This window comes from Solea senegalensis, linkage group LG18, assembly GCF_019176455.1.
Source record: "Solea senegalensis isolate Sse05_10M linkage group LG18, IFAPA_SoseM_1, whole genome shotgun sequence".
Taxonomy (NCBI): Eukaryota; Metazoa; Chordata; class Actinopteri; order Pleuronectiformes; family Soleidae; genus Solea; species Solea senegalensis.
The window spans coordinates 1,947,027-2,088,790 of NC_058041.1; the positions used below are offsets into that span (position 1 = coordinate 1,947,027).

The 141,764-nt window shown below is 41.1% G+C and overlaps 11 protein-coding genes and 1 long non-coding RNA gene across 25 annotated transcripts in view; 6 read left to right on the plus strand and 6 right to left on the minus strand.

Moving 5' to 3' along the window:
• LOC122759121 (SH3 and multiple ankyrin repeat domains protein 1-like) overlaps nt 1-10,009 on the minus strand; it is a 38,437-nt gene extending 28,428 nt beyond the window's left edge. Inside the window, exon 1 of the mRNA XM_044013692.1 lies at nt 9,926-10,009. The gene's annotated coding sequence lies outside the window, so the exon portion shown is untranslated. The remainder of the gene's footprint in view (nt 1-9,925) is intronic.
• Nucleotides 10,010-14,246: 4,237 nt separating this feature from the next.
• LOC122759122 lies at nt 14,247-18,118 on the plus strand. The gene is made up of 7 exons (XM_044013693.1): nt 14,247-14,458; nt 14,658-14,696; nt 15,072-15,290; nt 15,375-15,656; nt 16,053-16,639; nt 17,260-17,379; nt 17,842-18,118. The coding sequence occupies exons 1-5, from the start codon at nt 14,425-14,427 to the stop codon at nt 16,442-16,444; spliced, it is 966 nt and encodes a 321-aa protein (XP_043869628.1). The 5' UTR covers nt 14,247-14,424; the 3' UTR covers nt 16,445-16,639; nt 17,260-17,379; nt 17,842-18,118.
• Nucleotides 18,119-20,650: 2,532 nt separating this feature from the next.
• Nucleotides 20,651-33,560, minus strand: LOC122759553 (vesicular glutamate transporter 1-like). The gene is made up of 13 exons (XM_044014479.1): nt 32,935-33,560; nt 28,644-28,896; nt 27,938-28,056; nt 27,650-27,764; nt 27,464-27,551; nt 27,289-27,375; nt 26,049-26,185; nt 25,573-25,722; nt 25,337-25,469; nt 23,106-23,216; nt 22,713-22,840; nt 22,410-22,479; nt 20,651-22,317 (listed from the first exon to the last, which is right to left on the minus strand). The coding sequence occupies exons 1-13, from the start codon at nt 32,994-32,996 to the stop codon at nt 22,034-22,036; spliced, it is 1,737 nt and encodes a 578-aa protein (XP_043870414.1). The 5' UTR covers nt 32,997-33,560; the 3' UTR covers nt 20,651-22,033.
• Nucleotides 33,561-39,433: 5,873 nt separating this feature from the next.
• LOC122759660 (sodium-dependent neutral amino acid transporter B(0)AT2-like) lies at nt 39,434-53,074 on the minus strand. Of its 3 annotated transcripts, none has more exons than XM_044014629.1 (12): nt 53,046-53,074; nt 47,472-47,691; nt 46,771-46,928; nt 46,165-46,285; nt 45,832-46,001; nt 45,286-45,396; nt 44,946-45,187; nt 43,887-44,070; nt 43,609-43,810; nt 42,592-42,751; nt 42,349-42,511; nt 39,434-41,952 (listed from the first exon to the last, which is right to left on the minus strand). In XM_044014629.1, the coding sequence occupies exons 2-12, from the start codon at nt 47,689-47,691 to the stop codon at nt 41,704-41,706; spliced, it is 1,980 nt and encodes a 659-aa protein (XP_043870564.1). In that variant the 5' UTR covers nt 53,046-53,074; the 3' UTR covers nt 39,434-41,703. The 3 variants fall into 3 exon arrangements, with proteins under 3 accessions (XP_043870564.1, XP_043870563.1, XP_043870562.1); XM_044014628.1 differs by lacking the exon at nt 53,046-53,074 and adding an exon at nt 50,164-50,246; XM_044014627.1 differs by lacking the exon at nt 53,046-53,074 and adding an exon at nt 48,792-49,086.
• LOC122759659 (epidermal growth factor receptor kinase substrate 8-like protein 1) lies at nt 52,094-61,856 on the plus strand. 2 transcript variants are annotated; one of them, XM_044014624.1, is made up of 19 exons: nt 52,094-52,211; nt 52,925-52,984; nt 53,065-53,223; nt 53,418-53,567; nt 53,677-53,759; nt 54,756-54,868; nt 55,166-55,221; nt 55,327-55,456; nt 55,557-55,645; nt 55,741-55,815; nt 56,606-56,754; nt 58,597-58,741; nt 58,986-59,038; nt 59,140-59,248; nt 59,875-60,000; nt 60,129-60,279; nt 60,668-60,833; nt 60,952-61,084; nt 61,574-61,856. In XM_044014624.1, the coding sequence occupies exons 2-19, from the start codon at nt 52,955-52,957 to the stop codon at nt 61,658-61,660; spliced, it is 2,004 nt and encodes a 667-aa protein (XP_043870559.1). In that variant the 5' UTR covers nt 52,094-52,211; nt 52,925-52,954; the 3' UTR covers nt 61,661-61,856. The 2 variants fall into 2 exon arrangements, with proteins under 2 accessions (XP_043870559.1, XP_043870561.1); XM_044014626.1 differs by lacking the exon at nt 52,094-52,211 and having other exon boundaries at nt 52,908-52,984.
• luc7l (LUC7-like (S. cerevisiae)) lies at nt 53,946-67,952 on the minus strand. 6 transcript variants are annotated; one of them, XM_044014631.1, is made up of 12 exons: nt 67,738-67,952; nt 65,116-65,210; nt 64,891-64,989; nt 64,365-64,475; nt 64,100-64,243; nt 63,833-64,009; nt 63,611-63,699; nt 63,489-63,518; nt 63,235-63,396; nt 62,933-63,086; nt 55,050-55,058; nt 53,946-53,955 (listed from the first exon to the last, which is right to left on the minus strand). In XM_044014631.1, the coding sequence occupies exons 1-10, from the start codon at nt 67,796-67,798 to the stop codon at nt 62,966-62,968; spliced, it is 1,089 nt and encodes a 362-aa protein (XP_043870566.1). In that variant the 5' UTR covers nt 67,799-67,952; the 3' UTR covers nt 53,946-53,955; nt 55,050-55,058; nt 62,933-62,965. The 6 variants fall into 6 exon arrangements, with proteins under 6 accessions (XP_043870566.1, XP_043870568.1, XP_043870567.1 ...); XM_044014633.1 differs by lacking the exons at nt 53,946-53,955; nt 55,050-55,058 and adding exons at nt 65,457-65,905; nt 66,218-66,288 and having other exon boundaries at nt 61,909-63,086; XM_044014632.1 differs by lacking the exons at nt 53,946-53,955; nt 55,050-55,058 and adding an exon at nt 65,457-66,288 and having other exon boundaries at nt 61,909-63,086.
• A 2,300-nt stretch (nt 67,953-70,252) lies between these two features.
• Nucleotides 70,253-73,521, plus strand: LOC122758984 (cytochrome c oxidase subunit 6B1). Its single transcript, XM_044013422.1, has 4 exons — nt 70,253-70,355; nt 71,296-71,411; nt 72,238-72,338; nt 73,282-73,521. Exons 2-4 carry the CDS (start codon nt 71,306-71,308, stop codon nt 73,333-73,335), a joined length of 261 nt encoding a protein of 86 aa, XP_043869357.1. The 5' UTR covers nt 70,253-70,355; nt 71,296-71,305; the 3' UTR covers nt 73,336-73,521.
• Nucleotides 73,522-73,654: 133 nt separating this feature from the next.
• Nucleotides 73,655-88,995, minus strand: LOC122758983 (katanin-interacting protein). Of its 3 annotated transcripts, none has more exons than XM_044013420.1 (29): nt 88,876-88,995; nt 88,266-88,339; nt 86,782-86,870; nt 86,314-86,489; nt 85,499-85,611; nt 85,305-85,406; nt 85,000-85,149; nt 84,633-84,873; nt 84,164-84,295; nt 83,895-84,046; nt 83,592-83,698; nt 83,068-83,164; nt 82,762-82,971; nt 82,363-82,500; nt 80,705-81,569; nt 79,046-79,810; nt 78,715-78,923; nt 78,553-78,631; nt 78,291-78,468; nt 78,040-78,205; nt 77,646-77,812; nt 77,483-77,544; nt 76,838-76,948; nt 76,469-76,608; nt 76,264-76,365; nt 76,001-76,161; nt 75,440-75,466; nt 75,031-75,116; nt 73,655-74,941 (listed from the first exon to the last, which is right to left on the minus strand). In XM_044013420.1, the coding sequence occupies exons 2-29, from the start codon at nt 88,275-88,277 to the stop codon at nt 74,883-74,885; spliced, it is 4,896 nt and encodes a 1,631-aa protein (XP_043869355.1). In that variant the 5' UTR covers nt 88,278-88,339; nt 88,876-88,995; the 3' UTR covers nt 73,655-74,882. The 3 variants fall into 3 exon arrangements, with proteins under 3 accessions (XP_043869355.1, XP_043869354.1, XP_043869356.1); XM_044013419.1 differs by having other exon boundaries at nt 77,483-77,547; XM_044013421.1 differs by lacking the exon at nt 75,440-75,466 and having other exon boundaries at nt 77,483-77,547.
• On the plus strand, nt 82,457-84,538 carry LOC122758985. The gene is made up of 2 exons (XR_006358222.1): nt 82,457-82,524; nt 82,716-84,538. It is a non-coding gene; the product is annotated as an uncharacterized LOC122758985 (long non-coding RNA).
• A 1,067-nt stretch (nt 88,996-90,062) lies between the features above and the next one.
• dcun1d3 (defective in cullin neddylation 1 domain containing 3) lies at nt 90,063-99,441 on the minus strand. Of its 2 annotated transcripts, none has more exons than XM_044014129.1 (5): nt 99,420-99,441; nt 95,818-95,900; nt 95,120-95,171; nt 94,458-95,007; nt 90,063-92,083 (listed from the first exon to the last, which is right to left on the minus strand). In XM_044014129.1, exons 4-5 carry the CDS (start codon nt 94,901-94,903, stop codon nt 91,543-91,545), a joined length of 987 nt encoding a protein of 328 aa, XP_043870064.1. In that variant the 5' UTR covers nt 94,904-95,007; nt 95,120-95,171; nt 95,818-95,900; nt 99,420-99,441; the 3' UTR covers nt 90,063-91,542. The 2 variants fall into 2 exon arrangements, with proteins under 2 accessions (XP_043870064.1, XP_043870063.1); XM_044014128.1 differs by lacking the exon at nt 99,420-99,441 and adding an exon at nt 97,323-97,541.
• lyrm1 (LYR motif containing 1) lies at nt 97,806-100,814 on the plus strand. Of its 3 annotated transcripts, none has more exons than XM_044014132.1 (5): nt 97,806-97,912; nt 99,473-99,644; nt 99,763-99,823; nt 100,329-100,360; nt 100,446-100,814. In XM_044014132.1, the coding sequence occupies exons 2-5, from the start codon at nt 99,486-99,488 to the stop codon at nt 100,557-100,559; spliced, it is 366 nt and encodes a 121-aa protein (XP_043870067.1). In that variant the 5' UTR covers nt 97,806-97,912; nt 99,473-99,485; the 3' UTR covers nt 100,560-100,814. The 3 variants fall into 3 exon arrangements, with proteins under 3 accessions (XP_043870067.1, XP_043870065.1, XP_043870066.1); XM_044014130.1 differs by having other exon boundaries at nt 97,806-97,901; XM_044014131.1 differs by having other exon boundaries at nt 97,806-97,897.
• A 33,245-nt stretch (nt 100,815-134,059) lies between these two features.
• kcnj12a (potassium inwardly rectifying channel subfamily J member 12a) lies at nt 134,060-136,500 on the plus strand. Its single transcript, XM_044013281.1, has one exon. The coding sequence runs from the start codon at nt 134,153-134,155 to the stop codon at nt 135,452-135,454; it is 1,302 nt and encodes a 433-aa protein (XP_043869216.1). The 5' UTR covers nt 134,060-134,152; the 3' UTR covers nt 135,455-136,500.
• Nucleotides 136,501-141,764: the final 5,264 nt, after the last annotated feature.

Sequence of the window (141,764 nt, forward strand, 5' to 3'; positions counted from 1 at the left end):
CGGAAATAGTCTTGAAAGACAGAAGCAACTCATAATAGGTCACAGATCCAAACCCATTCAATCCCAGATTACCAACATGCAGAGTCAATAAGTTACTCATAATAAAATATGGTGTTGATGGGAGGATTAAAGGGGCATTCAGTGATCTATGATTTATATCCTTAACCTCTATCATTGCCCAAGGAACATCGACAGGCGCCTGGCCCAGATTATAGTGCCCTGCAAGTGACATAAATAATAATGTTGACATGAAGAAGGTAGCACATAGCACAGAGTTCCAACAGGAACATTAAATGATGATGTCATCGCTTGAAAACAAAAAGGAATTGTTGTTGTTGTAAAGGGAGTTTGATCTTGACTGGGAGGCTCACGTTAGAGCTAATTCTTGTTTTAATTAAAGTGAGGCATCAGATGTTTGGTTAAAATGAAGAAATACTGTATGTTATTGTGTTCTTCTGTCTTTGATTGTATCTCAATGACTGAAAAACAACATAATCATCTGCTATGTCTGAAATATATTAAAATCAGATTTCCCCAACCATATTATTAAAAAACCTTTTAATAGCATCTTTCAAATGTCATAACTCTGAAGTCTGCAGGGTCTGAATGATTGATTTGGGTGAATGCAAAACAGTCTGGAAAAAGTCTGATCTGATGACGTCTCAGTGGCCAAAGCTAAAGTCTGCTCGCTGAGCATTTCTGGGTAAATCAGGGGCAACGCAGCGGGAAGTGGATGGACTGTGGTTGATTTCCCACGATGCTCTCAGAGTGACAGGCTGGGCTGCTTTAACACCGTCAGAGCAACTAAACCATGGAAGACAACAAGGAGAGAAAATCTAAAGGCAATTCCTTGTGAAAAAGAAAAAAGATCTATCCAGTTAAAAAAGGAATAAGCAATGAAATCTACCCACATGCATTGGGGAGAGTTTTGGGGCCAGAAAACACATAATTGAACTGTTCTTCATTAAGTTTTTCTCACCTCAGTGCATGGTTCTGTCTTGGGCTGTTTCATGTTCTCATATGCTACACCTTGACCAAATCATATAGTCCCATAATGTACACTACCATATTTATACTGACAACACCCAGTTGCACGTACCACTGAAACCCTCTTTTCCTGCCATACAGATATAAAATCATGGAAGTGTCAGAATCTTCTTAATGTTAATGATGAAAAGTCTGATGTAATTTTATTTGGTGCCTCAAATACAAGTGGTTTCAATTCTTGTACGATGAGTAGGTTAAAAGTGTTGTAAAGTCCTGCTTCATTCAACTTCTAGTAAGACTCCAAACTTGATTATTGTAATGCATTATACTGCGGAATCAATCAAGGCTTTCCCTCCACCACTTGTGGCTGGTCCAAAAACTGCTGCTACGAGAGCTAATCACGAGAACAACCAAATCAGCACTGGCACCCGATTAGTTTCTGTATTGATTTTTAAAATTATTTCACTCACTCTCAAAGCATTAAATGGCCGCATTCTATCTATAGCACGGAACTCCTAAATAGGGCAGCCCATGGCCAAGAGGAAAGGAATGGGGCTTGTAACTGGAAGATCTGGGGATGGGCCAAGGGCTTGGGTTCTTGGGTTCCCCTGAGCAAGGCACCCAATCCCACATTGATCCCCAGGGACAGATAAGTGCCGCCCAGCTTGTGTGTATTCCTCACTGATGTATAAGGATGGGTTAAATGAAATAACTAATTCTAGATTATGTTCCTGTCTGACCACTGGGATCAGCTAATGAAGCCCTCCTTGCTATCCAAATTCTCTCAATCTTTACTATTAGAGCCTCAACAATTTGGAACTCTCTCTCTCACCTAGTGACCTCTGACAAATTACATCCCTACCATTATTTAAATTCCGTCTAAAAGCCATATTTTTAATCAAGGCTTTGGGGAATGACTGATTGTAAGTATTAAGATTAAAATACCCATTTAGTCACTGTCATTTGTCATTAGCCTTGGTCGTTGTCCCACTGCTGTGTCCCCATTTTTTCTTTCACCACAACCGGCCTAGGCAGATGCTGCACATCTGAGTCTGGTTCTTCTTGTTAAAAGAGAGCTTTTTCTCTCCACTGATCCAAAGTCTTGCTCGTTTTGTAACATTTTTAATACCAGTGCTATATAAATAAAGTATAGTATTATTATTACTATTGTTGTATCAATTGCTAGAAAAGTATTTAGTTGTGTTGAATCCTTATTCAGCTAACATTTAACTAAACACTGACTATTGTTACATGTTACTGTTATGATTCACATGTTTTCCGATACACAACCTACCGCATATCATCTTAGACTAGAAAGGCACTCGCTAAACACTCACTCGAGGTTTTGAAGATTAACACCGTCATTCAAGTACACCACGAGGAATAGAGGAGGCTGATTTATGAACAAAGTCTCATCAAATATTGAACAACACTGAGTCTGCACTGGGCAAGATAAGGAACAAAAAGAACAGGCTGTGAGTAGACAGGAGTCCACTAATTGGACTGTAAAAGCCACACAGAGACGAGACAGGGAGAGTTATAGTTTGCATAAAGCGGAGTAATAAGATTGGGGGAGAGAGAGGGGTTAGAGGACAAACCTAAATTAACAGTGCAGCAAGAAAGACACTTCCTGACATTCTCTCTGCAGCCGTCAGGTTTGTTTCGTCTTTGCCTTTCTAGTCATATCACTCAGCTCTGCTCTGCTCTGCTTAGCTTAGCATTGGTTCCTTTCTGTCAGCGTTGGGCTATTATTCATCCATCAACAGAGAAACATGATCAGGGCACCTGTGCCTCGTGAGATGCTTCTAATTTAGGAAATTTTACTTTAAGTAGAATCTCACAACGTGATTGTAGTAGTCAGTGACATGTTCATATGATGTATAAGGAAACCATATGTATAACTCGACATAACTAAAAATCATAACATTTTTAGAACCATTGTCAAATAAAATATTCAGATGATAAAAATATTCAATCGTGTCATAAAATCCCTTTTTCCTGATCTTTTGAGCTGCCAACTAAAAGCTTGGGTTGAAATTTTCCAGCAGTCATGCAACAGATGGACACAGTTTTCAGATGTTAGCGGGCGACTCGTGTCGCCCATGGGAAGCTAATCCAGATGTCCGACTCCTGATTATTCAAAGAGATGTGAAGAGGGTTTCGCCGTGAGTGGACTAGGGGCAACAGAGACTAAGGAAATGGAATAAAACCAAGATGAGGAGTCGGGGACTGATTAATCACGATAATGTGGACAGAGATGAATGCCCTGCTCGAGTACCTGCAAAGTGAAGGATGTGTGTGGACATTTGCCTTTATTTTGTCTGTAGTGTTTCAGACTATCACCACAACAAAGATGCAGGAAGGCTCATTTGGCCACTTCAATCCCTGGGGTTCCATAAACAAAACATTACATCTGTTTTGGGGCTATAAAGCTATGTTCAAGTTCACTGCACAACAAATACACACAATGAAAAGTGTGGAAAGACTAGTGGTGCTTGCCGGTTTTAGTCCGTCACCTCATTTTTATGGTTTATATCTCCTGTGACCAACCTATATTTGTATTCTATAGCATTTGCTGTGATGGGTATTCTGTTTTGCCTCCTGCTGCAGGGGTTTCTCATCTCTGTCCAGTCTCGAAGGACAGTTGGTGCACTTGTGTAATGTTACCAATGTACCGAATGGACATTATGGACTCTCATTTCTCACTCTCTTTTTTTTGTCAATTTCTCTCTCTCCACTCTCTCACCCTATGTAGGACGGAGCGTGTGCATATATATTTTCAGTGTATCAGTCCCCGGAAAGTAGAATTGGAGTTCATCCAAGGAACAGATTGTCCCACTTTTACGTCCTGCAAAAGTGGAACGGCCAAGTTGTGTCCTCTATATCTCTCTCTCTTTCACTGGGTCTCCATCCTTCAGCCTCTTTCACACTGACAAGGGCTCATCAAGAACAATCTAGACTGACTCCAGCACAGAATGGACGGGATGAGTCAGAGGAAAAGTGCAGTTATCTTTGTGTGAATGGGGTCTCTCCATCCATCAGGCCTGGGGATGGGCGCAGGAGTTTAATGGGGAAAGTGGGGGATGAGGCTGGAAACGTGGGTACGCTGTTGTATAAGATGTAAAATTAAAGCTGCAGTGGATATAACTTTTGGTGTTTTTTTTGCTGCTGTTAGTATTCACTATATGATGCCATTATTGTGTCTTTCATGAACAGACATTAAAGGTGCATTCACACCAGCTCCTTCTTAAATCGAATCCTAGTCGGAAAGTCCGGGTCATTTGGGGAGTTGTGAATGATCCGCACCAAAGAAACAAACTCTGGTCCGCCTAAAATTGTAGGTCTCGGTTCGCTTCAAGTACAACACAACCAAAACATGCGTGTGTAGAACGATAGGCGCGAGAAATGGCTGAGCCCATTGTTGCAGCATATGTGTCGTATGTTCACATAAAACAATAGGATTTGATGCAACTCTGTGTTTTGCTCAAGTAGCCCGGCATTAACCAACAGATGAGCCAGTTTTCTTGTTTGTCTCATCTTCTCCTTCAGTAATTCTTCACGTCAGGCGAGGAGGGGAATACGTTTTTCCAAAGGTTTGGTTCCTTTCACTAAAGTGCGACAGCAAACTCGGACCGGCTGAATGTTGCAACCCCCAATTGAACCGAGTCCGTCCTTCACATCAAGCTCCATCAAGCAATACTATCTCTGGGAGCGTTTGTGTGTGTATACAGCTGCAGCGCAGGCAAGAAGAGTTTATCTCGTCAAATGCTGAATGACCGGGTTTTGTTAGCAGTACAGAATTCTCCTCTGAAACTTTCTGCAGGGCGCCGTTATGCGTTTTCAGTCACACGCCAACCTGTTTGTGTCTTACTTGACTTCGTCTGGCTCGACATACAGTAAAATGAATCACTTCCTCTGTGCAGCACGGGATCTAAACACTACTACACTGAAAAATACAAAGAGTCATGTGGAGCTAATCAGCATTGTGTGAACTCATTTAGCAATTAAGAAATTAACACACCGCTTTTAACTCAGTGACAACATTCTCTTGTGAAAAAAAATACTGTACATAACATGTACATCCTGATCTTATAGACTTGGCCTTTGTTGGCATTAATTAAATGTGCGTTTGATAGAAATCTGAAAAACTCCAAGAGCTTTAATTTACAGTCACAGCAGCCTTGATTAATTTCACATGCAGATAACACCAGCAACACATTCATCTCCTAGATTCTGTCACTTCCCTCAGTGGGGGAGAGATTTTCCTGTAGCATATGGATGATGGTTAATCAATTGCATATTCTATGCTAATTAAAGAAAAAATGATAACACTGCTAATCAGGATTAGCAATTCTTCCCCTCATTTTACAAAAAAAACATCTTGCTTTGACCTGCATTTGAGCTCAATTCCTTCTCGCCACCACCTCAGGACCAAGGACAGTCTATAATATAGCTCACCCCAGAAATTGCTCTTCTGGTCAGCCGAGCATTTGTGCATATGTACACTCTCTCTACTAAAAACACATCTATCATGGGAAAAAAAAAAAACGTCCACGACAGAAAGCAGCATTAAATGCCAGACCGGTTTGCCCGAGCTTAGCTGGCGTTCTCGCGTTGATCAAAACGGGCTATGTTTCCCCTCAGACTGAGTATAATTGGGTCAGGTGGAGCGTGCGCTCGGGATAAACGTGGTTGAACGAGCTGGGAGACTTTAATGCAATACAGATTTAGGGAGTGAACGCGGCTATTTTTTGCCATTTGCCGCTGCTACTTCATAAAAGATCAACTTTGCTTTCACTCAGTCGTCAGACATGACAGAACGGAAAGTCAAAAACATCATGAGAACAGATATTTTAAAAGAGTTGTGGTGCAGCAGGCTGCCTTCGTATGGAACAGACATTCAAATGAATCCTTTTATCATCAGGTAACTTTTTTTCCAAGGGCATCTTTTACATTTGAGTGTGTCCCTGAGCTCCTGATTAAAAACCTCAGGCCTAAAATACAGTGAAAGCAGGCCACAGACAGACCAGTCACACACACACACAGTGATGAGCGCAGGTTTAAAGGCTTCAGCCACAAGTAGACTGTCCAGCAGTGACACTTTCACTTACCTCGTGTGTCCAGTGACATAAAAGGTAACACTGAGAGACAGAAGTCAACAAGATACTAATAAATGCTGTTAGACATGGCTGACAAAGTAAAGACCAGGTCCACGTCAGTGCCTGTCAGGCTCCATTACACTTCATCTTCATAACCATGTAATCGAGTCTGATGGTTCTACACTGAAAAAAACCCTTCATTCTTCACTCCTGACTCCTAAGATGCTACGACACACCAAGTACGTAAAGTGTGCGGTAACTCGGATACATGTTGTGATCTCCCAAAAGTATGGAATTAGATTTGTGCCAATATTTTCACTTTTCACGAAGCAAAAAAAAAAAAAACAGATTCAAAAATAATGTATTTTATTGTTGGAAAATACACGCCGTCCGTCTGGAACTCGTTCCCCACGTTTTCCCCGTCGACATCCCACAAATCAATTGTCAGTATCTAATGTTTATAATACGACAAACGTTAGATATTGACAATTATTTTGTCAGATGACGACGGAGAAAACTTGGGGAACAAGTTCCAGACGGACAGCGACTTCAGGCCCGTGACGACTTACGGTCCATTGAGCTGTCGCTCAAAAACTCAGTAGCCAATCAGCAGGCAGCTTCCTAAGGCCCGCCCACAAACAAAAAACCACGACGCTAAGAACAAATCAGGGAGCGCAACTAACAAGTGCATTTTCAAACAATGAAATAAAATATTTTTGAATGATTAAATTGATTTTTTTGATAATTCCATACCAAAGAAACTGAAGCTGGATGTCATAAAAAATCCACTTTATGAGGAAATTGTGTTCTTGACACAAATGTTTCCATGTGAAAGGCCATCGGGGCTGAAACAGAAGCTGCGTTACATCAGCAAAGTGAGGCTAATGACACAGAAGCAATTACACTAAGTCCTGAAGGTGTACGATTACCCACACATATTTTACTCTTTTTTTCCATGTTGCACGGCAGACTTTTGACCCCAACTCAGTAAAAAAAACAGTGCGATCAGTGAATCTAAAATCCCGCCATTGCTGAGCCATCTGTGAACATTTTTTCCCACTCACTGGTTCAAGGTTTTATTCAGAAGTCGTGATACCCGGAGCTTTTTGCAGTTTGCTGGCTTTTGTTTTTTCGCGGCTTACAGCACATTCCTCCAGATCCTTCCCCTGGGTGAAACCTCCCTGTATGTAATAATGAAAAGCCTGCAGAGTCACAGCTCTTCTCTGGTGTTCCATCTTAATGAGCAGAACAACGGGACTCCGTCACTTACACAAATAACAATTACAGGTTCATTATACAATCGCATTGAGACAATAATTGTTATTTCAATGTAATCTATTTCAACTTCTTCTTGTTTAACGACGCCACTTTACCAAAAAAGGTCAGGTGGAAGGAGTGTGCATGTGCATGTTTGGCAGTTTGTCCTTGAATTGCCAGGGGATGAGTGTCTGTCTGTGTATGCATTCTAGTGTGCATTCTTAATTCTACTGTATATTGGCTTGTCTTTGCTGTACACTACAGCTCCAGCCCCAGTTTAAAACTCCCACAGGACTGATTTAAGGAACACCTTCATAGATGCAGTCGCAACTTCCGGCTCATGGAGTCCAACTCCGCAGCAGCGAGCCGTTAGTGGAAAATATTCTCCCCGCATATCTGTCTCTCCTGCTCCACACTCTCACGATACCAAACCCCTGGGAATTACTGGACCATATAGCATTGTCACATCTACTACACTGGCCAGCTTGTTTAGGGACTCCTGCAATTTCCCGCAGAGTTACAGAGAGGACAGAACGGGGCAGGAAAGAACAACGCGTGACAACACGGGATGCAGTGGAAATTAGGCATAGAGTGGTGCTGGGTGTATTCTAGATTGGACGGACGGACGCACACATGCACACACGCACGCACACACACACACACACACAATAGGGCTTTCAACACAACTCGGAGCATTTAACGTCCTCCATTCAAATGTGGCATAACTGACACATATGTATTAGCACTTCCAGGTGGGGCCAACATTTAAAACTAGGTCCAAATTGAGGGCCAGAAGACATCAAATAATAATAAATAAAATTCAAAACAAAGCAGGATTATAAATTAAACACTGTCATTGTTAAAATGTATCACTGAACTTGAACTACTTTTTTCATTAAATAAAATTAATTGATTTACCCATGGAAGAGCCTCAAAAGAATCTAAATATCAATTATTGGATGACTGTTTCATAACACATCGGTTGGAGTACTCGTAAACTAACTTGAATGTGGAAGAGTGGAAAATATTATCATTTTCAAAGCCCCTGGATTCGGCTCTGTGTTTTCAAAATACACATCTAAAGTAACTTGACGTGTGTTCCTAATGTGTGTGTCATTTAAGGAGGAAAGACACACCATATTATCTCTGGGGCCAATTACATTAGTACAGCAGGCCGGATGTGGCCCCCGAGCCTTGAGTTTGACACATGTGCCTTAGTCGCTCTGTGGCATTGATAATGTTCCCTGGCCCTCTTTGTTCCATTATGATCAATTGTTCTGTGTTCTGTGAGGAAGCCATTAATCTTGGTCTGCCCACTGTGCTGTAAATTGTTTATTTTCCTTCCTTTTCCAAATTAATTCCCCCGAGGTGCACTCCTCCAATAATAATAATAAAAAAAGAAAATGCTTTCATAGCCAGATTTGCTCGTTATGCATTTGAAACCATGTGGGCCAGGTCTTAGGAGGCTGTATAAAGTCAATTACATTGTATGCAGGTTGAAAGCACACAGCACATCCTAATGCTGTAACACTCTGTTTCAAGCAGGTCTGAAATCAATAAAGCGTTTATGTGTGTGTGTGTGTGTGTGCATAAGTGCGTCACTTTTCTGGGAGTCTTTGAGGGTCTCCACCTTTCCACCACCTGACACCATTATTGCATTACTGACTTGCTGCAGGTAGTGACTTTTTGACACGTCACAGCTAAGGGAGCGTGTGAAACGTGGGTGTTGATGAGCTCCCGTCTTGTTCCTACAACTCTGATACTCGTTGAACTGATCCACTAAAACCTAATCCAATTCTGTGATTTCCATACACACACAAAAGTAATCATACTTTTATTTGCCCATTGTTTCTCGGCAGTAATCGCTGTTAATACAACAGGTCGTAAACCGTGGGGGAGCAGTTGTAACGCACCGCAACGTGCAGTGCAATTATGAATCCGAATGATCACAGAGCGATCTACATGAAAACGGGGTCTTAACTAGTCTCGGGGGATTCAATTATGGCCACAGAGAGGGGGATTCAGCATGAAAAATCTCATTTGGAGGAATTAACTTTTCCACCATCACTGTCCACTGCGACCGGTAGAAGACGTAACTCCACTTTTCACGCTTCACATTAATGACAAGAAAACAAATGTACATACGTATCGTAATTAAGATTATGTGTGCTACCGCAGGAGTCCACACTTAAAAAGCTATCCCAGAGAGACACAGGCAACACTGTGGAGTTTTCCTTGAAGTCTCTATGATCTTTGTCATTTCCCTTTCTGTCCCACTTTGCTTTTAACCCTCACCGGCATAAAACATGTGAATGAGACCTCAGAGGACAGAGTACCTCTCTACAATTTCCGCAACACCCATTTCTTTTTTTGACCTTCTCCCTCACACACCTTGCTCCTAATCATTTGTTAACATCTCTGCGTGTCCTACATGTGTCCTGCATTTCAAATAAACACTTTAAACGACTTATACACACAGCCATCTACTCCTATTAGGTGTTAATCCCAAACAAAACAAAACAAAGAGTATTAATGAGACAAATTTTAGTTGGGTTTTTTTTTTTTTTTAAAGTAAAGAGTACCTTTCAGTCGGCAGTCCACTCGGTGTTGCTCCTCATTGTATCCGCAGTGACCTCCTTTATAAAACCACAAAAAATGAAGGGATTAGAAAAATAAGTGAAAGATCCAATTGAGAAAACAGAAAAAAAATAAGAAAAAGTGATTTTCTTTTCCTCCATAAAAAATAAATACATCACATTTTCATGCCTTCTAGTTTTTAAATGTGCATCCAAATGTGAGCCAGTCTGGTTTGTGCAGAGTCTCTTTCTCCTTTTCATTCACACACTTTCACCTACTCTGTGCCCCAGTATTGCCATCTCTCTCCCTCTCTCTCACTCACACACACACAGTTGCACTCCCTCTCTCTCTCCAGCAGCCAGATTGATCTCTCTCCTTCGTTCTCCTTCCTCTTTGTACTTCCTCTTCACCATCTCTCTGTCAGCCACACTACACGCATTTTTTTTCTTTTTTCTTTTGCACCCAAGTGCTCTTCTATTCAATTATCCACAATTTTCTTCATTACTCTCTGTATCGCACTCTCTTTTTGTTTTTCATTGCTCCATCTTGTGATCACCTCCCTCTCTCCCTCATTATTTCTTTCACTCTATCAATCACACGTGTCCCATGATGTGGACAGGTCTCCCCCTCATCTTTCCCTATAGATGGATTCAGGTCACCTCACTGCTCCTCTGTGTTTGATGCTCAGAGGTCGTCACATACATTCACACATAAAAGGTTTTTTTTTTTTTATTGATAAAATATGACTTTAATGGCCATGACGCGGGAGTAAAAGGATGACGGATGCTGCAGCTACTGCTCGGTTATCACTCACGGTCAACACTCGGTGGTCAAGAGAATCGCACAGACCTAGTTTATTCACCCAAATAAAGGAAACCTGTTTTCTCAGTTACCTCACCCTATATACTTAGGTGAGGTTTGAGATTTTGGCTGCTGGGACTTCAGCCCACAAGTGCAGTGAAACTGGAAAATGCATTTGAAAAAGTCATCAATAAACAGAAGGTAAAACATTGGCGTGCAGGTGGAGCGCAAGTGAGCAGCACTACTCTAAAACCACTCTGTGTTATGATCTGGCATCAGATATTAAAGGGGCCACGTCACCCAAAAAAAACACATTTGTTTTTAACTAATTTCCAGCGATAAATGTGTTATTCGATCATCAGACAGGGGAGTTGTGATACATGTCTTATTCCCACAACAACAGAGGACGTTGGGATTGAAATAAATGAATAAAAATTGACAACAAGTTGACTTAAAAGTCCTACACTGCCCTACCACCTACTTACTGTGTTTTTATGACCAAGTTTTATGAGTAAATGATCTGAAAACCAATAAAATTGAATCCGACTCTGTAATAGAAAGTGAATTAAACAAACACAGCAGCATCCTAATGATTTTTATTCATGTTTATTCTACGTTTGACTAACTGGAGGAAAAAATGTAACCCTTTAACAGTTGTTCTTAGTTGTACCTGTGACAACAGAGAAACATTTGTATTAATAAAAAGAGCGGATTCATCAGTGATGAAGTATAACAACCAAGTGTATCTCAATGTTTTGAGATTTGACAGCTGTGAGGTATAAAAATAAAAATGCCAGGATGAAAGGCAGTGTTTTTTCTGCTTTCTCTCACCAAAAGGTTTAAAGATTGTTTAATTTTTTGGGCCACAGCTTGTTCTTCTTCAATGTAACCAATTGTATTTAATAACTGAGATGTTGCTGATGATAACTGCATGAATAATTTATCTCTCATACCAACCTAAAAATAAAAGCACCGAGTACCAAGTATGTAAGAACGGATGACATCCAAGAGTGAGATTGTAGCAAGATGGAGGATAGCTCCACTCACACATCCTATAGACCCTATGTCAAAAGTAAACGTAGTCTTCCAGAGGACGCCAATGTGGATTTTTAAAAAATATATACTAAATAGCAACCCAAGAGGAGACTGGCCACTGGTCGCAAAAAAAAGTCCAGTTGAATGGAAGTCTATGGAAAACATTGATTTAGAATGTCTGTAAATTGTCCTGAGGAGTTAATGGTCTTGATCGCTAGTTTCACGTCTTCATCAATGTACCATGTCGTCAGTTTTGTAAATGATGTGTTCCCATTTAAAGGGAAATCCATTAGGAGCCTGGTTGCAGGGGATGCATGTGAATTTCCGGGTGCAAAATTGCAATTCTGGAAGCTTCAAGACAGGAAGCCATTGCCATTGGAATCCTGTTAAAGTCACTGAACCAAAATATTGAGCTTGAAAGAATAACTTCATACAGAACACTCTTCACAATGCTCTAACGGTTCCCTCTGTGATCAAATATGAGTTTCTTTTATATATAAAATTCAGTTTCAGAAGTTGCCATTAATGCAGTTGTAGTGTTTGCGTGAAAAAGTGTCCTCATGCAGCCGTTTGACAGCTTTCAGAGGCCATCAAGAGAAAGATGAAAAAAGTTTGTTGAAAATCATCAATGCTCACAATAGTGCACTCAGTGCAGAGGAAGATGGACACTAATCCTGCCAGATTCAAGCCCTTTAGGATGTTACAACACCTGTGCAGTAACCCTTGATAAAAGCTCTACTGGGTGCTCTCATGTTATACCACTCAACAGTGTGCGTGTGTAGTCAACACACACTGTATTTCTACTCTTGTGCTTTCACTGCCTTTGTTACCCAAAGTCCTTATTCTGAGAGTCTAGCTTTCCTCCTCCTGTGTTGTGTGTTAACCCCTCTGGTGCCAAAGGCAACGAGAGAAAAGTGGGTCAGGGGCAGATGGAGGATTCAGTAGTAAGAATGTGCTGGCTGGGTTTTTGTGTCTTGTTTTTCAGCGAGCAGTTTCTTTGCTTTGGGTGAATAGAGTCAGAATGAAAAGAAGGAGATGGCATCAGAGAGCAGACTGAGAGAGAAAATATTGATTTATGGAATTGAAGCTGTGAAGCATGGACAGAGTGTTGCTTTATATCACTGGTGTGAAACATGAATCCTATCTGTATATTTTAGTGCAAAAATGTGTTAAACAATGAAATCACATTTTGTGATTCTCTGATTAACAGCAGAACATTTGTCTTTTAGCACACACACACACACACACACACACTCACACACTGAAATACAGACAAATCTGCAGCAAGGAAAAGTCATGGATACATTTTGTATGGAAAAGTGGTGCAGTGCTGGACTCTGGTGGCCATTTCACGTTACTGAAACACAGCATTTGTGAAAGCTGCTCTTGTAGAAACCCTGGATTTTTGGAATATTAGTTGTCAAACTTCATTATGGAAACTATAGAGGGAGGAAAAAGTGAATAACAAACAAGTTCATTCAGTAAAAAAAGAGGATAACCTCTTTCGCTTTTCACCAAAAATGTGTCGTCATGTGATGCAAGTCTAAAATTCCCCCACTGCGTAGAGTGAAACTATGAACTGGGTTAATTCTGAGAAACAAGAAACATGTTACATCGCATTTACAGGTTTACTGTAAATTCTAAAATTTACAGTATTCTTATCAATGTTGCATTTGTCCCACTACTTCCTGTTGATAAATATCTGCAGTGAAAAACGGCCTACTGTATTACACCAGGTTTATTCAAGACAATGCTTGACTATCAAATACACAGACTGCTAATAAATAAATAAATAAATAAATAAATAAATAAATAAATAAATAGGACCGATTTCCGGATGCATCATTCCAATCCAAATGCCATTGACCAGGGTCTTTTGTCAACATGTTATTATTTAAATTACAATGTCACACGGCATTCTAAGGAAGCTTCAGTTCCTTCCTTTTTCTTTCTTCTTTTTCGTTTCTTCTTATAACTTTCAAGGAACTAAAACCATATAATCTCATCACTGGGCGTTGCTAAATAGATAAATGAAAAACTTTAGATTTTTAAGCACTGGGTCTTTCCTTGGTGAGTTTACTGTAGACCCTAAACTTTGACCCCTGAAGGATTTTAAAGTTATTGTTCAAATGATGCACTCACACATTATGTGGTTTCTTTTTCTTACTTAACTCCTGCTCCAGACTCTTTTCACACATTAACTTCCCTTCCTGAGTCAAAAGATGCTTCCTGTATAAAACTAATTTGGTTTAAGCCTCTTCCTTGTTATCCTAAGTTAAAGCTTATTTGTGTCTGTAATGTTACATTTTTCCCTGTTAATCTGTATGCTGTGGTCATTTATTAACTGTGCTGTTGCTTTTTACTTTCAATTCACTCTGTACTTATTTTATCAACCATCATCGTCCACGTGTCTCAAGTGTGAAGTCTGATCAACATTTCCCCCACCATATAAAGAAGTTTTCTGGGTCGAGCTTCCCCATTTACCTTCTTCTTGCAGTCAGTTGAAATATTAAGTTCCAAGTACTGTTTATCCAATAATTATAAGAGCTTTCTGCGAGGCACCCCACCCACCCCATGACAGCAACTTCCTCAACAAAACGAAATAATTGAAAGTCAGTCAGTGTCTCATCGATTCTCAAAAGCTTAGTCACAAGGACGCTTGAGTGCAATGAGTGGACGGACACTTCTCCTGCTCCTCACAGGTGAGAAGAGCAATAACTGTTTTTATTTAATATTATAGTACTGTCTTAATGGAAATATTAGTTCTAGTGGTCCACTGTGCAGTGGCACTTGTAGGAAAATGGCTTTTGTGCATTATATACCAAAGGTTGTCATGAGATAACTTGTGACAGTGAAGCGATGAAGTCACTAAAGATTAACATTTGTTAATTTTCTTTTCAGTGTGTGCGCACCACGCAAGATGTCAACGAAAGCCAACAGGTAATGAGCGATTCAAATCTATTAATCTGCAGATTATTATTTCTGTTTGGTTCATAAAAAGGTCAGAAAATCTTAAAATAATCATAATCAGGTACAATAATCAATAATTCTCAAATGTATTGTTTTGTCTTTAAAGCAACAATGATAAAAATAATAATAATAATAATAATAATAATAATAATAATAATAAAAAGACACCAAAACCAAATCAATTATCAAAATAGTTGGTGATCAAAACTTTCCATATATTAATTCTTAGAGGTGTGAGATTGTTATTATCATTATTATTACTTGCTCTGGGTGCTTTTTAAAAGAGTGTCATCATACCAAAATACACTAGAGCGTGTTATGTTTTTCCTATGTGTTCCTCCTTAGTCTCCATGTTACCCACACTGAAGGAGATCTTCATCGGAGATTTGTTTTACTTGCGCTGTGACACTACAAGCCCCGTGAAATGGTACTTTAACGATGAAGAACAGTTGCAGCAAACGGGCAACACGTGGAAGTTCACAGTCGCCTCACCAAAGCACTCGGGCTCATACCAATGTGAGCACAACGGGCGAAAGAGCGACACATTTCCCATCGACGTCGTGGGTAAATTGACCACATCGACGTAAAGTGCAATAACTCCCAGAGGAAATTCAACATTCATACATTTTTATTCTTTGTAACTTGTAGACTTCAGCCCCATGGCTTCACTCACCATCAACACTGGACACCCGGTGATGCAGAGTGGACGCGCAGTGATCCTGCAGCTCGACAACGAGGAGGGTCTGCAGGGATGGAGGTGCAGGGTCTACAGGAGAGCAAATGAAACGAAGACAATTAAGTTTAAACTGAAGAGCAATAAGACTGCGGACATTTACACCGAAATGCGGAGCGGGGTCCCCGAGACCATTTTCTGGTGTACTAACCGCACTCAAGGCGACAGAAGTAACCAAATCATAATCAGGACCTCAGGTATGAACATTGTGTTATAATATAGCATTTCATATTTTATGATCGTATACACTATACTAAGGACCTTTTCTGCCCCCAGCCCCCATCATTTTGATGTAACTATCATACTCTTATTATTGCTATTGTTATTGCCAAACAAATAACAATAACATTTTTAGTTTTAAACAAGTTTGCGAAATACTTTATTTTATGTGCAGTAATTTATAAGGCAGGTTTTTGATAAATAAACTAGTCATGTAACCATTAAATTTAGAAAAAAATTTTTAAAAGAGTTATTTGTTTTTTTATTACAAAATTACAATCCGCATAGATTTTTTCACAACCCCGTGGGGGAAACTCCACTGATAAATTAGGTAAAAACATATGAATTGATATTTAATCTTGAACTTGTTTCAGATAAAGCCTTGTCTCTGGAAATGTACCCCCTGCCTGCTGTGATTGGGGAGAGTCTGACTCTGAAGTGCCTCGTCTGGGGAACGGATCAAATCAGCAACGCTGTCTTCTACAAAGACGACAACGTCCTCAGCGAAGCCACCTCGACCTTCGTCATCAGCAAAGTGACGGAAGTCACACAGGGACGCTACAAATGCGAGGCCACCTACACGCACAAGGCTTACATTAGCGGTCCTCCTTATCATGAAACCTCTGATGTTCAAGATGTTTTAGTCCAAGGTGTGTGCGTAACCATTCTCTCTCTACTAAAGTTTTTTTGTCCTCCAGTGGACACATCTCAAACTCCTTGTTTCGTCTTCTTTCAGCACCTCCCGCCAAGGCCGTCCTCTCTGTAGACAGCGGCTTGTTATCGTGCTCTTGTCCGCAGTGTCGCAGTGACTTCTCTCATCGGTGGTACTACAAGAGTGACAGTCAGTCATGGGAGTCCGTGGTCGGCGATTCACACCTAATGGCACCAAGGAGAAGTGGCACTTACGCGTGTCGAGCTGTGAGGAACAACAGGAAGTCTTTTCTCAGCAACACTTATGTTTGTGAGTTCCTGCTTTTATGTCTTCACGCAAGTTACATCCTAGTCATTCTGTGAATTTAAAGTGTTGTGACAATGTCGTTTATTGGGCCTTCCTTCTTTAACTCCCCTAACACAAGACTTGTGAACTTTATTTGTTACAAGCCAAGCATCAGGATCAAGCACTGCAGTTTGCTTGAGAGAGTTTGTTTCAGCCGAAATCTCAGAACAACTCTGGCACCCCGAGAGCAGGACCACGTTTTTTAAAGGTTATCTGACAACATCATCATCATCATCATCATCATCCTATACATCACATTTGCCCATTTTAGGTATTCTATCTTCAGTATAGAAGCCACTTGAGGACCATTTTCGGTTCTCCAGGGGCCATGTTACTGAAAACTCAAGTTAGTTAACCGATCCTATACATTCTCATGATCGTAAATATATGATGGACAATAACAGGTTTGACTATGGTGCCCACAATCCACTCTCTCGTGAGGAATTTCCTGCTTGCTTCTCAATGCAATGAAATGCACACTGTGTTAATGTGTTCATCCAAGTCCAAGATACTTCAACTACAAGGCCAAATCAGACAGATTTCCCTTAATTGTGGTTATCTTTTGTGTCCCATGTCTTTTCCAGATGACAGCCACGGTGGACCAAGTCTGCCCCTTATCATTTTGTTCATCTTGCTGCCCTTGGCTGGCACGCTGATAAGTGCAGCAGTTTGTTATACATTATGGAAAAAGAGACATAGCCCAGGTGAGTGACGAGACTTCCTGTTGTCCATTTGTGTGCACATTGATATAGATATCACAAAATATCAGTCCAATACAGTCATTTTTAGACTGACATTTATGAATGTATGAAGTTGTAAACAACACACAAATCATTTCAAAGGCATCATTCTGACAAAATTGTGTGACAAATATTGTTCTCCCAACAAGAAAATAAACAGCGCAAACATGACTCGGCTAAAAGGCTGGTGATGATTTTTTTTTTTTTTGGATTATATGGGATTTCACATTGATACTAATACAGATTCACATCCCTAGTTTGGCAACACAATGCTGCTTCCACTCAAAGTGAATAAGAAATGTTTTTGCCTTCGCTGTGTACACATCCAATGTTTTTTTTAAAAAAAGCCTTTATTCAGCACATAAACCTGCCCTGAATATTGCAATCTTAACAGTGTCACCTACTTTTTTTTCCGCCCAATTTTAGGCCCAATCTACGAGGACGTGGCACTGAGGTTGCAAGACGGTGGCGACAGATATGAGACAGTGCGGAAGGGAGGCAGAGAGGCCGAGTATGACACCCTTAACAAAGGGGCGGCAGGCGGAGAGAGGAAGGAGGCCGACTATCAAGCCCTGGAGAAAGGAGAGATGAAAGAGGGGGTTTATCATACCCTGGGAACAGAGGGGGAAACAGGGGCCCAGGGAGGGTATGAAGCACTGAAAAAAGCAGGGATGAAGGAGGGCGTGTATCATACCCTGGGAACAGAGGGAAACAGGGGCCCAGGGAGGGTGCAGAAGCACTGAGAAAAGCAGGGATGAAGGAGGGGTGTATCATACCCTGGGAACAGAGGGAAACAGGGGCCCAGGGAGGGTATGAAGCACTGAAAAAAGCAGGGATGAACGAGGGCGTGTATCATACCCTGGGAACAGAGGGGGAAACAGGGGCCCAGGGAGGGTACGAAGCACTGAAAAAAGCAGGGATGAAGGAGGGCGTGTATCATACCCTGAGTCAGGAGAGCAAAGTAGCAAAAGACTAAACAATGAACAAGAGAGAGAGAGAGAGATCTCAGTTTTTTGCTTAAGAAAAACATTCTGAAAACATGTAAATAAATATAGGCAAAAAGAGATTAAACCATACGTCATCATGAATTTTGTGTAAAGATTCACTAAAAAGGTATCGAATAGAACGGCCAATTACACTCAATATGTGGCTCCAGCGGTGGGAAAGGGTTGAGCTAAATCAAATTTGCACACGTTTCTTTGATATTTGTGCCTCTAAAAGTTTAGGATAATGCATCATTTGTACATATTACACCAAAATGTATTTAACACATTCTTCTTTGCATTACAGCACAAATAGAGCTTGCAGTTTTTCTATTAGTACAAATGCTGCACACATAACATCGAGGCAACTGTTGTGATACTCATGAAATAAAGCTTTTGTCTAATAAAAATTTAAAGTGTGTGGGGAGTACATATATATATTTCTATCATTTCACCTGCTGTGTTCAAAGCTTTAAAGTTTTTTATTGCAATAAAACGACTAAATTCACTAAATGAAAACTAATTTTACTCATTTGGAGGGCCCTGTTTTTCCAGGGCAGTGGAAAACGCATTTGTTTGTAATGACTGGGTCACATGACATGAAAGATATTGAAGCTAATAAGTGAAAATATGCAATTTTATCTCACGTGACTTCTTACCTTTGAAGGAGTCGCTTTGTTTGTCTGTGTTGAATTAACGTCGAGGTAAAACATGGCGGCGACGGACAGACACCGAGGATTGATTGACAAATGAGGCACAGGTGGTTTCACACATAAGTGACAGGAAGCTAGGCCAAAAAAGGAAGGAGAGAGAAAAACAGGAAGTTAAATACACAGAAAAAAGGTCATTTCAAAATTAAACAGGAAGTCAAAGAAAATAAGACGTTGCCTTGTACCAGACGATGTCGACTAGTCAAGGAATCGTTGATATTTAATGACAAGACTGCAACAAACATAGGACTCCTCCTTTGCTAACCCCCTCTTTCCCAAGTGTGTTAGGGAACTACGGTGGCCTCACAGACCAAAAAAGGTGTCTTTCTTTGTGTCTGTATTTCATTTTTTCCACTTCAAAAACCCTGCAACATATACTTTTATGATTATTTTAAAGGCGATTATTCACAAACATACTTATGTCTGTATATATATTATATATATACTATATATTACATGTATATTATATGTCTGCCAATAAACCTTCCTAAATAGTATGCATTGGAAGTAACACATTTTAACCCCTCTTGCGTTATCTGATGCAGTGTAATATCAGAGGGGAAATTTAATTAAAATTCAAAAATCAACTATAATACTCATCTGTGTACTGACAATACAATATAAACCATTTAATTACAGATATTCTTTTACAATATACGGGCCAATATTACTTTGCTGTTGATATTAAATCAATGAAATCTTTTAGGTTTATTGTGGTATTTTCAATACACGCACCCTAAATATTTAGGTATTGACAAAGAAATGTGTCATGCAGCATTCACAGTGTGTTTAAATACACCTATACAACAAAAAAGCCCATTTCCAACAATAGCTGAATGTGACTGTTACATATTGGATTTGTTACCTTGGCCCCTAAATCAGATCATATCCTCTAATCCCACTGCTGCTCCTCTTTCCTCCTCTGTGCCTTTATTTTCCCCTGTGTGTGCAACATGATGCTGGTACAGAGCAGGGAAAGGTTTGTACTGCAGTATTATTATTAGATGTCAGTGATGAATATCTTTCTCCCTCCCTCCATTTTGCCCACTTGCTTTCTTACCGACAGATGGATACAGGATAATCCCATTGATTTCAGATACCTGAGCAGGGCAGTGAGGGTGAGTCTCTTTGCCTCGGTGCTCCTTACGGGTTGCGGAAAGCGTTGAGCCCCGTTGTCCTGGTCCTATCAAAATCTATTCTTCCTTCTTCATTTTCATGCTCCTGTACTTTCACCTCAGGGTGTCGACACACTGTCTGGAGAGGAAAACATGAAACCCCCGACCCCGGTTGCCTGAGTCATGATACAGAACAACACAAAACAGTTCCTGTCATTCAAAAAAAGTAGATTTAAGAATAAATTGTCGATCAGTTACCATACATATGAACCCGCCAGGTTTTATTATACAATGTTCCACATGTATATGATTTTCTTTTTTTACATTTATGGTTTGTTTACAACAGAGAACAAAACATTAAACAATAGCATAACAAAACAAAACAAAACAAAAAAGACAAAAAAAATGGTTAAAAACCCCTTATGTGTCATATTAAATACAGTGTATTTATTAGTGAGTGAAATTTAATCAATGAAACACTGGTACCATCCCACAAGAGGGCAAGTATCAATACATTACATGTGCTACAAATAATAAATAAAACTTGTTTTGATGTCCATGCATTATCACCCTGTTATGTTTAATTAATCTTAGTTTGTTGGGTTTTTTTTTACTGATAATCTAACATTTTCAGCTTGGTGCACTATGTACATTAATAAAGCAAAAGGGGATTTCCACCTTCTTTTATTTTATGTAAGAACATTTATTTTATTTAGTGACTTTCTTTTTAGGTGCACTTTAGTTTTGAGTGTATTATTGTGTATTATTGACAGTGTATTGTGTTAGCGAATGAAAGAATATCCACTGGTGCTGACCTCTGTGTATGTGTGTGACATTTCCTACCAATATCTCTTACATTTCCTATCAAAGAACTTTCTATACAAGTCGGCACTGCACACTTAAGTACTTAAGTAAGTCACCTGCCAAGGTTGAAGCCTGTGAAGCACCCGGTTGGACAGTTTATGCTATTAAACGACAGTCAAAACAGACAGAGAATAAATGAGTCATGTGTTGGGTTCCTGTTTTTCTGAGAAAGAATTAGAGCACAAATTAGTTGAACCCAACAATGACTTAAAGGAAAACATTGCATGTAAAGCTTCAGATTCTGGGCTTTGAAGAAAAGAAAATGACTTGTGGGGACCTGGTATAATACAAAATCTTGATTTGTATCCAGACAATGCCATTCTTTACAGTCAAATATGAGGCTTTCAATTCAAGTGTTCAATTCTCAGTGGATAAGTAAACCAATACTATGAGCGCAAGATGTTTTTTTGTTGTATTGGCACAAGTGAAATGCTTTTTTTTCCCCCTAAAAGTGTGCACATTGAAAATAAAACTTCAATGGGACAGAGACAAAAAACAGGAACAAAAACAGAAATGTGCTTATGTGCCTGAAGATGTGTCAAATGAGAGGTATACTACTGACATGTGCCAATTGATTAGTACTTTTCTATAATTACTACAATGAATAAACATCAACGAACGCCACACCGGACCTAAAACACCACCCACGGTCTCCAATCGTTAATACACCGAGGATAACAGGTCCTACAACTTTTTTTTTTTTGTTTTGTTTTACATAGATTGTCTGTCACACAACTGCAAACACGCAAACACACACATTTTTTATATCTACTAATGTTTTCACCTGCAGCCACGTGCAGTCTCTTTGAATTCAGTTCTGTTGTAATGTAATAAAGTAGTAGGCCTACAGACTTGCAGAAAATTGTCCCTTGTACAAGTCTGCACTTTTTTAAAATTGTCAGGTCACTCTGTTGATTGTGCTGTTTGTGGAGACGATCCACGTGTCTTACGTCAGCTCTCTGTCACCCTCTCCTCTGTAAAGGTAGTTATTGGTTCCGGCTGCTGGTTGCACATACTCCTCGGTTTTGTCCCAGTCGGAGACCCAGCCTCCTCCTCCTCCTCCATTGGGATCCACTCCCTGGTTCATGGCGCCGTAACCTGCCCCGCCGCTTGTGCGATAGAGCTCCTCCGTCTCGTTGGCGAGCTCGTCCTCGTCCAGGATGCCACATTTCTCATCGCTCAGTTGCTCGGGCTCGGCCCAAGCTTGCTTCTCCCCAGACGCAAAAAGTCCTGCAGAAATAATATGAGATTTTTCACCAAATCTATGACGTCTACATCGACATCCTGATGATTTGAGGATGAGGTAGAGAGAATATACCAACCATAGAATATGACACCTCCATAATGAACAATTGAGGCAATGAGAAACACACCCTGCCACTCTTCTCGTGTCTGTTAATGAAAGGTGAGAAGAAGAAAAAGGGGACAAATGGTTAAAACACGGCTGTGTATTTGCTCTACTCTGCAATAGACCTAGTGCATGTGCAGCAACTTTTCCACTTAAGTGACAAATTTCTCCTTAAGATAAACGAAAGAAAGTCTTCATGAGGAAGCGATATTCATCATTTCCTGTAACAAAAAAAGGGGGAAATGAAATGTTGTCATGACACGATATAATACTCCACCTTGTGCTTTGTCATGGTGCCGACTATAAGTGGGCAAACCATGCCAGACAAAGTGCCCACACCGTTGGAGATGCCCATGAGGATACTAGCGTATCGCGGCGCAATGTCCAGGTGGTTTACATTGAAACCTTAGGGGGAAAGAACACATTTTATTTATATATATATATATATATATATTTCAAGGTAAATCTCGTAGAATGACACCACCAAAAACTATGACTGTGACTGAATCCTCAATAAACAACTGAATGATATTGATATGATATTTTATTTATTAGATGAGCACCGTGGTGTGATGCCATGTGCCTGTTTTGGGGTATGTTGTTGAAGTCTGTCCTTATATGAATATTAAATGAATACGGATTTGTGCTGTATGAGCACTAAGGTTTTCACCTGAAATGGCAAAGCCAGAGAAACCCACAGCCAGGACCAGGAATGTAATAGCCACACCCTTAGTGTGAGAGAAGCCCACCACCAGCAGCAGAGTCGCCTCCATCCCAAAACCTGACAGAGTCGAGTGAAGAAGAAACCACAGAGACAAAAGGCGGAAGTGTCAAAGTGAGACGTGTGTGTGGGTGTTTCATCAAGTCAGTAAAGAAGCCACACTCACAAAACTGCCGATCACAGAGCGGCGTCCTAAAATAGCCTCGGCACTGACAGTTCTCCGTACACTTGAAAGTTTCACTTCGCTATGAGTTCAAAAATAGTTGACAAGCGCTTTTGCTTTGTGAGTCGTCGTTTTGTCTTAGGCAAGAAATGTCTTCTCACCACAGCTGAATTGACTCGACTTTAAATGGAAACTATTTTTCCAGGTTAAAACCTTATAAAATCTCAACAGTCGAATGGCAGTAAAAGTGCAAATTTATGTCAGATACTATCTTGAGAACGTAGGTTTGACCTTTGTGAGTATCAGCTGTGCAGTATACTGTATTGTACCCATAATCACTGGGGGGTATTTGTGTGTTGTGGCACCGTTAGAACACTCGGCTAAAACAACACAACACAATGAAACAAGTAGGGGTTGGAGATCAAAAATAGTCAATGCTTCACATTTGGGTAGAGCTGTTAGAGGTGATACAATCTTAAGGTAATAGAAAGGAAGGACGTCCTGTACTTCAGCAGAGTGAGACGAGATCAATGTTGTGGTGTATATGTGTGTGTGTCCTTACCGCAAGTCTCTATAAAAAGTCTTAACCTTAAGACCTGTGAATTGCATAAGTGTGACTTTCTCCCATCTTACAAGTCTTAAAGGCCACATAGACCGGAAGCTCCACGCTGGGTTTGTGTGTGTGTATCTGTGTCATGACCTCGTTTATGAAACCCTAAAGTTTCAGAACAAACAGTTCAGCCACTGCTGAGAAAATAGTGTTGTATTGTTTTCCTGGGCTCTGCGAAGCGGATCGGCACTTCCTTAATTTGATGTCGTCATCAGAAATCCTCACCACTCCTCTCACCACCGTAGCGCCTCCTGGTGCGGGCACTAGTCCGGGCACATCCGGTTGCGTACATTCAACCGCAGAAGAAGAAGAACTACTCTCGTTGTAGCTGCTGAGATGCAGAGCATCCACCGTGCCAGAGGGGGAGCTGTGTATCTGAGAGCTGGCCTGTCTATTACGTCACTACCTGGCCAATCACAGGACAGTGGGAAAGCTCTCGTTGGCTGGCCAATCACAACACAGTCCACGTTCTGTACGAGAGTGTCAGTGAGGAGATATTTTGATCGGCTCGTTTGCAGCGATTAGGAGGTTTTTAACCATGAAAACAAGTTAATATATGCAAGTAGACCTCCATAACTAACATATATGTGTGATACAAGCATTCGATGTCACCTTTAAAGGTCCCTTTAAGGTCTTCCCTTTATGTCATCATACAGGGAAAGGTTACCTCCCCTTTCTCTGCTGTGCCTGCCCAGGTAATTTGGCCCACCCATGTGAAAATGATCTACGACTGAGAGTGCACATTTGTTTGTCCTCGAGAGGCATATTTTCCCTGGAAATGCGCCGACTCAACTTCCCAAGGTTTTGTATGTCTACGGCAAACATTTTAACCTTTAACCTTAAGTCACAAGTCTTAACCTTCAAGTCACAAGTCTTAACCTTCAAGTCTCAAGTCTTAACCTTCAAGTCTTGAGTCTTAACCTTCAAGTCACAAGTCTCAAGTCACAGGCCTTAACCTTCAAGTCTCAAGTCTTAACCTTCAAAGTCTCAAGTCTTAGGCCTTAACAAGTCTCAAGTCTTAACCTTCAAAGTCTCAAGTCTTAACCTTCAAGTCACAGGCCTTAACCTTCAAGTCTCAAGTCTTAACCTTCAAGTCACAAGTCTTAACCTTCAAGTCTCAAGCGAGTCCGAAGTCATTCTTGCTCGTTTGCCAGGTTTGTACGCAAGCCACAAAAGCAGACACCTAATTTTTTTTCCCATGTTTGAAACGTTAATCCCTCGATATTGAGAAAATGTAAATATTCCATAAATTGCAGAATTTCGAGTCATTTTACTCAAGACTCAAGTCGAGTCTTTTACCTACGTTAGTCAAGTAAGGTTCAAGTCCTCAAATTTGCGACTTAAGTTGGACTGCAGTGAAGTCACGTGACTCGAGTCCTCCCACTTCTAATGTTCACCCGTTCTTACCTCCACAATTCATGAGTTTCCTGACATTAGTGGTGGTCATGATTTGGTTGGAGCGAAGATAGTCGGCAAGCTGACCACCAATGGGCACGATGATGGTCATAACCAGATGGGGAAGTGCAGAAACTATGCCCACCTAGATACAAGAAAAAACAAGCTTCTTTCCCAACACTGAAAGCTGTGACTGTGCAGTATCATTTTGTTCATGGTCACATGTCACCACATGTTTTTTTTGTTACCTTGCTGATCTCAAACCCAAACACCTCTTCAAAGTAAGCTGGCTGGCTGATGAGAAGCAAGTAGAAAGTCCAGCTCCTGCAGAAATTCGCCACAATGATGGCGTACACGGGCATGGAAGTGAAGAATGCCCTCCATGGTGTGTTAAATTTCTGTCACACATGAAAGAAATCGTCACAAACTATGTCAATATTTAACTGATTTAATGACATTTTTTGATATGAACACGCATCATAGACCAGAACATTAACATGGGTGAAATAAATGATTAGTTGCATCAATAAAATAGACAAAATGTCCCTGTGTGTCGTTGGTCTTTCAGAATCTTGAAGTCCACACAAAGAAACTTAGTTTTTTTTTCTTGCTAAGCTTGTTTCTACGTTTAAGAAAAGCAGCAGCATGACGCTGCAAATCCCTCTCATTAACTCAATTTAAAGTGAAGTGCTGATACAGTGTGTACAGTCTGTGTTCGACAAACCAGTATGGAATTCTGGGCTGACTCGCCGATGCTTTCCTCGATATATTTCTTCTCCTCCTCAGTGATGGTGGGATGTGCTGCCGGACTCTCATAAGACACCAGGGTCCAGAAGCAGTACCACATGATCCCAAAACTTCCTGGAGCGGAGGAAAGAAAGATGGGAGGAGGACATATAACAACAATCATTCATTAATTATTAAAGGTATTGGATTGGAATGCAGTGGATGAGGCAAATCGCTCGTTAGGTTAAGAGCTTTTATTTTGATACTAAACCTGAACCTGTCACTGAACTTGAACCAAGTGGTTTTCCTATGATTTCGCTTGATGAACTAACACTTGACATCCACGTATCTGTACCAAGCCACCATGTTAAAAGACACAGTGCCTTTCTACACATCACAATAACACCTTAAAATAAATCTAATCTTAGTTTGAAGGGTCTGAAAAGAACGATTGCTTAAAGCTAGGACCCCAGGGTTTATCTGCAGGTGTGTTGAGTGCGTGATGGGTTGCAGGTGTGCAGGCTTAATTGAATAACAAGTGTCTGTCCATCCATCCATCCATCCATCCACCCATCTTCTACCACTTTATCCTCCACATGACATAGGGCGAAAGGCGGGGTAAAACCTGGACAGGTCGCCAGTCCATCACAGGGCCACATGGAGACAAACAACCATCTACTCTCACACTCACTGTCACTTTGGACTGTTGGAAGGAAACTGGAGACGAACACACAGAATGGCTCTTGTTCTGACTGGGTCCGGTGTGGTGTGGTGAATTCTGGGAGCTCAATGGTTCTGCACAGAAGGTTCTCCATTATAAGCAGCTTCATCTCAGCTGCAGTCGACTTCCTTTCTTACAACCTCTCACAGCCAGACTGCAAGCACCTCATCTCATGCTTGTTTTAATAGTTAAACACTTTTAATAATGTGTGTGTTGCGTGTGAGGGCCACATGGTCGGTGTAGCGGTTAGCACTCTTGTCTTTGGAGTTTGCATGTTCTCCCTATGTGTGTGTGGGTGCGTCCAAAAACATGCAGATTTGGGGAATAGGCAAATTGGACACTCAATATTGACCGTGAGTGTGAGAGTGGATGGTTGTTTGTCTCTGTATGTGGTCCTGTGATGGACTGGTGTTGTGTCCAGGGTGTGACCCCGCCTTATGTCACGACCCTCAAGTGGTAGAAGATGAGTGAGTGAGTTGTGTGTGATGTGTCAGCTCATAGGTAAACAGTCACTCACCGTAGACGTAGAAGACTGATGACCATCCAGAGTACTGGACAAGGATTCCAGCTAACGGCATAGCGATCACAGCACCAGCATAAGAACCTAGAAGAAACACAGAGATGCGGTGGTGTGTCGTTCACCTGCAGCGAGGAACAGTGTCAGACATACAGTTATAGGGTAAGAGGCTCACCACAGAAGGCTGTCGTGGCCAGACGACTTCTTTCAAGAGGCGGTGCCCATTTCGCCCAAATGCCATGACAGGCAGGATATGACACACCCTGTGGAACGAGGGAAGAAATCACACACACACGTCATGCCTTTGTCATGTCCATGTGGTAGCGTTTGAGAGGACAGGCACAGAAAAAGACCGAAGCACCTCCACAAGTCCTTGGAACACCCTGACGATGATGACGCAGCCAAAGTGCATCCGCGCTGCCATGGGGATGAGCATGTTCAGGAAAGACGTGGCCACGATGGCAAAGCCAAACACTCTGGAGCAGAGAGGAGCGCAGACATGCAGGGAGGGTCAGTGCATGGATATCAAGAAGGTGCATTCATGCCTTGCAAACAATGTGGAGTAAATTAAGTGAACAGTCTCAATCTCTTGGTTTCAACTTTTTTATCAACAGTCTCTCTACCGCACATGAGAAGTGAAATAACGCACCTGTTTGCTGCAAACCTTTGACAAATGAAGCCTCCTGGGATTTGAGTGACGATGTATCCCCAGAAGAACGAGCCGTGGATCATTCCCACCGTCTCTGGATCCCAGTCAAACTGAGCTTTCTGTTCAGGGACAAAAGGAGGAACGTGTACATGAAGGTGATTTCACAAGATTTAACCTTCACTTATCTGTACACCTGCAACATGGGGTTAAGTGTCTTGCACAAGAACACATATAGACTAGCAGAGCCGGGAATTGAACCCACAACCTTCCAGCTGAAAGACAACTCGTCCAACAACGTTTTACTACTTTTTACTTCTAGTACATTTCATATCATGAAGTCATGACTTTGACTTCTACCAAAGTCATTTTCTGACTGACTGCTTGTCTGTAACCTTTGAAAAAGAGATTTTTCATTTCAATGTAAGGTTTTTTTTCCTGGTTAAATACATTTAAATATGTAAGAATTAGTGACATCCAGTGGCGAAACTGTAGATTGCAACAAACCAAGGACCACGCCCACTCACCCCTTCATTTTGATTCAATAATAAGCAAGACTTTTTCCTAAGACTTTTTTCTAAACAGTTTGCCTATAAGTATGTTTTCATATGTGTAAAGTAATTCAATGTATGCAAATACAGTGGACAGTTTACCCCAAACCTGGCTAAAATATCAGCTCCAGATCGTCATCACCGCCACCACAACTCACCACTATGACCTCCTTGTTGTCTTTGTAGACCTTGTGGCTGTTGACCATGCTGACGATGGCCACGCCCAGGTTACACCGGATTCCAAAGGAGATGCAGAAGCCAAGGCCGGAGAGGATGGCGATGATGTAGCGCCTCGGCAGCCCGAAGCACGTGCAGTCCACCACGGGCATCTCTTTCTCCTCCACCAGCTCTGGACGGCCTTCTGCCGACAGCTCGATGGTCTCGCCATTCTCCTGCTTCTTCTCAAGAACTCTGCGGAGAACAAGGAAATGCAGATATAAGACGTGGTCGTTCTCTCTTAATTATTACTCCTTTAGTATTTCTTTAAGAGCAGTCTGTGATTTTCCAAACATGGGTTGCCAATAGTTCTGGATGTGAGAGAGAGTGTCAGCCCACTGCTGTGGATCTTCATGACAGAACTTTGACTCATCCTTTCTTCTCAAGGTGTTGTTGCTGCATTGTTGTTTCTTTTTCAAATACTGGTTCAATATTTTAGATTCTCGGCCCAAAAAAAACCCGTCTCACTCATCCCGGTGCATCAATCATCTCCTTTACCCTTCAAACGAGGCTCCCTCGTCTCCTCCCTCCTCATGCGGCTCCTCCACTCAGAAGCTCTGACCCCTTCGAGCCTTCAGTCTAACACGGGCATGAAATATGCATCAGAATGCAAGCAGATGATCTATTAAACATGACGTTTGCGATGCGCTGAGGTCTCAGCATCAGACTGCAGGTCCGGATGATAAAAGCACAAAGTCTGTCTCTCTACTGCTACCCCTTCCTGTTGATGAATAGAATCTATAATAGCCATTGAAAAGTGACATTTTATCCAAACTACAGCAGTGCAGGGAGTGAACGAAGATACATGATATCATAGAGCAAGGACTCAAATCTTTCCTCTTTAAATGGCTATAGAGAGAGTGTTTATACATTTTGCATACACATGTGAACGGCATTACCATGGAGTAAACCACCGACAACGTAAAACAGTATTAATACATATTAATAAGCCTCAACTTCAGCCTTAACTTCCACTCTTTTTCTTGTCGTTGCAGTTTGTCTACACTTGAATCTCACAGCTCTGCGGCCTCAGCCGTTCGCCCACGAATCACCAAAAAACACTGAGTGAAAGCTCCTGTAACGCACTCTTCCCCACGGATGACGCGGAGAGTAACGTGTCGGGTGACAAAAAACATGAGACAAAAGGCTGTGAATCTGTTGATGATGATGATGAGCAGCAGATGGAGAAACAGCAGCGACTCAGATAATAAAACATATAGAGCACGTGCTCTATTAGTTACAGTAAGCAGTGGATGAAACAATCTTCAACAGTGATCAAGTATTAATGCTGACTGCTGAATTATTAATATCTCTGGCTCTCTCTCTGACTATTTTTATCTGGGTGGGACTCACTCTCTCTCTCTCTCTCTCTCTCTCTCTCTCCCTCTTCCTCTTTTCATTCCTCCTGTCTCCTCGTCCTCATCTCCCCTGGATTCACACTTGCCTTCGACAACACCGACTTATTTCTCCACGTTTATTTTTCCATTCTCTCCATTAACTTTATCCTTTGTACCGCGTGCCCAGCTTTGACGTTTCACGACTGACTCAAAGTTGAGGAAAATCCGTCGTAATCCCCCACACAAGCTATACCTGACCTCCTCCCTCATGGCTCTCATCACACTTTGAGGAAAGGTCATTGCTCCTTGAACCTGTTCAACTAAAACAACGTCTATTTTCTGCTCATTTACACCTAAAAAAGCCAGATTCACTTAATCACTATTTATTTAGGTTTGGGTGAGAGCGAGAGGGTCAAATAGGTTATTAAAAGACTAAAATCAAAAAAGAAATCAACCACATTAACTGGATTTCTGATGACAAGGACTGAATTTACTTTGCTTTTTATGAGTGCATGCTGTCACAGCATGTCCTTCCACAAAAGGTCTCACATTGAACAGAGGGTTAATAAGTAGATTTACTTTGTAACACTGATCCAATAAAATCACATGATGCCACCAACTCAATATGACTTCCTGGCAAAATAAAAGCATCTTAAAAATAATTTAAAGAAATGCTCTAATTCAGTTTACATCTGATTTCTATTGCTTACGAGTAACATTGTATATGTGATGTAGAGAACTGTCTTATTTGGCGTTTTTGACTAAAAGTGTGGTCATATAGTGGCGTATATCTTTATATATATCATGAAATAGTAGGACAAACACAGGCTTCACCACTAACTTAAATCAGGGCTATGCTTTGGTTCAAATGTAAGGAGAGGTCACACCACATACCTAAAACTTTACCCTGTTTTCTTCTGAAAAATATACTATTTCAAAACACGTTTCCCATATTTCCCTCAGAAAAACATCACAGGAGACCCCTCACATCTCAATCCAATCCCCTCATGACCACCAGACTGACCATAAAGACTGCAAATGATCAGTAAATTATATATTTGACTGTTTAGTGCGTTGCTGCTGTGTGGAGCAACCACACATTCACTGTACCCTAATGTCCAATGACAATAAAGTCCGTTTTATTCCATTTTTCCCATATTTTCTGGACGTGTTCACTTTAAGGGAATAGAATAAAATAGAGACTACTCCATGTCATCAGCGAAAGGTCTGTCTGCGTGCGTGTCGTGCAGCACCAGGGATTTCACACACGTCAGCCGTGTATCCAGGCATCCGGGTGTCCAGGGAACACCTGAGCACAGGTGCACTCCACTGAAATGGAATGAAAGGCCTGTAGAGGACGGCTCCTCCTGGCTCTCTGCCACGGCCTAATCCTGGCTGTGAGATGCACGGAGAGGCAAGGAAAGGAGGGGTGGCACGATGACGGGGCTACTTAGAGGGACAGAGAGAGAGAGAGAGCACTGTCCTAGGTGTGCGGTCTGCAGGGATTTACGTGGGGGCCGACAGCTTGGACCGGGCAGAGGCTATTTGTGGAGAGGATTTAAGTGTTTAGACGCTACATCAAATCCTGAGAGAGAGGAAGAGGAGTCCATCAATACCTCTCCTGCTTTCAGACACCCATCAGTGACTGACCGGTGAGAGGGGGGGAGGAAGGAAGAGAGGAGGGTGTGTCTGCCACACACACACACATAGTTTTTTTCACAACAGGAGCAGATCTGTCGATGTCGAGGACTTTCTTGTCCGGGCACATGTGGCAGCAGTGGTCAGTGGTTAATAAACTTTAAAAGAAGTGTTACAACTGAAGTTTGTCAACCATGTTTGTGTGGAAAAAAAACCCTCAAATGAGCCAGTTATAGGTTTACTTTTCTTACTTTAGTTTGAATTAAATTGATTCCTTTGAGTATTAGCAGCTGCTATAATTAGATTCTCAATCATAGTAAGTTTATCAACCGTTTTCTTTTATTCACGTAAAGACATAAAGAGTTAAATAACACTCAGTACAGAGTTTAACTCTTCTTAATTTGTCATATTTTCTATTTGGTACATATTATTGCATATATTCCACTTTCATTATAAGGGGTATTTTTATTTGATTTTACTTACTTTTCTTTTCTTATATATCTATATATATATATATATATATAGATATATATATATACAGTACATATATAAAATTAGTTAAATTTTTTGTAATATCTGGTACTTTCTTTCCTCTAACTGTATATCTCTTAATCTGGCAATGGCGCAACAGCACATCATTTCCTCCAGGATTAATAAAAACTCTACCGTCCTCCAGTGGCAGGTGTGACAGTGTCAAACCTCACTCAGCATCTTATCAAACACACTTAGTGCACGACAGGAAGTGAAGTGAAGCACCCACAAAAAAACACCTTAACATTAAAGTAAGACGAGGCTTCTGTAATATGACAACGGCACAGCAGCAGTGCAACAACAACAAAAAAAAGAAAAAAAAAGAAAAAGCAAAGCCTGCATGCAGGAGCTGAATGTAATTATTGATTCCGCGGCTTCATCTTACACTGATAAAGCAGTTTGGATGTGAAATGAAACCTAATTCTCTTTGTTTGTGCCTTTCAAGAAAGAATGAAAGACATTTTTTGATGTGGAATCATTTGACGGCTGCACAGCAGTTGCATAAAAACCATAAATTATATGTGTATTCCACTTCCTCTTGTGATGGAGTCAGCAGCCTCTGTGAGGAGCACATGTAGTGCAAGGTCATACTCGAGCAGGTCCTGGAGCTTTAAAGGAGCAGTTTGCTACAGCTTTTAAGTCGCTGTCTAACTTTTTTCAACACTAATGTAAGGTTGTTGTTGTTTTGCTGCTTGTCATTTGTCTTAAATAATGAGATGTTACATACCCGTATATCTTGCCCAGAGTCTTGGCTGCCACGGCCTTAAACCTGTCCGGCCGGATTTCCATCCTCACGACTCCAGGATCCAATGGACCAATGTGAGCGAAAAAAAAAAAAAAATTAAGTCTGTGCGCGCTCCCGCCTGAGCGCACGAGTTTCTCACTCACACATTAATTAAAAAAAACTTGATTTTGACTTGAGGAGTGGCACTTTCCTCTGTCGTCCTCGACACTCACTGATTTCCCTGTGAAATCACCTGAGCACAAACATGGTCAGTGCGTGACTTCAGCGCGCTCTCACACAAACTTCTCTCCACACGCGCACACACACACTCGTGTCCGGTGTGAGGTTGAGGTTTTTTGGAGCTGGAGGCAACTTCAGGGCCGGGATTCATGGCCCGGTGCGGTGTCTCTGTCCGTGGTCCTGAAACCAGATTACCACCGCCTGCGCGATAATCTCTCCCTCTCTCTCTCTCGCTCTCTCTCTCCCCCCCCCTCTCTCTCTCCTGGTGTGAGTGTAGTAGGAGTAGATGTCACTTCCTTTCCCCCGCAGCAGCAGCAGCAGCTCGGCGTTATAAGCAGAGACTATTGAGGCAGAAGCTATTCTTGGACCACGCAAGCCTTGAATGGAGGGAGTTACTGTCCAATTGAAGATTTCCCGGCGATTTGTAACAAAGGGGGAGGGGAGGGGAGGAGAGGGTGGGAGGGGAGGGGAGGGTCAGGCTTCTCCCGGGACAAGGCTGCTGTCTCTGGGTTGGACACATAGTATTTGCTCTCTCGTGCTCAGTAATTATTTAATTTCATTAACGTTTTGTGAATAAACACTATATATTTGCAGCCTTAAAGATAATTCATGTATGATAAAATAACATAAAAGTGTGTGTGTGTGTGTGCGCGCGCGCTGTGCGTCATACCAACAGTGCCATGACGCATAATTTGGCGACTGCATTTCCAACTATTCAGGTTATAATTACTAAAAAATTGACTCTATTAAACATATTATTTTATAACACGTGACTTTTGACACTTTGACGCTTAAACTAATAAATCGTCAGATTATCTTTATTTTTATGTGAAACTGAACATGTATGAACATGTCCCATTTTAGTGTTCTATTACTACTTGAAAATGAGGTGTGATTTTTTGTTATTAAATTTTATTTCATGGCACCGTGAACAGCAACACTCACACACAATCTGATCTTTTTCAGGTCTGGTACAGACCACAAATGATTTAAAGCTGAAACAATTGCTCGATGAATCGATTATTAAATGAATCGTCAACTGCTTTGATAATCAATTAATCAGTTTGAAGCTTTTTTCATGATTAAAACAAGATTTCTGATTGTTTCAGCTTCTTACATGTGAATATGTTCTGCATTTCTTTGCTTCATGGAACAAAGAAATCATTAAAACTGAATCATTTTGGTTTGAGGACAAAAACGAGGCATTTGAGAACATAATTTCCAGGTGTGACAAACACTGATCAACGTTTTTTTGTTTTTTTTTAAGTTCTCTGACATTTTATGAACCAAACGATTACTCGGTTTATTGAGAAAATAATCCATTTTGAAAAGAATCATTAGTTGCAGCTCTAAAGTGATTCAAAACACAAAACTGATTTGGTGGCCCATATCATATTGTTTCAGAGATACAGTGAAGGTCAATGTAAATGATATTTTTTCTTGCTGAGTGACACCTCACTCTCACTGACAGTGCATCATTTATCCAAACCCTCTCATTCCAGGGAGGTGAAGCCTTACACACACCTTTAAGCTCAAAAACAACAGCACCGTCTCCTCATGGAACGTCCTTCCTTGAACTGACTGGAAAGAGAAAGACACTTCTTAAACCATGTATCCAACACAATCCATTATTATTATTAACTATAGCAGATCACAAATAAGTCTTTATGAAATGCAGAGTGAGAGTGATAAGAGAGAAAAGAGAGAGAGATGAGACAAGAAAGAAAAGACAGACAGACAGATAGAATTGTGTGTTATAAAATACTCTTGCCTTTGCATGTCCTCCTCGTGTGTGCGTGGGTTTTCTCTGGTTTCCTCCCACAGTCCGAAAACATGCAGATTTGGTGATTCGGCAATAAACTGGACACTCTAAATTGACTTTGGTTGTGAGAGTTGATGATGTTTGTCTCCATGTGTCCCTGTGATGGACTGGCGACCTGTTAACCCCATCTTTAACCCTATGTCTGCTGGTATTGGCAGCAGCCCCCCAGTGACCCTCATATGGAGGACAAAGCGGTAGAAGATGGATGGATGGATGGATGGTGTGTTATAATACATTACAGACACAGGCTCCATAGAAATTGTTACCAAAATATGTTTTAAAAAGAATCAGCATTCCATTCATCATGAGACTTTATTTTCTGGTACTGGTGCTGAAAGACAACTGAGAGGATGGATGGTGTTAGAAAACGTGCAGAGAAGATCTAATTTATTGCATCAGTATACAACTGCAGCAGCAACGACGACTTGGTTGATTTATCAAAAATGCAACAACAAACAACAAGTGAGACGTGTGGTCGGTGTTTTGAAATCACTCAAAAGTGTCAAACCCGCTAACTAAGCGCTTTGGCGTCAGGTGCAGCTCTTCTCCAGATCCTGAGCCGATATAGTTCTCAGAGACTGAGAGGAGAGGAAGCGAGGAGGGAAGGGCATGGCGGAGGGAGGAGGGGACAGGCTGGGCGGGACGCAGATGATGGACGGCGTGTCCGAGAGTGAGCCGTAGCCGGCTTTGCGCACGTCTATCGCGCTGGAGTTTACGGAGGTTTGGAAAAACACAGAGGGAGAGTCCATGGGGTCTGAGGTTAAATCTGCAGACAAACACATGAGAAACGTCATAGAAACAACACGTTTAAACACCGTAGAGCAGAGGTCTCACAGTCACAATATGTTTTTTTTTGTCGTTCACTAATAAAATGAACAATTTTACTTGGAAATTCTGTGACTTGAGTCTGACTTAAGTTGCAAATTTGACTTGACTTATGTCTCTGGACTATAGATTTGAGTAAAATGACTTATAGAACATTTACATTATCTCAAATATTGAAGTTACAATTTGGTTTTTTGAAACACAGAAAAAAAAACATTTGGGTGCCTGCTTTTTGATGCCTTGCCTACAAACCTGGCAACCGAGCAACACCAACACCACTAAGTGCAATTCCTTTTGACACTTCAAATCCCACAGAGGAAGGTAAGACAGGAAGTCAGCTGGTCGCTATATTAATCTAACACCAGTAAACGTTCTTTGTGGGTCAAAAAGCTGGTCAGCTGGTCATATATGAAATTCATTTCCATGGTTTAATGTCAGTATTCTTTATATTTTAGGCTCTGTAGTTTTATTTATTTTCATTTTATTGAGGTTAATTATATCTTGTTTTATAATAAACACTTCTGTTGTATGGGACCATGAAGCAGTCCTTACATTGCAAGAGTAATACAGTGTTTCTGTTACAGAGAAAACTTTTAAAAGCACATTGAAATGTGGAATATCTGGGAAATCATCTTCATCTTCTATATTCATTAGTGGTCTGTATAACCGGCCCCCTCCTGATCAGACAAGATGCTCATTGCCTCCTGGTTCATGTGAGACTGACAGTGCTGGGTTAAAGCAGAAGACCCTTACATATATATAGCAAATATTCAAATTAGCTGCTCTATAAGTAAAGCTACACTGTACAAAATACACTAACATGCTTTATCATACAACAAATGATTCACTTCAGGCAGTTTAAAAGACCTGATCTGAACTGAAACAAACTTTTAGCACAGGATCTGTTGGTATTAATAATCTCCTATAAGAGCTAAGAATAAAATTTAAATTTAAAATTGAATTGCTGTTGCTATAGAGACCAGGAAACTAGACCAAATGGACCATTAGGTTATATTTTTCACATGAGTAAATTTAACATTTAATTATAGTGTTTAAAATACAATTTTTTTACATATTATTTGGATTTAATTTGATGATGATTGTGATGATGGTGATTTAGACTAATTTTTGCGTCATAATTGTCATTTTGTTGTGAATTATACATTCAAACATTCACTTTTACTTTGAAATGGATTACAATACCAAGACAAGACATCATTTTAGTTTCTTAAATTACTAAACAGCTCATTTTCCCAAACTGTTGGACTCTTTTCACTTGACCCGCCCCCGTCTGACAGACTAGAAGTTCACTGGCCACCAGGTCAATGATTAATTGGTATAGCACAAACTAATATTAGATATTCTGTGGATTTGTAGTTTACAGGAACTTTTTTTGTTTCGCTCGAGTGCATATTTTATTGACATTTAACAAACAGTCAAATATTAAACTTATAGTTTCATAAAAACGTTATAAACGTACCCGTGTCATCGTCGAGCTGGGTGTGCAGGTACTGCTGTTTGGTGTAGAACTTGTTGTAGATGCAGTACACCGCAGCCATCAGGGTGAAGGTTCCCAAGGCAGCAGCGATGAACAGACCTACTTTGGCGTTGTCGTTGTCTACTCGTCCATCTGTGGAAGCACAGACGCTTAACGACCAGCAGAGGGACATTTCACACTAATCCACACAGAACAAACATTTTTATTTTATCATTTATCGACTGATTCTGCTTTTCGGGCACTCAGACTTACATGCTCGCTTTGCGTGATTGGTGTCCTCCTTCCTTAGAAAGTCTTGTATGTGAGTTGGAGGAGGAGGTGCTGCCGCTGGGGCCTGATGCCCGTTGATCTGCTGCTCAGACTGCTGCACGGTGCTCTGGGAGCTGCTCAGTGGAAACGCCAGCAGCAGCAGGCACAGAGCTGCCAGGCACGCCATGTAAGTCTTCCACGGGTTCACCTGTAAGAATTAAACCAACACTGTTCTTTTTCTTTGATATACAAGTGAAAACACACACAAAAAAGACAGCAGTTAAGGTGCTAAAGTTTGTGTTATATCCTCAAGTAAGGAAAGTGTAATTCTGACTTATGCATTTCATCATGTAAAAAATCATCATGTAAAATATCAGGCAGACATGTATTTTTTCATTTATTTCTCACTAGTTGTCTGCAGAGGCCACACTTGAGATCACTGACGATGATTATACAGCACTTGAAGTCATTGTGTTTTTTGGTTGCAATGGAAGGAAATCGGATTATATAAACAACAATTATTCACATGATATCAATATTTCAATTTTAAAATGAAACTTTAAACTTTTAAACTGTAAATGCTGGTTCATTTCAAACACCACTTTAAAAAGGGACCACATGCACAAGATAGGACAGATTAGAAACTTAACTACTTGTTGTTTTATGCTGTATAGTTTTAACCAAAGGTTCAGTGAGGCTGAACATTTTAAATCCTCCTCATCATACGCACACAACTGACCAAAGTTTAACATTTGAAATGGATCTTAAGAGTTGCATTTACCTGAGGAGGTCGAAGCGACGACGTCGTGTTTCTGTGTGCGTTGGGTATTGGTCCTGTCCTCTCTTGTCTCCCATCTGTCGCTGACTGAGGTGAGACTGCATCCAAGACAACTGAACTCCCCGGACAAATAATATTATTTCCAGGGGGAGCACAGTGTGCATCCCGCAGCGTAATCACACACGTTTCATACACATGTATGAAAGAGAGAGAGGGAAAGAGAGTGCCATGTTAAGCCAAATAAATCTAAAAAGAAAACGAGTCATATGACAAGAGACTTTCCGTATACATTGGCACATGTTAAAATGAAAATAAAAACATTTTACTCATTGATTCAGTGTTATTTTAATGAATAGAGAAAAAAACCTAATGAGCCAATGAATCATGTGACGATCACACAACCTACTGTCATGACTCTGTATTACAATATAACAGGAACATGAGTGCGTGTTGAGCAGAGCTCCCCACTGACACTCACTGCTCAATTCTCAGTCATCTGGATCACGTGTCAAAAATGGTTTTAAATAAAATATCCCAATATAATCAAAAGGTATGAAGACTTGTCTGATGAAACAAAAACATCAATATTCCTAAACAATGCATAATTCAGAGTTATAATTAGGTCGTACAGTGGCCTTTGTACGATCAGGACAAAGACATTTACAGCATATTACACTAAAAATCCACACAAACACTTTGGATTAAAAGGGTGTGTGTGTCTGCAACTTTCCATGGAGATGCAATACAGAATAAAGTCCTCAGTGTTATTATCAAATGTTTTTATAGCCTTGAACATCACGGTCTCGAGAGCAGGGACCCAAGAAGAACTTCCCAAACAGTCGGCCAGGAAAAAACAAACACTTCATATTGTTGCAACAAGTTGTCGCGCAGCTGCTCACCACTTTCCTGATTTTGCTTCCCTCAGCAGATATTCGTGCAGAGAGCAGGTGTTGTTCCTGTTCCAAGTCCGTCGAATGCTGATTTAGAAATGCTTCGAAAGCAAACACCCTGTAAGAAGAGACTATAAAACAATAGATAAAGATAGAAGTTCTCTTGCCGGAGGGAAAAAAACATTGCTTAAATACAGAAGTCATGCTCAAATATTTTAATTAAAAAGACAATATATATACACAGTAAAATTTAATCTTTTTGTACAGACGTTTAACACTTTGTTCTGTTTGAAGGCACTCCATAATACCAACATTTTAAAAAAACACTAAAGAGAAAATACGAGAAAACAATGATTGAAACAATGATGAAAAATAAATCTCTGGTGTGAGGCCTTTAGGGAATAAACATGCACTTGAGTTTCCTTTCAAGCCCAAAGTAAAACATACATCTCCCCCAAGATATCATGTGTATGATATACACATATGTATCAAAGACAATTTGATTCACATCTTAAGGGAAAAGATTCACTTTCTAAAACATTTATTCTTGAAGAAATTGAAAGTGCTATATACATACTTAGTAAAAATGTTATTATTGTCCCCTCAGTGTTTGTACCATGGCGTCACAGGTCACAAAACACATTTGGCAAAAAAAACAACCCAGAGAAACAATATAACAATATAATGATAACAGTTAAGTTAACACTTAAGTGCTGGTGTGTTGTGACATCACAGAAATGGCACACGAGCGAGAATTCCCTTTAAATTGTAACCTCTCCTGATAAAAAGCACCAACTTTGATTTTGTCCACACTCAGTTTACTGTCATAGAAGAAGCTGAGTTTATATTTAATAATCACGTAAGTAGCACAGTAACGCGGCACTCATAAACATGTAGAACACTATATCTGACAGCTGCCACTGTGGGCTATGTTCAGAGGAGTATAATTTAACTTCAGACAAATCAGCTCTTCTGTATTTAAGTATTTTACATCAGCCAACCATTGTGAGATGTTGTGAGGGGGAAAAGGGTAACATCCTCACTGTGTCAATAATCTACATGTTGCATTCAATGGGCGCCCGTAAATAGTTAACCCCGGATCTTAGAAGAAACAGGAGACCAATCACTTCTCAGTTTGTACATATGATCACTTATATTTACACATTAACCAACAATTTTTTTTAAAGATGTTTACACTGTATTTTTAAAGCAACAGTAACGATAATAATAATAATAATAATAATAATAATTTTGTTTAAATTTTACCCCGTTAACTGACAATCATTTCTGGATTTTTGTCCGAACCTGGTGGAGTACCAGTGTTCTTCTGTCCTCTCAAACAACACGCCTATAATCTAATACATGCGTGATCAACAACCAAAATTCAATGAATCGACATCAGGAAATCTCAGATGCCTAAGCCAAGATTTAGCCCCGAGAATAAAACACTTGCACGTCTTTGGTGCGGGTCAATGACACCATGCGCTGAGCGTCAAACGACGACACTTGGTGCACGTGTACAGGCAAAAGGCCTGATGGACACTGCTATGACTTTCATGTCGCATGGCCACATATCAGATCTAATCTAGAAACCACATAGTTCTGAACTTTTGGATTTAGAGCCACTTCAGCCTGGTAATCTGAACATAGACTTGTCATCCTGAATGCATTTATGTGTTTTTGGTGTAACAGTCTCTTGGTGTTGTATTAGCATTAAGACCTGTTGTTCTTAATGCTTAAATAAAATAAGTGAGAGGATCGTACAACACGTGTGTTTAGCATAAAGAGATTTTTCTGTTGTGTGTGTAGGTGTAGTGTTGAACAAGGACGTCTGTGTAGCGCCAGGGTTCACCGTCTTACTCACACGTAAGTGACCTTGTGTTGTCCCGCTTTAAGGTCCAGGCTCACATTTGTGTTGTTGTGACTTGCGTTTGGTTTGGTTACATTCAACAGTAACGTCTACCAATTCAAGTGAATCACATTTAAGGTTATTTTAGATAAAAAGAACAAACACTTACACAAAAAAATGATGTGTCAGAGAATATAAAAACCGACCTTTTTTTTGCAATTGGCATCACAATATCAATTTTACACCTCAGGGACTGGAATCTTTCAGTTCCATTTTCCATCTCCAAGCAGAAGTAAACAGCAGTGTGAGGTGATGTTGAGTAGAATGCTGTAAAAAAGTAAACAAACTACAGTTGTAGTCGTTTGTGTTCCACATTAGGGAAACCGTGACAAACCAGTTTGAAGAGAGTCAATAAAATAATGAAAAAAAATGCTCTGAATATGGGTGGGCTTCATAGAAGTATTAAAAGAGGTTTTAAATATTAAAATAAAGAATATTTGGTTCCACTCCCTGTACCATGGCTGCACTAAAGAGCGGTCACATTAAACGGTCCTTACAAGTGGCCCACTGAAAACTGACTACTGCAGGTCCTTTGTATCATCAAGTTAGGAAGTTCAGCGTTTAGGAACAGGGAGCGGACGTCCCGTTCCTTTGGTCCAGTGGCGTCATGTCGGTCATTGGAGTTTCGCAATTGTCGTTGGTGCTGACGATGCTGTACTGACCCGTCTGTGCCTCTCTAGACGATCGTGTTGACCTTTCCTGCAAGAGGGCGTGGATCAGAGCCACGGGGATGGGCATCATGGCAAATATGATGAGCGCAGCCAGGACAGCCAGGGCCCAGCCTGGGTAATCCAGGTGCTTCTCAGAGGCCTGAGGAACATGATAACAAAAGCATTTATTTAACAGGTTTGCATTTAAGTAAATATATTACAATCACTCACATGAGGCGTCCGCTCATGAACACAGAATACTAACTTCAGGAACTGTGGCTTTTTTTAAATTTGTTTTGGGACTCTTTGGGACACTTTTCCCAGGCTGTGAAAAGTTTCACAGTTTGCTAATTTATCTCACGCTCGGGAGACTTTTTTATCCTGAATGTTAATTTGTTTTAAACTGTGTAAAAACATGTTTCACACTTTGAAATATTGTTTTATTAAGTCGCCAACCATCGCACAAAACAGGTTATCCAGAATAAACAGTTCCATGTTTTTAAATGGCTGAAAAACTTAGCCACTGTTTACCAAGTGTTAACATGATAATACGTACTTCCTCCTGGTTCCATGCCATATAAGTTGGTGGTGTGATGATCATCCGAATTCCAGTAGCTCCCAGCAGCCCCAGCATGGCAAGCAGGCAAATGTATTTCCACAGGTATTTGTAAATCACACTGGGACGCCATCCCAGCATTTCTTCAATGTCATCGAGGAACCTTTAAGGAACAGAACGGCGAAGGTTCAGAGTCTGGAGTGGGAGTTTGGTCGTCCACGGGCTGAAAAATATACACCTCACCTGTCTGCTCCGTACAGCCAAGACACACTGAAGGTCTCAAACACCACCACGATGATGAGTGGCAGCGTGGCAGAGTAATCATCGAACATTGTCACAAAGTAGTTCCCACAGTGCTGGGTGAAGAGCAGGCCAATCACAAAGCCAATGACGCAGGTGAAAACTGTGGGAAAAGAGAGACGACAAACAATCAAAAATGAAGTTTGTTCCCCTCTGCTTGAAAGCATCAGTATCTAATGTTGGAATGTACCATCCCTGAACTCGGAAATATCCAATCCTTAAGGTAAATCTGCCTCCCATGCCTGAATAAATTCGACATGTTTTTGTTACGTTGTCTTGTTCTTCTGTGTTTCAGCTTCTTCTATCATTTCTGGGTTTAAGCTTTCAGTACAAAACGACTGACCCCTAAAACTGGATATAAAGAGATATATCCATATCTCTTTATAGACATATAATATATACATATATATATATATATATACATATATATATATATATATACACATATACACACATATATATGTGTATATATATATATATACACACACACATATATATGTGTATATATATATGTGTGTATACACACATATATATATATATACACACATACATATATACATATACACATACATACATATATACACATACATACATACATATATATACACACACATACATACATATATACACATACATACATATATATACACATACATATATAAATACACACATTCATATATATATACACACATACATACATATACATACATAGGAATATATATATACATATATAGGAATATATATATATACATACATACATATATATATACATACACATATATATATATATATACATACATACATACATACATACATACATATATATATATATATACACACATACATACATATACACATATATATATATATATATATATATATATATATACATATATATATGTATATACATATATATATGTATATACATATAATCCAAAAGTAGAGGTAGAAAATGTGTACTTGTGAGTTTGGTCTTGTTGTTGGCCAGAGTCCTGAAGCGGTCGGTGAGGGGGGCGAGGATGCCCTCCATCGTGCCAAACATGGTGCTGAGTCCCAGGTTGAGCAACATGAGGAAGAAGAGCGCTGACCAGAATGGGCTGCCGGGCAGCTGTGACATGGCTTCTGTGAAGGCAATAAAAGCCAGACCGGTGCCCTCCACACCCTGAAAACCAGCAAGAGTGATGGCTTTAGTTTTTAGTACAATAACAGTACAAAAATAATAAGGGGTTAAAAGTTACCTTCTGCATCTCTTTTTCCAGATCACAGTCCGTTAAATTGCCAGGGATTTTATTCCCATGCTCTTTAAACCAGGCTCTGTACTGTTCGAGGTCCACAGAACTGGAAGCAGAGTAGTTGAAGGTTGGCATCCATCTTCCGTTCACATGACCGCTGCCAATCTGCTCCGACAGCTTCTTCACATTACTGAGAGCAAAGAATTATAAATGAGGCTGAAAATAAATCTAACTGCGATTTTACAGCTGAGTATTCAGTGTGTTACACTGTGGATGGGGTTGAGCGACATGGCAAAAAAACATTTTCACGACGTATTTTCTCATACTGTATTCTCCGATTTTGATGTTTATCACAATTATTTTTAATACTGCTAGTTTTAGAGCATCTGTATTGAAACCTGAAAAATCTAGAGATTAGCTCAACATTTTACTGAGATACAAAGCAAAATAGATGCAAAAAAGATCCTGTGCCGCAGGCGTACCTCTGATAACTTGCAGTGGAAAATATACTCCTTTTAATAACATCCTGGAGGTATGTGTTTATAGGTCACATAATCAGTCAAAGTTATGATTAATTTTATATCGCATTTTTAGTAGTGATATAACATAGCAATAATTGTGCAGAAGTCAGAAAATAGATGTTTTTTCTTTTTGTTTTTGTGCAGAAAAACAAGCAAAGAATGGGAAAAAAAGGATACAAGACACTCTATAATGCAATTTTTCTTAATGCAAATTCTTATAGGCTCTGTATATACTGTGTGTTTAAACATAGAAATGGAAAAAAGCAGCTGAAATGCTCTGTGTTCCAAGATCCTTGTATGATCGCGTAAATATCCCTGGCGTGATCATCGTAATCGACCTGGATTTTTATCACACAATATTTAAAATAAATATGACTATACGATTTGTATTATTCCACTATTTCAAAACAATTGTTTACCCCTAGGTAAACCCATAGGATACCCATAGGATATAATACACTTCAAATAACACGGTGTTCCAAAAGTCTGAAAGCACAGCTTCTTTGTTGGAAGGATTCGTGACACATGAAACACACAACCCTACCTGACAACGCAATCCATGACCTTGACTTTTGCACGAAAGCCAAGAACAGCAAACACCACCAGAGTTGCCAACACAGACGTGAGGAAGTTTATAGTGGAGACGGTGAAAGCGTCACGGTGACAGTTGTTATTCCTTGGATTGTACGAGGAGTAGGCAATAATAGACCCAAAGCCAAGACCCAGGGCAAAGAAAACCTGTGTGGCCGCCTGGCGCCAGACCTGAATGTTACCCCAAATTTCCAGCTAAAAAAAGATGTATAGAGAGAAAGAAAAAATGAGGAAAATAGGGACATTAGTCTGAACCTCTCCACATTGAACCAGACAGTTAATGTGCAAAATACCTTAGGATAGAACATGTAGGTGACTCCATCTAAGGCTCCATCCAGCATGAGTCCTCGGACAAGGAAGCAGAAGAGCACCACATAGGGGAAGATGGAGGAGAAATACATCACCTTAAAAAAGACAAAAATTATTACATGACAGGTAAAGTAAACCCGGTACCAAGTAATACATTCACATTTCATACAATTGTGTAAAATGTCTAATTGCTGCTAATTGTGCTCCTCAACAACCCATTTTCCCCACATGGAGGATTGAGGATTCATCTAATCCCATTTAAGCCCACTGCTCGTTACACACTCAACATATGGCCTTTGTAATTGAGAAGCTAAGTGCTTAAGTCAGTAATTGTGTGAAATGCCTGATGTCAGCCGGAACTGGATTCATTTTGTAATTTTGGCATCTAACGCCACCATCCCCGCATTCAAACCACCACCACTTTTCTCTTTAAAAACACATCTGTTACCCAGCAAATGGAAACCATCAGAATAGATTTTGTGTTATAACAGTAAAACAGACAGCCAGTGGCCAAAACATCTCATAGTTACCTTGACAGAGGTCTTGATACCCTTGAACATTCCCAGACACACAATGGTCCAGGCTGCCAGAAGGCAGCAGGTGATGTATGGGTTGAAGGAGCCCGTGTCATCAATTGAGTCTGTGATATCCAAAGCTTTCCGGTACCAGAAATACGAAGTGGGGGAGCTCTTCTCACATTCTTTAATTGCAGTAAAAACATTAAAAAATAATATAAAATACATCGATTACTAATCTAAATTAGTTATATATATATATATATATATATATATACACACACACACACACACACATATAACACAACAGCTCATGAGGTTTTAATAATTTTTGTGTTCAGTGTTCACCTGTTACATTCCTCTCTTTAGGACACTGATTCCAAGGTAACGGGAACTGAAATGAGTTCCCAAGATAGAAAAGACTCCATGCGAGGATCACGTTGTAGTAGAGAGCCACAAAGAAACACACCTGAAGACATTTGAGAACAAGATGATCAGTTTCATAAAGTACGTTTGGAAATACAGAATTCTTGGAATAAAATATTACATGTATCAAACTTTATTTATAAAGCACGTAAAAACAACAACAGCTGAAACAAAGTGCTGTAGAAAGTAAAACAAATAAACAAGCCATACAATAAAACCATAAAAAAGAGACAATGTCTCATATCCTGTTAAGTGCAACTAAGAATTAAGTGTGTACTGTCACTGGCATGAAATTAAGCAACAACGGAGGCTGTCACACTGCGCACACCTGCGGCTGTGCGCAAATCTCATGTAAAATGACTTACTTTGTTTAAGTAACTACTAGGACATTTGTTCAAACTTATTTAAAGAGTGCCAAATGCATGATGATTTATTGCATTCATACCTAACTGGATGATCACTCTACTGTATACCACTAGTACTGTGCATACATTTCTGGGTCAATTTGACAGCTAATTATCATCTTACCACACAGCTGGAGTAGCCAATCCCTGCGAGCCTTGGTGAGATGTACTTCCACACGCCGATGCTGCCCTGTCGGATGGCCTGCCCAGCTGCCAGCTCCAGGAAGAACAAGGGAATACCCACAACCATCATCAGCAGCACGTAGAGGAGGAGGAAAGCACCTGAGGAGAGCAGGTGACCAAGCGATCAGTTAGCAAATGAACCCAGGTTAATAACCTGGTGGACGAAGTATATTTGACCATTTTCATAGCGACTCCCTAGACATGGTGTGCATGATCGAGAATAATAAAAAGGTCCAGTGTGTAACATTTAGGTGGATTTATTGGTCAAAATGAACATACTACTCAAAAGCATGTGTGTATAATCACTTTAAAAGAGTTTGATTTCTGTAGCCTTTGAATTAACCTGACATATGTACTTAAGGCAAGGGCCGCCATCTTGGGCTATCATGTTTCGACAGCAGCCTGAACAAACAAACCAGCAAGAGCAGGGCAGGAAGAATTTTAAAGCTAAAGCTCACTACACAAACAAAGATGAATGGCATCTTTTCTGTTATGAGAAGAGAAGCATAGTTCCTTGACACACCTGGAAAATGTGAGAGGTGAGCAAATCAGTCCTCCATTAGCTACAGTCTGCAGTCCCACCATGAGATGTTACTAATATCACATAACACAGATTACCGTTACTATGCAATAGGTACTAACCTCCTCCATTCTGATGGCACAGATACGGAAACCTCCAGACGTTGCCGAGCCCGACACTGAACCCCACCTGAGCCAAAAAGTACTCCACTTTGCTGTTCCACCCTGCTCTGGCAGGAGGCTCGGATGAGGATTCCTGGTGCTCCTCGCCGACGTAGCCGTTGAGCTCCGACAGCGTGGTCTCTGTCATGCCATCCTCAGTTGGAAGTGGCTGTTTCTCCATCTAAGAGTGATAGATAATTTGTTAATCCCAAAGGAAAATAAGGAAATCAAAAGGTTAAGAAAGGGCAAAAGTTACTGATGATTTTCCTTAGGGCTTTCATGTAGATGAACAGTTGTTTTGGTGTTGCAATGCAAGGATACTTTAAAGAGATGCATGTGCTGTATGTTTAAATTTGTTTAAATGTTTAAGTTACCAGTGTACTTTCAGCTGTTCTTAATGAAGGGTTGCCACTATGAAAGGTGATTTATGTAACCTTGGATGTGCCATGGTTGTTGGTGCCAGGCAAGCTGGTCTGAGTATTTTTCATACTTTATAAACATATTTCTAAAATGCTGAGAATTTTCACGCACAACCATCTCTATGGTTTACAAAGAATGGAAACCATCTGGTGAGTGGCAGTTCTCTGAGTGATCAACGCCTTGTAATTGGGTCAGTGGAGAATGGCCAAACTGGTTTGGAATGATTATAAGGAATATAAACACTCGTTTACAAACCCAGGTATGTAGAGGACGACACTAGGTGCCAATTGGGCCACTCTGTACCTAAAAAAGTGCCTGGTGAATGTATATCTTATACAAGAACAATACAACAATTGTGTAAAGATGAGTTTTCAGTTACACCATGTATTGTGTTGTAATCTCACATTGGGTGGGGGTAATTTAATTGCATGCAAAATATGTAATTAAATTACTTTCCAACGACAGACATTTCCATGTTTTCGTGTGGTGGTTCTCAAACTGTGGTACCTGTACCACCAATGTTAGGTGAGGTTCATCTGGTGGTATCTGGTAGGTTTGAGAACCAGTGTTTTAGAGGAAAAGCACAGACATCACTGCCAACATTAGCACTGGCTCTGTACAGGTTAATAAAACAAGGACAGTGACAGAAAGCCCGCATGAAAACGTGAAACTACAGAAGCTTAAATGGAAGTGGGAGTTTACCGTAGCTTTAGCCAGGCTCTACTAATAAACCAGCGGCAATACCACCAGCTCATCAGTTACACATGTAATTCACCTTGAAACACAAATATAAAGATGGTTCCACTCACTTAGCTTGTTGCTTGAGATACACACAGTACACTGCTAACTAACACAACCCACCTGAACACCGGGAGATGCCGTAAACAAAGAGAAACGTCAGAAAACGCAGAAAACGTCTGTGGTGGTAACGGTTGTAGGTTCCGATGAGCACGTGGAGCCGCAGCTTGTACAGACACACGTTTTTCTTCGCTTTCTTTACATTAAAACGAACACAACATGCAAAACACACCGACTACAGCACTGAGGTGTACAATAGTCGGCGAGACAAGGGCAGACAAGCGGTGAACACGGCGGTTTTCTGAGTCCTCAAGCGAATCGCGCGCCTCCTCGTAAGCGTACAACAAACGGGCTGGTCTCTTCCGCGTGATGCAATGTGATGCTGCGTTCAATGACCGTAAATAAAAAACAAGCGGAGGCGGCGGAGCTGCATCCCGTCGTCTTCAGTAACAGTGCATCGTCTCATCTGTTACACCTGGCTGGACTGAATTGATCACGATATCGGGCACATAACAAAAAATATGCAAATAAAGAAAATAATATAATTATATATTTATATAATATAAATGCAATAACAATCTCAACAATTGTACAGAAAAAAGGTACTAAAAAATGTTAGAATACGACTTAAAAATAAGATAAGGAAACGCTCCACATCTATGACTCCCTGTGACACATTCATTCAGACAACAGTGTATAACCCCAATATATATACAGTCATAAATACAATAGCGTTTAATTGGTTGTAACAACTTTGTTGTTATAGTGACAGCCGCTGACAGTTTGTAGTGCGCTCTCTGGCATGTACGGACGCACGAAAGGGCAGTGAACGCAGCATCAGGTCGTGCCTAATATTGTTTAGATTTTATTTTTCCGTCACGCGTGGTCGTGACGAGCCATTTAAACTCGCAGTTAACTTTCATTTGGGTTTTCGCGGCAGTATTTTTTTTTTATAGTTTGCAATCCTTCATGTGGCCACAGTGAGTGGAGTAAACAATGGCTCGTGAATGTAACACGTGGCAATTTAACACATTATTAATCTCACTTTGTTTTTTTTCTTTTTAAAAACCTCTATTTACAGCGAATGATTATTTCACACGTGTCCACACGTGGCTATATGAGTTAATTAAAAACATTAATCTTAAACTGATGCAAAAGTCTGAATCTGTCATCAAACAACATCTTTAAATACCACAGCACAGCAACATATTCAGATTATGCAAACGACTTCATACCATGTAATCCGATTTGAGTGTTTGTCTCGTGGCTGTGACATTTCTGTGGACACACGCATACACTGCCACGTATGCCTGTTTTGTTGGCAAATAAATCACACACTGTGCTGGAACTTAACACCACAGTGAAAAAACTACACAGCAAAATAAAAAAAAAACACCCACCCGCATTCATTCATTAATTAATGACTTAAAAATACCTTCTTGTGTGAAAACAGTGGAGGTTGTTGCTTTAGAAAAGTGTCCACGCCGCGTGTCCCCGCGTCCTTATACTACCACCAAAGTCAAGTGGGATGTTTTTGGGGGTTGTTACAAACTTCACCTGACTCCGCCTTTCTCCTCCATTGGTGGACAACATGGAGACATGAACACTTGCAATTATTCAGGGACTGTTTTGAAATGTGAAACCCCCACGGACACGCTGTGTCTGCACGACCCACCCCCTACACCTGAACCGGGTGAATGTGATGTTATAAGAACCTCAAAGCCTCAGAGGTGATACTTGAGTCAAAGTACAAGTATGTTACCAGAAAATGACTTTGGTAGAAGTTTAAAGTCACTTATTTATAATATTACTTAAGTAAAAGTCTTAAAGTATATGACATTTACTGTACTTAAGTGGTGCCAGGGGTGAGTTGTCTTTCACATAAAAGGTTGTGGGTTAAATTTTCCGCCTCTGCTAGTCTATATGTGTGTGTCCTTGAGCAAATACACTTAACCCCAAGGTCATCAAGACTAGAAAAGCTCTACATAAATACAGACCATAATACCAGCTCTTCTTCTGATTTATTTAGGTACAAAGATAGTTAGAGGAAATGTAGTGGAGTAAAAGTATGAGTTGCTAGAAATATAAATAACAAAGTACAGATATGTGAAAAATACAGTAACAAAGTATTTGTACTTAGTTACATTTACAACACTGGTGACAGGAAACAGTTGTAGTGATTGTAAATCTCAGCATTTGTGGTTTTCACTCAGAACTCATCCAGTAAATGAACAATAAATTAAATAAAGTAGAGGTCTCAAACTCAAGGCTCATGGGCCACATGAGGCCCACCAGATGATTTCAAGTGGCCCAAAACTTTAAAATTAAAACTACAATTTAGGATGAAAACTTTGCTCTTTTACTGTGTGTGTTGTTTTGTGAACATTTGGCATTGGTCACATCAGTGGCTGCTGCTCCAAAAATTCTAGTATGGGTGGGTTGGGTTGAATGTAGAGAAGGAATTACCCCTGCGGGACTGATAAAGGACTCATTTATTTATTTTTTTTATTTATGAAGTTTTGACAGGAAGAAAAACTGATTCATTTTCTATTCATTGTAAAAACTCTATTGCGGTTTGGAGCAAAAATTCCAAAGTCTAAGCTGCTTTTGACTCAGTAACAATCTGCCTATTCACTTTATGAACATAACGTAATTGCGTCTTTTTAATTCATTTGAATTGTATGTGAAATAGTTCACAGATGACTGGCTAAACAACTGCATCATGGAATTGTTGGAAGAGTTGACTGAGCACTTTTACTCTAAGTTCCCCTGACAGAAATAATAGTCTTTAAATCACTCTTTCAATTTGAAATTAAAATGATATCTTGACAATCATGATTTAAAAGTCTAGAGTTCACAAAAAAGAGTATGATCAAGATGCAAAATGAATCTATAAATAACAAAAACAAAATACATTTGAAAATAACACGTAGACAATTGTAAGTAAAACACTAGACGAGCTTGGATATAATTAAATATATATATTTAATTAAATGTATTAAACGTTTAACTATAACTTTAAAGTGAGTGTAGGGCCACGGCACATCAACTGGTTTGAGAAATCAACTCAGATTTGCCTTCACCGGTTAAGGTTTTAACTTTAGATCGTAACAACCACCCTTTTTTCTTCACACATACTGTGCATTTTTTTATATTTCGTATTTATGAGCCTGCAACATTTTTACACACAGACACAGACTCAGAGTCCCGCACATACTAAAGCAGTTGTGTGTTAGTATGTATAGTGCAGGTGTACAGGAAGGGGGAGTGAGTCAATATTTTATCTCTAAGGTGGGGTGTTGTATCATGGGCGGGGCTTCACTAGGAGACACAAGTGTGTGTGTCGTGTGAAAGCTCCAGTTCAGTGTGAGGCAACCTCTGCAGAGGCACTGAGGCACAGAAACTCTTTTCAGTGTAAACACACACACACACACACACAGCTGTTAACATCAGGAATAAAGCAGGGGAAGCCCGTCGACCTCGGTAAGATGACACTAACATAAGACTTTTTTTCATTTCACTTAAATACGGGTAATACTCTGACGATGTTGTGTTGTGTGTGCTTTTTGTGTGCGTGTGTAATGATGTCAACACAGTGATGTGCAGCAATTAATTGTCACAAAGCTGCTTCTTTTTTGAAAGTAGTGCTGAGGTAGGAATTCATGTCACTATTTAAGGATTTTATAAAGATTTTTTATTTTTTTATGTTTTATCATAATTTCAAATTGCATTCAAATTGGCCTCTCTCTCTCTCTCTCTGTATATATACAGTCTGTATATACACGTGTATATATATATTATCTTTTAACATTTAAAATGTATATATATTTTTGAATGTTTTTGTGTTTTTGGGGTGAAACCGCTCGACGCTCAGTCTCTGTCAATACCAAGGATTCCAGTGTTGATGGTCATTGAGGAACAGAGCGGTTTGATTGGTGAGGTCACAGCACTGTCGTCAGACTGGTTTCACTCACACAGTCATCAGCAGAAACCACACACACACACACACACACACACACACACCACACACAGACTGGGGAAACCTTGAATGAGAGTGTTGCTGTCTAATGAAATGCTAATCACAAAGACAGAGGCAGAGAGAGAGATTATGTTGGGATTAAACTTCCTGTTTCCCTCACACAGTCATCACTGGCTGCTGCACCAACAACATATTTTTCCTGATCTCTTCTCTACAGCTGTTACTCACGACGCAAGAGGAGGAAAGGATGACGAACCTCTCGCGATATCTCGTCAATGTGAGTCTCATCACCTGCACCAATTTTATTTTCACACACACACACACACACACTCATGTACCTGCTCTCCTCTCTTGCAGCACCTGATGACGTTCTCGCTCCAGGACGGGGACGTGCAGGGCGTGGAGGACGCCCGGGCGCGTCTCTCCTTTTTGGCCGAAAGCAAGAAGCTGTGGAGTCAACAGATGTTCCTGGATGTCGGGGCCGAGGCCATTAAGCTGCGAGACGTACAGAGCCAGGTGAGAACTGATGATGCTGATGACGATCTTCTACTGCTAGTCCATCACAGGGTCACACACTCTCACACTCACACCTATGGTCAATTCAGAGTGTCCAATTTTGTCTAATCTCCATATTTTTGGACTGTGGGAGGAAGCGATCAATTCATACTGCAGCAATCATGTTCCATGTTTGATTTGCTCTTGGCCTGCAGGACGAGCTGGAGACCTACTCCCTGGAATCCATCCTGCGGTGTGACGCGATCAACACGGTGAAGCACTTCCCGTCCCTGCTCATGCTGATCTGCAAGAGTGAGGAGCAGAAGAAGCCGGACATTCACTTCTTCAGCTGCGAGGTTGTGATGGTGAGCGAGTTCCCCGGTCTTTCCTGCTTCTGCTGCGTCATCGTGAATCTGTGCATGTGTGGTTCAGGTTTCACAAGTGATGCCACATCTCTCACTCACACACACACAGGCGGAGGAAATCCGCGATGACGTCGCTCGCACAGTTTCCGGTCGGTCCAACCGTGACACTTCAAAGCCGTCTGATGCCTCCAGGTACACAACCACCACAAAGCACTGGTTTGATATTTTGAAATGAAATCCAGTCTTTTGAGAAGTGTGCGTTGAAGGAAAAGGAGCAGCTGGATCTCCCTCTTTGCCTTTCTTTCCTTTTGTTTCTGTTTCTTTTCACCTCTTCCATTATGTTTCATTCTGTCACCTGTGTGTGTGACAGAGGGCAGGAGAGAGACAGCTGAGAGAGGGAGAGAGAGAGAGCGAGGGAGAGAGGGAGGGAGACTTGTATTTCTGGTTTATACATAACTTAACAAGGTGTGACAGAGATAACAAGAGCAAACACACACTCACACACAGAGAGAGAGAGAACAGGTGGAGGACGATGGTGTCAGAGCAGCGGCTCGGAGCCTGAACGGAATACACCTGTGTTACCTGGAGACTATTTGAAGGACATACGTGTGTGTGTGTGTGTGTGTGGTAAGACAGACGGACAGACAGCTGTGTATGTTCCATGCAGATTCTGTGACTGAACAGGAACAGTTTGAGTTTGAGGCGTTTGCTTTAGTGACTTTAGTGACTTTAGTGTTTGTGCAAAGACAAAGAGACGTATGTTTTAAAGTCCTTGTCTTTTGCCTCACAATGAGTTGGCTTTCTTATTCTTTTTTTTAACCGAAGCACAGTGTTGTGTGAAATCTAAAGCGGAGGCACGAGTCAGCACTTTTTCCTTCTGTTTACTGTACTTAAGTGGAATAAGGGCTCCGGAGGGAGGGAGGGAGGGAGGGAAGGGCAGGGGTTTGAATTTCACAGACATCACACTGTCTGTTTTCAACAGAGGATCTTCCGTTGTCTTGGCTGGAGTCACTGATCAAAGGTTGTCCTCTCCGTTGCAGCCATTTTGACTCCATTAGTGACTCTCAGAATGAGGACGAGCCTGTCTGACAGTCAGTGTTTGTGAAAGTCAGGTTCACTGCAGGGTGTTTGGTGTGATGAAGGATGCAGCGTTGTGTGTTTTAAAGACCTCTCCTCTTCATCCTTCAGGCTTCCTCGCAGTAGAGGGGAGATGATGGACCCTTATGGAATCCCAAGTCACCCCATCGCACATGCCCCTAACCCCCCACCAGCAAACCCTCCACCTTACCCTGGACCCAGAGGTGAGTCAACAAAAAATAAAAGACTTCATTTCACCCTTAAACTGTGTGCCACAATAAAATGTTTTAACGTGATGACAAGGTGAAGGGAAAGGAAAGATGTGAAGTGAGAGGAAAAGGATCCGGACGAGCACAGAGATTGCTTTGTCTATGTTTGTGGGAGGAGGAGGAGGAGGAGGAGGACGAGGAGGAGGGTGTTTCAGGGGAGAAAAAGGGGACAGGAATTTCAAATGCAAACACCAGAGGCATGAATGAAAATGGATCAGCTGAGGAATCCTCTGCTCTCTTCTTCCCCGGCAGCAAACGCCATCAACGGCGGGCCCGATGTCTCCTTCCTGCGAGCGGAGAGAGAAGTGGTACGTCTCCTCGCGTGCTTTGTATTTCATAATGATTACAGGATTATATATAACAACAAAGCGGTTCTCTTTTTCTTCTCCCTCCCTCTCTCTGTCTCTCTGCAGGGGATCCTCAACCACTGTTTTGATGACATCGAGAGCTTCATGGCCAAGCTCCAGCAGACCGCAGAGGCAGCGACGGTGCTGAACCAGAGGAAGAAGAAGAAGAAGAAAAGTAAAAAGCCAAGTGCTGAAGGTAAAAGAGTGATCCAGTGCATATCAAGTTAAAACTTAGCTTTTATCGCCGCTCACTCATTTTCTCATTTACTATTCTATGCGTGTCTTCCCTGAAACAGAGGATTTACTCACTATCAAGGCTCGTCCACCACCAGAGGAGGAATTTATTGACATCTTCCAGAAATTCAAATATTGCTTCAGCCTCCTGGTGTGTGTATTCACTCACATCATCTTCTTTTTGGCCTCACTGCACCACCCTTGTTTTTTTCTTTTCAAACAAATCCCCCTTTCATCTCGTTACAGGCGCGTCTAAAATCGACCATTGCCAATCCTTCGTCGGAGGAGCTCGTTCATCATGTATTCAAACCGTTGGACATGGTGAGTCAGAGCGGTGACTGTCTCTCTGCGGTCGTGTTGGGACAACACCTGTCACTGTCCCTTTTTTTTTCTTTTTCCTGGTCTTCTACGACAAACTGATGTTATACAATACATGATATTTGAGTATAAGCGTGTTTCATGTCCAAATAATGGAAAAATCATCAGTGTGCCTGAGTCACTTTTCCAGTATTTACTCAGGGTAGAGCCCAGTCATGCAGCTATCAAAGTCAAAAGCATTTGTTTGATTGTTTGTGCGGTTTCCTGGTGCAAAGGTCGAACAAACCCCAGGTTTCATTTATACAGTAAATATTAATATTTAATACATATGAAACAAACTGGAGCTATAGTTAATCCCAGCCGAAAAACCAGCGTCGCTGCATTACATGAAAACATGTCATTTGCATTAAAGCTGAATGAAATCGTTTAGTCTTAAAAAACTCACCCAATTTAAGTACTGGAATTTCAGGCGTGTCATTGTGTTGACATTTGATAAAACATTAAAGGCCTCAGGTTTTTTTCAGGTATGAATCAGACTAAAGCGAGTCAAAGGGTGGACTGGGTGTGTTTGAAACTGTGTGTATTGGTCGTACCTGAATAGGAGAAACGTGACCTCCTACTTCTGGAACTTTGAGTCACTTCTTTTCACAGAGTGTGAGAATGTGTCACTCAGCGCTCCAGCAGGTGGATTTAGCCCCTGTGAGACCTTGAGTATCAGGTCTGTGTCTGTAAAAAAAAACAAAAACAGTGGCCGTTGACAAAAGTCTTTTTATTTTTATCTGGGTGCAAACAGATGGTGAAAACAACAGGAGGGCCGGCGCTCGGGGCCTCAGTGTCCAGCCCTGCACTGACAACCTCTGCTGTGTCTCTGCTGCAAGACAACCTGAGCGTGGAGGAGAGGCAGCTGTGGACATCTCTGGGTCCTAACTGGACACATTATCGGTCAGTAGCGACAATCACCACCAGGCTTTTGAAAGATAAAGATGAAATATTATACAATATTGGACTTTTTGCCGATATAGTGGCTTGTACCGCCATTTTTGAAACCCCTTGCCACCCAAATATAAATAATCTAGACCCATAAAAAAAACACAAATTAAGTTTTATATATCGCTATAAAAGAACTATAGTTTGTTGCGTTTAATAGCTGTTTTTAGCTCAATCTTTCAGCTACAAACAGCTATGAAATGTCAATAGTTTTTTTTAAGTGACTCACTTTGACATAATTAAAACTATGTTCAGGGCTGTGGATCCAAAATGACTATTTCCTCATGTACACACTCATGACTTCATTTCAGTGTGTGTGCCACCGGCTCTCCATACTTCAAACACAAGTTTGTCAGGTTTGGGGAGGTTTTTAAATATCACGTTTGACACAGTCACAGGATGTGACGCATATTTTCAGCGGCCCCAAATATTAAAAACACTCTCATTCCTCGGCCTCATCTCTAAATAAGTCGTGTTTACCTTGAAAGTCAAAAAAATGAAATAAAATATTCTTCTGTAGAGCCACAGGTTGCAGACCCCTGACCTGTATGGACATCATTTAATTAATATCATATTTTTCATACTCGTGTCACAGATGTGGGTATAAAACGTCTCTATTGTGCAAAATGAATAAGCATCTGTACCTCTAGGGGGCGCTAGCATAGAACGCAATGAGATTTTGCAGCTTTTTCGGCCTACAGTTTTAGTCATTAGTGGTGTTTTATACATTTTAATGCCTATATCTGTCCTTTTGTTTACAATGTCACTCAAAGTAACAACAAAGACATAAATAGAGACAAATCCTTCCAGCGTGTATTTCACCTTGACAGATCATTTCACAAAACAGGAATAAAACACGATATTTCTCGATTTACAATTATTCATTTTAGGGTTTTTTTTGTCATTAAAGTTCCGGTGTCAGAATGTCAGAGTAATTTCTGTGGATTTCTGAGTAATTACAAAAACAGTGTGGTCTCCAGGCGGTCCCACGTCTACGCTGTGACCTAGTTTTCTCTCGGCTCAGCCGCTTTTATTTTATATTTACTTTGGTTATAGACAGAGGTGGAAAAGTAACAAACTACATTTCATTTCCTCGCGTACTACTGTAATTGTGTACTTTTAAAGTAAAGTTTTTTGGTCTGTACTGTACTTCACTGCATTTTAAAACATCTGTTACTAAGTGAAAACAAAGACAAAACTTTGGCAGTGAATGATGAGGGTCTGTGAGACTTGTATGAGTACTTTAACTACTTTTACTTGTACTTAAGAAAACGTTTTTTTAATCAAAAATAGTGGTACTTTTACTTGAGTATTGAGAATATTTCAGTACTTTTTTCACCTCTGGTTAAAGATCTGGTTTTTGAAAAAAGTGTTACTTGTCACGAGTGCATTCAGGAAACTTAATTGGAGCTGCGTGGTGAAGGAAACAGCAGCAGCTATGCTTGATTGCCAGTTCATATTGAACGACTGTGACTTAAATACGATTGTGAATCGTGTCCTGCTGAACGTACAGGTTCAGTTTTAGCAATAGAATTTAGAATAGAACTCGTTTTACCCTGTGTGCTTCTCACAGACAGGCTTATTGTGTGAACTCAATTGTTTATAATTAAATCCTACTCATGACACACTTAAACAATAGTACGCTGCACTTTCTGTTTTAATCCAACACAATATAATTACTGTGTTCACACTGAGAAATTTATCAGGCACATAAATCTTAGCTGTTGATCCAGTGTTATGTTCGTCTTGGTGCAGTAAGGCTCAACGCAGTGGCCCCGTGTTGTGTTCTTCCCGCAGCTCTCAGCTCAGAGGGCCCGTCACACCGTACACCCCCGTGTTCTTGGACGGCTGGAAACCGGAAGCCCTGAGGCCAGACGGGCAGGTTTGGGAAGATCCTGTCGAGTCACAGCACAGGCACGAAGCCTTCCAAGCAAAACAAGAGGTATGAAATACCTGCGTGAGTGGAAAAAATGCAACAACACATACATGTCACAAAAAGTGTACGGTGGTGTAGGATGGTTGTTGTTTTCTTCAAAGATCCTTCTGCACTTTCCTGACACTTTGTATCGTCAACTACCCCCATCGACCCGTCTGTTGGCCCCTTATTTCTCTCTCTCTGTCCTTGTTTATGCTCATGTGTGTTTGTGTGTACATTCATGAATCGTCCTGTTCTTCCACCACGGCAGCAACAGCCTCCTCAGGCGGTCGGTCCTCCTGATTTCCACATCGAGGACGACACGTAAGTCGCCTTCAAACAGCAAATCAATTTATTTTTTTTATTTTTTTTTACCTTCAACTGTGTGAAACCAACATCTGTTTTTCTCTTCTTACTTTTTCCAGAGACAGCAGCACATTCCCACCGGAGCCCGAGCGTCTCTACAGCTGCAGTTACGACTTCATCGCCAGAAACAGCAGTGAGCTTTCAGTGCAGCAGGGGGAGACTCTGGAGGTAACGATGTTGGAGACATGGATGCTCATCCTCACTAAAAAACACTGGTTTAACAAAACAACACCTGCTTAGGTGTATAATATCTTATAATATCCTTTTCTCACTGTTAATCAAACATTTGTGTCACATTAAAGTCCCACACAGTAGTTGCTGATCCACTGCTGCCTCCATTATTTAGTTTTAATTTCTCATTTTATGTTTGAAATCCCTCATTTCCATTTTAAAAAAGCAGCAGCTCTTGTGCTCGTGTGGTTGAAAATCATTCATGTTCTCTATGGAATTTGGTGCAGGAAAGGGAGCGGTTCACAGACTTCTGTCTAACGGAGAGGAAAAAGTGGCAAACTTAAGACTGTGTAGACTTAAGGAGGTGTAGACTGTACTTGGTGAGCTCAGGCCTCGTCTTATGATGGTTCTCAGCAGCACAGGAGGCCAACACTGTGTCTGACCTCTGACCTATCATTCGGGAATCTTTTCAGAGCCGTGAAGCTGATAAATGAGTCTAAAGTTTGCAAATAAATGACTGGATCGTGTTGCACAGCTGTCAGACGCTGCATGCAGTAGACAGAGCAGTGACATCACGTGAATGATGGTATTTCTACATGAAACACAAGTGATCTTGTTTCCAGGTCATCGAATCATCCAAGCGCTGGTGGAAGTGTCGCAATCGGTTCAACCAGATCGGCTTCGTCCCCTTCAACATCCTGGAACCTGTAGCTCACATAGACAGCCCCCTCGCCACCAAACCGCCCAGTGTAAGTTACAAACATCCACACACACAGAAGCAGCAGAGTGTATGTGTGTTCATCTGAACATACCTGAGTAAATTTCATTGTTTTCTTCTCTCTCTCTCTCTCTCTGCTGCTGCTGCACATTCCTGCAGGTCCCTGCTGCGCCTCCCCTCGCCAAGACTCTCACTCCGGTCCCGCCCAGTCCACCTGCTCTGCCCCAGGCCCCCACCCACTCCCCACAGCGTCCACACAGCTTACCGGCATACACCCAACACATACCAGCTGCAGAGGACACAGATAAAGGTAGCAGATGAAAGGCACAGAGACAAACACGGGGTTGGTTGCAGAGGTAGAAGTCTCTTTATGTCCCATTTTACAGAACACAGTGCAATAAGAATTACAGGACCTACAGTAAACAGACTATTTTAACTTGATAAAAGACCCAAATTGTGGGCAAAAAACATCCAACTGTCATTTAGTTGCTCAGCTCTTGGTTTTCACTCAGCTGTCAATGACTCCACATAAAAGCTAAAAATCTACCAGTCTGCCATGAATAACACTCCGAAAAAGATGCACATTAATGAGTCACTCGCTCTGGAATCAAAGGCAGACAAAGTATGTAAAGCCTAATTCTTGTGCATGCATGTTTTGTCCACAGCCTGACTGTCGTGTCATTCTTTTTTGTTCTTAGTCATGCTGGTGAACGACGAGCTGCTGCAGAGGCTGACAAACGGAAAGACCACGCTACACAAGCCTCTGGTCATCCCGCGCTCCAGTGACACGAGCGTTCCTCTGAACTACCACTCTCCTCCAGAGGAAGTGGCCGAGTGGCTCAGAGGGAAAGGCTTCAGTGAACCGTGAGTGTTTACAGTCAGTGGAGTGTTTATAGTCGCTGTAAGAAAGAGGTCGTCGCGTATAAAGCGACAGGAGAGTTCAGTGGCAGGGAATCACGTGTGTGTGTGTGTTTACCCTCAGGACGGTGTCGTGTCTGGGAGTGCTGACAGGCGCTCAGCTCTTCTCCCTCAACAAGGAGGAGCTGCGGGCTGTGATTCCAGACGAGGGCGCCAGAGTCTACAGTCAGCTGGCCGTGCAGAAAGCACTGCTGGAGGTAAATTCATGCAACTCTGAAAGGTTTTTATGTGAAGTGAAAACAAAACATGAGCAAATCAAGTGAAACCAAGTGAATCAGGAATCCATGTTTTTAAGTCAATAAGGATGGAAGGAGATCGAATGAACGCCAAGACTGTGAGAAATAAGCCTTTAATTGAACTAATATCAGCTATTTATGACCCCATATAATGTGTTTTGTGAAGATTTTGCAGGTTTTTAATCGACGCTTTATTAAATAACACGTGCAAATAAATAAGTCGCGGTTCACTCGTCAAACTTAATCTCTCAGAAATGTCTGCATTTACCCATTTAAAATAAAACACAATGTTAAAAAGTCTCAGTTCACAACTTGGGTCAAAAAAAAGTAGATCCAATAGAAACAATTTAGAGAAAACTAGAATAAAACCTTTGAACTTTGCACCACAACTTAATTTAAATAAAAATATATATTTTTTGTCCTTCATTGCTTCTTCTTTTTTACCTCCAGGATGCCAGAAGGGCCACAGAGCTGGAGGCGGTCATGGAGAAACAGAAGATGAAGGTCGATCTGAAGCTGGAGAGCAGCACGCTGTGAGCCGCAGGAGTCGCCGTCACGATGCCGTCACCGGCGTGGATCGCAGAATTATAATCACCAGAGAAAAACACGCAATCAAAAGACTGTTTATACAAACAGCGTCTCTCACTCATTTAAACATAAATTCACCGAGTGTTTAACGGAAGCAGGTGCTGCGCAAACTTATTTTATCATTAAAAAGCACATTTTTAAATTGTTTGAATGTAAACCGTCTCCTTCTTGTGAATGAAAGCCACAACACCGATAAATAAAATGGTAGGAGTTTTTTTTTTATTGAGATTTTAAAGAAAGCTGTCCAGCTAAACATAAACAAATGACTCCACATTAGGTAAAGCAAAACAAATCTGTCTGCATTCAAGTAGAAATCTACTCAAAAGGAATTTGTCCAAAATGGGCCAAAAAAAAATCATTACTTTTGACTTGACACAAGGTGTACACATTTTTTTTTAGCACTGAATTTCCAATGTTCTTCTGAAACTACTGTGTCACATGCCAACACTGACGCTTAAGATTCCATTTATTATCATCATCATCACAAATCTTTTTTCTTTTTTTTTAAAACAGAACTCAACGTTTGCTACCGATACAAATTAAAAACAACGCATTGACCTGCACTGGCCAAACTTAACAGTTTCTCTTCACTCACTGGCAGCATAAAATCAAACACGATTTGAAATAAAAATAATGGACAATGTGATGGAAAGGATGATTCTATGACCAAATTAAAAATAGACCTTCATTGTGAATCCACATCCTCAAACATCAGCAAAGTACAGGAGACTAAATGTAGACAAACATTCAAGGACTGCAGTCAAAGCAGGGGCAAGGGCGATTTAAACAAAGTATATAGATAGGACGAAACTTTAGGCCCCTGAAACACGCTGTAGTTACAGACAGATTCTGTATCAAAAGACCATCCACTGAAAGAATACGGATAAACTCCATTCTAATGCTTTAATCCAGCAGATTCTCGGGACATGGTTGTAATAACAAGACACAGGGGTGTGTTTGACAGACAGCCACCAAATCACAGGTGTGGGTATTACGATACACTCCACTACGGATCAACAACTACACCCCGCCGTCCAAACGCAGTCCGATAAATCTGGATGCTGGACAAGTGACGCCACGAGATATCTCAGGTGTGTGTGTGTGTGTGTACACTGGGTCAGCTGTGGTAACTGTTAAAGCAAAGAAAGGAGGCAGGCGGGAGGACAAGGGGGGGGGGTTCAAGGCAAAGACTGAAACATTAGGTTACTAAAAACCAGAGAGACGTGTGTGTCAGTGGTGGATGGAGTCGCGTCTTCACATGTCACCCATGTCCCTGTCCTCTCCCCGTCGAGAGTCTGACCTGCCGTTCATGCCGTCCCTCCTGTCCCGCTCCCGTGACCGGTCTCTGGATGAGCGCTCTCTGTCCCTGGAAGACCTGAGAGATCGGAGACATTCAGTGAGGTGAAAATGAGCTACATATGCTGTAGTCTGCGAGACACATGCTACGGAGCTTCTACATGTTCAGAAAGCGATGAGATAACAGGGAGAAACTCTATTCTCAAGAACAGTCCCCGTGTATTTACTTGTGTCTGGAGCTGTGCTCGTGGCTGTGACGGTGGCCTCGACTGCGGGAACGGGAGCGGCTCCGGTGCCGCCTCTTCCTCTCCCTGGAGCGCGAGTGTGAACGGCGCTTGTCTCGTGACGTGGAGCGTGAGCGCCGCCTCCTGCGGTCACGGGAGCGGGACCTAACGAAAGTGACACGTTACACTTTGGCCTCAAAGAGAGTGGTGTCGTTACAGGAACTCATCTTAAATTACAGATAATACACAATTCTTACCTTCTATGCTCTCTGCTGCGTGATCTGGTCCTGCAATAATAAGCACATTAATTAAAATGAAGACACAGATCTAAAATGATTTACGGTGTATGAACTCCCAGGATTATAATGTCTGTACCCACCTTTTCTTCATCCTTTCCTCTTTCTCCCTCTCTTCTCGTCTCTTCAAGCGCTCCTGGTTCCTTTTCTCCTGCTTGTCAACCACAGTTTTCTGATAAAAAAAAACAACAACCACAAATTAGAGGTAAAAACACTACTCAAACTTCAAGACCCTGGACATTTTGTAGTAATCAGCTGCGTGTTGAATTTCTGGGTTTACGTTGGTGAAAGAGGTTGAAATGTACCTTTAGTTGGTCCAGTTTCTCTCTGATCTGGATGAAGCCCAGGTGAAGCTTCCCACCAAAATGGTCTGCCAAGCGGCGGTCGTTGTCATGGAGACCCAGGTAAGCGGAGCACACCTCGCACACTCGAAGCTTCTGCTGCTGGAAGCTGGAGGCCGGCATCGAGTTTCTGTACTCTTCCTACAAAATAGAAAAGAGTGGCGCAAGTTAAGAAATTTGAATTAATCAACATTAAAAGAATGTCCCACACAAAGCTGGAATCTCTCTTACCTCTGCATCCTTCTTCCTGGTGCGAACCTTCTCTACTTCCTGCAGAACCTTCTGGGCCTCGTCCACGTTTCCCTCAGCGCCAAGCTGCTCAGCCTTGGCCAGGAGCTTTCCTATCTCCTCGTTCAGCTCATGAACTTTCTCTGCCTATAACACAGCGCACAACGACAAACCTGACATCTTGCCATTGACTGCATAAAAACAGGAGTTTGCAAAAAAAAAAAAAAGTAGATTCAGACTGTATTCTTTGTAAATTCAAAGACCTCACCTTTGCTGCCACCTCAGCGCTGATCTCCTCTTGGGTTTCCGCAAGGCGCTTCTTGGCTAGCTCCGTCCTCCGGTCACAGTCGGCAATGAATGACTCCAGGTGATCGACCGCCTTTTCAGAGCGCGAAAATTTGACAAAAGAATATTGATCAAGAGCGGCAGTGTGATTTTGTAGTGCTAATAGCTTTGATTGCGTTTAAATGCAAACAGTTCAGCTAATTAACTTTTGACAGAAGAGCTGCCAGGAAAGTAAACTGCGTTAAAGCTTGTTCAGGGAGAAGAGAGGTGAGGGTTCCCTGAACAAGTCAAACCAGCACAATTATACCTGTGAGCCTTGGTTGCTTGTGGCAATTGCTTTTGAGGACTTGGTCAATCTCAACAGACTTCTAACCAAACAATAGAAATGCCATCTTATACAACCTGAATAACTAGATAAGGAAATGTTGCTTTATGTACATTTCTTAAGTCAGGTCTGGGATTCACTGAGGGCCATTTCTTTTGACCTACATATTCATGTCATCACTTACATCGAGCTCAAAGAACAGATCTCTCTCCTTGGAGGCAATTTCATAATCTGCCCGAAGAGCCAGGTCATGGATCTTCGTGCACTCTCCCAGGTCCATGCGCTAAACACCACAACATCAACAACACACAAATAGAAATTGGGGATGTTTTAGAGTTTATAACTTCACATACATTGAAAAGCATATTTAATTAGATATACTGGCTATGCTTAAGTGTAGCACACTTACAGTTCCAGACAGGATGTCATGTGGACAGCAGTTGAGAAGATGACTTTTGCAGACCCGCTCGTCAGTGAACTTGACCCTCTGCCTCGTCTCATCTCCTGAAACAATCCAAACAATCAACCAGTGAGAAGGACCTTACATACTTGGCAGCATATGCGAGGTCATCCAGTGCTTTACTTAAATTCTTATATTTCCAATTGCCAGTGTTTCAACATTTTTTTTTTTTTACTTAATTTGTGTAACACATAATGAATTAACTGTGCATCTAGGGAATGAGTTTATTTAAGCGTTAACACTGTAGGAGTTACATGTGACTGTCATTCTAGACGTCTTGGTGTGCTTACCCAAACCTCGTGGAAATATTAGAATCTCTCCACTCAGCTTAACTTTCATCAGGCTCAACAGCCAGTCTTAGCATGGAGCATCCAAAGGATTAAGCAAAGTAAAAATATTAGTCCATGGTAATTAATCTGGACAGAACTACTATGAATTGACTATGTTTTTTTTTCTTTTTTAATTACATGTCAGTTGAAAAATTGACTATGCAGGAAAGCCTACTAGTAAATCTGTAACAAGAAATATAAACAATTCAGACAAAAGTTCCAGCCAAGCCCTTAAAAATACACATCATTGAACAACAAAAATACAAAAAGAAAACCAAGGAAAAAATGTAGTTTATACACACTGCGATCTGCACCACATACTGTACCCTTCTGCATCTTCAAGACCTCAGCTGCAGAATTTTAAACCCGCTGTAGAAAAGTATAAATGGGAACAGTTTTCTTGCCCATACCTGTAGTAAGAAGTTGGGAGTCATACACAAGTCAGAGTGTAAATGATGTGTGCAAAGGTTTTGTTTTCGACTGTTTGCTAAAATTGCCTTCTGACAACAGACGTCTAATGGAAAAATGCTCGTTTGAATTCAGCGCGACCAGGCGTCTTAGCTCAGACTGTATAATACAGTACTACTCCAAAAATATAATTCAAGTGCCACTGAAAATGTACTCATCTGAGTGATTACAAAAAAGGCTACATTAACTTCCGCAAGGCAAACAAATTGTTTGGATATTCATCATAACAGCTTTAAAAATTATGTGTGACTCACGGCTCGATGAACATGAGGCTTTTCTGCAACTCCTTTGCAGATTGATGTAGGCTGGCAAAGATACACTGAACCTTAATGAATAAAATAAAGGGGCCACAATTGTTCAGTTTGTATGCAACATATGTATGGGAAGAATTTAATATCAATCTCAACACACAGACAACCACAAACTCACCACACAAACTCACTCTTACTGTATAGATTGGATTAACTTGTTAAAAGAGAATCCACAGGGCTGCATTTCAATCAACCAACGACAATTTGACTTTTCTTTTAGTATTTACATCCAAATGGCTGACACCCATTTAAAAAAAACCCAATACTTTAATTAATTATTTAGGAGAAGCTTTTTGTAAATAATCAAGTGCAATTTGGGTACGTTCACATTACGTAGCATAAATGTATCCAATCTTTTAAACGACAGCTGCGGTTACATGTTCTTCAGCTGATTTTGATTGTTTTATCTAACTGTAAAGACAATTTCAATACACACAAATTATTAATCGTCATGACACAAGGAGAAAAAGTAACATATATATATATATATTTTTTTGTATATAGTGTTGCACTGACATGGGGCTTCCCACTGCATGATTGTTTTTAAATTACAGCCATAGTCTTCTAAATGAGTCTTTTACACTGCTGGGTGATTGTTCATAGACGGATCTGAGTTTGAGTTTATGACTTCATTTCCACCTCTTTGCTGCGACTGCTCTTTTATCATACAGAAAATGTGCTGTCGTTCAGCGATTTGTTGTCAAGCAACAGAAAACATGCTACCCATAGATATGTGCTGCTGTAAACATCAAGCCCATAATGTATATATTCTGGCAAATAAATATCTATAACGTACATTTTATTTATTTTTTTAAATGATGCGTTGTACATTCACAGATGTGAACTTGGATGTTTATTATTTATAACCTTTATCCTAACTGTACTTGCTGCTGTAAATGTCCCCATTGCATGACTAATAAAAGGACTCTTACAAATGTATTATAATCCATAATAATAGAGCATAGTCCCCTTATGCTCACAGTGCTCATGGGGTGAGTAGTGGTGTAATGCAAAGTGATTCTGTATTGTGAGCATTATTTGATAGGGGACATTGACAAAACATGCTCCCCGTATTCTTGCACTACATTCATGTCCGTTTGTGACCCAAAACACACAAATGAAGTTGTCATAACACGGTGGGCGTTATGCATTAATTGCAAAGCTGAAAGGTAAGGAATCCTAACACAAACGAGATTAGCCACGAGCTAGCTATTTGGCTAAAGGCGGTAAAATCGAAACAAAATAGTCTAAATGTAACTGTGCCAAAGTGGATGCAAACACTAAATCCCAAAGTAAATCAGTTTTTGGTCACTTTCTCTGGTCGAACGTTAACGTGTTTTACACAGCCCTCAGAAACACATCCATTCATGCAGGTCTGTCCATAACACGCCAACACCAGCCAGCCTCAGCAGTGGCTCCATCTTGGCTAAAGCTAGCTCAGCTAGCATGCTACGGCAACTCACCGTCCCTCGCTGTTCCCATCAGCTGGTCGAGCAGCGCTCGCATTTGAGCTTGGGCAGACATTCCGTCTTCCGTCGGCGGCGCCTTATTAGACGTAGGAAACTGAAAACAGCTCCGCGGTATTTAAGATTACGTTATTTGATAATGTACACAGCCAGGCATCACCCCTCGCAGCTTTCCTCTGTTTCGTAGATTCACGAACTTCCGTTCTGTTGGGGAAGTGACGTCAGAGTACCGGTTCACAAACGCTAAGGGCGGCGGACGACACTTCAAACTTCATAGGTCTGAGGCGCATGGCAGGCGGTTTTAACGTTTAATTGCTAGACAGGATATTCACTACCAATATATGAAACGTCATTCTATCTAGAGAAATCTACAGTTTCAGATATTTGCAATTCAGTTTGTCACAGATATCGTAATTCGGTTTTTACTCGTCAAAAATGACGTCAGATATCCGTAATTCAGTTTTGACTTGTCAAAATGACGTCATGGATATCTGTAATTCAGTTTTGACTTGTCAAAATGACGTCATGGATATCTGTAATTCGATTCGTATTAGTCAAAATGACATGTATGACATCACAGCTATCTGCAATTCAGGTTTTACTTGTGAAAACTATAGTTATGGGGCAATTCAGTTTCTACTTGTCAATATGAGGAGACATATATCCGTAATTCGATTTTCATTAGTCAAAATGATGTCACGGATATCTACAATTCACTTTTTACTAGTGAAAACTACAGTTACGGATGCGATTCAGTTTTTACTAGTCAAAATGACATCACCGATATCCGTAATACGGCTTTTACTAGTCAATATTACGTCAAACATGATAATATAATATTTTGCCTACTATACATTTCCGCCATTGAACAAAATCAATAAATGTAAAATAAATAAAAGTTGTAGAGGGAGCCAGCATATAAATCAAGGAGGTAGCAGCCAACTTAGCCTACTGTTGTAGTCATTGTCATATCGGCAATATCTGCCAGTATCGATATATCGTGCATAACTAAATTTTATATCCATGTCTGAAGCCCACCTGTGGGCTGCAGTGAATGTGTTTCAATGAGTTGATGGAAAAACTCAAACATAAGAGGTCATTAGGACAAGATAAACATTTACAGCAAAGGCAATATATATACAAAACCTAATAAAGTCAGTCAAAACAATAATTACACGAATAAGTGCATGTAATTTATAGTAAATGTAAAAGGAGAGATAATATAAATTTATAATATATAAATACCCCACCCACCACGATCAGTATAAAAGTCTGTGTCGCCCTCTAGCGTTAGAAAACACAAACTGCGTTGGCTGAAGATGTCCATGGTCACACTGGAGCCAGTCACGTACTACGTGTGCTGTACCGCACAGTTTACCGCGTAAATAATGGCAGGGCGTCAGTCCGTGGCCGTGGCGCACACATTTCCTGAATGACTTCAGGAGAACGGGAAGTAGATTCTTGTGAGGAAACAATCAGCTCACGACGAAACACTCTGCCCGCCGCAGATCGCACTTTTCCTGGGTAGGAAAAGTCACGGAGCTGGCGCTGGAGCTGGCACTGGAGGAGGAGAGTCCACTGGATGAGAGGAGCGGGATTAATTTGGAGCAATACCTTTACCATTGTCTGCCATTCACTGCTTAGAGACATCAGCTTCATTCCTCTGTGCACAAAAATATTTTTTTTAGATTCATGTGTGACGATTTAAATAATAATAATAGTAATATTTGCAACTAAATTATGACGAATTGTAAGTCCACTTCAGGATATCTTCAAGTTCCCTTAAATTAAAGCTGCAGTGCCTAACTTGTGATGATTTTTGTTGTCGTTTATGTTTATTATTCTGCCTCACTTTGTGCAGTATCTTCACCCGAAAACACTTCACCTGACAGTCAGTGTGTTTACATGCATGTTAAGTCTGAAATTGAGCTTCCCTTAGTCGGACTAACATACCTGGATAATGCGCTTCATAGTCCGATTACTCCTACATGTATATACTTAGGTGAACTTGGCTTTCTGCACATGCTCCAAAAAGTCTGAATTCCGCAAGTTGCCCGATTGCCTGTCTTAGTCAGACTATGGCCTTAATTAGCTTGATTAAACTGAGCATGTAGACATTTGTTTATATATCTCACACTGCACAGTAGTCCAGTTTCACTTCCAGTATGACCAGATAGTCATGATTTAACTGTAGATATCCACTTATCAAGTTATAGATATACTCAAATGCCTTTTGATGAGCAGTATCTCTTTGAGTCAAAATTGAATTAAATTTCTAGTCAAATCTATGTCTATGATAGCTTAAACACCTGATAGGGTGCCTCCACTATATATATATATATATATATATATATATATATATATATATATATATTATTATCATTATGTTCAGTGTGTGTGTGTCACAGGTGTGTCTACACTTGACTTCAATGTGACCCGAGTCCGCCATACCATCATGATACTACTGCACGGATACAACATCGCGTGGTGCGCACGCTCTCACTCCCACACACACACATATCAGAATAACGACACACACACACAGACAGACAGACACACACACCCGGTATAAAAGTCACATTAAGAGCTAGAGCCAGCGACTGCGGCAAAAAAAAGGTAACGTGTACCTTCTTTATCTATTATTTTCGTTAATACATTTCATTTAAAAAGGATAAATGTGAATATCTCGAGGAATTATTAACAGAGTGACTCAAAAAAAAGAGAGAACGAAAAGGCAAAGCTGCCGCCACGTCTGGATATGACGTGAGGTTTCCGCATGTGTGTTTTCCTCTCACCTCATTTGACACCGTGTTTCTAACGATACTAGTATATTAAGAAACAACAGTGTTTTGTGTGCTTCTAAAGTCGAGGTATATATGTATATATATATGTGTATATTGATAAAGCCGTTTGCCAATATCGATTAATGCGCACTTTTTTGGGTGGAGAGGAGGTTGAATTTTGACGTTGACAAACTCTATAGTCCGATATTTTACTATATAAATACATATGAATGGATGCGTTGTGTAAAATATTGGTTATTAGGAGCAGCATTCAGGTGCATGCACCAAATTATTCCCCCAAAATAGCTTCAAGCTGAAAGCTTAGCTCGAAGCTGTCACAGCGCGCGCACACACACACACACACACACACACACACCTGCAAGTGTATATGCGCTTTACCATGCATCTGAACCCATGTGTGTGTGTGTGTGTGTGTGCAGGCACTTTATTCCCTCAGCTGTCTGCTGTGTATGATGTTTTTGCTCTTGTGAGTTGACCTTGAGTGACATTTTAATTAAAATGGCGGCCCAATAGTATCGATTCAGATTATATTTTTTTATGAGTCTTGTTGTTATTTGTTAACAAAACATTTATGACGTCACACACGGATCAAAGGGCAACAAAACAAGTTCCTGTGTTCTGTCATACCTGCTGCATGCACATCATCTGTCCTACGGTTGTTATTGTCCTTGTTGTTATTATTATTAGAAGAAAGCATCATATATTAAGTTATTAACAAGTACACACATGTATTGTTGTTGTCTCTCCTGACAGCGGCGACAATGGCTGAGGACATTAAGACCAAACTGGAGAACTACCGCACCGCTCCCTTTGACGCCAGATTCCCCAACCAGAACCAGACCAGGAACTGCTGGGTCAACTATGTGGGTAAGAAGACTGTTGCTCTTCCACCATTATACCTAAAATAAACTAATATATACATAGAAACTTTAAAAAAACGTGGAATTAGGGCCAAACAATTAATCTACTGCAATGTTACAATGAATTATTGTCTCGCTCTAACAAAGGAGAACGTCTTTGTTTCCTCACAGCTCTGCACAAATATCACACCCGTCGTCATGTTTTTCCGAATGAAAATGGGGAATAATGATGTGAAAATGATCAACATTCCCACACTCACAATTCCTGTCAAAATAATCGCAATCAGATATTAATTCAGAGTCGATTCCGCCCTACGTGTAATCTGGATTTTAATCAGTAATAAAACTGAATCAGTCACTTTTTTTAAAAGACAAGCAACATTCCAATATTTATACCAATTAAGGTCATGATTAGTAATCTGATGAAGATGTGAGGTGTTGTGATCATGCTGTGTAGACAATGTGTACATGTACATCTTAATCAGATCATAATGTCCCACTGGAGTTTGTAAGAAAGTAGATGTAATGTGAATAAGAATAATAAGCCTTCTTTTTAAGAATGTGAATCTGAATAATTTTCAGACAAGCAGTCTGAAGTAAGAGAAGTGAAGTATTCTGATTTTAGTCAGTGTCTAGACATGCACATTTTAATCAGATTATGACATTCCACTGGAGTTTTCTCCGCAGTAGATTAATGAAGATGGTGTTCCAATGTCATGTTATCACATTGTAAACGGAGTTAAGTTAAGTAGGATTATCGGAGTCCAGATTGAGACTTTTGTTGTGTTGACTCGTGTTTTAAATACTCATTGTTGTTGTCTGTCTATTAATAGACTATCATCGCTGTCAGAAAGCGCTGACCGCCAAAGGACAAGACACATTACCGTGTGAATGGTACAGGAGGGTCTCCAAATCACTCTGCCCCTCGGCCTGGGTAAATAAATAACTTTTTACTTTTTCGACTGAACATATGTGTGCTACTCTCCCTCTCTCCATGTGGGCTGAGTTTGTTTAGTGGGGGTCAAACAACTTTTTATCGTCCCTCGCATTCCTGCACAGTAATGAGAATCAAAACAACACAATGTGTTTTGACTTACAGAGACGGGGAAATTCCAACTTTTAACCAGAGCCAATTCGTACAGGAAGCAGTTTGAAATATTGACACCAGCTTTTCTCTAAATGGACAAGTCCTAATATTACAAGATTAAAGTGAGACGATGATCTGCTGCAACCTGAGACAGGAGTTGTATTTCCGTCTGAGCTTCACAAATAAGGAAATGCTTCAATCTTTCAGTGTTAGGGCTTTGAAAAGATTGTGTAGGAACCTGAGAAGGAAATCCTCTCTTTTGTGGAGGAGGAAATGGCCAACAGTGGTCGTCTGCTGCTGGTTCTCAAGAAACTATTTAATAATTAAGATTTTTTTGGATCCAGAAGGAGTCAGTGCAACAGAGGGCCCAGTGCTTTAAGGGGTATTGATTCTTAATAAACTGAAGTAAAGACATAATTAGATATCACATCATTTTTGGAGGCATCTGTCGCTAAGAAATTGTAAAAAAAACTTCATAATATTACAACTTTATTCTTGATATCTTATATTTTCCTTCAGTATGGCCCTTATTTTCCATAGTAAACAGATAAGTTAATATCGGGGGTCAGCTGCTGGCAATTTGTTGTCAATGTGCAGAATAGGGCTGAGAGACAATGGGTTACTAAATGAATAAAAAAACAACATATATTTTCTGGTTTTGTTGCTCCATATAAAAAATAAATCATTCAATTTTGAGGATCAACGTTGACATTGGAGAAAGTAACTGACCGATTAATCTATTGTGAAAATAATCATTGTTATACCATGTGTGTATGTGTGTCTCCCTTAGATCCAGAAATGGGATGAACAGAGAGAGGAAGGAACCTTCCCGGGAAAAATCTAACCCAGCACGCCATTTTTCAAAGTGGCTGAACTTCAAACATGTAATCTTTACGACTTATGTTTGTGTACGTGGTGAAAATCACCACCTTTCCACAAGTACAATGAAAACTGAATGTCATTCCTGTCCCAAATGTCATGAAATGTTCAGCTAATTCTGTATTAAAATATCTCAGGATATATTTATGAACTTCAGTTGTTTTTCTTTTTTATTCCACCGGGGTTTATTATTAAACATGTTATTGAGGAGTGTGTGTGTGTGTGAGGTGGAGAACACTGAAGGGTTATCACGTGTTCACAGCTGACACTGTCACTCACATGTGTCGTGTACGCGTATTTTAAACTTTATTCAATCAAATAAAACCCTACATCAAATATACACATTTGAACAAGATTAGAAAAATAATTAATTAAATATTCCAAAACACCTAAATTACACAAACGATAACAGCCCCCAGGACTGAGAAACAGAGTAATCGTGGCTACTGCTGCTCAGAAATGGAAATTAAATACATAAAACTGCATTTTATATACAATTTACTCCCCATCCAGTGTAAGGAGTACATGTTTGTTGGGGAGGGAATATTTAAAGATATCACCGGCTAATGCTGAAACGTTCCCATGCAACAAGTTAGTACAGTAAATATTGAATGAATGACTAGTAACAACACCAAGTATTATAGTGACGGTAGGACCACGTTTATCCCTCTGTAAAGATTATGCTTCTCCATTTGAGGTAAGTTAATAGTATTTGCATAATAAGAAGTTTTTCTTAGTTTGAATTTTCACCTTAACTCCTAAAATAGCTGTAACAACTTTAAGAAAAGGTCACTTGTACCACAAACAAGTTTTTATTTTGTAACTGATGCTAAGCAGATAAAAAAATGTTACTTTTTCCTTGACTTTTTTTTTTTTCCACAACCAACAGTCGTCGTTGCAAAGGTTAACAAGACCTCCGTGGAAGCACTTCCAAAATCCACAGGCGTTGAAATACACTTATTTCACAGTTATAAATCACTCACGGATATAAATTAGGGTCTGCATAGCATTACAGTTGGTGGGTTGGTGCACTGACTGGGAGTGTTGGTCAGTTCTCGTACCCGACCTGACGGGTCTCGTCAGTGGATAAAAATCAGTAAGAAATAGCCATATCCTGATGTGTGTATTCTTTTTTTCCCCCAACATGCCACAAGCAGCATTATTAATAATATGTGCAGCACAAACGTCACAAGTAGCAGCCACAGATATACGAGGCACAATAATAGGGCTGGTAAAAATGCAGCCTTCACAGGTTTCTCCTGGCACTGAGGGACGGGGGCAACGACACAGGTACGACGTGTTCGAGATAATCGGCACGTGTGGGTGGCCATTATTGTGGCGCTCTCTGTGCGCAGGTGTGTAAGACCAACTGTGCGGCGTCTGTCCTCCACTGAGAAGGCTCGGCGGGGGGGGGGGAGTCAGCAGCCATACATACATGGGCCCCCTCCCCTCTGAGTCACTTTTGTCTAATTTTCATCCAAAAGATAAAATCCACATGTGTCCATTTCTCTGTCAGTACCTCCTCTTTCCATGTTTCCCACTGTCAGTCATGCAGGTCTTAGGTCGCAGAGCTGTGTTGAGGAAGAACAAGCGTTTTTTAGGTTAGACTGCTGCCATTTTCCAGATTGTTTTCCTCTAACGTGAAGTGTGGCCGACTCACCCGGATCTGCCGTCTGCTTCTTCTTGTTGTGGCGGACGACCTGGTTCTCGTTGATCATCTTCACATCCTGGTCTTCCACATAATTACTGCAAACAGAGCAAGAAAAAGAAGACGCCGCAGAGACATTCAATCCGTTTGCCTCTTGTTGGAATCTGAGACAGACGACAACAACGACACAAAATGGAGGACTGACTGGTGACAACGCTTGAAGCTTCAAGGTCCCAGGCCTTGAGCTCAAAGATGCTGCTGGGGGGGGAGGTCACAGAAGGCAGACATCACAGTCAAACATGTGGTGAGAGGGGTGCGGTGTGGGTGTGGTACAGTTACAAGTCACCAGAGGATTCTTCAGTACAGGGGATTGACCACAGGGAGGTGCTGACACAGGCTTTACACTGGCTCTGTTACTCACTGTGGGAGGTGTCGGCTGCCACGGGGGCTGAAGTGGAGAAGAGCACATGACTCTCTACTAAAAGCAGTGAGATTTGAACGTATTGTCTATGTCAAACCATCCGTCACGATACATTTTCATTTGGGTTAAAACAATCTCTTCTTCAGAGGCAATCTTCAGGTACACTGGTGTGTGTACCAGTGTAAACAGGAAGTTGATCCTCTCTTATGCAGCTGTTTGACGAGGTCAAACCTGAGAGTATACGTGTTTTCACTTGAGTTTTTCGGTCACAGCCGAGTTGTGGTGGCTGATGGGAACCAATCAGGAAGTGGGTACAAAGGTCTCGGTTCTTGCCTGTCTGTACTATAACTATACTACACCACAGCTGCACAGTTTCCAGTGGAGCTGTCAGCTGTTTTTAAACTTCTCTAAAACACCAAAGTAGGCATATGAGAATGTACTTTTAAATGAAAATGGAGAAGTATGAATGCTGCCTTTTGAATTTGATGTTTTTGAATTCATTTGCAGTAAGTAAGTTATAACATAACATTATATGGTCTGGGTCTCAGAGAGCGTGGGTACCTGATAACAGTGTTCCTCTCACGGTGCACAATGTAAGCATTGTCGGTGAACAGGATGGTGTGGTAGGGCACTACAGGATCACAGGTAGGCAGAATGCCCCGCGACACAAGGCTCACGCAGTCCAAGATGCCGTTATACACGAGGAGATCGTCCACCAGCAGCTGAACGCACACACACACACACACACGCAGACAGACATTCAGAGTTTGCAGTCTGAATGTGAAGGAAAAACGTAATTTGACAGCAGAGAGAGCTGCTTTTACCCCAAACTCCTTCACTCCTCTCTGTGGCGTCTTAGAGTAGTTCCACAACTTGATCATGGACACGGTCACCGGCTGATCGAAGATGACGTAAACACGGTTCACCTACACGGGAACCAAGCAACACGTTCAATAACAAGCTGTGATTGGTGCTCACGGTGCTCACGGACTAGTCTGTTGTCACACTCTCTTAAAAACACTTCCTCACCAGTCCCGGGAGGACCGGAGCCAGCCACATGTGTCTTCCATCATGCGTACTGTTGACTCCATCTATTAATTTATCCGGAGTCCTCACGTCACCGCTCACATTATCCAGCACATTTACACTGTCTGGAAAAGCAGCGATGTCTGGTGGACACGATTTTAAGGTACAGACATTTAATAATATGGACCGCTATTATTCATCCAGTATCTGTTATTTACCACCGAGTGATGGCTTTCCTTCGCTGAAAGCTGTGTAAACTAAGGCGTAATTAGTAGTTCAATTTCTGTAACTGTAAAAGAAGTCATCTTAATTTATTAGCTGTGGATTCACACCACTAATCCTCAAGCGACTGAACACACGAGGGAAGGATACTGTTGTCACTGAGGCTGATCCTCTCCTGGTTCTGGTCGTAGAACTCGAGGCCGTTGAGGCCGATGTAGTACGGGTCGCCCCAGGTTGTAAACAGCTGCAGCTGAAAAATGACTGACGATTGAAGTTCAAGGAATATACAAGTCAGGCCACCTGGTATAGTTCATATAAAAAAAAACCCTGGGTACTATTTACCATTTAATACATAGGTTGTGTTTAGAGTATCAAAATAATATTTATTATTTTATAATATTTAATAACACATATATTCACAGTTGTATCCATCACCTGGTGATTCTGAAACGGTTATACACACTGTTTCATTATTACTTTAAAGAGAGGAAAGGCTAGAATACATCTCAAATTCCTAATCTCTGTTCTCTCTCAAGTTAGTAAACAACATGTCTGTGAAGGTTCTCAGTCATCGAGGTCATACTGGTCTTCTGTGGTTAGCTGTAGGCGACTGGACTCGCTCCAGCAACCTACGGCTAACCACAAGAGACGGTTAGCAGACAACAGCAAAGTATGCAGATGTGGCCTTAACCTAAAAAAAATAATCTCTTCCTTTCATTCGCAAATACCAAAAGATTACTTACAATACACACGTGGGGGGGAGATTTGGCTGAGCTCAAATGAGACAAAGGATACATCCACTGGGCATGATGGGTGCTTCATAGTCCATGCTGGCCTCCTCTTGTTTCTTACTGATTCTTCTTCAAATAAAAACAAAGCAACATGAATTTAAGAAAAAAAAAGGTTGACATTTTCTGCTGAAATATGAACGCAAGCACATGCAAACCGCAGCTCCTACTTGTGGTAGTCGTCGGCACTCTTGTTGTACGTGGACGACTGGAGGAAGTCCACGAAGAGGATCTCCTGCGCAAAGTCAAAGTGACAGTTGCCCGGACCTTTCCTGATCAGGAACCCGCCCGCTGGGGAGATCGGAGCGTCGTCCAGGGACACGTGAATCACCTTCACCTGAAGCAAACGTGTGGACATTTCCAGTCTGTTTATGCGTTTGTGTTTAATCTTCAGCATTATTTCTTTACAGTTCTGCATCTTCAGTATCATATTGTTAAGTACTGCACATATTACTCTTAGTTTCAGCAACTGTTCCGTGTTCTGTGACGGCTTCACCTTCTTAGTAAAAACTCATTTAAAAGAGTAAAATGTGCTGTAAAAATGATGATTATCAAGTGTCTCACCCCTCTGTACGAGTCCTCGGGAGACTTGTTGTAGTTCCAGATACGGAGTCCAGCTATGGTTTGGGCCTTGTTGAAGGTGATGTTCAGGGTGTGGGGTTCTCCATAGGAGAAAGGGATGAGCCACATGTGCTGGTCATCGGTGGTGATGTTGTGACCATCAATAAGCCTGGATAATAAATAATAAAAAAGAGTCAGTGTGCGTGCAGTGTTTGATGGAGGCAGCAGATTGTTCATTAGAGTTGCATGCGTACTTATCAAGTGTGCGCAGGTCGTGTCCATACTCGGGCAGGTCGTTGAGGTCGCTGGGTGAAGCGGCCATCATACTGAGGTCTACGGGTAAACTCTCTCCATCTTTCCCCACCACCTCCAATCCAGTCAGGCCCATGTAGTGCGAGTCACCCCAAGTCAACAGCAGCTCCAGTCTAAGGACTGAGAGACGGTGATTTAAAAAAAATATCCAGAGAAAATCATACAAGTAAGAAAAGAAAGTAAAGGGGAACATGTGATACTCACACTTTCCAGTGTACATGCCGGGAATATAATCCATGTTTTCCTCACACTGGCTCACAGTGGGATTGAGGTGAAGTTTCATCTAAGGAAAATGACTTGAGTTAAGCATTTATCAAGAGTGAAGCTGATCTAAACAAATAAATAAAAATGAAATCCTGCACTCACAGTGAGGTCTTCCTCTCTGAACCCGGCCTGAGTGAAGGGCCTTTCCTCTCCCTCTCCATCGGCAGTGCGTGGTCTCTGCAGCTCCTCTTCATACACCTGGCTCTCGCCACCCTCACCTTCACTGAGGAACGTTTCGTCATAATGAGACATGGCCTCCAGGATGTCATCGTCGGTGGTGAACAGGATGGTGTCACCAAACTGGTCCAGCTCTGACAAAACAACCGTGTGAGGAAAGAGGAAAAAGTTGATCAAAGCACAACAAGGAAAAAAAACAAAAAACAACATCAAAAAAATCAACAAAAACAACAGGGATGCTGTTGTGCTCGGTTACCTCCAGACAGAGTCCCTGAAGCTTTGGCAATCTCTCCTCTGAAGATGCACCTTCCATCCAGGAGCATTTCCACCTCTTTCACCCCACGGAAGGAGTGGATGCGCGACTTGTTGTAGTTCCACACTCGGATCATGGCCACTTGAAAGGGAGCCCCGAAATCCAGGAAGATGGTGTGGTTGCGACCAGGGGTGAACGGGGCCAACCACAGGTGCATGTCGTCCTGTGTGCGATTAATGCCGTCAATGAGGTTGGTAACAATGCGGGGGTCTTTGCCGTACGCAGGGAGAATGTTAATGTCTGGAGGATCGGCGTGAATGTGAGTCGGTCGGAGAGGCTCTCCGCTGGAGCTGAACACCTCCAGGCCATTGAGGCCCACGTAGTGGCGATCCCCCCAGGTGGACAGGATGTTAATCACCAGTCTTTGGCCCTGTGGCAGCACGGGGATTTCAAACTCATCCTCCTGCTCCATAGATGGATCGTCATCGTGGGCATCGCACAGAGACCCCTGGCCCGTCAAGGAGAGGGGGCTTCTGGGTGCTGTGGACGGGTTGACCGGGACTGTGGCCGGACCGCGGCCCTGACGCTGGAGAAACTCATCGAAGATGTCTCCTTCAAAGCTCATGTTGGAGATGCGTCCACGCTGGCATTGGTTGAACTTGATGAGAGAGTCCCAGGACTCCATGAGCGTGTCGTCCTGCTGGCTGTGCAGCAAAGCCCGAGCTGAACACAGTCTCTTGTTGGTGTTCACCAGTGACAGTGGCTCCTCTAGAAAACACACAAAAAGTAACCAGTAACTACTTAGGAGCCAAAGTTAAAGAGACCTTAAGACTGAATACAATCAGACTTTATCATGAATCATGGATTCTTCTCCATGCTTTAAAATGTGTTCACAGGAAGGCGACAGGAAGTTTTAACAGGAGAAGCACAGGTGTTAATAATGTAACATGAATATATGATAACAGAAGCAACAACTCTGTTCAGTTCATATCAGGACAGTGGGAGAGAGATCTATACACCCTGACAGTGAGGAAGCTAAAATGTGAACCATGCTTTTCACACTGTGACCTGTCAAAATGGAAAGCTCCATGTGAACCTACAAATAACCCCTCACGTAAAAAAAGGTAGAGTGTTTATTAATCTGGACGTTTAACAGATAAGAACTCAGCACTCGTTCAGGTGACAAATTCCATCGAAAATGTGCTGAAAGTGTTTGATACCTCAGGTACAGTGATCGAGGGTGATAAAAGTTAATCAGTAGCAGAAGGTAAGATGATTATTATTCACCACAGACACCATGACAGCACACACACACGGCTGCTCAGGAACCAAACTTGGGTAAATAAACGAGTAGTAGTTCTTTCATTCGTGAGCAACCCCACACATACTGTACATGCTCTATGAAGCGTCGATCTAATGTTAATATAGTGGAAGAATTCCAATAATACACTGTTTGATTAGTCTGATGTCTCATTCATTTGGAATGACTTGGGAATTAGTTTAATAAAATGTTATAATCAGTACATGTGAGGTCACAAATTAATTATTAATTATTCTTCTTGGGTGACATATTAGGTGAAATGCAAACTACAAGGTTAAATAACCGTTACAGTATCAGTATTATGGCCTCACATAAGGAGGGTGGTAGCAATGACTGCCTACCTGTATTTGTCAGTGCCGCAGCTCTGAGGTGCTGCTCCTCTGTCTGCCTGGCAGTGCCCGCACTGTTTCGCAGCGAACTCCTGCGTCCACTGACGGGTCTGTCCGACCTCTGCTCCCCGAGCTCCTCCAGGAGGTCGCAGCTCAGATCCAGAGTGTCCGCATTCCACGGAGTCCCGTTTACCGTCCTTTCCATCCCCCTGCACACCCGGCCGGGGTTACACGGCAGCTCCGAGAGCATCGAGGAGGTGGAGGCTGAGGGGGACTGGGGCTCGGCGGAGTGCTGAGGTACAAGCCATCGTGGCCTCTCCCTGCTGGCCTCGCAGCCCTCTGGAACCCCTCTGTTCAAGGGCTGCAGCCACTGAGGCGCCACCCGTGACGAGGACGGCTGGGTAGTGACCGTCTGCTCCACTACTATTGGCTGAGCCACTTGCTGCCTGAGAGAGAGGGGCTCTTCTGAGGCAGACAAGTCAAAAGAGCTTCTCTGTGTAGAAGAGCAGCGAGTGGAAGATGACACTCCCACTGGTGAAGAAGAGATGGGTGGTAAAGGTAAATTCGACTTCTCCTGCATGTCTATCATAGCTTGGCCTGCTGTATCTGATGGCTGTGAATTGAAACTGTGGTATCGCTGGGAGCTGCTGGTCTCTCTGCCGTTCTTGTCCTCATGGCGTTGGGGGCTAACGCCCCGCAGGTTGTGTCCCGAAGACACGGGACTAGAAAACAAAGAGTCCAACAGCTGGAAATCCTGAAGGTCAATGGCGGTGCTGTAGTCAAAGACCTGGTTGCCGCAGCCCTTCTCCAGGTCCCCTTCAAACACCAGCGTGCTGTTGAGGTACAGCTTGATATGACGTGCACCAATATCAAGCTCCTAAAAAAGAAACGGGACACTGATTTGCCTTGAATTTACAGCCACGTTTACAAGCTTGCAGGAAAATAATATCTTAACACCTATTTGTGCTCAAAAATATTCCAAGTAATTCAAATTTTAATGAACCAGTTCAACACAAAACCAAACCTACTATTTGATATTTGACACGGAACAATATTTTGTCTACAGAAGGGCACAATTTATTAACCCCAAATTATCAAAAAGATATAACAAAGAAACACACACTAGCTATTTAACACACTCACAGGTACCAAGCCTTTGCTGCCATGATGAAATGGCTGAACTCAAATCAGCTTGACGGTTTCGACAGTAAATCACTGTAAACACAGATCATACTAAAGCCTATTTACCACTGATAGGTTCTTACCTTCCAGGTTCAAGACGGCAAGTAACTGTGGCGAGCTCTAGTTGCACGGAAGGATATTTGATGGTGTATCTATGCCCTCTCTATGCACAGCAGTGACGCGGAAAAGGCACGAGTCCACGTTTCCCCCTAACACTAATCCTCTGGGACTAATCTCTCACTGTTCTACATTTGGCCCGACTGAACGGCAGCTCAGCCATCCACCGCTTACAGAGAACCACACCCCTGATGTAACCCACGGCCCCATCAGAGTCACCGTGCGAGATGGAGACAACACAAAAGGGTGAAAGATTTATGTGCCGACTCGGGACATAAAATCTCTGGGGGAGAGAAGCGTAAATCAGACGATATACACAGATATGGAGTAGCGTGTGAACAACACAGTGAAATAATGAAAAAGCCCCATACGTTGAGGCTTCTGTTGTAGTTCCAGATTTTGATGCGGGATATTCCAAAGTCCGGGGAGTGCTCCGTGTTCCTGATGATGAAGTAGAGCTGAACGGGAGGATGGAAAGGACACGTCCACATGTGACGCTCTTTGGTGGTCTGTGAACCCAAGAGAACAGACAGGTGATTCTCAGCTTTAGAACCCTGCTGTTTTACACACTTTATTTGACCATAAAGACAAAATAAAAGAGTGTGAAACATGTTTGAATAGTTGTATTTTAATCCAAAGAAAATGTAACAGAATTTCGAGTTCAGAGGACAACGTGCGAGACAACACAGGGTAAGAATATCATGAATATCATTTTCTTTTCCAGATTTATGGTTGTGCCAACGCAGAAGCAGAAACCAGCAAAGACTCACCTTCACCTTTCCACTGACAAGCGCTCCCAGATTCCCGGGGTGGTCAGTGTTCCTGATGTCCAGGTCGTGTGGCGACACGTACAGCTTCTTGTTTCTGTGGCAGAAGAACTGCAGCTCCGTCAGCCCGACCTGCAGCGCGTTCCCCCAGTTTGACAGGATCTCCATGGTGACATACAACGCAGGGGTGACCTCGGCCGAGGACGACCTTCTCTGCAACGGAAAATTGATAAAAGAGTTGTTTCTGTGATCAAATCTGTCTGTGTATCACTGAGAGGAGTATCAGGACTGGCACTCTTAGTGACTCACCAACTGCTTGCCATTGTCTGTTTTGACACTCTGAGGAATGTTGTAGCCGGGTCCACCTTCAAGTTTCTCTAAGGCTGAGAGCAGTTTCTGTTGTTGGCTGAAAAGAAGGACAAGAACAACCTCAGCTCTGCTGCTTCGCCTCCTGTCCCTGACCTTCATTGCAGTGGTAAAAAGGCCACTGACATAGTGGTTTGTTCTGCCACTGAGTGATGTACAATAACCATCAGGGGACAGAATGTACTGTAATAACAGGAGGGCGGAAAGATTTGGGGCTATTTCTCTCTCTGACTGGTAGTCAAGGTTCAGCTTAATATTGACTGTGTAATAGATTTAAAATGCGATGCAGCATTAACACACAACGCCATCAAATGATTTACTATGCTGCATCATATTTACGTTACATTTTAACTTGCATAGAAGGTAAAAATGATTAATTAAATTGTGGAGTTTCCGAATTGCTACTGGCATTGATTCAAGCTGCAATTTAGTTTGAAAATGATAGAAGAAGTGTTTTATCAACATACCTGGGGCCCATAAGAGTGATTTTCTGCATGGCCAAAGTAACACTGTTCTCATTCTTGTCAGGGATGTTGTGGTGCACTAAGTCATTCAAGATCTGGTGCGTCCTGCCCTAAATGGGGGTAAAAAGCAGAATAGAAGATTAAGAGATAAAAAAGCTTTCCAAAAAGGGGGTTTTATGTATTTCAGAAAAACATTGTTGTATTAAAATCAAGAACACATATATTATAAGTAGATTACATAGAAGCAAATGGTAAAAGTGGAATTAATCGCAAAATTGTGAGAGGTGCACTGTGGGGCAAGCAGACCATGTTGCGACTGAAGAGCTCAGGACTGTGCACGCGGTTGTTCTCTCTCTGGATGGCCTGGTGAATCCTGCCCACCTTCTCTTCAGGGTCTCGCTCCTCAAAAGAAGCCTTTCTGACAGCTGACAGTGGCCTTTCCACACGACTTCTTGGCCCTAAAGAAAGAATATGTTTGTTTTTTTGGCCCAGCAACATCAATGCATCAGTCAAACCTTTTTTCCAGATTTATTCCAAAAAAAAACAAAAAACTATGACTCTCAGGTCATACTCACTCTGACTTTCCCAGCTGTCGTCTGAAGGCGGCCTGTCTAACGTCTTACTCTTCACCAACATGGGCTTGGTGGGTATAAAGGTGTCAGAGTTTTCTTTTCTTTTTGCAGACAGAGAGCGTTCAATCTTACGACCTGGAACAAAAAGTTGACAGAGTCGGCATCTTTGAAAGGAACAAAGGAAAATGTTTGTGTGATATGCGTATTGTGAATGTGTCTGTGTTGTATTATTTAATGAATGAAGGCATGAAGTGCACGGAATAAATATGAGAGCTGAAAGTTGCTACGTGTTCGAGTACAAGGAGATGACCAGTCTGGATAAAACTTAAGAATTTGACGTCAATTTTTCATTAAAGTCATATTGAAATCATTCAGAAATCAGTATCCAAGTCCAGATATCGTTACTGAAATTGTGTCATACGTTTTTAATCAATATTATTGACAGTGTCTCTCACTAAATGTTGATGAGTACCTTTAGGTGAGGGTCCAAAGTCCAGAACAATGAGCTTTGCCGAGTCGAAATTGCTTTGGGAGCCACTGGGCCGAGGTTTAGACGAGGACTTGGAGGATGTGAGAGGCATTCCCAGTTCATCCAGACTCTCAGTGCTCTCCTCCCTCTCAATCTGCTCCTCTATCCATTCTTCTTCGGACTCCTCCCCCGCGGAGCCACGGCCCCCGCGTCGCATGCTGACCTCCAGGCTCCGACGCAGAACCTAGTTTAAAAAAAGGTCAGCATTTATGACATGACTGGGGACAGTTTTACACGTTCCCTCAATTTATGTGACAACCACGGAAACACCGTAACGCCTTAACACACAGGAGCATCTTTGTGACCTCACCTTCACTTCCTCGAGGTTAAGAAGCACCTTCTCGTTGTGCTCCTGGCTCGCTTGGCCTCCTTGGCTCTCAGACCTGGAGCTGAAGGAGCGCGTCACCTTGCACGTGTCCCTGGGGGAGCAGGGACTACGAGGAGAGCGTGGACCGGAGCTCTGTGTGAACGGCAGTGATTAGGTGACAGGGAAATAGAAAAAAAAAAGATGGGGAGATGCTGAATAGTACAGACAGCTGCCTCTGACACATAGCCCCTCCCCTAAAATAAACACCCACACAGGCTTAGTAGACATTGCTATATTCTTTACTCTACCTCCATGTCTATGCTTTCATCGGGCTCAAAATCTTCAGAGTAGCGCTTTTCGGGAGATATAAGCAATTTTTTCCCTTCCTCTGTTCGAACTTTGACAGAATTCTGGAAGGATGACAAAAGAAAAAACAATTAGATATGTCCACTATCAAAAAGATGCATAAATCCTTCTGTAATATTTACACAGTGGTCTCTACCTGCACCCATTCTTTCCTCTGCACCTTTCCTGGAGCAGTGTGGCTCCTCTTCCTAAGGGTTTGCTCCAGATTATGGCTATCTTCAGTTAACTGGTGGGCACTTCGACAGACATCTGCCGATGAGTCACAGCACAGAAAGGAACATGAGCAGTGTGCAGCAGACGTGCCTCTGAGGAGAGGGAACATGCACAGATGGTCCAGTGCACAAAGAGGAAGAAGGAAACACTGGCTGCCAGCTGTGATTATAGCCGTCACTATCATTTACTCACTGTGACTCAAACTAGGTTCGTGCCATGCAAACCACAAGCTGAGGAGTCGTGGATATTAGTTGGCTTCCATATGGTCTGGATACACCAGACACAACAAGAATAAAGTGTGATGTAGGGCTGCAGCAACTAATCTATTAATTGATTATTATTAGATTACTAAAATAATTGACAACTGGGCAGCCCATGGCCAAATGAGCAAAGTATTGCTCATTGTTAACTGGACATGCTAAATTGACCCCAAACACAAGGGAGGGGATAAGGGGGGACAAGACTGGATAAGGGAGGATCGTTGCATAAGGAAGGGAATCTGGCAAAAAAAAATCTCTGCCAAATAAAATATGTGGATCAATTTCTGTGGCAGTCCATAGAGAGGGAGAAGGCAAGAAAAAACACACAAAAAAATCCTAAAATAATCAAGTGTTTTTTTTAAATATTTATGAACCCAAACAACTAATTGATTGATCAAGAATATAGAAACAATCAATTATGAAAATAATCATGAGTTGCAGCCCAGAGTGTCTGTAATTTTGTGCAGGAACAACCTACCCGATGTCAGTGCAGTCCTCCACACAGGTGAGGCACTAGCAGACTTGTGGCTGGAACCCTTGGGCTGACTCCTGCTGGCTTCAGCATTGGCTCCATTCAGATAAATGGAAAAACCTTGCTCAAGCCTTTCCAGCTCAATCTGCTTGGGGTCTTTGACTTTAAGGCGCTTTAAGATCCTGAGTTAAAAAAAAAGGGGTGACATCTCTAAAATGGTGAACACAAACTCAAAGGAGAACAGTTCACATTGTCTAACAATTTTACCACATAATGGCGCCGTTTTTTCAAGCTCCTAATTAGTTTGTTTATGCTGCTGTCTTGTTTCGTTATATTACTTAAAATAACAAGAAACAAGTTATTTTTTCATGTCACAAAGTAAATAACCAATCAGTGCTCCTTTTGGGAAGCAGTGAAGTTGCATCTCCTCAGTGAAATCTAATCCGTTTCTCCCTGAACGTGCTCACACGTCACCTGTTTTTCTGCTGGAGGGCGATTAAATATTCATCCAGAGTGTCATCTACAGCAGAGGCAAGCTTCTCTCCTTGGCACGCCTTGTTCTCCTTCAAAAGCACACACACACACACACACAGAGCGGTGTCAGAAAACCCTCCATCAGCTGTTAGAAGAAAACAGACTGTCACAATACACCTCACTGTGGCACAGGTATTCACAGTCACAGTCAAGTACAATCACGTCATTCAGTACATCACAACTTGCTAAACCAATCAATAAAACACCAATACAGCACATGCAGTGTGTCGGACCCTTACTAAGAAGTGGTCATCGACACTGAGGTGTGGTGATGGAATAGTGAGCACAACAAACGGCAATGCGGAAAAAATACACATTAACTTAAGGTAAACTATGGATTCTGATACTTAAAATACCTCTCCACACTAATTATAACAGGGCCTTATGTCACAAATCTATGATCCGCCTGCTTCAGTCCTCATATTTTAACCCTTAGCCTCAGCCAGTGACAATTTTGATAATTGAAGTGTGTCTTTACAACAGCTGTCAACAGCCCATGCCACCCCACTATGAAATGAAATCATCATGCAAGACGAGCAGAGAATTCACAAAGCCCTTACTGAGTGTCTATAAGTCAACTAGGCTACTGCATCTGTCAATGTCAGGAGCAGAGGGGAAGCAGAGGAAGAAAGTGAAGGAAGAAGAAGTATAGAGAATACTTGGTGTTAGTGGCAGAGTATGAAGAAACAGCATGACTTCCAGTAAAATGACAGATGGTGTGAACTTGTCCTTCATTAGTTCGGCAGTGGGGGAAAATGCAGTGTTACAGCGGCAGACTCACTAAAATAGGAACGTTAATACATAGTAAGCATGCACTACACACAAAAAGGAATATAAGAAAGTGTTAAATATTAAGAGATTTAATAAAATAGGAGTAGGTGTTCAGTTTAGTCAGTTATTTTTAATGTCTGTGTCTTTTGGCTCATACCATGTGGGATTATACAACATCATCATAAAATAAATGCATACACAAATAATAATAATAATTTATAATAATAATAGTAGTAGGGCTGACACACTAAATCAATCATTTACTGCAGTAATCCTGTCCTTGGGCTAGACATCTATTTGCACTGTATGAAAGTGTGAGTGAATGGGTGAATGGCTTTGAGTGGTTCATCAAGACTAGAAAAGTGCTGTATAAATACAGAGCATTTAAATTATACTAAATGTGTTTAATCTTCTGACATTTTTTTAATCGCTAATCTAATTAACAGACATAATAGATAATTCTAATAGATTTTGCATAAAGGGAACTGTTGAAGAGCATGTCATGTTTTGTCAACATGTTTTTGTTAATGCCAATAGAGCTACTGTAATCGAAAAAGATCAACCTTATATTGCACTGATTGCACAGTTATATGAATTAAGGTAAGAATGTGGTCTAACAGAGCAGATAAGAGTTGTTTTTTTTTTTTGCTTACCTCGATATCCATTGTGAAGCTGCAGATGATGCTTTGTACACAATCCTATCCCATCTTGAAGAGAACAGATTGTCCTTTAAAAAAAACCCCAAAAACAAACGTCAGAGGCGAGGAACCCACGAATACATGACACCTAAATTACCTTACAATATGTTTAACTTCATGTCGCCCCACCCGCTGAACAGCTCAGCAAAATATATACATATAATAGTACATAATCTATTCCCACATATGTTACACAGCTCATTTTCAGCGACGTTTTCGCTTAAACTCGCACACGAGTGTGTGTCAAAGCTCGATATCTTAATTTGGATTCAGAGCATTCAGAGCTAACACGTTAGCATCTCCTGACAGCGTTTATATTGTGAAGCAAGTAACAATATTTTCCGTCTGTTTCCACTGTGTCATTGCGGGTCCGCTGTTCGTTGCACTAATTTTGTGTTTTGTTGGCGGTAGCGGCGCTGAATACAAAAGCAGCTCGGCTAAGCTAGCGCTGATGCTAGGCTAACAACAAACTGACAGGCTAGTAAGGTAGCATGTAAAAAACGCTTTTTTATATACATGTACAACATTGACTTGTGTGTCAATACCATATGAAACAAATACTTACTCCCCCTGTCAAGTGTGTGTTCGCTATCCATTGCGGTGAAAACAAATGACTTTTGTTTTGTGTGTTTCTAATCATGTGCTAACCGAGTGTGTTGTGTTGGTTGGTAACCAAGATAGCCGTCCGCCAATGGGAGAGAGCCGCACCAGAGAAAACCACGCCCCTACCTCAGTCTTCTGCTGCTGCTGCCACAAGCCTGCACAAAACCTGGAGCTGCTGAATCACACACACACACCGGAGACAGTGGTATGCAAGTCATGTAACATGCAGTTACAAGGAAATAAGGTGATCTGGGAAGTAAAATCACATAAGGTCACACAGTCTGCACAAAACCTGGAGCTGCTGAACCACATGCACAGGAACACTGGAAATGGTGGTGTAAGCATGAGCCTCTATTATTGCATGAACATTATATTACATAGGATTATAAGGTGATCTTGGAAGTGCACGTTCATGGACACCTGCAAACACACCCATACAAGCTTGCACAAAACTTGGAGCTGTTGAACCACATGCACGTTGCATTATTTAGCAAGAGCATAAAATTAAGTCGCAAAAAGTAAGTAAGGGAGTATAGGAAGCAAATTTACAAGGAAATAAGGAAACCCCAAACCACACACTTTCTCCTGGAGCACTGGAGTCACAAGTCACATTATTAAGGAATGACAGTGTAGTAGTTGCAAGGAAATAAGGTAGTATGTGAAGTAAACAGCCAGCAAGTCACAAGGAAATAAAGTGATCTGTGAGAGATCACACATTCAGTCACACATCCATACAAGCCTGCACAAAACCAGGAGCTGCTGAACCACAGAAGGTACACACTCCTCCTGGAATGCAAGTCCTGCTATTTAGCAACATGAAGATACAAGGAAATGACATCTGTTATCTGGAAAAAGTGACTATAGAATTAAGTGACTCAACCGCAGAATATCCTCAGAAAGCACTAAATCACATAGGTTTGCCGTTTCAAGATTAAATGCACATTAATTGGAGTATAGGCTACTTGCAAAAGAATATAAACACAACACAGCACTGAATATTGTTGCGATGCAGTCCTGTAGTCACATGTATGTCATGCAGTAATTTTGTTCTTCTCAATTGTTTTTCCTCAAGCTGCAACAGAAGAGCCTAACACAGAAAGACAAGGAAACGAGGAGATCTGTGAAGCGAAATCACACACGTCTTCATGGTCAACAGTCAAAAGTTCAACACTGTTTTTATTCTTATAAATCAATACATTTTATATAAAAAGACACAGGGGGGGGGTCTGAAATAAAACCATTGTAGATGTAAACCAAACAGATCAGGTTATGACAACCCACTTTTTATCACACTGGACCCATATTGCAGACTTTTTTTGATTAGCATGTCAAGTTAACGCTCGCTCACTCATCCCATAACACCCTAGAGGCTATACATAAGCTCAATTTACAGTTTGGAAAAATGGAAATAATGCGGTTGACATCAATCTCTCTCTGCAAAGTGTTGCAAGTGTAGCGACTTAGTATGCCATTGTTTTTTGTGCATTCCATTATAACCATCATCACTAGCAGCAGTTAGCATTAATTGTGAAGTGTTGCACACTCCCTTTTTCTCTGTATCGGAAGTTCAAGGCTTGTGAACTCCCGAAGGTAAACAATACAAGCTTTGTGTGTCGCCCAGTGTAATGATCCTAAATGTAACATGTTTGCGCGACTGTCTGTCCAGAAATGACCGAGACCTAGCTTTAGCCCACTCACACAGATTTCCTAAAAATGAGCTCAGTGATGAATCGGAAATAAGCCAGCATCATATATGTTGTATACCATTAACCGCTTCTTGAAAATAAGTGGACATCAATATGGTAGAGCTCAAACAAGAGCACAGCCAGCTGCTTTAACAAGCCACTCACTGTACTAGTAGCTCTCGAAAACACTCACAACACATGAAATAGTGTGGGTCTGTTACTAAGGAAATCTGCTTTAGCTTTTAAATGGATAAAGCAACTTTTATGAATATAGGATGCAGATGTAAATCACTTGTATTTTTATGTAAAAACACTCTGGTGAAACAATTGCATTCTGATACTATTTGCCATATTATAAAAGGCTAATGGCTGTGAAGGCAATACCAGTGATTACAGCAATTCATCCTCAAATCACCCCAAGTTAAAAACATTCAACATCTCACTAAATTACTCCAATCGAGACAATTTCAGTAACCACGTGTTAAGACAAATCTCCTGTTTGGTAGCCTAAATTAATGTCCCTTTTTTGTTTTTATTAATGACTACAACAACTGTCTAGAAGGTAATTGTGAAGAAAGGTTATGGCTTTCTGTTGTCTGCTTTTGAAACTAAAGCCTTCGCTCACTGTGCTGGGTAATGTTAGCTTGGTGTGGGTTAAAATGGACCACGTCCATATACTAAAAACACACATGGGAGGAGGGGGAAAAAAATAAAATAAAACAATAACTTAAATATAAGAAGTGCTTAAAACAAAACAGTTCATAGAGCCCTTTCAAAAACCAAGGAAAAAAAAACTTGTAAAGCAGGAATCTCCACCCAAAAGAAAAGGAGAGCAAATGATCAGCTGTAATGGTAATACTAATATTTATCCAATGATTCACAGATGTACAGTTCACTTATAGGTCATTTCCTTCCCTCTCTTACAAATATCTCTTATTTTCTTGTCAGTGGCCCCCCCACGTCTGTGAGCCGCGGCTTCCCTCTGTTTCAAGTCTGTCTGTTGTAGGCGAACACTCTGTGTCGGTACTCCTCCCCTCCTCCTCCTTTGCCATCAGTGCTTGATCCTCCCTTTTCCTGCGCTCCAACTCCCACTCCACAAAGGTGTCGAAGAGGCTGGGCCAGGCCTCGTCCTCACTGTAATTGCTCAGGTCAGGCCCTATCGCCTGGGTGAAGTTGAGGAACATGTTCCACGTGTCCCTTGAGATACCCCGAATACCTGAGGGGTTCTCCGATAAGAAGTCCAGCCACTCCTCGAGGATCGCGGGTGAGTCCTGAGTGAAAACCAGGCGCCAAAGGGCAATGGCGATGTCTCGCTGCAGAGAGCGCTGTCCCTCCTCCGCGTCCAAGCCAAACTGGAAGGTAAAGCGGTACAAGTCCTTGAAGTTCTCCTCACCCTGGGCCTCCAGCAGCATGCAGGGGAAACGCGAGTAGATGCCTTTGAGGCTGTCGGCCTGGATGGCTTTACAGCCGTCAACAAACTCCTTCCTAATGCAACAAAAGAATATAGAACCACAAGTCAGAATGACACTGGACCAGTTCATTTAGGATTATGGGACACAAAAACGTTTTGAATGGTACATCCTGATCTGTTTCCATCGTGGGGTGTGCGGGCCAGATGCACAAATTCCATAGTTAATTATGCAGCTACACAGTCTACGTATACAGTGTGACATCATACCAGAGCAACACAGTGTAGCTCGCCAGTAAATTCCACAGCGAATAAGAATGTGACACAGTAAACACAGAGCAACAATAGAGAACATGCAGCATTCCTTTTTTCTTCTTCTTGGTATTAGGGCTGAGCAAAAAAACAAACAAAAAACAACTCTGGATTCATATCAAAGTCACGGGCCACAATCACGATCGTCCCGCATGACTTCAAACTGTTGGCTCCAATGAAGCTAACAGCTATATCAGAGTCTGCAAATGTGTTCATAGAAACACTTCTACACACAGTCTACAAGACAGTTTAGTTTGTCTATGTCCTCCATTGCCATTTCAAAACAACATAACATCAAAGACTTTAGCAAAGACGGCATGGCTGCGGTTCAAGCTGAACTCCCATCACCCTCTGCTGGACAACTTAATTACTTTAAAATGTCTGATGGCGATTGTAGTATGACTGCCTCTAAATGAATCGATATTGTAAACCAGCAGCGATACCTAGTGCTACTAATCTCATGGCTCAAGAGGAAGAGCAGCTTTGGGTTTGTTTTGGAAGTGAACAACAATAGTGATGATTTTCTGTCAACTAATCTCCACCCTGTAAGAGCTGAACTAATGTGGCTGCCTGTTGCATGCCCTACCAAGACGAACTGAACTGTATCACGTGGTGGACCCAAGGTGATTGGTTGCCAATAAAGATTCTTCAGCAACACTCCACATACTGACCACATCTGTCAATCATTATGTCAAACACCACCCTTTAAATGGTTGTGATAGGTTCGAGCAGGTTCAGATGGAAATCAGTGTGAGTGGGAGGGAAGTCGGACAAATCTACAAGAGCAAATAAACACAAGCTCAGCGCCTGTTCTGCTTTTAACAGGCAGAAGCAGCTAAATAACTACTAACTTTTCCAGAAAGCTGCAACAAAGCACTGTGAAGTCACCTCGTGTCAACAACAGGGTCTGTGTCATTACAAGCATGAACTTACAAGGAAGGCACAGCCTTTGTTGTTTAACAAGCTGTCAATGAGTTAAACTTGCTTGTAATGCTCAAGCATGTCTTGAACAAATGTGGTGTAATAGACCTCTTTCACAACAGATTTTTGTCAACAAGAAATAGTAGGACTTTATCAACATTAAATAGGGTTCCACAATAAAGTGACTGAGAAAGAAATATATACTGTATGGTCATTATGGCACTGCTAAAACAACAAATCTAATAGTGGCCTTTTGCACTTTTTTTTGCACTTTTTCTTTTGCACAGTGCTGTATATATGCAAACAGTTCATGCTTTCTATGCAAATTTGGCATTATTTTCACTTCAGTGGTGTGGGCATCAACCCAAGCAGATACATACAGTGAGAGTGTTTATGTAGCCCAACAACAATATAGGCTTTCAAAGACAAATGTAATACAATCAAGCTTCAGTAGGCGTCAGTTGACAATGAACCATGTTGGTAAAAACAGGGTGGTATTGTCCCAAAGCCTCTGGATGGAAAACTGCTGAGCTAAAAATCAGAGCGGGGGGAGCAGTGGCAAGCGACCCGATCAGAAGGCAACCCTATTCATGTACACTCCGAGTGTGAGTGTAAAGCAGGATATGTTTCCTCTGTGTCCCTACCTGACAGTGAGAAATTGTGTGTGCATGTGTGTACAGGAAGAGCTTAACAGTAAAGGTCTGAGGTTTGTAAAGAACTGGACAGCCAAACAGTTCCGAACATCCCCAAGTCCATTACCAGACAACAAGCTTGTTTGAACAGTGTAACATCCCTCTAATATTATTTTTATAGTTAACTTTTCCTTTTATTGTTCCCGAGCCATTGTTTAACCCTTTTTAATTTTTCTGTTCATATTGCAAACACAGTGCCTGGAACTTAAAGGCTGTATATTTTGATTACCCCTTTATCGAAAGCATTAGCAAAATAATTAAGTTAAATCACACAAGATACGAGATAACACTTTAGGTGTGGTAAAAACTGAATGACTTCAAATGGCTCAGTTTACACTGTATTTTAATTGAGCACGATAAAAGATTTTTAATAGCTAGCGTGTAAACTGTGGCTGGCGTGTAAAAAGGTTAATAGCCAAGGACAATGTGCCATCGAACAACAGCAGAGAAACAAAATAAATGTCGCTTTTTTTAATAAGTGTGACTTAAATAGTCTGTTTGCAGATACATTATTACATTAGTTTACCTTGTAAACTTGCACATGGTGGCTGCTTGAAACTTCCAGGCAAGAACAAGCACGCGGAACTCTGCTGGGTCCACACACAGGTCGTTGCAAAATCTCTCCATGCCTTCCTCCAAGATGGCATCTTCCTGTTCATCCTTGTAGCAGTAGAAAAGCTCCTCAATGCGCATCAGGGACAGCTTCTCGCCCTCCAGATACTCCTCCTTGCGTGGCTCCCCCATCACTGAGGAAATGACGGGTGTCTCCACTGTAACTTCTAAGGCCTTGGTGCCATTCGACAGCTCGCTGGTGGCTTTGCTGGATGGGGCGTTGGGCTCTTCTTTATGGCCCCCACCACCACTGCTGCTGCTCCCTTTCTTGTGGTAGGACTTGGAACTGCTCTCCTTGTCTCCACTCTTACTGCCGAGTGAGGACGTTGGATTCTTGCACTTGGTGACACACTGGCCCATGTCGTCCTCCCTGGTCCGTCTTTCCTCCTCTCCTTCAGTCCCCTTCCGAACCACCTAGACACCTCTGCTCTGGCCCGGTGAGACGTCTCAACATACCCCCAGGCCTGAGGTGAAGACCAATTTAACTATGTTATTCACTGACAACTATCATTTCTATTTTGAATATTAGTAGAAAAGTAGTAACAATATAAGGTTGTGGTGAACAAATGATGCTACCTGTGCCAAAATCTGCTACAATCCAGGTCTTGTAGTGCTAGATATAGAAACCCTAAAAGGGTAAAGGAAAAAAAGTCAGTCAATGTGTAGTACACATAATATGCTTACATAGGTACCATAGAAACTGTCACTTACGTTTCAGGCAATTAAAATGAGTAGAACTGTATTTTCCACAATGATCAAATTGACAATACTTGAATCTAAACATAGAGCATGTAGACAAATGTGCACTTATCTTTGCTGGGTGTCAAGCATTTGGTTTCACAGAGTTATTATTAAATTCTGCAGTTGTTATCACACTTCAGCTGAGCGATAAAAAAAAAAAGGATCAACCATGGAGCCAGTTGTCAATAAGCACTTTCAGAGTGATTTGTGTTTGAATGCGATTTCCCTTTGGAGTTTGGTTAGAAAAAGATAAAGGGAATAATATCACATGCAATGTCACTGTAGAACTCAAATTGTATCCTAATTATGTTAACTATATAAAGCAAAATGGAATTAGGTTTAAGACTTTGTGAGGGAAAATGGTTAATATTATTTACATTTAACAAAGAAAGAAAAATGTCCAGCTTTAGGTTTAGTTTATTCAAAACAGCCTCTTGTGTGTGAATACACTGATTTCCGCAGCAGCCATAAAACACCCAAGTTGATCTAGTGGTTGATAAGTCATGAAGTAGTCAGGTCAGGAGGTTACTTACAAAAGGTGTGTCAGATGGCACTGGCCACAGATCAAAGTGTCTCTCTACTCTGCTCCATCACTGCGTCCTTGACATCCACAGTGCTGAAAAGACACATTATTTTGTCACTATAAGCAGAAAGTGATAGCTTCTCATCCACCCACTTGCAGGACTATTTTAGTCAGCATGCTATTAATATGTAATTTGAGGATACAAGTACAGCACAACATTATTCAATTAATGTACGATTGCAACAACTGCGCTCAACTTTAGAAGTGGAAACACATGGTGCACAGTTATTTCCCTTATTTATCATTCCTTATGCACTTCCTTAGATCTCTGGTTCTGGGTTTAAATATCTCACAGCTAAGTGTCCAGTGAAGGTCTTCCCCTGAAGTACATCTCATAAAATGTTCTATTGAAGCTATAACTAAGACCTACTTCTGAGACCAACTTTTACTTTGTGTGGTGATGACTGATTGTGCAATCCTTAGATTCTTGTCTTACACCATAATCAAAATTAGAAAGAAAAAAAAAATCTTATGATGAGTATCACAGTAAATCCGATGTTTGACTGATGATCAGTGCGCTGGACATGTTGGGGCAAATCTCCCACAGGTGCATCTAACTTCAGTTAACCAACATCTGACAGAAGTGTGATGGTTTGTGGTCAATTGTCTTTAATTGCTTTACACCACAAGCTAACATGTCAGGTCAACAGTTTGGTATGTATTTCTTTAAATTGTTGACACACTCATAAATCAGTTTGGCGGTGTAGGACAATGCAAACCTATTTTGACTAATTTGGGTTAGTAGACAAAAGAGGACACCATCATTTCCAGGTTTGTTCAAACACTGGTCAACATTTGTCTGACAATGTATGGACAGTACTCGATTAATCGAGAAAATAATCGTTAGTTGCAGCACCAAAATATTACCGGACGACTTGTAATTTTCTTTCTTTTTTTGCAAAGTGGTAGCACAAACATAATCAAGAGAGCTCAACACTACAGGCAACTTAAGTGTTCTGTAATCGTGTCTGTGATAATAACTGACACGTGACAATTGAACCAGTCTCAAACACAGATTATACTTGAAGTGAAGCTGAAATTGTGTCCGCGACACATCGTCGACATCTACATGTAAACCGCTTGGCCCAGGCGACGTCGCCATAGCTAGCTAGCATCAGATCGTTTAACTTAAAGTTAGCTATCTGGCTAAGCTAGGTCTTTCGGTGAAGACACGGGGTGGGAAACCACGGCTATTCTTGTGAATAAACTCACCCTTTATGAAAACTATACTGTGTGGAAATGATTACACATCACCTCGGGACTGCCAGTGCAAAATGAAGTTGTTAGTTAGTTGAGCAGAGGCAGCGTTAACTGAGTCAAAACTCGTCGCGTTAACTCAAGATAGCTAGCCGAATAGCTGTTAGCTGACACAGAAACTTCCAACATTAACGTCACATTCTTCTCCGCGTTAAGAAAGAAGAACAAGTTAAAAAATAATAGTAAATAGATAGCTACCAGAATGTGCCTTAGCATCCATTTTGAATTGTGCTCTCTCTTTGGAGTGAGTTTTAAAGACCCTCCCGGACCACAGCAGCCAGTTTCTTTGTGCTTCCCCCTTCCAGTCATTGAGTGCAGCTACATTATAGGCATTTTTCCTGCATCACTTCCTCTAACAGCTGATCTTCATCTCCGCCGTGGCAACAACACACACTATCTTCTCATTTCAACACATTTAAACAGCACATCACACCCGGATGTAAAAATAACGTCAGAAACAATTACAAAAGCGTGTGTTTTGTGGATGACATTTCATAGAGATAATATTTAACACGGTGAAATAAAAAAAAACAAAAAAACATTGAATGGCTTTAACTGAACTATAAACTATACATCGTAATTTTTTTTGGCCAATAACTAAAAATAACCAAACCATTGCAAACTTTGTATGTGATTAAGAAAAATAAAAAGTAGAATTTATGTTTCTTCCAGCTTCTGCTTACGTCATCAACAGGCGACACATATGTGTGTTCATTTTTCTCCTTCTGCCCTCGCCAGCAACTCCTGGTGAATTAACTTCGTCTACAGACTCGGTCGGTAGGTTTAATGTCAGTGCTGTCAGTCATATATTTTTAATAATTGGAGTAACATGAATTTAAAGTGGTTAAAATGAATGTGCGTGACAGAATAGGCTGAGGTTTGGGCTTATAGGAAGCTCAAGGAGAGCTAGCATGATTGATGACTGGTAAAGCGAGTAAACACTTGGACTGCAACCGACTAATCAGTCGATTATTTTATCGATTAATCGAGTATTCCTTTGTCCATAAAATGTAATCAATGTTTACCAAACCTGGAACTCATGATGTTCTCACATGTCACAGTTTTTTTTACAGATTATTTTTTTTTTTTATCAAATGGAGCAAAGAAACCAGAAAATATTCACATTTAAGAAGCTGAACAATCTGAAAGCTTGTATCAATTGTTAAAGAAACCCCTCTAAAACCGATTTATTGATTATCAAAATAGTTGACAATTAATTTAGTAATCGATTAATCATTGCAGCCCTAGTAAACACACATAGCCAGTATGTGAGAGAAGCACAGCATCACTTTCTATCACAGAGATGGACCTATTCTATATAGCACTGAATATAATTTCCTCTAAGGACACCCATCGGGTCATATGTAGGGAAAGCAGGGAACTTCATAACGGCACCCTTTTTGGCACAATTTTTAAAATGTATATTTTGCTTTAGAGGCCACATATGAATGGCAGCCATTAGGGCACATCCTCCTGTACTTTAGTGTGCGTCTTGTGACTTGAGTGGGCACTTTAACATGTAGTGTTTCTGTCCATTAGGGCACCAGTGCATGCCACTGGTTTAATACTACAGATAAGCTCCACAACTATTATACTCCCACCCATCCATCAGTCAGTTTGGTTTTAGGGACATCTAGTGGATTACAAAGCTGCAAAAGTGAACAGCTTTCTAAAGCCAGCCTCCCAGTGACATGAACTTGAATATTTGCAGGTCACCACCAGCTACGTTGTTTTTTGTCTGTCAAATTCTGTCATCATTGGTATTTGGAAGTAGTTCTTTTGAATACAGAAAACTGCATACATCCATCTTCTACCACTTTATCCCCCACATGAGTGTCATGGGGGGAGTACACAGGTTAAGTTTCAAGGCATTAACTGGTTATGGTTAAACAAACCTTTGTGTGTGTTTCCCATATTTTCTGGAAGTATTATCTAAGACTTAAATTACCCGATGAGTTTCAAGTTTCTAAGAGCAAAAATGTATAATTCATATAAATTATTAATAATCGGCTGATGCCAATTTAAAAGTAATCTAAAAACAGCTTGATTAATTTGTCTCCCTCCTAATTGAGCCTTACAACACTTTATTGAAGTCATGTCCAAAGTACTGTATCTCAGAAGTTAATCCTATTATCTCAATGCAAAACTCCTTTAACAATCCTGGAGCGGCTTAAATGTGCTGTCTTTGAGTCTTTACTTTCGGCTCGACGTTGCATAGTGTTGCTTTAAAGATGTAATCCTTCTGAAAATTCAAGCACATTTATTAAGACTGAAGAAAGAATTAACCAAAGGTACATTGTCATTGGGTTTAGTTTCCTCTTTTGTGTCAACGCCCATTGTTTCCTCAGATTTTGATCCCAGATGACGACTTCCACACGCACGACAGTGCTGTCGTTGTACATGCGGGTGTTTCGCATCGCCCGAACCTGGCAGGCACAGAGTGGAGTTACAAGTGAGACAGAGACTGAGAGAAAATACATACTTCAGGAGGCTCGCTCTCTGTTCAGACAAAACCAGCAGGTGTGTGTGTGTGTGTGTGTGAACGATAACACACTGCTCACAAAAGAATGAAAAGTATTTTTTTTATGGAAGAGTGCATGACTAATCTTTTATTCTGGGCGCGCTTTTTTTTTTTCAGCTCACAGACCAGGAGTCAATAAAACGGTGTGTGGAAGAATGTGAGGCGAGGATAGAAATAGGTAAGAGTGGAGGAGAGATGGCGTATGTTGTGCTTGCATAACTCTGGAATGAGTGTGGATAAAAAAGCAAGCCTTTAAAGCTGCACTGTTACATGAGAATGTCAGGATGTCGTGTGTGTTTTTTTTTGGCTTGTTATAAACACGCTAAAAAAGGTGTGAAGGGCTTAATACAGTGACACATCTGCCAGGTGCTGATGAGGAAAAATCATGTAACTAAATGAGGGACTGTGTGTCACTGAGTTCACGAGTGTTTCACCCTGACTCACAGAAGTAAACACTGACCTGACTTTGTCAGTGTTGCTGACTAAAGTAAAGCCACACAAAGCAGAGCCATCAGCACGAGCAGGGTTTTTACCATCAACAGTTCAGTGAAATGTGAACCTGGTGAAATGGCTTGTGCAAACATGACTTGTTTGCCCAGTTGTGTTTTTTTGTTAGATCATTAAATAGTCCATTTTAAAATGAATGATATTGGTAATAATGCCTGGCAATATTTTCCTCATAGGTCTACATTACAGGAACCCATATCCAAGGGCTGTAAGTTAACATTTATTTTATTCCATGTTAGTGGGTATTTTCTTAAGTAAACCTAATTAAATGATGATGTTGTTGTGTTTTGTAGACCTACTTACCGCCACTGGGCTTGGCGACTCAGAAGGGCAGGAGGCTGCGGGCACAGCAGCGCCTGAGGAAGCAGGCCAAGCCAATTTACCTACAGTCTCATGACGAGACCTGATGCTCCGTTTCAGCGATGTTCGTGAAGGGTTCAGGTTACCGAGGGCGGGAAACAAGAGTGCAGTCACAGTTGCCAGCGCTCGGTGAAGCAGGAATACCTGTCGTTCAGGAAAAAGGCCGTCTTTATCAGCATCATTTATCGCAGAAAAGGAGCGCCATTGAGGCTGTCAGTGTGGTCTGACATTGCTATGTAAAGTTGAGTTTTATTTATTATTTGGTGCACATTTTGTTATCAATAAATTCTGATTAATCTGCAGTCTGTTGTCTTAATTCAATTTATTTATTGAAGAAGTCACTTGAACTCAATAATTCTTTCTTTTCTCGGCATTTACCCTTTTCTATTCTTTAGCTTTTCCACCAGATAGATGGATGGTTTGTTAGTTAGTTAGGTAGGTAGGTAGTTATTTAGGTAGGTATTATTTACAACTAAATCACACTAATAGAAGGTACAACTATGGCAAAGACTCTGTAGTTATATGGGAGGTTATTGCCAAATATATGCCATAACTACTGTTTCAGTAAAGTTACAGTAAACACCTTTAGATTTACAAGTATTTACTTGTATATAATACTACAAAGACTGACTGTAAAAACGTTTTACAGTCACTTGTATTTTACCTTCTACTAAAAAGTAATGTGCTGCAAAAGCATAGTAGCCAGAAATGTAATGTAAATGTGAAAATGTTTCATATTGTGAACAGATAAGACAGATATTTCCAAGAGAGATGAAAACAAACTCATTGACTTATATGATCACTATACAGCAGTGCAATAATACAGTATTTCCTCCCTCTGAAACTCCCGGCTGCACTGTCAGACTTCATCCACCAGGGGTCACACCATTCTTGCATACCGAGAACTGCCACCTTCCACTCTGCAGTTGAATGAGTTCAGAACCATGACTGTGTTCATCGGCGTGGACCGCAGGCTTTGCTCAGCATTTGAAGTGCCTGGAACAAAACCTCCCGGGTGACATTAAACACAAAATTCAACTCTTAACCTGAGTTGAGTTGCACAATTTATTTATTTCCATTTCTCAGTGGACTGTGTGACACATTTGCTGACACGTCAGACTTCAGTATTTGTCTGATGCACGGTAAACAACACTTGGTTGGAGTGAAGGGTGTTTGCTGCTCTCTGGAGACCACATCACCACGGCGATCAATGAGTGTCCTCACTGTAAGTGACCACTGATGGGAGACGAGCAGCAGCAGCAGCAGCAGCAGCAGCAGCCGACGACTGTCTTTACATTGATGCTGAGCGATGACTCACTTCGTTGCACTCATGCTCGACAATGATTCCTGAGTCATTTCATCCACTTGACATCTTCCCAGCTCATACACAAAAGTGTGTGAACGGACGTGTTTTCCACATGTTTTCTATGACTTAAGCACACAGACTGTGAATGAGGTGCACATATTGAGTTATTGTATACGCTGCCAGTGTAGTTTCACACTCTTAATTTGTTGAGTGTATGCTCACTTGCCAGTTTAATAAAAGTGGCACCTGGTGTGGTCTTCTGCTGCCGTAGCCCAATCTGCTTCAAGGTCTCCACGTATTGTGCGCTCACAGATGGTCTACTGCACACCTTGGTCGTAACAAGTGGTTATTCACCTTTGACCTCTGGCATTTCTTTTTCAGATCATTGTGAAAATCCCGGTAGATCATTCGCTTCTGAAGAACCATGAGAACAACCATGCTGCGTTCACAGTCACTGAAATCACATTTCTTCCTCATCCCTTAACCATAATCGTGCGTCAGAGAACCACAGACATAACCTTGTAGGGATGTAAAACAATCAACCTGTCGGTGCCTTTACGTGTATGTTAAAAGTCCAATTTTAGCTGGACTAACATACCCGGATAATACGATTCATAGTCCGATCACTCCGATTACATGTATACACATCGATGTATTCCTCAGACTCTGCAAGTTGTCCGGTTGCCTGGCTTAGTCTGACTTTACTGCCTTAGCTCGATTAAACTGGTGCATGACGATGAGTTGACAATAGTTTGAATGTATGGACATTGATTTATTTTGGAAGGTTACACACTACAGCTTTAAGTATATGAGGACACAAAAAATTATTAACAGCAGAAATGTATTGCATTTTCTGGGCAATAGCAGCTAATTACTGGCAATTCTACTGATGTTTTATGTAGAACAAGTTGCTTTCTTGCCAGGTATTTCCTATTAAGTCAACTAAAAAATGTTTTACAGTACAACTGTTTGTCCTACATCTCTATTCTTGTCCATGTTTGAAGCTTAAATGGTCACCGGGGACAATACTTCTATCTTATAGCAGCTATTTTGGGAAGAATTCTCATTTGAATCAGGTGGTTTATATCAGCTATAAAACAACAGTGCTACAGTGCAGAGAATTACTTTTCCATTCTCTTCTTGAATGTACAACGCAAAGCTGTAGCTCTTGATTAGACTGGTGCTGCAGTCGGGCGCACTCATCCTCATCAGCCATAGTATATATGAATTAAAATGGCAATCAAGCAGGATCTAAATACATACATTTCAGCAGGCGTGTGGTCTCCTACGCAGATTCAACTCCCACACATGCACTTCCACGCGTTCATGTAAACATTACTAATGAAGACATTTCACGTGGCGTTGTCAATAGATTTCTCTGTCTATGGTGTGTTAGGCGACGCCTCGGGTTCATTAGTGCAGAATAAAAAGAAAACAAAAAAAGAAAAACCTGTTAGATTTGGACTGACACAATATATTCTTTCATGACTAAGCTGTTAATTGCTTTTTCGTGCCGTCTCATCTCCAGCTCCTTTGCTCACTCGCGTCCCACTCACTTTCGCTCTTGGCTTTTTGTTTGGGCTACAAGTGTCACATTGTCTCCGTTTGAGCAGAGTAACTCCTCGCCTGAGGTGTGTGTGTGTGTGTGTGTGTGTGTGTGTGTGTGTGAGTTGATACAAGAATGTTACCAGAAAATGACTTTGGTAGAAGTTTGAAGTCACTTTTATTTATTATATTACTATTATTAAAAGTACTTAAAGTATATGACATTTACTGTACTTAATTTTCTGATATAAAATGTACTTTTAGTAGTAGTTTTAGAACTTTAGTAGTCAGTGTTGTACTTTGTTATTTGTATTTCTAGCAAGTTGTACTTTTACGCCACTACATTTGTTACTTGTTACTACCAAATAAAATCAGAAGAGTTAGTATTATGGTCTGTATTGCTCAATGACACATAGACTAGCAGAGCCAGCAACCCACAACCTTCCAGTTGAGAGACAACTCGCCCTACCAGTGATCCACCATGGCTCAATCCTCAGTTTTTTATTACTTTCACTTTTACTTCTAAAACTTAAGCACATTTTTATATCAGAAAATGACTTTTGATACTCAAGTACAGTAAATGTCGTCTTATACTTTTATACTTAGACTTTTACTTTATTTATATTATTAAAAATAGTGACTGATAAGATACTTTTAGGCCTTTAACCACCACTGATGTAATAATATAACAAATCTTTTTGAGTCGCCCTCTAGTGGCTATTCAGAATATTCTTACTTCCTTACTGATTTCACCAGAGCAACCAGTATGGTTGTTTCATAACTGGTAAATGGTCTCCATTTAGAACTGAAACAATTACTCGATTATTAATCGATTACTAAATTAATCGTCAACTATTTTGATAATCGATTCATCGGTTTGAAGCTTTTTTCATGATTGAAACCAGATTTATGATCGTTTCAGCTTCTTAAATGTGAATATATTCTTCGATTCTTTGCTCCAAGTAAACAAATAAATCATTAAAACTGGTTTATGGACAAAAACAAGACATTCAAGAACGTTTTTTGACGTTTTCTGACATTTTATGGACCAAACCATTGCTTGATTTAGCTCTACCTCTATTTATATAATGCTTTTCAGTCTTGATGAACAGAACACCTGTATGAGTTCATACCGGTGGTAGACTGAGGGCCACTAGTTTGAGAGTGCTGACCAGAGTCATGTGTGAGCCAGCGCTCGCTCTCTACAGGTGTTTAACAAAGACACGATGTGCCGAGGTCCAACTCCAGTGTTGGGTCACAGCACGACTGCTCCTGGGTAACTCGAAGAAGCCATGAAATATTCAGCCGCCGTCCCTTATCCTGACCACAGTATGTAAACAAACATAATGTGTGTGTGTGTGTGTGTGTGTGAATGTGCATGAGAGCGAAAGATTCATCAGTAAAATACTGTATGTTTCTCAGAGTTTGATCAGAGCTACACTAGAGCAAAGAGAAGTCACTTCCAGTGCTGCAGCTTGCTGTGTTTTTTTAGGACATCTTTTCTTTTCTTGCACCCTCATTTTAACATTTCTGATCATTTCATTTTTCTCTCTCTCTCTCTCTCTCCCCCGTCAACTTTTAACTTATGTGTGCATTAACTCACTGCAGTGAAAGGATATTAAAGTGATCAAACACAATAATTGTTTCTTTTAATTGCGGCGGACAGACACGAAGGTGGACGGAAAACTCATTAAAGGGGGAGCGGATGAATAATGGAGAAGGGTGTGTTGGCGCGAGCTTAGTTTACATCTTCGCTGGACGGAGAGCGGTTGTTGCTCTTCAGGGGGGTGGGATGTGGGTTCGGGGGAGGTGGAGGAGACGGAGATAAAGCGAGACAGGAGGGAGAGGAGGAGGAGGAGGAGGAGGAGGCTGGCAGGGCTCAGTGCCTCAGACTTGGCACAGTGCAAGTGAGGAGACAGCTTCACTGAAAGGCATCGGCAGCGACAGCCTCATCAGGCAAAAATGGAAAAAAGAGTAGCCGGCCAGAAAGTGAGCTGCGAGCTGCAGGGAGGCAGCGATAGCATGACCACTGGCTGCACACTACAAGAAACACGGGTTGTATGACAGAGTATTAGTGCCACGCATGATGAAAAACATTCTTATTTTGCCATATCAACCTAAACTTATGAGTTTATATTATATTATACATATATTATGATATTTATGCGAGCCTGATGAACAGAGACAGAGACAGCTAAAAGTAGCCGCTGACTTCAAAAAGTACTGAAAGTTCTTCTTATCTGAAAATCCGGGGTTATGAAAAGACATTTCATAACAGTTTTATTTGCTTATATATGAAGGCGCACATTTGTACTGTGTCCTGTTTTTAGAGGCTCTATTCATTTTGGTCCAGCATTTTATTTTTATTTTTTTAATTCTTTTTTCTCTACCCAGTATTGGCTCAGTGAACACTTGAGTAGGCAAAGCTAAAATAAACCTTTCTCTTCTACTTGGCCTGATTTTCATTATTTTATTATTAGCAGAGGCAGCTAAATGTAGCATAGGAATAATAAAACAGAAAAGTGTGGCTACATGTTGTGTATCACTGTCGCATTGGATTTAGAGATGACAGACTGATGTGTGATGTGGAAATATGACTTGTGGATTATTGTCTCGAGGAATGCATCGGTTTTGGTTTAAGGAGGAGAAGAAAATCACAATTGTTGACGCTATCATGTCACGATAATCACAATAAATCAGACTCACAACGCAAATCCAATCAGCTACACCCCCTCGTGCAGGGATCAGAAAGTAAATGTGACCGAGGGCCAATTTTTTGTAAGCAATTGAATATTTTGGGCCAAAACATCGTCACATCTTCATCAGACAAAACTGCCTTCAAACGTCTTCAGTCAGAAACCAACAAAGATCCCACGTTTGCTGCCTTAAGCGAACGTGGGACACATGCGTGTGTGAGATACAGTATGTACCCACACTGTAAATAGTTATTGTGCAGGATTTCAATTTTAAGAATTACTGCTACTACTACTTCTTCTTTGAGCCTTACATATGCATAAGTAGTTATTTGATGGACATTTACTGGCCAGACACTGATGCTGGCCACCAATCGCTGACCACTGCCTTATATTGCCATGCAGTGTTTCTGGTCCTTGACTCTCAGTTTGTCTGCATAACCCTTTTTAGCTTAGCGTCTTTTTTAAATCCATTTCATATTTCTAGTTACTTTGTGTGTCATAGTGTGATTTTATTATCTTTGAAATAAACAAACTGAAAAGGTATAAAGAGCACAGCTGAGACCACAACAGCTGTCACTGCTGCTGCTTCATTAAGGGTGTCTTGTGTACTGTAAAGTGACCTTTAAATGTGCTCAAGGACGCACTCAACCCCCGAATTTCTTAAATGTCTATTTTTATTCTATGTAAAAAGAAAAACACGACTTACAAACTTAAAATTAGACGAGCACATCACTGTCTTGTCTCTCGTAACAAGGCATATGTAAAGGATGTGCAAAAGCTCACACCTCAAGACCTGTGATTATTCATTTTCACTTCTCGCATGCTCGCAGACACCTCAGAGGAGGAGGAGGAGGCGGGGCGAGGCAGGAGGAGCCGCGGCGACCGAGCAGCGCAGTACATTAAGCAACATTAATTTAGTGTGGGAGAGCGTGCACCGATCTGTGGTTTCCATGTACCTGTTTTTATGCCTGGTTGTGTAACAGTCAGTCATTACTCGCCGTGTGCCGCGCTCCTGTCAGTCCCCAGTCCCCGCGAACACAGGACATTATCACGATGGAGACTCTTTATTCTCCGGAGGAGATTCCAGCTCTGGTTACCACATAAAGCATGCAACGCTGGCCACCTGAAAGCCAACACCTGCAGCCACCTACAAACCAGTCGGATTCATTTGTCACTTTCACCACACGACTGTGCTCATACTGTCAGAGTGCGCTCTCTGCTACACATGCAGCCTGTTCTCTGCCTTAAGGAACACTCTGATAGCGACATACTGTAATTTTCCCTGACAGCTGCAAACAGATGGTGTTGATCATGTGATAGATGTGTTGGGAAAATTCAACGGGAGAAAAATCCAGCTCACATGCAGGAGGAATTAAACGTCATGTGACATAGCAGTGTGATGCTAGGGAATCACAAATGTCGCACTGACCCTTTAACACAGGACGACACGTTTGTGCGACCGTAGTTGCGCGACGGTTTGTGCCGTCGGGAAAATTCCGGCGGTTTCTGAAAGCTGAGAAGACGCACGTCAACGCCAACGCGAGAGTGGGAAGAACACCTGTACATAGTTTCCATTTTTGGCCTGTTTTTGAACATTGAGAGCGAGGTTAGGTTCATTTTTTACACCGGACGCTCTTCCTGGTACAAACCTCCCATTTATCCAGACTTAGGACCGGGCTGGGGTCTTGGTTTTGGGGATTGGGTACCTTGCCCCAACCTGGCAGGGGTTTGAAACCAGCAATCGAAATATGGATGCTTGATTTCTACATCAGCATGTATTGAGCTGCTGCCATGCGATTGGCTGATTAGATATTTGCAGCTGTGCATAATAAAGTGGCTGATGTGTATATTTATTACCTCACAAACGATGTAATCAACTGGATCCCAGGGAGGAGGAAACATGACTTATTTACTCGCCTCTTTACTCAACAGAAGCAAACCGCTTTCCTTTTTGTCAATGCTGAGTTTTTGTCTCTTTTACATTTCTCACAATAAAGTGGGACAACAGGTGCAAACTCACAGAATGACTGTGGCAGAGACGCGGTTTGGTTCTGGGCTGATGCAGCACAGGTAACCGGGTCAGAAACAATGGGCTCAGAGTGGCAGATGATTCACGTTGTCGAGAGTGACTGCACGGGCAGCACAAGAGAGTAGAGACAAAAAAAAAAAGAAAAGGGGCGAGCGTGGTTGAGAAAACACTCACGATGAGTAGGAAGACTAATAACACACATCTCTGCTTTTCAATCACAATCAGAGTCCTCTTCGCTGCAGTGAGAGCGGCCGTGTGTTGAATCTACACTGCGGATTAACATTCAAATACAGTAGTTTGTTGAATTTAGTTTAAGATACCTGCAACAGGCAGGGTGACAGGGTGAAGCCGCCACAAACACATGAATAGATAGAAAAGTAAATGAAAAGCCTATATTTATATAGCACAAAATACTACAGTTTTGCCATTGACTAATTTGCCCAAACGCAGAGGGTTTGCCGTGGCCACGCCGCTTTGAATCCGCAAAACCTTTAGACAACTTTCCACTTTTTGATGTGTCAAATGTCGCGTTTTTCAGGTCGGTACGACAAACGCGCTCGGACGAGTTTGCTCATTTACGTAGGGTGCAAATGGCCAAAATGTCCGACTTCGTGTTGAGTTGTGGCCATGGTTACGGTCGACTTTTTTCTTCGTCTTGGGCTATGACATCTTCCCACCAAGTTACGGGGAAATTCGGTGGAACTCAATTTAGCCTCTGTTTTCACCTTGGGGGTGGGGCGCTATAGAGCCCTTGATCAACACACGGGTCTGGGAACTGTGCCAATATCGCATTTCCGCCAGACCTGACCTCCATGCCAAGCTACAAGTGTTTTTTATACACGTTTACCGCCTCAACAATGGCCACAAATCCATGGACATAATAATAATCTGAAGGAATAACGATAGGTTCCCTCGCACAAATTCGTGCCAGGAGCCGTTGAATCTCTGACGAGATATCATTAGCAGCAGCGGCAGAAAATCAGACATTAACTGATATCAACATGCGGAAAGTTCTTAAGAGTAATTAGTGTACGGCTTCACAGCCGGTCCACAGAGGTCACAGGGACGGTCGGCTGACCTAGATTACTAAAAATATCCCCAGCAGCACTTAATTAGTTGAGTAATGTGATTATATTGGTTGATTTGAAGGGGAAAGAGAGAGGTTGGAGTGGAGGAGGAGGAGGAGGAGGAGGAGGAGGAGGAAGACGAAGCTGCTGTGAGGTTATCACAGATTCTTCTACTCCTGAATAATTCAGTAAATGAAAATGAAAAAAAAGTTGATGGTTGATGGTAAACTGTCAATCTTAATAAAATGGTATCGTCATGGTGGGATTGCACGTACAGAGCACTGGTTTTCCCTCACAGTCGCATCGTTCAGTCAGACATAAAAAAAACAAAAACATGATCAGTGTTACAGCAACAGTATTAGATGCATTTTTTTCTGATATGTCTGCTTGAAACAGCATTTTGCCGTTGGCAAAATTAGCCGGCATCCATAAAAATACAACAGGCGTCAAGGCAGCAGATGGCCAATGTGGGCAATCTGTAATTAAAAAAAATAAAAAAACAAAAACTGATCATGATAAATTATGCTTTTGTGCAGGTTTTTTTTGGCCCACTTCTATCACTGCTGTTACAGCTACTGCTCTCTGTTCCACCTGATATACATTAAAGGTTCAATTAAAGCCATCACTGTGGCTCAAACCTCCAGTCAGACCTGGTCCCATTAAAATGTTTAATCAAGCTAAGGCCGTAGTCTGACTAAGACAGGCAATCAGGAGAAAAACGATAGGTGGCGCTGTATCTCCCTATAAGTTAGTGCGTATGGAATCAGCTTCCTGTTGACCTTTAAGTCACAGACTCCAGTCTGACTAAGCGTATACATGCAGGAGTAATCGGACTATATCGCATTATCCAGGTATGTTAGTCCGACTAAGACTAGCTCGATTTAAGTCGGACTAGCGTGTTTATATGACATTAAGAAACCGAATTATTGTCTTAGTCTGACTAAAATTGGACTTTTAAGTGTTTTTTTGTTTAGCTTTAATTTACATTTACTCGTACATATACTGTATCTCTAATTTCATTTTAAAACCTGAGCTATCAAGACGGTAGAATGTTGACTCACTTTGTCGTTTCTCTGCTCACCACCAAGTGCCAGGAAGTAGGACAGAACACTTAGCCACCAGGGGGCGACTTCAAACAAGAACTCTGTTCGCCGACGTCACGTCTGTAAATGATCCGGTTGCTAGAAAAGTCGTCGTTATACAGTCTATGAAATAAGCTTCCTGAATATCTGGGTTCTTTTAAAAACTTCCAGCTCATTTAATCCTGGGCTTTTATTTATATTTAATTATTATTTTTTCACTTTTAACTTTTAAATTTAACTTGAACTGTTTTTTTTTTTTTATTATTCCTTCTTTGTCGTGCCTGAATGGAGCCACATTATGCATAAAGTCGCTTTGTCTTTGCATATAACCAAATACTGTTTACTGTTAGTTTGGAGCTGTCACTTCTTTGACAGTGCAGCGATTATTACTTTGCTGGATGGTGCTGCGGTTTATAAAAGCACGGAGCATTTTATTATTCCTCGGGGACGACGCGTGAACAAACACAATGTGACACCCACCAAGGAAATACACAATGAAGTGAGACGGTTAATTGCAAATCCCAAAACAACTCCTTCAATACCAGAAACGACTGCCACATGCTGTTTACAAGCAAGTCCAAGTACTTAATCTAGATTACGCTGTGTGATTATTCCTCCAAGAACATGCTGCACAAATGTATGCGTTTGTCTTATAGTGAACACACAATTTAAAGGCACTGTCAGACAGAGGACAATTATATTCACAAATAATAATAATATAAACCTATAAATAATGCAAAACCAAGCCTGAGAGCAACGTTTTAGATAATTATGCACTTTCTTAAAGGTTGTAAGGTGGAAAAAGTGAGGAAATGCACAGTGTTGTGTAAGACTTCCCCACTTGTAATGTAAGCGAAAGTACCAATGTTGAAGTAAAAATTGCCAGAGCGCAAGAATAAGTGTATGCGTGTGAGATCGGACATGATGTCCCACTCCTGCAGAGTATCTTAATGCAGCTCCCATTACACAGATGATTCGATGTTCCCTGGTAGAAAAGGCCGGGACCCAGACAGAAGAATCACATCATCCTTAAATAAATATAAATGTACCATACTATATGTACTATTATAATAGAGATTTTATAGATATTATATAGATATTTCATTTATCATAAATATTCTATGAAAGAGTATTAGGGCCACATGTAAAAATAAATAAATAAATAAAACAGCATGAGTTCTAAGAAATTTTGACCACATGTAAAACCCCCAAAAATGAAAGAATGAAAGAAAAAAAAACTTATTTATTTTATTTTATTTTAATTATGACCTTTTTCATTACATGTCATTTAGCAGACGCTTTTATCCAAAGCGACTTACAAAAGTAAAAAAATTTGGGTATAATTAGCCTGAGACTAGAAGTCCGGTCCATAGTCAGAGCTGTCGCTCCAAAACTCAGTAGCCAATCAGCAGGTGGCTTCCTAAGGCCCGCCCATAGTCAGAATCGCAAAGAAAAAACCACGGCGTAAAGAACAATTTATTGGCTGAAATTCTATTATGACCATAGACCCCACTAGGAGGATGAAGCCTTGGCCTACAGTTCACTCTCAGAGAGTCTCCCAGAGAGTCTCTCTTGTGACTGGGTGTGAACCTGCTGCATTCAGCCGAGGCTTCCATGCGTTCAGGAGTCAAGAGTGTGCAGTTAAATGTTCTGGAGTGAGAGATTTTTCAGCTGAGAAAAGCCCAGAGTAAGCACAGAGTGTCTTTTGGCTGTGTTGCTTCATGGTCTCTCGAGGCCCCTGTCTGTCTGTCTGTCTGTCTGGCTGTCTGTCTGGTGGTAACGACGATGCCTTTAACACATCTGTGATGGATTTCCTTCAGCAAAAAGTGACCTTTGTGGTCGTTGTTGTGTTTGAATGAAACGGTGTCTGCTAACGCACACCTGCTGCTTTTGGTTTTGTGGGGATGAATGATAGTCACTTTGCTATTTTGGGCCAGACTGAAATATCCCTGGTCCTTAAAATATTTAAATGCACACACTCTGCAGATAATGAAGCCTGTTATGATCTTTGACGTTTGTGGTTGAAATACACTTTTAACTATTTAAACTATTGGATGGATTGACGTGAGTGGGGAGAATTTCCCTGAGAATAAACAGTAGAAATGAAGATATGCTGAGCATTGTAAACATTTACCTACAAACATCACAATGCTAGTATTGGTCAAGTACAGTAGCAACGTGGTAGCATTATACTAATCTTATTTCTTATGCAGCTTTGTATTCTTTATTATTATATTATAATAATGCCATAATTACTTTTTTCTCAGCATTCTGAGAAACAAAAAACGAAAAATCTAACAAAAAATTCTGATCATTGCAAACAAAAAGTGCATTTTCAAACACATAAAATACAATATTTTTGAATGATTAAAATCCATATTTTATTTGCAATTTGTGCATTTTGATTTTGTGCTGTTCTTAAAAAGTGTTGCTTGCTTCGTGACAAGACACAAATCTAATTCCATACCCAGTCAAATGGTCTGTATTTTTCTAGTCTCAAAGCTGCTTTTACACTACAGTTTTGCCAACACGCTGCCGGCACAACGTGGGGTTCACTAGTGAACTAGCACAGCTGGGAATGGAACCTACAACCTTCCAGTTGAGCTTAAAATGATGCAGAATGAATTTATAAATCACAAAAAATGGAAAACGACATTGCAATAAATCAAGTCTCCTAAAAACATCATTCAATATGTTATTACTCCTCATACTAATGAGTAATGGAATAAAGTGTTTGATGACAAGTGTCCATCCATCAGAAACACACCCTCCCTGTGAGGTTGTCAGCGGGGGGGTGGAGGTGAAACACAATCCAGGAGGATAGAGTGTTTGGAGGCGATAAAGCAGCCGAGGTGATGACGCTCGGTGGACGGTCAGAGACCGGTTATCAGGGTGCCACCGTGGCTGCCACCGCACCAGCTTCCTTACCGGCCAATTACAGTAATTAGAGGATTGTTTCCAGTCGTTGAAAGATTAAAACGCTCAGTTTCCTGGCTGCTAAGACCGCTTTTGCTGGACATGTTTCAGTATCAGTGTGCGTTGTGAAATTGTTTTTAACAGTGTGTGGAAGCTGGGAGGATCCCAACGCATCCAATGCAACATGCAGCATTTCCTTCTATTATATTTATACACTATATAAAAACTGAGGAAAGGCACCACGCTCTGTGTATCCATACAAATGCTTTAGAGAACGTATGAGTAGAAATTATAGTGAGACTGACTGTCAAATCCAGTGATTTTGACCAGTATTGTACCAATACCGATTCCCATCCCTAGTCTAGGGCTATTTTTAAAAAAAAAAAAAAAATTCAATTAAAAGTAATTAGTAGACACCAATACGAACACACCTATGGGACCTATGGGTAATATATTACATTTCTGCCAATAAACCCTTTCTAAATGTTACACAGTGGACATTTAATGAACTAGCTGTAGGCTGAATCTCCATAGTAATGTGTTTTAACCTGTTTCCATCACGGTACAGTTCGGATTGGCACAATTTGGAATGGTAAAGCCCTCGGTCGGGCTCGCGTTTTGACAGTAACAGTAACTTTGCTTGGTAGACACTGCGGTGCGCGTTGTGCACGATGGTGAACAACGACATTGACATTTTTTCTACTCGGATTGTGGCTGTTTGTCCCAACAAGACGTCAAGCTTTGTATGACAATAGCCTCGTCGCAAGGGCGTGATGCTTTTCTGTCGCCCTATCAGCTGACTGTCCTGCGTCTAGCTCCACAGGTACCGGACCGTACCATTCCCTTGGTACCCCAAGGAAAGGGTATTAAAAAATGGAACGGTTGGGGCCAGTTATTTTGGTACTATTCCTAATGGGAATGCAAAAAAAAACCCCACATGCCGTACCAAACCGAACCGCTCCACTCCGTTTCCTCACACTTATCAAGTCGGCTTAACTGATAAAAATGTGAACTCTAATGACAGACACTTCATGATAGCACAGGCTCTAACTGTCATGCATTAATGACCGGGGCTGCTGAGGTTACCGTGCAGTGCTTTCGGCACAGCCACTCGAGCTCCTGTGTGTGTGGAAAATGAGCCAGAAATAAAACAAAATGAGAGCATGAAGCAAAACCACTTGGGACCCCCTCCTGTCCTGTCCTCTCACCGTGCTTTTGCCTCGCGGTAGCGCTGATGCAACACACTGACTGAACAATCCTGCAGCGCTACATAGACTCACACTGCTGCTGCTGCTGCTGCTGCTGCTCGGTAACACCTTTACACACAAAGATGACATTTGCATATTGACAGAGAGTTCACGTTCTTTTGTGAAAGCGGAGGTTTAAAGAAAAGCTATAAAAAGGATTCAGGAAATACAGCTGATGGCAATTTTGAAAACACTTCTTCACACAGAAAGATAAACACACTGTAAATGTTACTTTCCAGGAAAAAGAGATATGTCAACAGTTAAAAAGAAAGATGTATGATGCAGTAACATTGGTAGAATTCTCAATATCACTTATTTAGTTTAAATAAAACAAGTTTTCTGTATTTTTTTAGCTTCTTAAATGTGAATATTTTCTGGCTTCTTTGCTCCATTTGACAAAGAAATCATTAAAACTGAACAAAGGTGGGTTTGTGGACAAAATAAAACATCAGAGAACATCATCATTTCCAACATTTTTCAACATTTTCTGACATTTTATGGGAAATATATTATAACAAGGACTTTTGGTGCCTTCAAATGGGACTCCGGATTTCTGGACTATAACATACATGGAATAAAAATGCAATTCTGATCCCCATATTACTGAAAACATATTAATGTAACATCTATTTTTGAAGACATCTGGAAAAATGACACAACTCATGAACTCTGAGCCCACTTTTTTCACATTTTGTGAGACTGAAATCCACTGTCACCCCTCTAGGAGACTGGTAATGCATGACTTAATGACCAAGATGTAAGGTTTATAATCCATAAAAAAACCAGCTGTGAGAGTTGTGAGAGTCAGTTTGTCCGATGTGTGACCGGATGACAGAGTTTAGAAAAGGTGAGGTCGAGTTACAGGTGAGACAAAACCTCAGAGGGTGTTCGTTCTCTCCCTCTCTCCTCCTGCTCTTACTGACGTGTGCATTGTTGGGTTAATAAGAAGCTTCTCCCCATGTGTCGGTGTAATAGAGAAGACCGCTCGCTGTCAGTTTGCACCTCTTCTTTCATACTGCTGCTGCTGCTGCTGCTGCTGCTGCTGCTGCTGCTGCTCTGGTGACACGAGCACTCACTCAGGAGGCTCTTTGCCATAATGAGCAACACCTCAACCATCGTCACCGCAGATTTGGATAATGTTATGAGCGCTCAGACTTTAAAGTAAAGCTAAATGTTACACAAGTTTGGGTTTTGAAATTAAACTTTATTCCCTTGAATGAATGAAGAGGGCCTGACTCATATTATAGTTACTATATCAGTTCTATATCTTACAGAACTCATTAAAGTGACACTGACGTCACCCAAAAGAATCCAACTTCCCTTTTTGAAACCTGAAGATTTGGCAAAAAGATAGTTCACGGCAAGGATTATCATAGTTAACAAAATAACGAAAAAATTCACTGATAATAACTACAACCAACTACAAGTGTAGTGAAAATGTGCTTAGTTTTTTCGTCTTTGGGTTCATATATGAAGGGTATTTATTTATTTTTTTTCTCTGCCGGCAAATTTTGAAAGGTTGTATTTTAAAATAAATAAAATATTTTCAATTTGTTTTTGCTTACAATGCGGAACATACGGTTATGTTAAGTTAAACATGACATTCGTTATGTACAGTAGTTACTTGGGTTGAGTTGGTTCATCGAAGTGAATCAAACCTCTAGTCTTTTAATGGGTTTATTTCAAATGTTCTCATGTTTTTCCTCAGATTGAGGAAGACTCTGATGTGTCTCATGAGGGTTATTTATTATTATTTATGTTATGTTCATGATGATGCACATTTTGCACTTCAGTCTACTTTCCTGTAGACTTTTTTTATTTGATTCAGGGATGGTTATTGATCTGTCATAATAAACTTTTAAAATGGCATCTTTTGCTGGGTTTTATGACATTTTTGAATCTTGCACCTGGCAAATACTAAAACGAATAAAAACAAAATTTTACAAAAAATAAAAACTAGCAAACCCACTCTTAAAACTAATTAAAATGAACTAATTTTAAAAACAAAAAGTCAAAACTAAATAAAAACTATAATAACCTTGGTTCACAGACGTCAACTGCAACAAGGCTCTTACTGGACGATACCAGCCATTAATGACACTGGTGTCCATGTGCTGTGGATCGTATATTTTCCTCTAAACATGTTACATCAGCTATTAAAGAAGCTCGATAACTAGCAATTGAAACGTCAACACAAGTCGTGTTGTGAATCAAGTGTGAACAGGTTAATTTTAGTCTGCTATTCAAAACAATTTATTTTTGTAAGCAGTGAAGTCGCCCCCTGTTGGCTTTTCAATATCTATTTAGCATCAACCAGAAAAACCAGAAGACTCTGTCTGCATGACTATGAATTAGCTGAGCTGAGCATTCATTATTATATTAAGAAACCTAATTTTAACACCAGCTAAAACAGCAAATCACTAAATAAGCTGAGAATGACTGATTTTTTGCACGATGTGATTAAAATGATTGACTGATAAGAATCTGTGGGGGTTTGCCTCCTCTCGCTCTCCCAGCGCCCATGTAATTCCCCACGACTAAAATAAGGGCTGACTTTTAATTATTTCACACAGCCTCAGTCTATTTCTCACTTCTGGTCCACACTCCCACAGTGAGAGGTGTTAAAGAGGGACAGCAACTCAAAAAGCTCAATTCTGAGCGCAGCCAACAAGTGAATCTCACCGGATTATCTCAGGGTCAGCGACGACCCAGGTAGACACAGAACAGTCAGAATTTCACTCACTATCAATTAAAAATAGAAGTTACAGCGGCACAGTTCATCCATGTAAATAATCCTAGCAGGCTAAAAATTGCTGAACATCCTTTCCTTCGCCAGCAATCCCTTCAAATCCAGCCTCTGTCGAAAACAATGGGTGAAATGCTCGGCCACTGAGCACAGCTATTGAATATCTTGCTGCAGGGTCGGATGCAGTGAATTAGAGTAAAGCCTTGGTGGATGATAGAGCTGACACAACAGCCCTGCTATCACCGTGCTATCAGCTCCTGCCACGCAACACTGCCACTGAACAATGTATACTATCATACTTATGGCGTTTTTTCCACCATATAGTACCGCCTCGCCTCGCCTCAACTCTACACAGTTTGGTTGGTTTTCCATTGCAATGTAGTACCTACTCAAGGTGGGCGGGGTCATCACAGCATTAAACTGCGGGGACTTTGTTTTATACGCGACACAAACAATCGAGTGACTTCTAAAGCAGTTGTTTTCGATGTTAATGAATCGTTAGAATCAGTTCATTAAAGTGATTTGTTCAGTACTTCCTCCATGGCCGGAGCACAGGACTTTATGTTGTGTTTCCACCAGCTCGGTATGGCGCGGTTAAGTTGCGTTTACACTAGCATACTTACACTAGTGCTTTTTTTTAGTGCCTGCTCTGGCGAGTTTCCGATACTATGCGTGACGTCACCAGACCGCCCGCCACTGATTGGTCAGAATGCCGAAACAGGAAGAGACGTCCGATCAAGCCGAACAATGCCGAATTGTAGATCAGTTAAAAAGACTTAACAATCCTGAAAAATGTGGGTTAATCTCCAACAATTACCAGGCAAATGTCTAAAATATCAATATTAGAATAATAGGAGTCTGGTGTATGTAGCGACAGCACTGCTGATCGCGAGCGGCATCACAAACCCTGACTGTGTTGTTACGTGCCCACCAGTGACATGTGGTCCTGTTAGCGTAACTGTTAGCAAAGATGGCGGACACTGTTTACATTCTGGGAATGAGGTCCCGCCCCCCTACGAGTGGGTCTACAAAGTGCGGAATTAGCGTTGCAGTTTCAAGCCTCGGACCAAGGTTCGGACCAAGTGTCACTGGTGGGCACCTATTCCTTTAAAAACACAATTTTTCTAAGCTATATAAAGTATTTTGTACATTTATAGACTGAAATGTTACTTCCTAAATCACTTCATTGAATAATACATTTAAAGTTACTTATCTTTTGACTTTTCAGTGTGATGGTGGTGAAAGACTCAAAACCCATCTAAATAAACATGATACTGGCATGCCCTCTTTATTACCGCGTGTAAGTGATAGTATAGTAGCTCAGTTTTATAAACAGTATCTCACGGCTCTTTCCAAAAAGGCCCCAAACCAGTTAGGACTAAGTGGCATTCCACCATATGCCTGCACAAAACCACCATATGCTGCACTGGGTAATTCATTTATCCGAGGCCACAGGGCCCCCCCCCCACCCCAGTATCTCCACTTACCCGTCATATTTCAACACACTTTTGAGCCTTTGTTCCACCTTCCAGAGCGGCATGGCATTTCTGTGTATAATCATATGTGATGTAATCTTTGGCTCCTGAAAGCTCGCAGCCACTTAGTGCAAGTCTGTAGATTCTGTCATGTATCTAATTTAGCAACATTACAGATGAAGGAAGCCGTGTAGGTGTGACAGCGACCGCGAGTGTGAGGGAGCTTTTATAGAGAGAGCAAGAGCAGAGCAGACAGGGAGGAAGCACTACAGAGCGGCTGCTTGGAAATAACGGGGTCTGTGGTGCCACTTAGGAGAAAAAAGGGTCAGCTGCTGGTAAGTTAGGGTAAAATTAGGGCTTCGCTGGGCTCGGCTGTGAGAAATCGACAGATGGAGGATGGGCTCCCAGGGAGCCAGGCCTGCTACAAATAGCCCACTGTGCAGTGCACACACACACACACACACACACACACAATCTCCTGTATGCAAATACTTAGCTCAAAAAGAGACGTTATAACGAAGTTGAAAATAACTTCATGAAATATTCAACTTTCACATTAACACGTTAAGACTTTAATTAAGCTTTGGGCAGCGAGGCACATCATTCGCTCTGCTGTCCGTGGTTTATGATGAATGCGAGCCGAGTCTTGACCTGGTTTCGTTTAGTCGTGTCTGACGTCCGGTCGTGAGCACAATGACGTGACCGCCCCAGTGTGAGGAACATCCACCGGAACTGACCAATCACATCACAGCTGGACCATCAAGGTTAAAGGAACAGATACATTGGGAGCTCTTCACTGCTCTGCCTGTCCCCGACACTGTTTAATGAAGTTTGTGTGTTGGATCATAGTTTTCATGTGCCGTGACGCAGGCTTGGTTCACAGTGAACAAGAGTCTGCGTCAGTCTAGCGATGGAGTACTTTGTTTTGCACTTCATGCCAGTAGCCGCGATTTCTGAAAAGGAAGTTTGTCGTCATTTGTACGTCCTTGTATTTTTGAGCACTAGTTTTTACTTGTGTGGCTATCAGTGGATCTCCATGCACAGGCTCAAGCAGATTATTGTCTTCTCAAACTGGATAGTGTTCAACACGCAGGGCTGAGATTACAAAAACAAAAACCTGGGTATTATTCCTTTCTATTTGTCTTGTCACAAGGAAACATGGAACGTCACAATCTCCGTTCTAGAATTGCTTTGCAATTTCTCGTCCCCAAAGTACAACCTCAACTGGACTAGAAAGCGTTTAGATTTTCACAGTACAAATACTTCGATACTGTACTGTACAAAATTCACGTATCTGTACTTTACTTTGTTATTTATGTCTCACAATTTTTACTTTTACTCCACTAAATTTCCTCTAACTATCTTTGTTACTCTTTACTACCAAATAAAATCAGAAGGAGAAGAAGAGTTGATACTTTCAGAGCCAGGAATTGAACCCACAACCTTCTAGTTGAGGACAACTCACCCTACCACTGAGCCACCATGGCTAAATTCTTACTGCTCACTGCTCACTTTTTTTATACTTTATTTACTTCTAAAACTGAAGTACATTTTATATCAGAAAATGACTTTTGATACTTAAGTACAGTAAATGTCATCTCATACTTTAAGACTTTTACTTAAGTAATATTAATTTAAAAAAACAACAACTTCTACCAAAGTAATTTTCTGGTAAGATACTTGTATCACCTTTTATGTACTTTTTAGGACTGGATTTCCGACGCCTCATGCATGGAACAAATTACAATCTGAACTTAATTTTAAGTTGTTTGTTGTTAGTAATGTAATTCAGCTGCTGCCCTTTTGGCCAGGTCTCACCAAAATGTTTAAATAAAAGAAAAGAATGGTTACTGGTTTCTTCTTCTTCAGATACAATCCGAACGTGCTCCCATTCATCCTGTTGGAATGGACCACTGTGGAAACGGTGAAGCGATGAAATTAAAGTGGACCCTTGTGAACATACGGACACAGAAAGTCAAGGAGAAACACACGGAAATACCCATCACCCGATGTCGGGTATGTCAGGGGATAAAAATAAACTGTGATGTTGCTCCTTGACCCTGTTTTTACAAATAGTATGAAATGTAAATGTACTTTCTCCTGACCGTAAAGGAAGAGAGAGGCGAGAGCGTTTGATCACAGCGGTGTTGGCGTGTCGTTTGGGTGAAGGCAGAGGTCAGGGTCAGCAGAGGGAGAAGGCAGCTACGGGGGACACTGGATCCTGAGCCGATTAATTCTCCCACCCCCAGAGTATCGATGGAGAGGCAGACAGGAGCGTTTTCACCAAGCTGTCAAGGTGAGGACACGTTGAACTGTGCACGCACAAACCGCCGCCCCCAGCATCGCAACCACACAGACCATTAGCTAATGAAACTTCTGTTAACGGGTCGGATAAGAGTTTTGTTATGGAAACATTCTTTAAAAGTATTAAACTTACATTCAAACAGTGGTCAAAATGAGATACAGGGTTCTATTGTTGTACACATTTGGAGAATTGTAATAAAAATAAAACTGCAGCTCAAATTTAGGGCTGCAACTAATGCTTATTTTCATAATTGATTGATCTGTAATCATAGAATAGAATAGAACTTCATTTTGGTATTTACATTTGGTCAGTGTTTCTCAAACCTGGTTCTCAAATGTCTTTGTTTTGTCCACAAACCAAAAATAATACATTTTTAATTATTTATTTGTTGCATGGAGCAAAGGAACTAGAAAATATCCACATTTAAGAAGCTGAAAAACTCAGTTTACTTCTTTAAAAAACACTGTAACCCATTCAATTATCAAAATAGTTGACAATTAATTTAGTAATCGATTAAAAATCATTGTACTAAATGCGTAAGTACAGTAATACCACATTTCTAATGCTTGCTCACGAGACACACAGTGGCAAACATGGGATGAACGAGAACCAAAGGTTCCAAAGCCTGAAACAGCTGCAGCAGACGAGCGTCTGAGAGAATAATGTGACCACGGTTCTTGGTGACGTTTGGAGCGAGGGGAGGGAAGGAAGGGGAAGTTCAGCTCAGGGCTCCTCTGGGCTTCCACATGACATCAGGACTAATTAGTCTGAGACAAATGAGGAAGGTAAAGAGGGAGAGAGGAGATGATCTCTGAGAGAGAATGGAGTGGAGTCTTCAAATATCAACCATACAAATAAAACAAAGTTTATAGTTTAAGGACCAGTCTGTAAGAATGTATGCCCCGTGATCGGAGGACTCCTCAGCTCACCTTTGCCTTTCCCACATCGGAAAACTACGGTGGCCTTTGCGTACCAGAAAGTGTGAAAACACTCTTTCATAAGTCCCTCGACGCTTGCATTCTCCCTCCCTTGCTGTTTCCCACTATTTCTTGGTTCACTTACAATGAATGGAACCGAAACAGAGATACTCATTCATGTGCATGGGAGGGTGCGACGTGCATCATAATAGCACATATATACGAAACAAGTCCGGTGCGCAAAGACCTCAAGGCTACAAGATTTAGTTAATTTGTATTTTAAAGCAATTACACATGTAAAATACTTACTTTCTGCCAATAAATCTCCCTAAATGTTGCACATTGTACCTTTAGATCCACTTTTAGGAATTTATCAAGATGTACAGTTGAGGCCAAAATTATTAGCCCCCCTTGTGAAATTAGACAAAACTCTTTATTTCTCTCTGGAAATGACCATTAACAACAAGTGCTTGTATTGCATTTGTTTCCAAAATAACAAAGACAAAATGTCCACTAAGTTTGATTAGAATATTTTATCGATACACTGAATTGAAACAAGAAAAGGCAAAAATGAGACATCCAAAATTATTAGCCCCCTGGCCATTAATTGTCAATAGTGTACCATTTCTGAGCCACAGCTGACAACAACCTCTTAAAGTTGTTTTTCACTAGGTTGGCACAGGTCCTCTGAGGGATTTTGGCCTATTCTTCCATTGCAAATTGTTCCAGCTGGTCCAAATTGCGTGGTTTCCGAGCATGGACATTCACCTTGAGCACCCGCTACAGATTCTGAATAGGATTGAGGTCTGGGCTCTGTGCAGGTCATTCCAGGACCTTGGTTTTGGTATCCTTAATGAACTGTTGAACCAATTTCGATGTGTGCTTCGGGTCATTGTCTTGTTGGAAGACCCAGTGACCAACTATGGATAGACTACGAGCAGATTTCTGCATATTATTCCTCAAAATTTCAACATAATTTCTTTTTTCCTGATGTCATGCACCCGAACAAGGCTCCCTGTGCCCAAGGCTGCAAAACAGCCCCACAGCATGATGCTCCCACCACCATGGGAACTGTGTTCTTTGGGTTGAAGGTTTCTCCCTTTCTTCGCCAAACATGCGCCACATCCATGTGCCCAAACAGTTCCAGTTTAGTCTTATCAGACCAAAGAACAGACTTCCAAAACTCATCTTTACCTTTCAAATGTTCACGGGCAAACTTCAGTCTTGCTTTGATGTGCCGCTCTTTGAGTAAAAGGGTTGTTCTCAGATGATGGCCGTGAAGCCCATCACAATGAAGAGCCCTCACAATGTGTTCCTTGAAACATCAACTCCAGAAGATGCCAGGTCAGCAACAATCATCTTGGCAGATGTCCGGGGGTTCTTGCTGACATCTCTGATGATTTTCCAGATTTTTTCTCTCCTGAGTTCTTGAAATCCTGTGCTTACGACCACGCCCAGGTTTGTTTCTTACTGAATTTGTCTCCTTGTACTTGGCAATGATGCAATGTACAGCGGTTCTAGACACTGTGAAACGCTTGGAAATGGCAGTATAACCTTCCCCCTTCTCCTGAGCCTCCACTATCTTCTTTCTGAGCTCAAAACTGATTTCCTTTGTCTTTGGCATGATGAATAAAAGTAATCCCTCTCAATGTGCACATGTGCCCTGTTCCTTGGATTCCTTTTATGCTGATTTAATGCTCAGGTGTTGTCAGGAAGCCAACTGACTGCACAGGTGTGGTTTGAAACCTGATTGTTTAATTAGGTTTGTTTTGAAAATAAAAATTCATATGGGGGCTAATATTTTTGACCACCCCATTTTTCACTATATTTGATATAAAGCAAGCCAAAAAAATTATTTTATATCCAAAATGTACCAAAAGCTACTAAATGGCACTGGTGAATGTTTGATTATATCAAGTTTTATCAATGCTGCAAACATTGGGAAGAAATTTAGGAAAATGTTCCATAATTCCTGGGGGGCTAATAATTTTGGCCTCAACTGTAATGATGTTTTTTTTTTTATCTGCTCATCTATCACAAACAAAATCTCTCATACACATGACTTCATTACCTTCAAGCATCACAATCACTAAAAAACATATTCCACACGTATCCGTGGATGATATTTCTTGATTATGATGGAGGGAGATTGAGCTGTCAGCAGCGATACGTCAGCAGGGCTCCTGTGCGCCGTCAGTGACAGATGAAATGCCACGGTCGCTATCATCAGAAAGACTGTGAAAATGTTTATTCTTAGGGATCGTCTTATTCATGCAAATTACACCCTGCTGAATACAACTGGCAGGACAGAGGGCTCTCCTACTCTACAGTGTCATTTCATCACTTTCAGGCTTTTCTCCAAAGATCGAGTCAGGTGAGTTCAGTTGCACTGCAGCTGCTTTCAAACCCCAGGCAACAATAGTTGCTCTGGAAAGTTCTGGAACTTCTAGCCGCGGCTTCCTAGTGACAATTTCTGGATAATCATCACGTGAGAACACAGCAGGAAACGCTTCAGACAATTCAAGGTTTGAGAATCCTGCCTCTCTCAATGCTCCCTGCTGTAGAGAAAACATCTGACCCAGACAATCTCCTGCTGCTTTTGTCATACGTGAAACTCCAGAAAAACTCATTCTTCCAAGTATTGTTCTTGAGTTTGTCTCTAAAAATAAAAGGCTTACTACAAGCCATCATGTTTGGTATGGTCGTTCTTCTTAGAGATTGGAAATCAGTTTCTCCTCATCTTAAAAAATGGTTGAATGATATGGTTTCCTGTATTTATCTGGAAGAAACTCGATATACTCTGTCAGACACTCACCACAAGTTCCCTGAAGTTTGGGGACCTTTTATTGAGTACATTCAAAGTGATAGCCTTTGCCCCCTGGACTAGTTACAATCAAGCGTCCTCCTGATCCTGGCTCTCTGGACTCTATCTTAGACTTTACACCAGTCCATCGCAGGGACACATATAGAGACAAACAACCATCTGCCAATTTAGAGTGTCCAAATGACCTAATCCCAATATTGCATGTTTTTGGACTGTGGGAGGAAACACACACACACACAAACACATACGGGGAGGGGATGGGGGCATGCAAACTCCACACAGAAAGACCCTTGTTCCGACCAGGTGGCGAAGTTATGCACTGGAACTATAAGTGAGATAAAATGTAATTCCTAAAGCATGCTAATAAACTACATATTTCATTTATACAAAGCATGTTTGTCTGTGGTGAGTCATGTCAGCAGTGGCCTTAGTATTGTCAGATACTCTCGCAGACCAACAGCCTCCCCCTTCTCTTGTTCTTTCTCTCTTTGCTGCATTTCTACCACTTCATCTTGGTCTGAAAACATTGAAAACACGGGTGTCGCGCGTGTAGCCACAGAAACGGGAGTGAATCCCACTTAGATCTCCCCGGGAGGCAAAAAACCCTTTCATTTAGACACACGTGAGCTTCCACCTGTGATTATAGTGCAGTTACATAATGAAGTTCGTGAGCGTGAATGTGTGAACTTTGTGATCTACTGTTCTGCAGGCTCGCATTATGCAGGAACTGTTACAGTACCTGTTGCCGACACAGAAAAAGGGAAAAAAAGGGACGGATGCTTTGAACTCCATTAGTTGCCGTCCTCAGTCAAACACAATAGCCTGGTGATGATCACACACAGGCTCTTTCCAAATCACCCTCAGAAGTCTGAAATCAGAGGCGGCGAGGGAGAAAGAATAGGAGCACACACAGAGAGAGAGAGAAAAGAGAAAAAGGGAGGGAGAGAGAGAGAGAGAGTTCCTGCACTGATGAATCATTAGTGATAAAGCTGGGGCTGAGCCAGTACGGCTGTTTTTAGAAACTTCTCACTCGTTCAGCCTCCTCCTCCTTTACTAATTGTCATCTCTTTTTTGCGTTTGACTGATGACTGGCTCTCTGAAAAGACGCGAGAAAAAGGGAGGAGTGGAACAGTCGCACTGTTCAAAACTGTCAAGGGTAACAGCTATTTCTTCAGCGGTGACACGGTGGGGTGGGGGGGGTACAGCAAAACCAGGGACACTGCAGAATTCTTTAGGAATGACGACACACTGAGTTGATAGTCGTGTGAAAACAGCTCTTCCTCTGGTGTTACCCGTGTTTTCCAAAAAGTCTTCAACAGTGGGTAACACAATAGTGTAATAGTATGGCATTCATTACATAGCGGCCATGGTTATATCATGGTAAAAACGCAATTCTTTAGCTGTCAACAAGTGATAGCTTGATAGTTACCAAGTTAATTTCACTCACACACTTGTAGTCTATTGTAATTCTGATTACCGAGCTAAAATAACATGCTATTAGTGTCATATTATCTACCTTTTTTTTACCACACTGCTACAATTGGAGTCACCAAATAAGATGGTTCTGCCATAATATTTATTATTAATAAACGGTTGTCTTTCAAATTCCCTCTGCACGCAATAGCATAGCGCTGCAACCAATCAGAGCAAATGAAGAAGGCGACGTAGTTAGAGCGACAGAAGAGAGTCCATGGGCGAGTGTTGTGCGCGTATGGTGTTGACAAATGTTATGGTGATGGAGCCCAACAACGGTCGACGTTCTTGCGTAAAGAATATGAGAACTGCGGGCATGCTCGTACATTTGGAAACCCCAAAGTATTGCAGAGAGATTACTGCACGTTGCTAGTGGTCGGTAGAGAAAACACCGGCAAAGTCAAACAGAATTTGTCGGCGATGTCTCACTTGAACGTGACTTGCCGTCGACACGTCGCTCAGATAAATGAGACTTTGAAAAGGTTCTGGCAGTTATTTACCATGTCGTTACTGTTACTTACCCGACAAACCCGAGTGCTTGCCACACTTCCAATTTCGATGTGTTTGACACGGGAGTCCGCGCTGTATCGTCTATTGATTACCCGTTGGTGACAAGTGTGAGAGGCGTCACTCTGCAGGCAGCAGTGTGATACACAGAACGACGCTCGGTCGCATTGGAAACGCGCAAGAGTCGATATTCTCACCTGGTCTCGCAAAGGTCAGGTGCATTGGTCTAACAGAGGAGACCTAATAATGAACCAACCCTTCACTGCGACGAGAACGTGGTGGAGAAAAAGAGGAGGAGTGAACTCTGGTTGGTATTGTTTGGGACGTCGTTGTCATCCTCATAATGTCGCCCTCAATTCACTTTTGATTAACAAGTGATTCAATACAATGGCGCATTGTCTGCTTGTGTTTTCTCTCAATGATACGTCTGCGCATCAAGTTGCTGTCAACTGGTAGTGCCATGATGTGGGAGGGAGGGAGAGAAAGAGCAAGAGAGAGAGAGGGGGGGAGGAGAAAAGGGGGAGGCAGGGAGGGAGGGAAGGAGAGAGGCTGCAAATGGCAGCTTCTGTGACACCACGGGAGGGAGGGAGCAAGAAATAGACAGAGGGAAAGAGTGTGATGGAGAGAGAGAGAGAGAGAGAGAGAGAGAGAGCGAGAGAGGGAGCAGTTCACCTAGATCAGATTGCAAAAGATTCATAGAGAGAGCTGTTCAGTTAATAGGTGGCGAGAGAGAGAGTATTGTGATGTTTTATGGGAAACACAAGGGACAGACTTCAAGTTGGTAAAGATGAAGGATGACCAGAGGAACAGCTGAAGGAATTTCCTCAGAGAGATGGAGATAAAGAAAACTTCTTTACCTTCTGTGAAATAACCTGAAAATTTCACCGGGAGAGAGTCCTCATTTAACACTGCACACCTGCTTTGCTCACCCAGCACTGACTGAGCAGCAGCAGCAGCAGCAGCAGCAGCAGCAGCAGCAGCGTGGCCCCCGGGTTCTGCTTCAGCCACAGCATCTCATCATCATCATCATCATCATCATCATCATCTCAAGAGCTCCTGAAACACACAGAGCCGAGACGATCAAGCTCAGGATGAAGAAATTCAAAGGGGGTCTGTGCCTCGTGCTGAAGATGACAGAGTGGATGTCTCCAGTTCTTGAGTAGCGCACCAAAGAGAGAGAGGGTGAGGGAGCAGCTGCTGCGTGTGGCAGATGCAGAGAATGCCTTAGTCTGGTTAACAGGGACACCAGGAGAGAAGATAATATCATTAACTTCTGCAGCCTGGTGAAGGACACGTAGACAAACAGAAACAGGTAAGAGAAGGTCAGAAAACTTCCTGCGTCGCCTCTATATGTGTCAAATGTCACAGGTCTGTAGTGATATACATGTGGCTGTGGGTGACAATGTCCACTTTATGTGCAGTCATTGTATTGGATGTTATCAATTTGTTTGAATTATGACTTGAACTTTGAGAGTTTCTGTTCATTATGGCCCAAAAACCCAAAGCATATGCATTTTCATTTTTAGTGCAAATGTTTATAAAACATGAGAGGTACATAAAAGACTAAAGTAATGAAAATAATGAAATGATTTTGATGAAAATGGATGGTCTAAGGCTCTCACACAGGGTTTAACAGCTTATATTACCTGACCTATAGAATTTCGGAATGATCAAGAAGAGTTAAAACACAAAGCTGAATTGCAGCGCGGAGGCAAAGACGTGAATCGTACGTAATCGGTTAAAACAAAACGATGCACAAATGTGACATCCATCGATACAGCATCTTTGTATTACTGTTTCAATGACCTAATAATAATGTTGAAAATCATGACACTTAATCATAGATCTGCGATAAGTCATTTTCAGCCTCTAAAATGTGGAAAGTCACTGCTTTTGTATTCTAACCTGTGGCGGTTATATAATCCAACACATGCAAAATAAAGCATCCCTTTGATATAAAGTGTCATCACATACAGATTAAGGCCTAGACAGTAGCGTACCCAGCAGGACCACAGACCCTGTCGATGTAAACACTCGTCTTGCTTTGTATCCCTTCATACACGCAGCTATTGTGATGAATTGACTGGTAAAGACTCTCAGACGAGTGTTACATCACACAGCCACGAGTAGCAAGTAACTGTACTGTACTTATAATAAAAACACTGGAGGAGCACAGATATTGGCAGGGTCCACTGGAGAAAGTGTTGCTTCGGGTTTTCCGCACATAGGAGCGTATCAAGAATGTGAGTGTTAAAAAAAAAGAGAGAGAGAAAAGATGAAGGGACGGAATATTGTGCACGAGTTCATCCTGCTTTTCAGTGAATCGTCAAATTGTTTTTCCCCTGTATTTGACCCAAAAGGGGAAGAACACAGTCACAACATGGTCACTTTAATTAAAAGGAGTTATTATGGGTGATTCAGACATTTTTTCTTTATTTTAATGGGTACAAGTGATTAAAATAAAAAAAATGCACAGGTGAAGATCAAGGAGAGCCCAGTGAGAGGCTCACATGTGGGAACGATTAGTCAATAAGAGCCGGGGTGTTTGCAGGGTGCAGAAGCTACAGGTGCAGCGCAGTTCTTCTTCTAACTCTTCCTGTTCCTGCACATGCACCAGCTGCGAGAAGGTGACTCAGACCTTTCCTGTGTTGCCACGGCTCTTCTGACAAACACCTGACATGGGATAGCCTACATATCGTACATCTGTACATGCTATGCGAGGAAAAGAAACAACAAACAACAAAAAACGACTTTTAATACACGGCCGCATCTACAGGACGCATCCTTGCGCGGTGAAGTGGTGTTGCTTTCTATAGGAAAATACCTGTAGGTCACTTGAGATGAGATGTGTTACGCATGGTGAGCTACAGGAAAACACAACGACACCTGAGCCTGGACTCTTCCTTCACAATGGCCTTGGGAGGTTTGCTGGGTCCGCGGTGGCGGAGCTCAGTTTTCGGGCGCGCTCGTCTCGAGATGAAGTGCCCTCTTCCACCCCACTTCATTGTTTCTCCCAATCCCCCGCCATTATTTTTTTGCACATCCAATTATTCATTCTATTCATCCTAATCATCTGCAGGCTTATCAGCACCCCCACAAGTTGCTCTTGATCCCCCAAGACGACACACAGCCATCAAGGTCACAAAAGGCTATTCAAGGAAGTGATTTAGTGCGGCAGTGCTTTGGGAATTAACCACTAGTCTTAAAGAAGTCAATGGAAATTTAAAACATGGGTTTGGAACATGCTGGAACTTGCTGGAACCCACATTAAGTTGTGTTTTGTTCATTCATGTACATAAATTGGGGTAAAAGCTAGTTTTAATCATGTATTTTGAACTCCCGTGAATGAAAATGTTATTTAAATGTTCCATACGAGCGTGAATATCCTCTACCTGTAACAAATGTGAAGATTTTCTGTAATTTAATTGAGGGTAATTCAGAATATGTATCTAACTACAGTTGGTACTGTTAGAAAGCTGCGGGCAACGATTCATCTTTAATCACTTTAGCAGACTCAAAACAAATATACACAACCTGATAATCAGAACTTATCTAATGACACCAATGGAGCGGGAGGGTTTTTACTTGAATTGGACCAATTCACTTCTTAGTCACAACCGCACAACTACAGTTCGATATGGAGTCTGTGCACCTTGTGCAGCTGCTCAGGTGAGGTGTGTGGTGGAGTTCATACTCGGACTCAGGAGTCATGCCAACTGTATGAAAACAGTTTAGACAGTGTGCTATATGTCAAACAGCTGCTACATGGATGAACCAAGGAACACAAACCTTCTTAATTGAACAGTAAAGTCTAATTAGTAAGCATAGGTGATCAAAGGTGTTCAAGTTCTAGAAAAGATTAGACAATCTGATTACTTTCCAAAATAAGGTTAACCCTTTAACACCTAAGCCTCAAAATGGCACCTAAGCCTTTTTTGTGCTTATTTTAACCATAAAATAACTGGAATAACTTTCAATATCTTTATTTTCAGTTTACTAATTCAAAATGACAAAAAGCTAAATGTTGTATTTAGAAAAATACACTGTAGTTGTAAACAAACACCAGATTTTGCTTTACATTTGAAATTTGAACAGTATAAAACATTATTATTTAAAATAACATTTGCTTGAGTTTTTGTCTGTGCAAAAACAAGCCAAAAAAAACTTGTGTACAGGCGTTTTTTTTGCCAGCATCCTGCAACAGTGCAAGTGAAATTACCGTAATAACCATTTTCATCTTTCAGAAACCATTGGATTTTTTTCCCAAGAGCACAAACTGTCCCGTAATAGCGATAATGCAAAAAACGTGTCATCTGCGATACGCTTGGTCAAAGGTAAAAAAGAAACATTTTAAAAGTGTAAAGATACATAAATTAATATAAATTTCATGGCGCTACATTATGTTTTTCCTGATAATGATACAAATCTGTGCCCTGAGGGACAAATTTAAGATGATGGTACATGATGGAACACGAAGTAATCTGGCTCCAGATTAGGAAAGTTTCCACCTGAAATAGTGTAGTGTGTGTGAGGAGAGAATTAGGGTTGTGAATGTGTAGCAGACTGCAGGGTCACCTGGGATTTGGGAGCACACATGAGTGAACTGTCAAGATGTCAAATCAGGCAGACACACACAGAATGGATGTGGATTAGCGGTAAAAGCTGTCTGCGCCCAGAGGGGCCTCAGTCGGACCCCCGTGGGTAAAAACTCCTTGACCCTGCCGCTCATGTCAGTGTCTCATAGCACCTGCCATTTTATTAGGCACATACGATGGCACATGTTGTGGTGCGTTGCTGCTGCAGTCCATCTCTTTCAAGGTTGCACGTGTTGTACGTTCAGAAATGGTCTTCTGGTGGTTATTTGGGTTACTGTTGCCTTACTTTTGCCCACAGAACTGCCACTCACTGGCTATTTCCTCCTTTCCAGACCATTCACAGTAAACCCTAGAGACGGCTGTGTATGAAAATCTCAATTGATCGACAGTTTCTGACATACAGACCAGTCCGTCTGGCACCAACGACCATGCCAAGTTCAAGAATCTTGTAAATCATCTCTCTTTCTCCATGAACTTCAACTGCAACTTCTTAAATATGTCTACATGGCTAAATGCAATGAGTTACTGCCATGGGGTTGGCTGTAGTCATAGTAGGGATACTTGAGTAAAAGTACCAGAAAATGACTTTGGTAGAAGTTGAAGTCCCTTTTTTATAATATTACTTATGTAAAAGTCAAGTATATGACATTTACTGTACTTAAGTATCAGTATTGAACCATAGTAGCTCAGTGGTAGGGCGAGATGTCTTTCAACTGGAAGGTTGTGGTTTAAATTCCTGGCCCTGCTAGTCTATAGTATAGACTAGACTATATAGTGTCTTGCTCAAGGACACTATTATGTGTCCTTGAGCAATCCCATGTTGAAGCGTTTCAATGGGTGAAAGGCAAAAACTATAGTGTAAAGCAGCTCATCAAGACTAGAAAAGCTCTGTATATATACAGACCATTACCAACTCTTCTTCTTCTGATGTTATTTGGTAGTAACAAGTATCAAAGATAGTTAGAGGAAATGTAGTGGAGTGAAAGTAAACATTGCTAGACATATAAATAACAAAGTACAGAGATATGATTTTTGTACTTAAGTACAGTAACAAAGTATTTGTACTTACAACACTGGTTGGCCAATTACATATTTGTATTACAAAGCAGTTGAACAGGTGTCCCTGGTAAAGTGCCAGGCAAATGTATGTGGTGTACTATGGGAAGACGCTATAGATGTACCGCATCTTCGTGGTATAATGAATAATAGTGTAAACTGTACTTAACTGGGTCAAATAGAGCATCTGGAATTGTGTGTCTAAGCATTCAGTGGCAGACATATGTTAACTTTTAACACACATGCACTCCATTAAAAAAAATATTATATTATACCCATTTGCCAAACTTGGGCAAAAAATGAAAAGATAGAGAAGCACAGCATGTCTATTAGATATGTGACTGATTACATATACAGTATGAAATGCTCCCAGTAAAACACCTAATAAATACTTATCTGATACACCTAACAAAGAACAAAAGAACTCTCATTTCATAAAACATCAAACCAGATACAACGAGTGGCTCTCACGCTTTTTCCTTTTTTCATTACATAACAATAACCATCTGGTAGGTGATGACTTAATTTGTCTCCACTTCCAACCTTTGTTTGATAATTTGAAAGAGAGAAAAAAGCACAGGAAATGCCATGTAAAGTAAGTGGATCAGCTTAATTACTAACCCAGCTGACATCAAAAGACACGAGGGCCCTTCAGTGAGGGCCAGTTGGCTTTTGAGTCCCGAGGTCCTAAAGAGAGCAAGACTGAGCAGAGAGGGAGTGTGAAACAAATAGAGAGTCTCAAATTAAAAGATAAATCTTCTGCTGGACAGAGACGCATGAAGCACTGTGGAATTAGACTGTGTGTTGTGGCAACTGGAACGTTTGATAACTGGTCACTAAGATCAGTCCAGTCAAAATCCTTGTCAATTTAAATAATTTTAAACATAGCATAAAGGAAGTAGCCAATGCTAGCTTCAGTTGCTTTGAAGGTCCATCCATCTATCCATCCATTGTCTACAGCTTTATCCTCCACATGAGGATTGTGGGTGACTGGAGCCAATCCCTGCTGACACAGGCTGAAAGTTGGGGTGCTCCATGTTAAATAAGCAGTGAGAGTTAGTGCCATCTACTGGTGAGATTGCAGAGTGCAACAGAGGACTCCTCTGCTCACTCCTGTTTTTCCTAAAACGTGTCAGGGAGCTACAACGGCCTTCATATCCCTGAAAGAATGGGAAACGCTCTTTCACGCCTCTTTCTACTCCCCCACTCTCTCTGCCATTTTGGGTTAATGTTGGCTTCAGATGTTTGCCCGTTTGTGTAGTTAGCAAAGCACGACTGTTCGGGCTGCTGTAGAAACATGTCGGCGTAAGACGGCGGCCTCAGCAAGCCTCTTTGCTGAAGTACATGTTTAAAGGCTTATTCTAAAGCTGCACCCAAATGATTTTTATGACCACACATTTGCCTATTTACCTCCTAATTGATACCTTTATTTGATTGATAAATGTATACATTAAACGTGTTTGCCTTACCCTATGTTCTTCTTCATTTATAGTATTTGTTGTCACTTGTAAAACAGGTACACAGACAGAGGTGATATTAGCAGTCATCTTTTTGGGCCAGGAGACAAACGATGTAAGTCGCCACAGGCTTGCATGGTTTGATCTTTGTGTTGATGTTAAACAGAAAGGTGATTTGACCATTATGCCACAAAAAGATGCTCACACTGTTTTCTTCTCCTCATACACTCTACAGGAATTGGATCAAAAAAACAAAGCCCCCATCCAGCTCCTCATCTGACTCTGACTAAAATGCAGTTTAACCAGTGATCGAGCGGTGAAGGGCCACAGTCACACTCCTGGACTCCGGGCCTGCCCGCCTGCTCCTCACCCCACAGCTGGAGGCCCCGCAAGGAGCATGAGCGTGGGAAGAATCAACCGCTACAGCATTGTATCATCTGAGGAAGACGGCCTCCGCCTCACTACCATGCATGGCATGAACGGCTTTGGCAATGGCAAGATCCACACACGCCGCAAGTGCCGCAATCGATTCGTCAAAAAAAACGGCCAGTGCAATGTGCAGTTTACCAACATGGACGACAAGTCGCAACGCTACATGGCTGACATCTTCACCACGTGTGTCGACATTCGCTGGCGATGGATGCTGGTAGTCTTCACTCTTGTGTTTGTCGTCTCCTGGCTGGCCTTTGGGTTAGCCTTTTGGGTCATTGCTCTGTTGCATGGTGATCTGGATAACCCAGCAGGAGATGACAACTTCACTCCATGTGTTCTGCAAGTCAACGGATTTGTGGCCGCCTTTCTTTTCTCCATCGAAACACAGTCGACGATAGGCTACGGTTACCGCTGCGTCACGGAGGAGTGCCCAGTAGCTGTCTTTATGGTGGTTTTCCAGTCCATTGTAGGGTGCATCATTGACTGCTTTATGATTGGTGCCATCATGGCCAAGATGGCGAGGCCTAAGAAGCGAGCGCAGACACTTTTATTTAGCCACAACGCTGTCATTGCCATGAGGGATGGAAAGCTGTGTCTCATGTGGAGGATAGGCAATCTTCGTAAAAGCCACATTGTTGAAGCCCATGTTAGGGCACAGCTCATCAAGCCTCGGGTCACAGACGAGGGGGAATATATTCCTCTAGATCAGATTGACATTAATGTGGGCTTTGACAAAGGCTTGGACAGGATTTTCTTGGTTTCGCCCATTACTATTCTCCATGAGATTGATGAGGAGAGCCCCCTTTTTGGGATTGGCAAACAGGACTTGGAAACAGCAGACTTTGAGATTGTTGTCATTTTGGAAGGCATGGTTGAAGCAACCGCAATGACCACACAGGCTCGCAGCTCCTACTTGGCCTCCGAGGTCCTTTGGGGCCATCGGTTTGAGCCAGTTTTGTTTGAGGAGAAAAACCTGTACAAGGTGGATTATTCTCACTTTCACAAAACGTACGAGGTACCGTCCACCCCCCGCTGCAGTGCCAAGGACATGGTGGAAAACAAGTTCCTAGTTCCCAGCTCTAACTCCTTCTGCTATGAAAACGAGCTGGCCTTCCTTAGCCGTGATGAGGAGGAGGAGGACGTAGGTGGAGGGAGCAGAGTGCTGGCGAATCTCAGTCCAGACCGGAACAGCCGACATGAGTTTGAACGCTTACAGCCCAACAGGGCACTGGATCAAAGGTCATACCGTAGAGAATCGGAAATATGACCCCTATCCACTGGCCCAGGTTGGAGGTCATGTCAATGTTCAATAACTTTATCTGAGGATAATTATGCCGAACAATGCAAAGTGCCATAGGAACTGACTACTGTGAAAGATTGGGAACAGAAACAGGACAACAATGCAAAAGGGATTTGCATAATAGGAATGGAGCGAAGCACGAGTAGGAATTGTGGTAAGGAATGTCTACAATCAAGGAAAAGGCTAGAGAAAGACCTTCTTCCTTCATGGAAACTTGAATCTTTTTTCACTTGGTCATTATGAGTTAAGCGTGTTCAACGACATGCATCAAAAACTGTTATGACAGAACCTTTTAATCAAATTTTAGGTGTAAATACATTTCTTAGGTAAGTTATGTTTTGTGTGCAGTATCAGTTTCCAAGAATCACCTCTTAAAAGAAAATGGAATTAGCTTTTCCTACTTGTTATTGGGCACAAATACAAGGCGTCTCTTCAGAGCCCATTTGTATTACTGTAATGTGCCGGACCTGTGTTCAGTGACACATTGAAAATTCATGCACTGCAGCATTCAGATGCAATGAGCCATCATAAAACAGCAAGCCACTGAAAACAACATCGCTCAACACCCTTGTGTTGACATCGGTGTGATCTCAAAATGAAGGGAGAACAAGCTATTGCACTATAAGCTAGATGGAGGAAAATGCTGATTGACAAAGACAAGCTATTTATTAAATCCCAAAATGCCTCATATTCTAATATTTTATTAAAAATGCACAAGCCACCAACATCGTGACCCCGCTACGTGGTCAGGAAAAAACAAATCTAAAGCACAAATGGCAATGAACCACCTTTAATGAACATTTTGCAATTGCACAAACTTAAATTCAGGTCTTTACTGATAAAGAAATTGTATTTTGTAACCTGTCTGATGCATCTCAAAGTCTACCTTAATTTCACAACATGACCAAATATCCAATCAGCACAGTTTAACTAAAACCTGTATGTTTTCTTTCAATATGGAAAATACACCTGTACAAACATGGTCTGAATATACATATATATATATACACACATATATATATATATATCACACTTTATGTGTTTTTGTTCTTTTTGAATATGAATCTATGCACATTGTTAATCTGTTTCAGGGGACAGAAAATCAATGCTCCAGTCCAAGGGGTCGGAAACCTTTTTAAATTTTTATAGCATCCTTTAACAGCCATACTAAACTGAACTCATTGAACACTTGCATCACATTAACCTCCCTAACATGATGGCCGGGGGCTGCTTGTTTTTTTGGTGAGCCATCTGATGTCAAATGGTAGTGATGATGATGATGGTGATGATATCACCTGGTTTGCTTCAGTCAATCTTGAGTGAAACTGACACATTTCAAGAGCTTGTTTTTGCTTTTTCAGTCAGGCACAACAGCTGGTTCTAAATTAAACACCTTAACAGATATGGTTTTGTTTTTTTGTTGTTTATTCTCATGTCCTGAAACCTCTCGCCAAATGCCTGAAGGAGTTTTTGCAAACTCACCAGCATTCAGATGTCATGGCAGGTTTTTGTTCTTGCAGAGTTTAATACAGTGAATGCACACACTTTGCTCACGTTGCACAATTTTACGTCTACGTCTGTCAAAACACTCCTTCACAAATTCTCCTTCTGAATGAGGTTTCAGCTCCTGTATTTTTTTAAATCGTGTAATGTTGACACACAAGCATTTCCTGTTTTTTTGCTTTTCTTGACGGTCACTATTGGCGCTTTTCCACTAGCACGACTCGACTCGCCTCACCTCGCCACGTTACGATTATTTTGAGTGTCGTCACTGGAAGAGCCATGAGCAAGAGTCAAACTGAACAATGCCGAAATATAGGTCATATAGACTAAAAAATCCTGAAAACTTGCATTATTCTCCAACATTTAGCACGGAAATGTCTAAAATCTCAATATTTAACAGAGGAGTCTGGTGTATTTAGTTAAGTGACTATGTCAGACGGAGTCTGTGCTCCAGACATGCAGGAAGTACTAAACGATTCTTTTTAATTAACGGATTCTAATGATTCAGTTACACCGAAAGCAACAGCTTTACAGACACTAGTCACTTATTTGTGTGTGACGCGTGTAAAACAAAGTCACAGCAGTTTCATGCAGCCATGCAGCGATGACTGCGCCCACACTGAGGAGGTACTAATGGAAAACCAACCAAACCGAGTTGAATCGCGCCACACTGAGGCCATGCGAGCTGAGACCATGTAGTGGAAAAGCGGCATATGATGACACTTAGTAGCTGCAAGTGTGTTGTGTTATCTGTGATCATGACTTGGACAGAATTGACCACCCAAAGGTTTTTATGTTAATTTTTTTTGTTCTAAAGAAAACCCTTCTGTTATAACATTTTTATGCATTTATTTCAGAGTTGCTTTTTTGTATTTATAATTTGTCTAATTGGCTGTATACATCCTAAAGTCCAGAGGTTCCCCGCCCCTGCTTTAATGCCTAAAGCTAGGAATTTGCACAATTTCCCAATTCCTTTGGTACATTTATAAAACGTATTCAACAACAGTTAAACTAAATGTAAAGCTTCAAATGTGCCCAGGGTAGAATACAAGAATAAAAGTACTTAGGTGTTTGGTTTAGCTGTTTTTAACAACAATTCCAGACACTAAACAAGCAAACATCATAATAAAATAAAATGAGAGTATGGACTTCGTGTGAGTTAAAGTTGTCCAGACATATTAACCACCGTAATTAAAAAATATTATTAAAAAAATATATTATTGTAAGACAAATCTATCCTTTAACAAAAAAAAAAAAAGACTCAAGACTAGATAAAATCCCTAGTACTAGATAAGTAGTATATGAGGTGTAAAATTCTTGTTTTTAAATTCCTCTGGCATTGACAGACATCACACACTGTAGATAACTAAATGCATTTCAGCAATATTATGCTAACACAGCGAGTTAAGACATTGGACCGAGGTCTGAATGGAAGCAATAAACTCTTTGACGTACAGCTTTCAGAAAAAAAAAGCCGATTTACTAATTGTTTGTTATACACTGAACAGGCATATTTATACTTTTTTGATTATTCAGACACAACACGCGGAAGTGGCGGTATTATTTTACTTGTGCGGTTTTTATGTGCAGACGTTAGATTCTGATTTGATACCAAAGTAATGGGGCAGTAAAGAGTTGAGAAGATTTGGAAGGATTGTTCCCCATCTTCCTAAAAAAAAAGAAAGATCAATCATATTCCACAAGTGTTTGCAAATGCTCTATTTGTAAAAGAATGTAACATGAATGATGGAATCAAATCTATTTTAAATTTTAAAAATAACCAAGGAACAAATTCAGTTGTGTATTAAGTGGTAGATTCAAAAATTTGCTCTCATTTTACAATATACGAAATAATGATGCATGATGACTTGTTTTTCCTTTTGCATGGACATTAGCCTTTGACAAATGATCCCTTATTCTAGATTCCTAGTCAGAATGTATCATTTAAACCTCAACATCTTAATGTTTCCAGTTCATCTAGTGTCACAATGAGACACGGAAATGTCTGATGTTAACTTTCACACAGGATGTGTGTGAAACGACGGGAACCTGCGGGATATGGTGGAAAAACAAAGAGAGAGAATCATAAAATGGTTGTTATGTTGGTCACAATGACTATTCTTGCCTCTATATAATATGTCTCAGTTAAACGTTGCTTCTTCTTCTTTTCTTTTCTTTTTTAGAAAACTGTAGAATATAGTGACATATGAAGAGCATTTATGGCTAATAAGTGAAGCGTTCTTTACCCGACCCTACACAATTATTATGCTCATTGCCTTCTGCGAAGGTTCTTTAAACTGATGTGTGAAATCTCTGCACCGGCTCACAAAATCGTGCTTCTACGCTGCATCAATTAAGTTCAATAAAACACACATCAGTTTAAAGAAAATAGGTTTATCGTGAAAAGAAGCATAACACTATATAAAATATATAATAGGGAACATCCAGGCTGAACAAACATGCTTATTTTTATACAAAGACCTTTTTGATAGAATATAGCAAACGATATTTATCTGCTTTTATTAGTAGTACTGCAACTAAAATCACGACTGAGAGAGGCATCAATTTGATTCTTGCTTCTGCTTTCGGCGATTTACTTTCTGTTTCTCATTTCAGCACAGATGAGCTCATGATCAAACAGGTATTTTCTCTTAAAGGGATGATTGAGGGGAGAAAAAACACAAACCTTTGACCTCTGTAGAAGTCTTCCTATGTCCGGTCGATGTGTACTGGGCCTCTGAGTTTCAAAGTCATTTTAAATTATTCCAATTAAAAACTAATTGTGGAAAAAAGAAAATCTTGTTTGTTTTATCTGTTTTTTGGGGTTTTTTTTTCGCATTGGCCACAAAATCTCGACTGTGTCGGAAAACAAACTGCATATATCCTCATGCTAATTAATGGATGAAGTGGAAGCTAAGGTAATACATCACCATAAGTGGTGGTTTTAAGATGAGGGGGATCGGGATTGGTGTCACCACAGTCAGATGACTCCCTGGTCCTGGGCCAATTATTCAAGAAGGCTCATCAATTAATCACCGTGACACACAAACAACCAGCAGGGCCAGAGGTCTTTTGGCCCTGCTGATCACGGCAGGAGGCCTCCAGCGGACGGATCAATACAGGACCAACACATGAAACATCACTATTGCCCTACTACCTTATTAAAATGTTTTAAATTTGAACATTTTACATGTCATAGTATCAGTACAAATGTAAATAAGACTACAATTTGAATAATTTGAATTTGTCTATGTCGTGTGACCTTTACAGTGTTATATCTGCAGATGTTTGGTTACCTTAAGTCATAGTTCAGTTGTTTTTAAGTGTTTCAATATTGACTTCACCGAGAGCTTCGCTGCTGACCAACGTCGCCGAGATCTGCCTGCAAGCTGGACACTCGCGTATAGGGCTGAACAATTTGAACAAATTTGATCAAATGTGTGTTTACACATCATATTCTACAGACTGAAGGAAACATCTTTGTTTGACAGGTTTTTTTGGAAGTCAGGATAAGTGGCCCTTCAAGTGAGAAGAAGGTCGCTAAAATCCTCAACACATGCCACATGAGTGGGTTTATAGCCAATGGGAACTGTTGTCGTCTTGTCTTGTTTGGTTGCTCTGTGCGCTTGTACTTCATACTTTCTCTTTTAATTTGTACTTTTTGGCGGCAGAAAGTTATAGCACAGATGACCAAAAAGACGAAATATTACATATTATATCTTTAAATAGTTATATGCAGGTAGTAGCAAAGTATTAGCAACAATGATGAGAGAAAACCGTACAGTGTAATCATGGTATGCTTGCAGCTGCTGTTGCTATGAACGCCCCTTCACACTCACAGCTCCTGACAAATCAAACCTACTAAATGCCATTTGGAGACGGTTGCGACATGTGACCGGATTTTTAAATTCTTTCCTTTGTTCTTCCCTGTTTTGTCTAGATTATGCAACATTAAGTTGACACCCAGAATCCCCACGAGAGGGTCCCTTCTGTGATTCCCAGGGAGCTGTTGATTACGCCAGCTGTGGTCTGGACGCTCACATTTTGAGAAACAAAAATGCTTACACCTACTAAAGGCTGGGGAGACAGATAAATGATGTACAAGGGTTCCAGGAAATGGCCTTGCCGGGCTCTCTGCCAGCCAGCCCATATAGACTAGTTATAATTAATGCTGGAACAAATTCCCAGTGGCACCGACTGATGATGGTTACTCTAAAATGAGGGGAAATCGTGTTGAAGGAGCTATATAAAGCCCTTCAGTGTCAAGCCACATGTGGCTCTGTAGCTTAACACTTAGTATTATTTCTTAATTGCCGTGTGAGGCTTACTTAATCAAAGTTCTATGGTCCATGTTATATATTACTTATTGATTCATTTATGAATTAAGCAGCTATTCATGCTTTTTCTGCCTCGAGAATCTCCACTTTTCAAATGAAGTAAATTAATAATGCAATTTAAATGTAAAGATGATAGGCACCACCTATTAAACCATGATATTCTTTGACTTGGCCTGTATTAGGCCAAGAGAAAATGACTGTTTCCCATTACATAAAATCATAAGATTTGTCAGAACTGAGGTGAATCACATGATTCATAATTGCACGGGTCTTTCTTTCGAGGAAACACATTCACATCCTTGAGAAGACATGAACAAAACAGAGGCAATTATGATACTGCTAACATCTGTGCAACATCTACAGTTGAAAGGGGTTTTACCACTTATCTTATTAGACCTGTGTACATGGTGTCAGTGAGAGGTTTCATTCAATGTATT

Bases quoted from the DNA above. Each gene is read 5' to 3' on its own strand.
- LOC122759122 (XM_044013693.1), top strand. From the start codon at position 14,425: ATGAGTGGACGGACACTTCTCCTGCTCCTCACAG. The intron at 14,459-14,657 runs GTGAGAAGAGCA...TTTTCTTTTCAG, and splicing joins ACTTCTCCTGCTCCTCACAG to TGTGTGCGCACCACGCAAGA. The intron at 15,657-16,052 runs GTATGAACATTG...AACTTGTTTCAG, and splicing joins AATCATAATCAGGACCTCAG to ATAAAGCCTTGTCTCTGGAA.
- LOC122759553 (XM_044014479.1), bottom strand. From the start codon at position 32,996: ATGGAAATCCGGCCGGACAGGTTTAAGGCCGTGGCAGCCAAGACTCTG. The intron at 28,057-28,643 runs GTGAGTTGTGGT...GTCCCTGAACAG, and splicing joins ACAACAAGGAGGTCATAGTG to AAAGCTCAGTTTGACTGGGA. The intron at 25,470-25,572 runs GTAACAAAAAAA...TCTTGTATCTAG, and splicing joins TTGGGTTTGAGATCAGCAAG to GTGGGCATAGTTTCTGCACT.
- LOC122759660 (XM_044014629.1), bottom strand. From the start codon at position 47,691: ATGGAGAAACAGCCACTTCCAACTGAGGATGGCATGACAGAGACCACG. The intron at 46,929-47,471 runs GTTAGTACCTAT...TGCTCTCCTCAG, and splicing joins GTGCCATCAGAATGGAGGAG to GTGCTTTCCTCCTCCTCTAC. The intron at 46,286-46,770 runs GTAAGATGATAA...AAATGTCTTCAG, and splicing joins TTGGCTACTCCAGCTGTGTG to GTGTGTTTCTTTGTGGCTCT.
- LOC122759659 (XM_044014624.1), top strand. From the start codon at position 52,955: ATGACGAACCTCTCGCGATATCTCGTCAAT. The intron at 52,985-53,064 runs GTGAGTCTCATC...CCTCTCTTGCAG, and splicing joins TCTCGCGATATCTCGTCAAT to CACCTGATGACGTTCTCGCT. The intron at 60,834-60,951 runs GTGAGTGTTTAC...GTTTACCCTCAG, and splicing joins GGGAAAGGCTTCAGTGAACC to GACGGTGTCGTGTCTGGGAG.
- luc7l (XM_044014631.1), bottom strand. From the start codon at position 67,798: ATGTCTGCCCAAGCTCAAATGCGAGCGCTGCTCGACCAGCTGATGGGA. The intron at 63,397-63,488 runs GTAAGAATTGTG...CACTTTCGTTAG, and splicing joins CGCAGCAGAGAGCATAGAAG to GTCCCGCTCCCGTGACCGCA. The intron at 63,087-63,234 runs GTAAATACACGG...CCGATCTCTCAG, and splicing joins GAGCACAGCTCCAGACACAA to GTCTTCCAGGGACAGAGAGC.
- LOC122758984 (XM_044013422.1), top strand. From the start codon at position 71,306: ATGGCTGAGGACATTAAGACCAAACTGGAGAACTACCGCACCGCTCCC. The intron at 71,412-72,237 runs GTAAGAAGACTG...GTCTATTAATAG, and splicing joins CTGCTGGGTCAACTATGTGG to ACTATCATCGCTGTCAGAAA. The intron at 72,339-73,281 runs GTAAATAAATAA...TGTCTCCCTTAG, and splicing joins CACTCTGCCCCTCGGCCTGG to ATCCAGAAATGGGATGAACA.
- LOC122758983 (XM_044013419.1), bottom strand. The intron at 82,501-82,761 runs GTGAGTCTTTGC...TTGGGTTCACAG, and splicing joins TTGTCAGTGGAAAGGTGAAG to ACCACCAAAGAGCGTCACAT. The intron at 77,813-78,039 runs GTGAGACACTTG...CGTTTGCTTCAG, and splicing joins CCGAGGACTCGTACAGAGGG to GTGAAGGTGATTCACGTGTC.
- dcun1d3 (XM_044014129.1), bottom strand. From the start codon at position 94,903: ATGGGCCAGTGTGTCACCAAGTGCAAGAATCCAACGTCCTCACTCGGC. The intron at 92,084-94,457 runs GTAAACTAATGT...TTGTTGCATTAG, and splicing joins ACCATGTGCAAGTTTACAAG to GAAGGAGTTTGTTGACGGCT.
- lyrm1 (XM_044014132.1), top strand. From the start codon at position 99,486: ATGACGACTTCCACACGCACGACAGTGCTGTCGTTGTACATGCGGGTG. The intron at 99,645-99,762 runs GTGTGTGTGTGT...TTTTTTTTTCAG, and splicing joins TGTTCAGACAAAACCAGCAG to CTCACAGACCAGGAGTCAAT. The intron at 100,361-100,445 runs GTAAGTTAACAT...TGTGTTTTGTAG, and splicing joins GGAACCCATATCCAAGGGCT to ACCTACTTACCGCCACTGGG.
- kcnj12a (XM_044013281.1), top strand. From the start codon at position 134,153: ATGAGCGTGGGAAGAATCAACCGCTACAGCATTGTATCATCTGAGGAA.